The sequence below is a fragment of the Telopea speciosissima genome, chromosome 1 (assembly GCF_018873765.1).
Source record: "Telopea speciosissima isolate NSW1024214 ecotype Mountain lineage chromosome 1, Tspe_v1, whole genome shotgun sequence".
Taxonomy (NCBI): domain Eukaryota; kingdom Viridiplantae; phylum Streptophyta; class Magnoliopsida; order Proteales; family Proteaceae; genus Telopea; species Telopea speciosissima.
Genome location: NC_057916.1, coordinates 27,104,207 through 27,226,102, shown reverse-complemented (window position 1 = coordinate 27,226,102; position 121,896 = coordinate 27,104,207). Strand labels below are relative to the sequence as shown.

At 40.1% G+C, this 121,896-nt stretch overlaps 9 protein-coding genes and 1 long non-coding RNA gene across 16 annotated transcripts; 4 read left to right on the top strand and 6 right to left on the bottom strand.

Annotated features, from left to right (window-relative positions):
• Nucleotides 1-2,650: 2,650 nt before the first annotated feature.
• On the bottom strand, nucleotides 2,651-10,964 carry LOC122669463 (transcription factor MYB3R-3-like). Its single transcript, XM_043866234.1, has 8 exons — nucleotides 10,804-10,964; nucleotides 10,251-10,426; nucleotides 9,721-9,772; nucleotides 9,325-9,382; nucleotides 6,036-6,130; nucleotides 5,823-5,926; nucleotides 4,990-5,118; nucleotides 2,651-4,027 (listed from the first exon to the last, which is right to left on the bottom strand). Exons 2-8 carry the CDS (start codon nucleotides 10,391-10,393, stop codon nucleotides 2,926-2,928), a joined length of 1,683 nt encoding a protein of 560 aa, XP_043722169.1. The 5' UTR covers nucleotides 10,394-10,426; nucleotides 10,804-10,964; the 3' UTR covers nucleotides 2,651-2,925.
• A 4,035-nt stretch (nucleotides 10,965-14,999) lies between these two features.
• On the bottom strand, nucleotides 15,000-17,145 carry LOC122669453 (pentatricopeptide repeat-containing protein At4g11690). Its single transcript, XM_043866224.1, has 2 exons — nucleotides 15,314-17,145; nucleotides 15,000-15,282 (listed from the first exon to the last, which is right to left on the bottom strand). Exon 1 carries the CDS (start codon nucleotides 17,113-17,115, stop codon nucleotides 15,406-15,408), a length of 1,710 nt encoding a protein of 569 aa, XP_043722159.1. The 5' UTR covers nucleotides 17,116-17,145; the 3' UTR covers nucleotides 15,000-15,282; nucleotides 15,314-15,405.
• Nucleotides 17,146-18,666: 1,521 nt separating this feature from the next.
• LOC122640339 (glucan endo-1,3-beta-glucosidase-like) lies at nucleotides 18,667-20,481 on the bottom strand. Its single transcript, XM_043833533.1, has 3 exons — nucleotides 19,314-20,481; nucleotides 18,802-19,174; nucleotides 18,667-18,695 (listed from the first exon to the last, which is right to left on the bottom strand). Exons 1-3 carry the CDS (start codon nucleotides 20,352-20,354, stop codon nucleotides 18,667-18,669), a joined length of 1,443 nt encoding a protein of 480 aa, XP_043689468.1. The 5' UTR covers nucleotides 20,355-20,481.
• Nucleotides 20,482-31,728: 11,247 nt separating this feature from the next.
• LOC122640685 lies at nucleotides 31,729-48,989 on the bottom strand. Its single transcript, XR_006329723.1, has 3 exons — nucleotides 48,935-48,989; nucleotides 33,031-33,037; nucleotides 31,729-31,874 (listed from the first exon to the last, which is right to left on the bottom strand). It is a non-coding gene; the product is annotated as an uncharacterized LOC122640685 (long non-coding RNA).
• LOC122640657 lies at nucleotides 32,871-33,803 on the top strand. The gene is made up of 2 exons (XM_043833888.1): nucleotides 32,871-33,237; nucleotides 33,271-33,803. Exons 1-2 carry the CDS (start codon nucleotides 33,044-33,046, stop codon nucleotides 33,797-33,799), a joined length of 723 nt encoding a protein of 240 aa, XP_043689823.1. The 5' UTR covers nucleotides 32,871-33,043; the 3' UTR covers nucleotides 33,800-33,803.
• Nucleotides 35,722-47,184, bottom strand: LOC122640649 (proteasome subunit beta type-5-like). The gene is made up of 8 exons (XM_043833876.1): nucleotides 47,056-47,184; nucleotides 46,507-46,631; nucleotides 46,275-46,404; nucleotides 38,041-38,147; nucleotides 36,635-36,769; nucleotides 36,446-36,549; nucleotides 36,174-36,274; nucleotides 35,722-36,053 (listed from the first exon to the last, which is right to left on the bottom strand). Exons 2-8 carry the CDS (start codon nucleotides 46,618-46,620, stop codon nucleotides 35,926-35,928), a joined length of 819 nt encoding a protein of 272 aa, XP_043689811.1. The 5' UTR covers nucleotides 46,621-46,631; nucleotides 47,056-47,184; the 3' UTR covers nucleotides 35,722-35,925.
• Nucleotides 48,990-51,659: 2,670 nt separating the features above from the next.
• Nucleotides 51,660-62,029, top strand: LOC122640642 (CAX-interacting protein 4-like). The gene is made up of 4 exons (XM_043833865.1): nucleotides 51,660-51,860; nucleotides 56,306-56,312; nucleotides 58,157-59,170; nucleotides 61,865-62,029. The coding sequence occupies exon 3, from the start codon at nucleotides 58,179-58,181 to the stop codon at nucleotides 59,133-59,135; it is 957 nt and encodes a 318-aa protein (XP_043689800.1). The 5' UTR covers nucleotides 51,660-51,860; nucleotides 56,306-56,312; nucleotides 58,157-58,178; the 3' UTR covers nucleotides 59,136-59,170; nucleotides 61,865-62,029.
• Nucleotides 62,030-64,363: 2,334 nt separating this feature from the next.
• Nucleotides 64,364-92,047, top strand: LOC122640607 (protein TRIGALACTOSYLDIACYLGLYCEROL 2, chloroplastic-like). 6 transcript variants are annotated; one of them, XM_043833832.1, is made up of 6 exons: nucleotides 64,364-65,100; nucleotides 67,212-67,541; nucleotides 72,610-72,725; nucleotides 76,929-77,019; nucleotides 77,438-77,531; nucleotides 92,036-92,047. In XM_043833832.1, exons 1-5 carry the CDS (start codon nucleotides 64,585-64,587, stop codon nucleotides 77,528-77,530), a joined length of 1,146 nt encoding a protein of 381 aa, XP_043689767.1. In that variant the 5' UTR covers nucleotides 64,364-64,584; the 3' UTR covers nucleotide 77,531; nucleotides 92,036-92,047. The 6 variants fall into 6 exon arrangements, 4 of the variants coding, with proteins under 4 accessions (XP_043689767.1, XP_043689761.1, XP_043689775.1 ...); XR_006329709.1 differs by lacking the exons at nucleotides 76,929-77,019; nucleotides 77,438-77,531; nucleotides 92,036-92,047 and adding exons at nucleotides 72,988-73,203; nucleotides 73,310-73,524; XM_043833826.1 differs by lacking the exon at nucleotides 92,036-92,047 and having other exon boundaries at nucleotides 77,438-77,819.
• On the top strand, nucleotides 80,046-90,128 carry LOC122640668 (outer envelope pore protein 16, chloroplastic-like). Of its 2 annotated transcripts, XM_043833905.1 has the most exons (7): nucleotides 80,046-80,063; nucleotides 80,186-80,340; nucleotides 80,446-80,497; nucleotides 80,885-80,916; nucleotides 87,765-87,798; nucleotides 87,915-87,982; nucleotides 89,809-90,128. In XM_043833905.1, the coding sequence occupies exons 2-7, from the start codon at nucleotides 80,227-80,229 to the stop codon at nucleotides 89,947-89,949; spliced, it is 441 nt and encodes a 146-aa protein (XP_043689840.1). In that variant the 5' UTR covers nucleotides 80,046-80,063; nucleotides 80,186-80,226; the 3' UTR covers nucleotides 89,950-90,128. The 2 variants fall into 2 exon arrangements, with proteins under 2 accessions (XP_043689840.1, XP_043689834.1); XM_043833899.1 differs by lacking the exon at nucleotides 80,046-80,063 and having other exon boundaries at nucleotides 80,150-80,340.
• A 231-nt stretch (nucleotides 92,048-92,278) lies between the features above and the next one.
• On the bottom strand, nucleotides 92,279-94,308 carry LOC122659816 (pentatricopeptide repeat-containing protein At1g07590, mitochondrial-like). The gene is made up of 2 exons (XM_043854953.1): nucleotides 93,914-94,308; nucleotides 92,279-93,605 (listed from the first exon to the last, which is right to left on the bottom strand). Exons 1-2 carry the CDS (start codon nucleotides 94,259-94,261, stop codon nucleotides 92,355-92,357), a joined length of 1,599 nt encoding a protein of 532 aa, XP_043710888.1. The 5' UTR covers nucleotides 94,262-94,308; the 3' UTR covers nucleotides 92,279-92,354.
• Nucleotides 94,309-121,896: the final 27,588 nt, after the last annotated feature.

Genomic DNA, 121,896 nt, shown 5'->3' with positions numbered 1-121,896 from the left:
AACAAAATTCTGAGTCTTGTTTATCTTTTTCAGCACAGTTCTAAGTTCTAAGTGGACTGCACCACAGGCGCGAAATTAGTTCCTGGAGCTGTAATCAAGGTTTAGAAAAAGGGCAATGGGAATCGAATTGGTCAGTGTTGATTCGGATTCGAATCAGCCAGAATTGACTGGAGTAGGCCGGAAACAAAGTAGAATCAGTGGGAATTGATTGGATCGGTTACGGCTGATTCTGATCCAAATCAGTTGATTCACCAATCTGATTCTCGAATCTTAATACCGTAGCTGTAACAGGAGAAGGTAGATGGTTACTTGGGGTCTTGGGGACCAGGCTCGTTAGCATTCACCCCTAGGTTTTAAAATGTGGAATCGGACAGTGACGATTCCGATCTGATCCCGAATTGTATTGGATGGAATCGGCCTTCAAGAACCCTAGAATTGGTCCACAGATTCATAAACAGGAAAAATTTTAGGGTTTTGTGTGTGAATTGACTGTGTCGAAACGATCAAAATCGGGATTGATCAAGCTACATTTGTTAAGGATAGGCAAATATCTAATAACATTATTGTGGCTCAGGAAATTTTTTATTTCCTTAAAACTCATAAAAGGCGTAGGAGTGACAGCTTTTAAGTTAGATATGTCTAAAGCATATGATAGGGTTGAGTGGGGTTATTTATGGGTCATTTTTTAATTCTTAGGATTTAACTTAGCTATGTATTATCTCCAATATCTTACTCAATTAGAATGAAAAATAGTATCTGTTTTTTTGAACCCTCTCGAGGGATAGGGCAAGGGTATTCATTAAGTCCCTTGTTGTTCTTAGTTGCTACGGAAGGATTGTCCCATCTGTTAGATGTTTATCGAAATTTAAATATGTTTAAGGTACAAAGAATGGTAGACATCATTTTGCGGTCACCCATCTGTTGTTTGCAGAAGATACCTTTATTATTTGTTAGGCTAACAAGGATGACATTTCAACTCTTCATGCTTTGTTGAACTTATTCCAGGATATCTCTGGTTTGAAAATTAATTTGAAGAAGTCGTCGAGTGTTATTTAGTAAGCATGTTGGTGAAGATATTAAAAATTTAGTGGCTTGCAGTTTGGGAATTCATACTATTTTAGACAATATCTCTTACCTTAGAACTACAATATTTTTTTCTCGAAATAAAACTCAGGATTGATCATTGTTGATCCAAAGGGTTGAAAGGAAACGCTGAAGTTGGAAAAAATTCCTCTTTTATCTCAGTCTAGTCGTTAAGTTCTTCTTAAGAAGATTGTTCTTAGTTCTATTCCTACAGATTGGATGTCTTGTTTTCTGTTACAGTCAAACGTTCGTTATAAGTTAGACTCTATTAGTGCTAGATTTGGAGAGGGGAGAAAGGTGGGTAGAAGAGGTGGAGTGCAATAAGTTGGCCAGGTATCCAAACCTGTACAAACATGCACTTCATCCAGAACTGTTGAAACCCAAGTCTGAATAATAAAGATTCCAAAACTATTAATCGTCAATACGTGCTAAAACTTAATCTAACCCCAGCTTTATTAAGGTTTCTGTCAAAATGATCACATCATTGGCTCTAAAAGCATTTACTTCTCGGAAGAAAGCCCTTTCAAGTAAAGTTACAGTAAGTTGAAGAATAAAACTATTTATTAGACCCATTAATGCTTCTCGAAGCGGTTCATAGATTTGAGAAATCATCTTTTTGCGTCATGAAAATGATAAATATATAGTCAGTAGCAGGCAAGTTTTTATTGGGTGATGCCCAAGTATCTAAATAATGGCCAAAGGAAAAGAAACCTGTTCTAAAAGGAGCTTTCTTTTCAACATAAATTCTCACAGTATATTTGGGTGGCAAGAAATGAATAGAAAAGAAAAGAAAAACATAAGCAATGATCTTTTCTTTTCTTGCAAACCAAACATACCCCAAAGACTTTTTCCCCTTTCTCCTGTTGAAAGAGCTTTCTGTACATTAACCAGCTGTATCAATGTGAATTTTTCAGATGGTTAGACCCAACATCCTTATTCTACAAGCACATGACATAAGACTGCCTTCTACGGCCAAAACATCTTCAGCCTTCAACTTCAGGATTAACTCAAACTTAACCACCAAGTCACCACTAGTAAAAAGAGACAGATTAGAAGCACTTTAAATAGGCATCATAAACTTGCTTACTTACCAAGAGAACTAACTAGCATAATATCTAACAGTAGAAAAAGGGAACATCAAGTTGACTGATGCATGTGTGTGGCAACATAAACTAGTGCAAAAACGAGGCTCAAGGTTAATTAGACTCAGCATTGAGATGTGTTGATGAAGCCTCAACTGACACTTAAAAACCTTCTTTTGATATCTCTCTAAAGACCAAAAAGTTTCCAATCAAAGACATGAAACCAAAAGTATGCACCATGTTGCAAGTGATCCAAATTTCTTAAATTACTATCATCTGCCCTAGAAGTTAGTATATAGAATAATCATCAATCAATGACAAACCAGTACATATGCTGCGCTACTCCATACATGCATGTACCATTTGTACTGATAAGGAGGCAGGTAAAAATGCATAGCTATCCTGATGCAAGTATTTTTATTTATATATCTAATAAAAACATGAATACTATAACGTATCCATATCACATACAGAAAGCATGAGAGTAAACAGACTCAAAAAATTTATATATAAAACAATGAGCAAATTGTGAACAGCATAAGCATGGCTGCAGTCAATTTACTTTTATGGCATGTTACAATTAGGTTGTGGTCCAAGTCACCAAGATCTTGAATCTACTTCTGACTTGATTACACAAGGAGAACGAAAATGCAAAAGAGATAGCATTAACAAACATTACATGGAAGGATTGTGCACCAAGAGTTCATCAATGCACTAAAAAGAATTACGTAGTTCCAGAATAACCTTGAAAATTACCCTACTAGGTGACCCCCATCTTTGTTGCATGTGAACAATCCTCAGTAGCATAAGGAGTCCCCTTAATTTCCAGATTCACAGATTTAGTATCACCATCAAACTTCTCTTCATTTAACGTAAACTCAAGTTGTTTTTCAACAGACTTGAATACTGCAGTACGCTTCGATCTTAACCGATAAGGAGGAGAAGCATTAAAAGCCTTCTTCTCACAGTACTGTCCCACACTACCATCACCGTGACAAGAAGGGCTCTCACACAAACTTCCACTTATAGATCTTGTCCATTCCAGACTGTTTCTGGTGCTTTCTTGTTCTTCCGGTGCACTTAATCTATCTTTGGCTTTAATTTCATCTGTTTCCACAATTTTCTCAGGGGATGGTGCAACATGGGCTTCTCTCTTTCTTCTCCTTAAGATAGAGGGAGTATCTGGGAAGCTTTTAGCAGCATTCTTTAGTATAGATTCTGGGCTTTGCCCACCTGAAAAAGAACCCTTCACACAAGGTGGAGTGAAGAAACTGATAGGTGACATAGTGGGGCTAGAGTTTTGTGACTGGTACATGGAGTAATACGTGTTAGAGAAAGCAGAATCCAAAGAATTACCAAACTCTTCTAGATATGGTGGCTTATAGTACAAAGAACCAAAAGTTGGAACACCACACTGTGACAGTGTTCCACCAACCTCATTGTCTCGGTCGATTTCACCATTGCTGTCATCCTTGGGTGTTGAATCAGAGTGACTACAGCTATTATCCAATTTCGATGCCAGTGGGTCACATTCAGCATCATCAGAATTAGTATTCCTATACGAAGATAAACATGCTGAAGCATCTGTGTCTATGACTGGTGGGCTTGAGGACTCCAACTGATCCTTGTAGCCTTCATCCAATTTACACAACTCTGCAACTTCTGAGGAAACTTGAGCAGCCAAGTCCAGTCCTTTACTGGAAGAAACAAAGGACTTCCCTTTAACTGCTGGTCTTGATAAATCTTTGGTACCATTTTGCAGTCCAGTTTTCGGAACTGGTGGGAGTTCTCCAGTGGCCAAATAAAAATCTAGTTTCTTCTTTAAGGAACTGTTCCAGTGATTCTTTATGGAGTTATCAGTCCTGGATGACAAAACCTGGTTGTTAATTCAAGATACAAGGTGAAGCTTTGTATGTTGAACAAAATCTAAAAGCATTCAAGGCATGGCAGCCGTCTAAACAGAGCCCAACCCACTAAATACATTTATCGAACAAATAAACATATGCCATTGAAAAAATTTACTGAGAAATAAATCAGTATGGTGAAGTAGTAATCCTATGGAAATTGAGGTGAGATAGTACGTACAGAAGTATCCTAGGAAACAACAATTGTAGCAATGACAAGAAATTTCAGAGTTTAGCATAAGACTACATATTTTGGTAACAATGGACTTAGTGTCCAACTGTGCAAATGGTAGGGGACAAGACCCACCACCAATCAATGGTGTTGAATAGTCATTTGATCGGAAGACATTAATGTAGTTTACTGATTTTTTTTATTTACCCATAGTCATCCTCAGTATTTATGGGTGGACAAATTCAAGTACCAGCACTAACACAGAAAAGCCAAGACAATCATGAGGTAGTAACCAATTTAATTCATGCAAATTTTCCACAACTTGGCCACACTTTCTTGATGATTAAAGAAAAGGTAGATTAATGATTCTGATGATCAAATTGAACTCAGTTATAGGGTAGATCTCCACGGGAGGCCAACAGATTATGCATCATCGACACTGAACATTTGCTAACAACACTGATTATTTGCCCAACATGTGACTGTTCTGCCAGTTGACCATCTTTATGGCCCACTTGGGGACCTCATTTGGTCAGAAGAAATGAAGTCAAATAATATGTTCGTAGGTTAAATGAAGTGAAATGAAAGTTTTAAATGGGGTGTTTTGTTGGAAGTAAAATGAAAAGAAGATTTGCCTATTTTACTTCACTTGAAATTTTCCATTCATATCATTTCTAACAAACAGAGCCTTAATAGGTACTATATATTTTCATTGTTTGAAACATTATATCAAACTAGAAACTGATACCTTCCAGGTAAAACTTTAGCGATTTCAGCCCATTTATTCCCATGTATCCGGTGAGCATTCATAAGTGCGAGTTCCTCCTCTAAGGTCCAAGCATCTTTTCTTATCATCGGATTTAAATGATTGTGCCACCTGTAAAATAACTTTAAGCATCAATTTTCCCTTTTTTTTTTAAATGCAAATCGAAGTCACAATAAAAAAAATAAATTTCCAACATGGTTATCCGTTCCCCCAACATATTTAGAAGCACATAAACATTAAAACAAAACAGAAAATACTCAAATTAACTTTTGAGGAAATTTCCTATAGACATAGAATATTCAAAAGTTTCAGCACCATATATGGCTTTTACATGGCCCGTGAAGGAAGGGTTTTCCGTGCAGCCCACACTCATTGTGCCACATGGACAGATGATTATGTGACTATTCCAACCATTGGACAGAAAGAACATGGTCTGGATTAGTCACATGGTCTCAAATTTCAGAGCCTAATTCAATCAAATGCCCCCTCCCCACGTATCAGCATGCATCTCCATGTATGTCCATGCACGTGTACTGGTAGTCTGACCACTATTGTGCACTCTCCCACAGTCCAGGACATTTCAAAGATCTATCTTGTCACTTTGAAAAACTTGTTTTGGGCTGAAATTTGAAATGTAAGCAGGGGGCCTTGGGGTTTACTTATTCACAAAATTTGGGTCCAATCTGAGCTGCTATGTGGCAGATATTGGGCCTCAGAGAAAGCCCTTCCCATGTGGGCCATGGGGAAAAAAAAAGAGAGCATAGAAATCACTAGACACGACTTTCAGAGTAGCCTTATCAGCTCATAAAAGTTACCTCTCCCGGCATTGTTTCCCTATCCGACCTGGCAAAGATTTTGCTATAACAGACCATTTTGTTGGCCCATACTTTGATACAAGTTCAATGATACTATCATCTTCCTGCAAACAAAAAGGAAAAGGGCAAAAGAAGAATCATAAGCAGAAAGTTAACATTTGAATCACAATTCAGTAAAACAGCCAACAGAAAAAGAAAGAATTGGCATCAGACCTCCTGAGTCCATGGACCTTTAACAAGCTCTGGATTAAGGACCTTTTGCCATCGATGCAGACACTGCACTTCCGACCTATCAGGGAAAAATTCAGCTGCATACACATGATCAATCAAAAAATCATATTACATACTGAACATTAACTCAAACAGAAATTACATACTAAAAATAATGCTTAGGATCCATGAAAGTATGCCCTTCCTTGGTTGGATAAATGAGTTTTCAGAGGATATTAGGAAATTTCTAGGTTTGTCTTGTTCCTCTTTTCACTTCATTTCAGAATTTTTTTTAAAAAGGTATGGGCCTTTACAAATTGAAATACAAACTTAAAGCAAAGTTGTAAAATTCATCTTGATTTCAGAAATTTCTCTGAGATTTTGGTTTCGACCGCCAACCGAGATGAGACACCTGTCCACAAATTTTCATTTCAGATTTTCCTGATTTCGGTCAATTTCCTAAATTTTCAGAAATATCCACAAATTTGGATCAATTTCCTGATTCCGTCAGGCCCAAGAACTGAATCCACACACAGCCCATTGGAATAGCATATCAAATAACATCTAAGAGGGAAGACTTGAACTCAACACCTCAATATAACTTCTCAACCACTAGGCCAAAGTAGTTGATAATGTCTGACAACAATTAATTTGCATGACTTATGTATATATGCTTCTTTTTCTTTTTTTTGTGGGGGGTGGGGGGGGGGGGGGGGGTAAAGACTAATGTATATATGATACATACATACATATATACATATATAAAACATACTGAAAAGCAATACCGATAAAACCAAATGAAATGACCGAAATATCCAAACTTCTGAGTTCGGTCCCTCCTTATCCATGGTTTTACATAAATACCTTGCCAATATGCTCTATCACCTTTCATAGCATCTTTTACTCTCTGGAGAGAGAGAGAGAGAAAGAGGAGAGATTTAATCAGGAAGGATACTTTTTCCTCTTGGCTCATTGAGCATGCTGCATTATGAGGAGTACCAGAGGATTACTGCTATGGTATTTCTGTATCAACCTATGATTACCCATATGTCATCACCATAAATGTTTTCTGTCCCGAAAATAATGGTGGCTTTAAAACCAACACTGAGATGATTTATGCCACATGGGATTGATGTAACAGATCGCGAACATCCAAATCTGGGGGAACCCTCTAGAATACTCACATGTACAGATGAGTAAAAGCAAGTACAAGCATCGAAAACATAAAAGCGACATCTTAAGAGGAAAATTTTTCAAACTTCTAAATGGGGATGATTTTATATTCCCTCAGCCTTGAAAAGTCAACATAATTATTTTAATAAAGGCAATTGAGAAGTGTGAAAGCAAATTTTACATTTACTTCTTCGTAAACTTTTCAATCTTTCAAAATGCAAGCTTTATTAGTTTATTTTATATTTTAATCCCTGGATGTTACATGTAAAATATTGAGTTTTTAATACATAAATATAGTGAAATTTGGTTTCCTAAGAAATTCTTATTTATGACCTAGTCAATGACTTGCCGCAAGGCTGAAATGCCACTACCTCGATTATGCTGGTATGTTGATATAGTTATTACCAGAGATACTTTGGCTACAAAGTAAATTGATTAGTGTAACATTTCTTGGTCTTTAATTTTGTGTCTCTTTGTTTTAAACTGTACATCAGTGAGCTTTTTCTTCTTCTTTATGATTTCTTTTCACATTTCCTAGGTCCATTTTCATTTCTTCTCTTTGCAGTTTGCCCAAGTTAAACATGAGCTACTAGAGGAATCCCTTACATAATTTGTGCATCCCAAAACTGAGCCTATTCATCCACAAACCACTATACTGTTTCACTTCAGCACAAAATTATTTACTGTCTTTACAGAAAGAATATAGTTTTAGACTAGTTACTAATTAACCACAGATGTTTTTCCAGTCAACACTATGGCTGTTTTGCAAGTATAGGCTGTATAGCTGGAGCAAATTAAGCTAAGAAAGTATATTTTTCAATTCGTATGAAATTTTCAAGTTTGCCAAAGGAAAATGGTATTTTCCTGGACAGCTGTCATAGAGAAAGTATCTACCAGTGTGACTATATATGAAAAAAGTTAAGGTGTATAATTTTTTTTTTTGGATGAATAATGTGTATAAATTTAATCTCACCGAACATGAGATTTTGAGCTCGCTTCTCTAGATATGTGCAACTTTTTCTACAGTTCTTAAACTGTTTCTATTAATAATCTACATCATTATAGTTTTTCTTTTTATTTTTGGTTTGGGAGGCTTATTGGGGATTTGAGGCATTAATAACTCATGATCAAGCTGTCATCACTTTGAGAGGCCAAATTTCTTGTTTAGTAGTTTCAGCGCAGACAAATGAACAAAAGGGGTCTCAATTACCATAGAAGTGTGGCAGTGCACTGAGCATGGGTCGAAATTTCGATGAAATATTTCGGTTTCAACACTTGTCGAAACGTAATGGCATGCAAATTGAGAGGTCTTCAATGTTTCAATTTTTCACCGAAATGGGCCATATTTTGGTGCCATTTTGGTCATTTCGGCCATGTTGATGCCATATTTTAGTGCCATTTCGGTAGTATATTCAGTTTCGATCAAGGAAAAACCCCATTCGAGACCAAAATCTTGAACCTTGGCAGTGACGATAACAACTTGTATATTGCAGTCACTCATCTGTCAAGTTTTTATCGTCAGCTCTCTGTTTGATTAAAAAGTATCATGTGTGTTTTGACAATCTTCTTTTCGCTAATAATAATAATGACAACAACAACAGTATTATTATTATTAGTAGTTGCAGTAGTAGTAGTATGACCGAGATGAGTCAATCCATTGATGTTCCATTACTAAGAAAAACTCTAAACTAGTTACACAATAGAAATAGAATAGCAGCATTCTTTGCAAATAGCGAGTTGTCTATCGTTTTGATTGAAAATTTCAGCATTACTAAAATGAATTTTTTTTTATCTTGTGAAATCCTTCATTGGTTCTGAGACTCATCACAGGTAATAGGTTGATCCCACTAAAAGATGGAAGTTGTTAGGGGGAAAAATAATTCAAATGGCTTAACAGAAAGATTAATATAAACAGCTAAACTTTGAGCAGAGGAGAACCATAATGGCCTCTCTAACATCACATCGTACATAGTGGAATCATGCTAGGCCAAGTTAATCAAATCCAAACCTGAAGAACAAAGTCAAACAAAACTAGGGCCACTATGGAAGAAACTTATCTCTTCAAAGTATTAACAACCATATGGGTAGCAGAAATACTAAAGAAGAAAATGAGCAAAACCTATTTTCTTCCAGCACTTTCCCCTGAACGCTTGAACAGCCTTTCTCAATGTTTCATCCTGTAGCAAGTTGCAAAGATAAGCGAACCAAGTGTTTTAGATACCCAAGAAATTAATGAGAAAAACAGAGATGGACAAGTACAAGCACGTTTTGCAAGACTATATGGAGAAAGTTAGTGTGAACCAAAACAATATGGTACTAGAAAACCTAAAAGGTTTTATTACTGAATCCCTCTTAAATATTGCCTGATCCAAACTGTCAACAACCAATTTGGACTTGCCCTACCCATGGTTACATCTGACAGGCCAGATGAGTAGCAACAATACTTGCATAACAGTCTAGCTGGACAGTGACATACAAATGGCAATATACAAAGGCTATCATTAAAGTTACTCACCTCCTGTGGAGTCCAACCGCCTTTTGCTCTCCTTATGGGACCAGTAGTCCTCCTGTATACAAAATAATACCACAATGAAGGGCAACACACAGTATACAGCTTTGAGCAATTTTAAACAGTGAAAATGGCATTATCATAATGCTAAGAACAGAAGAAACTCATGATCACAACTGCCAAAAATAATTCAATACACTTTAGATGGATTTACGTATTCTTTCCTACTCATCACCCAATTATAAGGATCATCATTCTCGGCCCAATGATTCTTATAAACGGACAGGAAAAATATTTATTTGAGCATGAAATAGAGGCTTGATTGAACCAATAAAAGTAAGACTTAGCTTATGCTTGTCTGAATTCCTGATTAGATACCGATTTTTGGGATGGTTCAATTGCAGTCAAACATATCCAATTCCCTGATAGAGTCAAATTCAGAAACTAAAAGTAATCTAGGTAATTAAACAGTCAACACTGATCTGCCTGTCGTGCAGTAGAAGGATGAGAAGTATGAACAGAAAAAAGAAAAGTACCGATGAGATGGTGATGCTGTATCAGGGCTGCAAATCCCTGGGGACTTCAAAGTGCTATAACTGCTATCGGAAACAGATGAGCTGGAAGCAGCAGCAGACTGTTTGTTCTCAAGACAATACTGCTCGATTTTCATCTCAGCCATATCCTTCTACTGTTGTCTCCAAAACGCAGCATCCTAAGAATGAAGAGAACCAAAAGGAACCCATTTAAAAAATACCAATCAAGATTAAAAACTAATGGAATAACCATGAACACAGAACCCTAAAACCAGAACTTCTAACACTAATAATCCAATCACAAAGAAATCCCATACTTCCCAAATTTCAACCGTCAAATAAGATATAGAACATAGATCTCGTGACCAAAAGGAGTATTAAACAAACTAACAGATACAACCAGAGACTAAAGATACAGAATTCTAGGGCTTCAGATCAAGAGAAACCAGAAGAACTAGCAGTGATGGACGAATCAGTGGCACAAGAATTCAGGAAAATTGAGGTGAAATTATCCAAAACGAATAAAATGTAATCAAGAAATAGGAAAGTAAACTACCTCTTGCTGCAGAGAAATGGCGGGAATCAAGTCGGAAGGTCGTCTGAAGAGGACGGGGTGCGAACCCTTGGGGCTAAGAAAAACTCTGAAAAGCTTTTCTTTGTTTCAAAAAACCTCGCCCGTTGAAAGCAAGACAGGTCGAAGAGCAATAAACAAAATTAAAAAAATAATAAATATTAGCAGACCATCCAACGTCTCAGTCTGCCTCCGTTAACGAAACCTCTTTAATGAGCCCCTAATATTCCGTTTTCTATTAACGGCTCCTGACGGTGCTTGTTAACGTTGCTGACAAAAGTTTGAACCTCAAACGGCACACTCCTTCCAGCCAGCGAGAACCCTTTTAAGTGTCGAACATGTTTAGAGCGATCGATGCTTCCTGGTAATCCATTTGATCGTGCGATACAAACTGAATGATCGACCTTTAAGTGGATCTTATGAAAGAAACATTGAGACTGATCGACTTTCAATCTGGTACGTCCAGATTGAGGGTTTTATTTTTTCTTTTTTAATTGAAAGAATCTTTTCTCGTACAAAGTATCAACTAATCATTGACGGCTGAGATATCGTTTTAGGCAAGAGGACAATCTAGAGTAAAGACTAGGCTATGGAGTGATGTGATTCGGTTCCGTTATAGAATCTCCCCTCAGGTTAGCTTTTTAGAGTTCGCCCTCAAGGCTCAAGCTTAGCCTTGGAACTTGGAAGGCAAGGGGAATCCATGGTTTTATCTAGTGCATGGTATTGGATTAGGTATTGATCACCTGCAAAAACTCAATACGAAATTGATATGGTATCGGTATGGATCAGTTGTATCGGATACATTTACCCCTGATTTCTCTTTTTTAAAAAAGACATAATTTTTTACTATTTTACCCTTTGTCCATATCGTGTCACCAATACAGTATTAACACAGTATCAAGATTGCCAACTAGCAAAACCTTTATGTATCGCCCAATACACACAATATGATACCAATACCTCAAACCATGGGGGTATCCCTTCCTGGGGCAGATCACGGTATGGGTACTAGTATAGGTCACCAATTGATATCGATATGATACGGATCGGCCAAATCATGCTAGATTGAATGATTTTATCCCTAAAATTCTGATACATTTTTTTACTATGTTATCCTCAATTTTTTTGTAAATCGACCTAATGTCGGATTATTATCCTCTCCAATTCCCTATAGCTCGGCAGTGCGACAGTGCTAGTATGGATGTCTGACATGTGGCAACTCAGACATCCAACGATCTGAGCTCAAACCGTTGGATGTCTGAGCTACCACGTGTCGGACATCCACACTAGCACTGTCAAGCCATAGGGAATTGGAGAGGATAATTTTCCTCTAATATCGACTAGGTATAGTATTGGCCATAACCCATTGGCCGATCCAATATTGATTTTTAAATCCAATCCGATTGTTAAAGAAATGCCACTATGGCCAGCCTTCCAGATTTACTGCAATCTAATACTTTTTCAGCTTTGCATCTGATCTAGGGATTTGGATCCTCTACGGCCACAGGCCGCTACGTGAATTTCATTCCAATCCAATGGTTGGTAGACAACTTCCTGGTATTTTGAATTTTGAATTTAGCTCATCTACCAACCATTGGATTGAAATGAAATCCACGAGGCGGCCTGTGGGTTAAGCGCAACATGATGCCCACTCAATCCCAAGGATCCAAATCCTTGATCTAGCCCCACTGACTTCCACACCCCCCCCCCCCCCCAACCTTTTTTTTTTACTTGGTTTTGTATACTCACCAATGTTCTTGGAATACTAGCCCCACGAAGGAAGAGGATTCAAACGTAAAAGTCTTTCAGATGTGAAGTGAAGTAAAGTGGGAAAAAAAAAGAGGTGAGGGGATAAAGATGCTCAAGCTGATAGTGTGGGGATCCTTTCCTATGGCCTCTCACATTCTGAAAATGTGGGATCCTCTCTCTTCTTTATTGAATTAAATCACATGCTTCACCACTTATGTGACCCCGTCATTTCTTTTGAGTTTCATTTTTGCAAGCATACTCCCCAAGCAATATACTTAACGTGTTAGCTACAACATTGCACGGGTCGCTACATATAGCACCTAGTATCTATCGTTTATGGCTAGGACAATTAGGGTATCTAATCCCATTCACTCCCTTAGCTTTAGTTTTTCAGTGTCAGTTTCAGCCCAATAGAGTGCTTTCGCCGTTGGTGTTCTTTTCAATCTCTTTGTATTTCACCGCTCCACGAGAAATTCGCTCTATGCCTACCAAACTCTAGCTTGGTAGTCTGCACTACTTGCTCAGGGTTGAGCCCTGAGGTTTGTGAGCCCCTTTGTTGAGAAAACCATTTTTCATATCGTGATTGATGTGGCATGGGAGACACTCTCCCTTAGAATAATTCTTGTTTGGGTAAATACTACCATACACGATCTATGTGGAGAGGCCTCTCAATACAGTCCCATCTATTTGAGCCAGTAGAGGGCATCTTAGTGAGATTATCCATTGGACAGGAAAGCCTCCCTCCCTTCTCCACGTTTCAAAAAATTTTAGCCATGTATCAAGTTATAAGTTCCATCTCCTTATGTGGTGGCCATGGTAGGAGTAGAACTTGTAATCTCAAGTTGAAATTACTCCAAAAGTATCAAAGTTGAAAGTACCTCCATATATCTCTGTGATAAAAATATATGGACAAAGTTTTCCTCCACCCATAGAGGACAGTTAACCCACCATCCTAGAGTTCACAAACCCCAACAGGGCTTTATTATTTTCCCAAGAAACCCTCGTGATGCCTTCTTCCGCTTTCTCCAGTCCCGCGATGAATGGAATCTCATTTACCGTGGGTAGAGGAAAACTCAATCCAAAATGTATTGCATTAAAAGTTTTCAAATTAATAGATAATAATAGATAATGATGTAGACAACATAATATATCCACAAAACTTGAATACTGATAGTTTTACCACACACAAAAAAAACCTTGAATACTAATAGAACTACCATGTGACAAATATTTAGGGCACCTCATTAAGAGTTTTTCTCCTTTTTCACTAGTAAGGTAAAGATTTACCTCATTCAAACTAAATGTCAATACCTTCATCAAATTGAGAGAATTATCTCTATTGAAGCATGTTTGGTTAGATATGGACTGAAGTAAAGCGAAGTAATTAAAGCAAAAACAAATAGACATTTGGTAATGACTGTCAAAAACAATTATTTTCCAAACTCAAACACATACAAGAAATGGTAATTAAATTTTACTTCACTTTTCAAACAAAATAGTAATGAAAATTTTTTTCACTTTCAAGTTTCAACCCTCCATATTTTGTGAGCCCCTCATTTTCATACCACTTTGCATAAACTCAACTTCCAACCAAACACTCTAATTGAAAGTTTCTTTTATAATTTCTTTCTCATTTCATTTCTTTTATTTTACCATGAAAATTCTTATTTTACTTCACTTCTAACCAATCAGGGTCATAGTGTCATAAACTCTTGCAATGATGGGGGCTTACCAATGGGGTGATGCATAGAATTGCATGGCTACTCCTGAATTTCCTCTTGGGGCAGGCTATGAATTTGGAGGTAAGCTTGCAGAGCTGTTGAGCAAAACAACTTGGGGGCTCAAACCTGGAGACAGGGAAATGGAAATATAATTGGGAGATTTAGGGATCCTTTCACCCTTAGTTAAGCTGCAAATATTTTGAGGAGAGCAACTATAAAGTTGAGTTCATGCAGAAGCTTAAAAATGAACTGTGCCTTCTGACTATATTGTGAAAGACCTAGGGATTATAATAGTATCCAGATGTGGTTGTGTGATGATAAGAGAAAAGAAGTCTCCTTTTTTTTTTTTTTAAATGATAGTTTTATTGGAGGAATAGCAGAAGAAGGGGCAAACAAGCCAATTACAACAACAGAGGCACAAAGGCCTACAAGAAGTGGGAAGAAGATTTAGATGACCAGCTTAGGAATTATGTGATGGCATGTAAAGAATAGAGATGTTTCTTAGCGCCAGACAAAACCAAATCCATTCCATATACAGGTACTTAACAAGCTATGTCTTGCGGGAACTTGAGGAAAAAGAACGAGAAGAAATGCAAGAATAATTTTTCTAGATCTAATAATGTTAACCTCAAAATAAATTGTCTTTGTTATAATTTCATCCAATCAATACATGCAAATAATGGACGTCCATGGGGGAGGAGAGAGAGAATGTTGACCAGTTAAATAAGACACTAATACAAAAGATTGTAATGTTACAGAGGCACTCAGCCTGTACCTGACATCGCAGTTATCTAACATCAATAAGTGAATGGGGAGAGGGATATCGTGAACAACACAGCAGAAACTCAAGGGTCTTACTTGAGAGCATATATACAAGATTTGGCAAATCGTTTATGGGTTCATCATTCTCAGCAACTCCTCCCAGTTCAAGCAGAGATGCATAAGATTTCATTTCATTACCTAATGTGATGTTTGATTAAGACTTCGAAACTTCTTAATCAAACATAAATGATGTAGCCATTCTGAAAGTTACTTCTTAATCAAACATAAATGATGTAGCCATTCTGAAAGTTACAGTGGTGAGGGACTTGGAAGTTCTTGGTGTTTTAACTGAACTCTATGCATCATTGAGTTTGGCTTTAGATATAGAACTATAAATTGAATCACATGGGTGCAATCCTGACTTCACCATCTTATCAAGTAGAAACTCAGCGTCTTGCCACTTCCCATCTCTGCAAAGAACATCTATGGTCAATTTGTAGCTAGCCATGTTTGGAATAATTCCTACCTCAAGCATCTCCTTGAGTAATATCAGGGCCCTATAAGCACTGGCTTGTTTGCAGTACCCATAAATCATCATATTGTAAATCACATCATTAGGCTTCAACTGCAACTCACTCATTGATTTGAACAGCTTTGATGCATCTTTCATATTTCCTATAGAGCAGAATCCATGAATCAAGACACCATAAGTATAAACATCCGGCACCAGACCAGCCTTTTCCATGGAGGAGTACATTTCAAAAGCTTTCCCCACATTGTCCCATTTAACAAAAGCATCGATGAGGATTGTATATGTTACTCTAGATGGAGATATGCCCCTCTCCTCCATTTCCCTAACAAGACGAGCAACCCCTTCTAAATTACCAGATCTACAGAAACCTGCAATTAGAACATTATAAGTAACCAACGATGGAGATTGACCACTTGATTTCATTCGATCAACTAGACTCAAGGCCTTGTCCAATTTCCCTGCTTTACAGAACCCATCAATCAGTGTGTTATATGTGATGGAATTGGGATTCAATTTTGCAGCCTTCATTCGGTGGAGCAATTTCTCAGCCTCCAACGGCTTCTTCTCTTGACACAACCCGCTAATTAGCGTGTTATAAGTCACAACATTGTAAGCAACACCTCTCTCACGCATTTCACCAAACATCTCGAAAGCTCTGGTCAAATTACCATCTTTGCCGTACTCATTGATCAACGAATTGTACGTATAAAGAGTAGGGAAAGCGCCCTTAAGCTTCATCTCCTCGTAGAGCTCGAAGCCCTCTTTCTTAAGGCCTTTCTTGAAGTAACCGTTAATCATGGCCGTGTAAGTGAACTCATTAGCAACCAAACCCATCTTCTCCATCTTAATGAACAACTTCTTCGCCTCTTCGACATCCCCCTTCTTGCAACACCCATCGATTAAAGTAGTGTATATAACAACATTCGGGGACCAACCCATCTCTTCCAATCGAGATAGAAGCTCGAACCCCTTGGCCAAATCGCCAACCTCACTGCAACCTTTAATCATTATTCCAAAACTATAAACGTCTAAAGAGATCCTACCCTTCAATTCGTTAAAGATGCGCCAGGCTCTTTCGAAGTAATTAAGTTTTAGGAGATGGGTGATAAGGTTATTGAAAGTAGTTGGCCTGGGCACAAGGCCATGCTTGATCATTTGATCAAAATGATAGAGGGCTTCTTCGGGCATTCTAGATTGCACGAGGGCAGTGATGAGTGCTTCATACAGGAGAAGAAGAAGATGAGCTGAATTCGGATTGGAATTGGAATTGGCTTGTGTTAAATAATGGTGGAGAAGAGATGGCAGAGACGAGGGAGGGAAGAGGGGGAGATTACCAGAGAGTAACTGTAGGAGGAGGGATTGGGCTTGGGGAAGCATATCAGAGGAAAGGAGGAGGTGCAAGACGACGGATGTGGTCTCGTAAGTGTGTTCAAAGCCTTGACGGATTGAGGCGTTGAAGAGTGAGAAGGCTTTCAGTGGTGGGCTTTTCACCATTCTTAGTACGAGTTTGAGAGCCTGCGGCGACTGAGACATTCCTGCTGATCTCTAGGAATTTGGAGTTGGGAGAGGTTGAAAGAGAGATCGGCTAGGCCCTCACATAGTCCCAGTCCCAGAACGCTGCTTGCCTCTTGTTTTTTATTTCGAATTTTATGAATTTGGAAAACCAGGTTTTTCGATTTGAGTTGTCTTCTTCAAAATCTGGTCGAACAAGTCAAACCTGGTCATAACGAACCATGTATTTTTATTTTTAAATATTAACACCATAAATGAAAGGGAAATTTACATCTACCTTCCTGGGGACTTACATTTACACCTAACTCTGTTTGCCAATAGTGATGACCTTGGTTTTTTTTATATTTTCTTTTTTTCAAGTTTGGTATCATTGGGTGTCGCATCTTCCACTAGTGAAGAGCAATTCATATTTATCTCGTTTCATCTTTGGGGATGTGTATATATGGGTTTTTAGGACTAACATTAACAAACACATTTACTAGTGAATTAAAATCCTCTGTCGTGCACCAATATGATGAAACTGAGATAAATATGAATTGGTCTTCACTAGTTTTGGCCAACATCGTCTATTTATGGAAGAGATAACCCTTTGAAACACATGTGACCTGTCCAAAGGGATCAAAAAATGTGTCTCTCAAAGAAAAAAGAGTTTTAGCAACACCGCCAATTTCGTTGTTAAGAGTCTCCTATAAATGCATTGGATTTTATTATTTGACCACGTTAAAGATGAGTTTTGGTTTAATCTTATATGTTCATTTATTTTTTTCCCAAGAGGGCCACAATCTTCTTGGAAAGTATTGTCCCTCAAGCATGCAGTTCATAATCTTGGATCAGATCGGTCGATATCGGCTAGATCGGATTGGAATTGGTTGAGATGGATCCCAAATCTTGACTGGTTCGATATCGATCCATTAGTGCAATCAAAGGGTAAAAATTAATATAAATTGATTTTTATTAAAAAGTAATGGTAAATCCATCCAAACTAATTCAAGACTATCTGAATCGATGTAGGCCAAGACCGATCCAGATCCGATTTTCAAGATTAATAATCATGCTCTGGATCACTATCCTAAGTCCTGACAACCACCAAGGCAAGCCATGAATTGGCGTTTATACGTCAATATCATTCATTATACTCATGGTTTTAGTGCATGGTATCGGACCAGATATCGGCCACCTATAAAATCGATATTAGACAAATTTGTTCATGATTTCCTTTAAAAACACGATTTTTTACTCTTTTACCCTCTGTCCGTAATGTATTACCGATATGATATCGACAGTTTGACACAGTATAAGATTGGCAATTAGCAAAATTGTTATGTATCACCTGATACAGGCGATACAATACCGATACCTCAAACCATGATTACACTTGTATCAGAGTAAACCAAGCGCCTCTTTCACTTTGTATTTCATTAAAGATTGTATAAATTATACAACATAACACAATTAAGTGTGGCCTCAGTGCCCCCAACTTCGCAAATGGTGGGAAAAAGAGGAAACAAATAGTTAGCTACCCAACCAAAAGAATAAAAAAATATCTTCAACAATATCTGGTGTAACTTGTACTCAAGCGACATATCGACAACTACCAAAACCTGCAAAAAAAGCAAGAAAAAAAAACAAAACAGAAAATTTCAGAACGATGGAAAGAAATGGGAAAAGGGTAGGGAGCTGAGGGGTAAGAGAGAAAGAGAAACTTACTGGGATCGGAGGTAGAGATGACAGCGCTGTGGGAGAAGTCGCAGTTGAAGTCGTGACGACCGTTGGCCTGGTAGTAAGCGTTCATGGCATAAGCAGCATGGGCCCTAACTGTGTTGGGATTGAAACAGCTCCCTCCACTTTGGATGGGCTTGCAATCCAATCCCAAGCTGCACACCCAGTTTAAGTTCGCCTGCAGCGCTGCATCGCTTGCGTCAGCCTTCGGCACGCACCATTTCTTTCCTCCCACTGGCGCCACTGGTACTCTTGGGTTCCTAGCTCCACGTCCACGTCCACGTCCACGTCCACGGCCACGCGGAAGAGGAATGGGACCAGTACCAACGCGAGGAAGGTGATGACCACCTCGACGTTTCTGCTTTACCAAATTTCCAAAAACAAAAAAAAGGGAGATCACTATGAATCTCGCAGGATTAGAAAAAATGAAGTATCATGAATCCGACCCCACAGATAGATCATTAACGGGATCACTGATTTCTTATTATTTATTGGATTACCTGCGAACCAATCATAACCCCTGCGTCGTAAACTGGAGTGAAATCCGGTTGGAAGAGACCGAAGTTTCGCTCGGCGATTGGACCCGGTTTGAGATTCTCATTGAACAACGCGAAGATGTAAGCCTCGATCTTCCTTCCAGGCATCAATGGGGTGCCTCGACCGGAAGTGACGTGTCTAACGACACCGCCATTGTAAGACATGGCGCTTTGAACGCTGACGCCCAACTGGCCGGGTTCTGCCGCTGATGGCCACCCAGTCTCCGCCGCAACAATGTTGACATCACCGTAACCCAACTTCTTCATCGCCGAGAAGACGGCGTCGAGCTGCGCATCGAACATGTTTCTGTAGGTGATCCGTGTGAACTTGTCGTAGAGCCCATTGTTCCGCTTGAAGAGCGCGAAGTTTAAGTTCTGTGCGTTGTAGCCAAAATATGGGTATGGGTTGACCATAAAGGGAGATTTGGTCTCTCTAAGGAATTGAAGCATCGGAGCCAAGACGCCCCTGTCCCACCCAGTTCGGAAGCTGCCGGTGCTCGGTGCGTCGAAGGGGTTAAGGATACCTAGAGAATGAGGCGTGGAGACCTGAATGTTGTTGATCCCCGCGAGTGTAAGGGCTGAATGGAGGGTTTTCAGGGCCGGCACGAGCTTGCTAATGAGGTTATTATCGAGGGAATGCAAGATCTCGTTGCCAACGGCGATACGATTGATGAGGGTTTGGGGGTGGAAAGGGGAAATGTGGTTAGTGACCCAGGCGCGAGCTGTGGGGAGGTCAGTGAGGGAAGGGATATCGCCATTGGGGATGGTGACGGTGACGGCAATGCCAGTGTTAGCGAAGGCTCTGAGGTAATCGGGATTAGCGTCAAAGAGCTTGACCCTGTCGATAATGGTGCGTTGTTTGAGGAAAGCGGCGACTTGGGCGGGAGGTGGAAGGTTGTTTCCCAGGGTACCGTAGTTTACACCGATTCCGGCGGCAGAGTCATGGACGAGAAGGGCTGAGACGAAGAGGAAGATGAGGGGGAGAGGCCCACCGGTCCTTGCCATGTTTTAGGATCGATGGGGGGAGGGGGGATATCGGTGACTTTGAAACAGGGGGAGCATTGAGGTGTATTTGTAATGGGTAATGTGGAAATAATAGAAAACGAATGAATGGAGAGGATAAAAGAATGGCTCAGAAGAGGGAAGAGAGATATGGGATTCTCTGTTACTGTTAGGGGACCAATGGTGGAGCGAAACAAATGGAGGAAAGTGGGCTACTTCTTGTAAGCGGGATTATATTTTATGGTTTACCTTTTTTGTTTATCCATTCTCTCCCCCAAAATAAATTCTTTGTATAGAAGAACAACTAGAAGATGACACATCATTCTCAAACAAATGAAAACGGGGAGGAAATTATCCAGATCGTCTCCACCAACTTGGCGTTCAACCCCTCTCTAACTACCCATTCAATAGTGAATAGGACTTAGACAAGCATCCCCAGGTGTTGGGATATGTGTTCTCTCTCTCGTTGGATGGGTGGTTGAAGAGAATTGGATTGGATGTCAATTCGAATAGTTTTTCAATTCTGTTTGATTCAGCTCGGTTTATAACAAGTTACACTGTATTCAGTACAATTCAAAATCTATGGTTTTTAGTTTAAAACCAAAACTGAACTGAATGAAATTGAACTGAATTTTTTGTTCAGCTTTGTTCAATCCTAAATAGGTGGTTACGATTTCGGTTCCAATTCTAAATTGACACCCTTAGTCAGGCCTGAGGCCATTGGGGCATGGTTTTAAGAATTAGAGTTGGATTAATTAAATCGACATGTTCAGATTGGAAACAGCAAGTCAGATCCTGATTCCAACCAATCCGAATCAACCCATCTATAGTGGGTTTTTAGGGTTCAAGCCAATTCCAACTGAATTAAAATCAACTTGATCCTGATCCGGATCCCGAAACTGAGTAGGCTGGGCCCTAAAATAAGGGTTTTTTCGCTCTAATGTCATGAATACTCATAACCCCAAAGAGGCAAAGAAGAAGCTCCTCAAGCACTAAGCAAAACCGTAAGACGCCTAAGAAGAGTTGATGCTTTCCATCTCATAGGCTCTTCTAGGGGTGACGGGTGAAACAAGGCTGGGCTGGGCCGGGTTTTTCAAAACCTAGTCCAACCCTAAGGTCGGGTTAGTTCCCTTAACTTAAGTGTAGCCCCGCCCAGCCCACGATCAGACAGCTGGGACATCTTGGCCCAAGTCCAACCCTGTTGGTTTCAGCCCAGCCTGGCCCTAATGGACTCTGGTTGGGCCAGGTTGGCCCCTATATTTTCTGAAGCCCACAACTGTAGGGTTTATCGAGGCTTAGATGTTGCTTCAAAGGCATTGTTGATGCTAGATGAAATGCTTTCCTGGTTTATGCTTTTTTTTTTTTTATTTTGAGCCTGGGTTAAATCAAAGTATCAATCACTTTGTCCATGAAACACCTAGGTAAAACAAACCAAATAGTGTATCCCAAACCTTATGAATGTGAACTGTGGCCATGCACACATGAACACAAGCAAGTAGGTTCCACATTATATTATTGCCATTACTTATATTGATACCTCTTTGAGCTATCTTACCACTACCAATCGTATTTATAGAAGGCACAGGTATCATTCCTTGTAAGGGTGTAAAACGGGACGGTTCCTTATTAGTTCTGGTCCAAGGGGGTCAATCTTATAACCTGATTCCAATTCCCTAATGATTTTAGACCTCAAAATCTCACACACTCAAATATAAATGTTTCTTTGACACATAACCCTCAATTTTTCTTTGTAATTACGACGTAATCATATCTAAGGTATAACTATTAAGTATTAACTAATCCTAAATAAGTAATATGCATCTTAAATGGGTCCTGGCTGTTTCGGTTCCAACCAAATCCTTATCGATCTTTCTGTTCTAAATCCATTTTGGAATCTTTCGAAAATTTCCTAAAGCAAGTATCTTAAGGATTGAATCAACAATCATATAATGGGGGATTTAGTGTTTTAATTCTATACAATTAGGTCGAATCAATATCATGTAGTTCTTTTTCTCTTTGAGTGGGTTGCTTGTAATGTATAGTGCAACTCTTTACAACATTAATAACATTCCTAATTAATTTCAAAGTGGGCAAGAGAATTCTACTTGGTCGCATTGTCTCTACACAAGCATTTGGACCAATGGATGAGCATGCCTAGGTATCTACCTAGGGGGGCAGAGGTGTCATCTCACGGTGCCTTGTGAGAGGGCGTAGGAAACACCACCAAGTGGAGATCTTTTTCCCTTTAAAAGTTTAATTTTTCTAGTTATTCTTTTTTTTTGGTGTACCCTATTATTTATGGGTTAAATACGCGTACCCCCTGTAATGCACCCAATATTCCTCGTACCCCCCTAAGCTTCTAATAAGTCCACGTACCACCCCTCAATTTTCCATGTACCACCCCTGCTTTACCCCACCTAATGCCATTTAAGTCCACACCAGGTATTAAATGCTAAAAAATTACCAAACTATCCTTTCTTCGAACTTTTCTAAATTTTGAAAAGACCTAATTGCCCTGACCTATTTGCTAAATTTTGAAAAGACCAAAATGCCCTCATCTTCCCCAAATCATCATCTTCTTTTACATACCCACCACCACCACCGCCACCCACCATTAACACCATCACAACATAACCGATCCATCATCCCATCTATTATTCATCTTACTTCATCTTCTACTTATTAGCCAAAGATGCTGTCAAACTGCAACTTCCTTTGTTTTATCTTCTACATCAACCTTGAAATGTCAAAGATCAAAGTTGACACCATAACAAACCTTAATGGGAGACTTCAGAATCAGGATTGGCAGCACCAAATAAAACGCTTTATAAAGGGGGGGGAAATTGAAAATAAACGGAAACCCTAGAAATTCAGCCAAACTGTAAGACAACCCTAACCTAAACAAAATCAGTTGCACATTCAATCGACTGTTGCATCTAATGTTCACAAAACTATATAATCTTAACCCTAGATAAGCTTCGAGAATTGCATCTATAGATCACAAAAAAAATGATTAACATATATCATCCATGACCGAAAAGATAAGAATAAAATCTGAAAGATCACAGACCTTTCCAGATGAAGTATTGGATGCCATTTTCAATCTCGAGCACCTTTCAATAATTCATAATTCCTTCAACTCATCTATTACCGATCCCATCATCCCATCTATTATGCATCTTTCGTCTCTCTTGTCAGACCAATTTCAAGCATTGGTGAGGTGCTTTGGTAAGGGCGGCGGTGTTGGTGGAGGAATAGGCAAGGGAAGGGGACTTGGTGGTGGAATCGATAAAGGTGGAGGAGTTGGAGGTGGTGCTAGAGGTGGGGCTTCACGATGGTGATGGTGTTAATGGTGGGTGGCGGCGGCGGCGGTGGTGGTGGTAGTATTGGGTATGTAAAAAAAGATGATGATTTGGGGAAGATGAGGGCATTTTAGTCTTTTCAAATTTTAGCAAATAGGTCAGGGCAATTAGGTCTTTTCAAATTTTTGAAAAGATAGAAGAAAGGGTAGTTTGGTCATTTTTTAGCATTTAATACCTGATGTGGACTTAAATGGCATTAGGGGGGTAGAGCAGGGGTGGTACGTGGACTTATCAAAAGCTTAGGGGGTACGAGGAATATTGGGTGCATTACAAGGGGTACGCGTATTTAACCCATTATTTATATAACAAAGGAATACTAATATAGTACCATATAACATACTTATATATGGAGTATCAACGTGATACCAATAATGTATCATAATAGATTACCAAATAAAACATACCCAAAGCTCCTTTTAAGAGGGAGTTCTAAAGTACTAATACCATCATTAGTACTTGTTTTGGTACCTTGTGCTAATGTGCTCTCCCAAGACAACTGAGTTGTATCATTTCAGTGAATCTTCTTTGCTTCAGTTTCAAGAACAACTATCATTATTACCATCACTATCACAGATTAAAGAGCTAATTAAGTTAAATTATCTTTTTTGCCTTACGAGGAATTAATTTGTGTAATTCGTCATGACTAATTAATATACAGATCCTCTGTTTCTAGTTTTTTTTTTGTTTTTCCAAAACAAAATGAAATTAAATTCATTAAATCAAATGCTAAGTAACAATAACCCTATCAAAACCTTAAATGAGTAGAAGCACCCTCCTTCCCTCCAAGCCTTAAAGCTAAGGCTGTCAATATAGAATTGGAATCAAAAATTGAAATCAATCGTTAAAAATCGAATTGAACTTAATTAAAAAAGTTCAGTTTGTTTTTTTTACTTTTAAAAGTGAAATTTCATTTTGTTCATGTTGGTTTTGGTTTTAGACTTAAAATCATATGTTTGAATCAAATCGAACCAAATAAAGTGTAACCTATATAAATCAAATCAAACCTAACTTATATCATATTAAACCCTACGATCAGGTGTCTCTGTTGAGTTGTGTGAAATACCTATTATGAGTTTTTTTTCTTTTTTGGGAATTATGTACTTTTTTTACCAATTTATTTGTTTCAATAGGTTATATCCCCTTAAATCAAATTTGAACCAAATGATTGAGCCCGTGTACAAACCAAATAAACAGAACTGATTTAGTTTGGTTTTGAGGTTATGAAAATTATTCGATTTCAGTTTAATTTTGTTTTGTACATGTTATATCTTAAACCAAACCAAAACTGAACTGATTGACACTACTTTAAGCACACAACTCCTGCAACTGGAGCCCTCAATCTCTCATTAAAAAGCCAATTTCTCTGCATAATCACATCTGGTTTTCTTTTATGGTAAAGGATTCTCCTGTTTTTTTCTCTTTTTCATATAGACCATAAGAAGGCATATGGCTTCTTTGGTCGACAAGCCTCTTCTCCAAGCAACTAAGTGAAACTTCCTCTACTCAATTCTCTCATAATTTGGTGACAAAGATGTTTGAGGCCTTAGGACTTTATACATCATAAGCATAACATCTAGGTTATATTGGAATATTAAGATTAAAATAAAGCAACACAAATTTCAATGATGATTAACTGACCATAAAATTATTTGATGAATGACAGGGTAACTATAATAACTAGAAAATGAGAAAACTTAGGGGAAAAAAACTTTATGATGAGAAGGCTGGTGGGATTGTCAGATGGACTAACAACTAATAATAGGCCTCAAATGGTGGGAATCTCAGAGTAAAGTCACTTTTTTTTTTCTTTTTCTTTTTCTTTTTGTTTTGACAAACAATTTCCACCAAACAATGGCCATGACAGTTGAGGGAGGGCCAGTTCACAACAAATTGGGCCCAACTGTCTGGTATGTCAAGCCAGAGTCATGTAGTGAATGGTGTATAATCGCAAGGGGGCATAAGGGCACCAAGTAGAGTCCTCTTTGTTGAAAGCATGTCTATCAAATCCATATTTAGGTTAATCTAAAATTTGTTCATGATTAGATGATTAGGGATAAAATTAGGTATTCTGTTTGCATTTTCATCACAAGGTGTATTCTTAAAAATATTGATTAAAGACACAATTGTGAGTACATCCCATCGGAATCTTGAATGGAGTACATTCAGTTGATTAAGGAACAAGATTCTCATCAATAGTTTATGATTGGTCTCTAAACCTGAGAGGTCCTTATCGTTGCACTTAGGTATTATGAATTTTGGTATATCAATGGTTGGTATTTCCTTGCTTATATGTCGGTGGGTTGGATTCATGATGTTTGACTACGAACGAAAGAGATGCTTAACAAGGAATCCACTCTCTACGTGGAGAATATGAGAGAGAAAGTATATGCATATGATTGGATGAAATCTCGATCCAATGGCACGTTTTGTAAACTGTTTACAATAGGTTTTGAAAAAATAATAAAAATGTGTTAATATTTATTTTATAAATATTTTAAAAACGCTTTAGAGGTCAATTATTTTATAAATATTTTGGAAATGTTTTAGAGGTCCAAGTGGTTGTTCAAATTCTTTGTACATGGAATTACAACGGACTAAGGTGAAATTATAACTCTTTTCAGTAGTATATCAATTTATTTAAAAATAAATAAATAAGAACCGAGTTTCTCTACTCCGTGGATATAGAGATTCCCACACCTCACTGTCATTGGATGGAACTCCTAGAGGCAACGATGACTTCATCCAGTAGGAGGGAAAGTTATGACCCTTGATTCTCTAAACTATTGGTATATAGAAACTTTCGTCAAAAAATAATGCTTGAAGGAACCATCAAGTTGGTTTTATTGTGTATAACCAATAATTTCTATTAGTTACTAGAAAAACCTTTGCCCCCAAATGTCTTTTTTTTTTTTTCTAGGCCAGAGGTTTCCCACACCATCACAGTGGGAAATAGCACCAATGAAAAGGCGGCAAGCAGTTTCAGTTAATAGAGGACCCTCATTTTGTTTGAAGAGAGAGAGTGTCAGTGTGAATCTTATAGCTCATTATGTGAGAGGACCGCCTTTTCTCTCTTCACATTAGACAGCCACTGTTGATGAGATTTGAGCCAGTACTGCATAAAGTTACAAAGCTTATATTTTCTGAATCCCACAGGTTTAGGGTTTATTCCCCTTAAATAGTTCTTCAAAGGCATTTGTTGCTGCTTGAAATGCAATCAAGATTTATGCCTGTATTTTATTTGAGTTTGTATAAGGGATTCCACTGGGGTTGCTTATTTTTGGTATCATCTGACCATACTATATCTCAGCATAATCACATCTGATTTTCTTTTTATCATCAAGAATTTTCCTGTTTTTCTGTGTCCATATAGACCAGAACAAGCCTCTTCCCAAGCAACTAAGTGAAACTTCCTCTTACTCACTTCTACCATTATTTAGTGACTATGGTATAGATGATGCTTTGGGGCCTTGGACTTTCTACATCATAAGCATAACATCTAGGTATACTGTAATAGTAAGGTCAAAATAAAGCAACACAAGTTTCAACCACAAAATTATTTGATGAATGACAGGGTAACTATAATAACTAGAAAATGAGAAAATTTGGGGGAGAAAATCTTTATGATGAGAAGGCTGGTGGGTTTTTGCCCATTGGGGGGGGGGGGGGTAACAATAAGCCTCAAATAGTGGGAATCTCACAGTAAAGTCACTTCTTTTGTCTTTTCCTTTTGACAAACAACTTCCACCAAACCCATGGCCATGACAGATGAGAATGGGCTAGTCCACAACATATTGGGCCCAACTGTCTGGTATGTCAAGTCCTGAGTCATGTAGGGCATGGTGTATAATTGCAAGGGGGGCCATATGCAGAGCTTCAAGTCGAGTCCTCTTTGTTGAAAGTATGTCCATCAAATCCATATTTATATTGAATTGGGCATTCTCTTTGCATGATCATCACATGTTGTATTCTTATGAATGTTGATTTAAAGACACATGCAATTGTTAACGTATCACATGGGAATCTTGAATGGACTGTGATCAGTTGATTGAGGAATAAGATTCTCATTTATAGTTTACGTTTCACTTAGGTATTATAGATTTTGATATATCAATGGTTGATATCTCCCTACTTATATATCAATGCGTTGGATTCATGGTGTTTGATTGTAAACGAAAGAAATGTTTAACAAGAAACTCATTTTCCACATAGAAAATATGAGAGAAAAAACATATGTATATGATTGGAAGAAATCTTGATACAGTGGTACATTTTGTAAACTATTTACAAAAGGTTTTGAAAAATATTAATATGTGTTATTATTTATTTTATAAATATTTTGAAAACATTTTAGAGTTCCAATTGTAACTTTTTCAGTAATAAATCAATTTATTTAAAATAAATAAATAAGAATCGTGTTTCTCTACACCGTAGGTATAGAGATTCCCACGCCTCACTGTTGTTGGATGGAACTCCCAGGGGCAACGACTACTTCGTCCAGTAGGAGGGATAATTATGGCCCTAGATTCTCTACACGGTATATTAAAACTTTTGCCAAAAAATAACGGTTGGAGGAACCATCTTTGTTGGCTTCATTGTCTATGACCAATAACTTCTAATAGTTACTAAAGAAACCTTTGCCCCAAAAGTCTTTTTTTTTTTTTAGGGCAGAGGTTTCCATGATGCCACAATGGAATCTGCACCAATAAGAGGATAGCAAATGGTTTCGGTTAATAGAAGGCCCACATTTTGTTTGAGGAGAGATGTGTATCAGTGTCGATCCCATGGCTCATTATGTGAGAGGGCATGTGAACCAATCCTAACCTTAGCATTGTGGGGATCTTTTCCCCCTTTCCTATTAGTCAATAAGCAACAACTCCTCTCCTCTCAAGATGTTGGTCCAATTTTAACAAGAAGAAATTCAAAAAAGGGAAAAAGTTCTCTATCAAGGAGTGTGGCCTACGCCAACACTCTCATGAGTCTATCTCTCTCCTCCCCATGTGAAAAGACACCTCTACCCCTCTTGTTTTAAGGAAGAGAAAGATAGACACATGGGAGTGTTGCCATAGGCCACACTCCCGTACTGAAAACTGCTTTAATCATTCGAACCAAACGCCTTTAGCCCACCTCCTCCTCCTCCTTCTCCTTTAGGATAGGATCGCCGTTGGTCCTTCTTTCACTTGCTTTTTTACCAGGTCCGATAGGTCGATCGCCCAGTAGCCGCTCAGCTAAGGAACTACGCGTACACCGCCACGTCGAGACTCTCTTTCGAAAGTAAGATCACTACCGACTTGTTGAAGAAGCCCTTCAGGCTCCCTAAATGGGACATAACTTCTTCCTTCCAGCTTCTTTTTCCTCATGTTTTCATTCTCTCCTTTTCATTTTAAAAGGAATTGTAAAATGTTTTTTCTTTATTTAAAGAAGGGGATGGGTTCTCTCAACCACTAACATAACCTACACCCCCTCTTTTGAGGAGAAAGAAAAATAATAATAAAAAACTCCTTGTGAGTGTGCATAGGATACCTTGGTGGTTCAAACTTCAAAGACATTTTTTCCTTAAAAGAAAATAAGAAATAGATAACTAGCTACTAAAATAAGGGAGAGGATTTCCCATGATACCAGTGGATGGAGGCACGCGGGGGGGGGGGGGGGAAATCTCCTACGTCACACCAATGGTAACACGTACAAAGAATCCTATCATCATCAATGGACCCACATATGGTCATGGTAGAGACTAGAGAGTGAAAACAATAAAAGTCCCATGTGAGAGGGCAATTACACATTAACGTTGTGGGAAGTTTTTTCACCTTAGAGAATCCACTATGCAAGAATTTCCAAACGGAAGACTAGTTTTGCTAAGATAATTGAAAGAAGAAATTAATCTAAATTCTAGGTAATTAGACGTGTCTGATTTCTGCACTAAATTCATTTTACCCTCCCATATAATGCTATACCCTCTTTTATATGTCTATGCATCCCACCGTAGTCCTATGCATTTTTTTGGTAGTCCCATGGTTTTCAATTCCTTGTTTTACCACTTGGCAAATTCGGGATAGTCTGAAATTTAACATATGAACATGAGACCTTGGGTCAAGTGTCCATAAAATTTTAGTTCCATCATTCTAACTTGCCATGTGGTAGATCTAGATGCACATTGAATAGATTCTTTCCGTTAACATCTATGTAGGAAAATCAACTCCTCTATTTTAATATCATAGTAAAGAAAACTTGTGTCTCATTTGTACTATTAATAACTTTTAGAAAGAAGATGATATATTATGGGGCGCTGTTCTCTGTACCGCAGCGTAGCCTGAGCCCAGGCACATGAGGGTGGATGCAATGATCACCCTACCCCCTACACAGGCTGCCCATGTGTCTAGACGCAGGCTGTGCTGCGGCAGAGAGAACATTCTCCCATATATGATATCTGTTACAAATGCATGGATTAATCATACAAGTGCATAATCAATGATACAAATTCTACAAAGAAAAAATAAATTAGTGGGAGAAAAGGTTAGAAGAAGTGGCAACATCATAAGGTATTTCATCAAAATGTGGAAGCAATCAAGTTTGCCACAGTTCCCCCAAACAAGTATGTCTCACTTTAATGATTAGACTTAGATTTAATAGTAGAGATAGAAAAGTGGTTAAGCATAAGAAATAAAGAAAGAAAGAAATTGACACAATAGAATAGCCCATGATCATACTTCTTAAATCAGCAGTTCCAAATTAAATAATTATAGAAGACTAATCAAATAAAGTTATTTACCCTTTAATTGAAATTACCATATTAGAAATAAATAAATAAAGGTTTTCCATCAAAATAAATAAAGGTTAAAGGCTTCATAGTGTGAACTGTGGACACGGTCAACATTTCAGTCATTGAAAAGAATAACCGATTCTCATGTGACTCTATCCAACAGCTGAAGTGTTGATTGTGTTTCAAACACAAAGTCATCTATGAAAATCTGTCTCATAGCAGTGCAAAGACTAATCACATAAAGTATTAGCGATAAGTTTATAAAACACAATATCGATTGCTATATCGGTCACTATCGATACCAATATTGATATCAACATAGATCGGCCACCTGTGATTGTATCAGGCCATCAAAAAGCCAATTTTCGATTTTTTTTTTTTTTAAAAAAACAAAAATATTTTTTTATCAGTATACGACCAATCTATATCAATACACATATCGATATTGATCTCTCGCAATATCCATATGTATTGGCAGGTGGGTGGGATCGGATCTGGCTCCTGTCCAGCCGTGGCGGGAGCTGGACCGTCCAGCACCCACCTAAGATTCTTACACCTGGATAGGTTTACATCAAACGGTCCTAAATTTGAAAGGAAAGTTTTAACCCATATTCACCCATCTTCCTCTCTCACCCTCTCCTTTGACGAAACCCGACCCGACTACTGAACATATTCCATCTTCCTCTCCTGAAAAACCATTCGTTTCTCTTCATCTTCCCCCCTTTCTGCGAGAATCTCCATCTTCCCCTATATTCCACTCTTCTTTTTCAAAGTTGATTCCGGCGATGGCGAGGCTAACCAGGTATTCTCTCTCTCTCCTTTTCTATATTCCACTCATCTTCTCCAAGTGCTGTACAGCTTAAAAAGAGTTGTTCCACTGAGATAACATCAACAAAAGTAACTCTTTCAAAATAGAGGATAATGAGTCTTGATAAACAGATGTAAGAAGGAACACTGAGTACAAAATTATTTCCAACCGATTCTAACTTAACTAGATATTCAGAAGTAAAGAGGCAATGTGGCAACGTAGGGAACTATTTCACAGAAATCAAGAGACAGAGCTGGTGAACCAAACGAGTAATAGCAGCACATATCCAAGCATTAATGTGATCTAAATCATAGGAGCTACCACATTTGAGATGGAAAGACCGATCAGATATATCAATTCGATCAGCATCACAGAACAAAATAACGAAAAGAACAAGAACCAATACCATGGAGCATAGAACTCAATGAAAACGAAGTTATGCTTGTAAACAGTATCAGTGAAGTTGGAGTTATCAAGGGTGACCACAAACTCCCCAACCTTGCCTTCTTCTTCGGCAACAGAGACTAATCTATGAAACGAAGTGAAAAGACAGAAAACAAAAATGTAGAAGCAGATCGGAACCCTAGACGCCATGGCTAGAGCGCTCTCTCTCTCTCTTGTCTGCGGAAAATGGACTATCCGCGCCTATCTCGTCTCTTTCTTCTCTGAAGATGCCTATCCACAAAATTAATGAAATCTGCCACTTTTGCTCTAATTCGCTTCTTCCCTGGTTCAGCATTATACAACCCATCATCACAGTCAAGACTGGTAACAGAACTCCAGATGTACTTCCACCTTATTCTGTTCTCTTCCTCATGAGACATAATTCTTTTAGGAAAAGGGTATAAACCAGTTTTTTCCATGATTCCAGAGAAGATGAGTAGAATATGGGAGAAGATGAAGAGAAACGAACAGTTTTTCATGAGAGGAAGATGGAAAATGTTCTGAAGTCGGGTCGGGTTTCGTCAAAGGAGATGGTGAGAGAGGAAGATGGGTGAAAATGGGTTAAAACTTTCCTTTCAAATATAGGACCGTTTGATGTAACCCTATCCAGGTGTAAGAATCTTAGGTGGATGCTGGACGGTCCAACTCCCGCCACGGTTGGACAGGAGCCAGATCCGGTGGGATCTCCTACCCTACATTAATCCCAATAATGCAGAGACCTTAGAAATCCTACTTGTAGTATAATAATTACGAGCTATAGTTACTTGATTCCTATCTATATCAGTAATTACAAAAAGATATAAGAATTTGAACATGTTTTTGAGATTTCTTTTTTTTGATGAAATAAAAAAGTTGTCAAGGCCATTCCGAAGAACATTTAAAGATAGCCCATCTGCTAATTGTTGCCAGTTCGGTCCATATTTCTTCATGAAGGAATTTTTTTAGCACATTTAATCCTTTTTAACTTTGAGGCTTTTGACTGTTAACAGTCTACCCTGTCATTTGAGAAACTGAGAGAGGGAGAAAAGCAGGCAATAGGATACACAAGAGCAACAGATTGGTTCTCATTTCACAACACACAGAGAGAGAGAGAGAGAGAGCAACAGGTTACACGATTGGTTCTCATCTCACAACACACGGGGAGAGAGAGAGAGAGATCAACAAACAAGAACAGCAACAGATCACCAAACCTACGGGCTGCAGATTGGTTTTGTTAGCCCCATCAAACCAAAACCAAAAATCTTTTCTTCTCCATTAGCACGGCCACCACCGCCGCCGCCGGTTCTAGCAGTTACAGAACGGCAGAACCCATAGCCTGCGAATGGGAGAGAAGGAGAAAGAGAAGAAGAAACAGAAGCATCAAAAGGAGAGCAAATCCTCATCGGATCCGACTTTCAAGCCCAGTTCCGACGTGAAGGGCCTCCGTTTCGGTGCCCAATTTATTGTAAAATCCTTCACGGTCCGACGCGCCGCCCCTCTGGAGTTACTACGCCTCCTTGCTCTGCCTCCCACCTTCAACAGCAACAGCAACGGCAACAGCAACAGCAACAGCAACAATCAGCACAACCACCACCACCACCAGCATAGCCATCATAATAATCGAAACAATAAGCAGCGAGATCAGAATCAAGCCCTCTCCTTGCCCTTCCCATCGACCACAGCCTACCTACCGACCAACTTCACCATATTAGCTCACCACGCATGGCACACTCTCACATTGGGGCTGGGCACCAAGAAATCTAAAGTGCTTGTGTTCGTCTTCGAATCCCAGAGCATGAAATCCGGTGTCGATCGGATTTGGCCACCGGAAATTCCCCTAGGAGAAGTCAACCGTAAGCTAATTAGGGGGCTCACCGGATGCGAGATGGCCCGTTTCAAGTTCCGGAAAGGTTGCATCACCTTCTATGTCTATGCGGTCCGTCCCGTGGGTAGCTCTGGCTTCTTATTTGCAGATGATCTCACTACCATTCTTCAGTCTGTCATTGCTCTTAAAGATTTCTTGGATCACACCGCCATGCTCGCATTGCCCAGCCAGAGGAGCATCAGTTACTCCCCTCCGGTCGCCATGGCTCATTAGTTCCTCCTTTCTATTCTAATTTTTTTCTGGGTTTCTACTTCCTATTAGGAAAAGAAAAATCGTTTTTGGAGGTTCATTTCTTTCTTTCATGATTCATGATGTGGGGATCAGAGTATGGGATTGTTAATTGTTTTACTTTTTTTTTCTTCCTTACTCATTTTTTTTAATTCACTTTCCCTCCAATTTTTTGGGGTTGTAATACAGTTTCAGTGAGAGAATGAAGCAGGAAGATTGATGCACTGAGAAAGAAAGTGGGGGCAACCATATAACTCTGTCATATGTATGTTAAATGGTATACTGCCAGTTCTTATCTTTGATTTGTTTAAGAAGTGTCCTCTGAGATCAAGAGAGAATCTAGAGAGTGTGGTTCAGCTCATGCTTTATGCTGCAAATATTAGTAAGGCCAAAACACGAGGAGTCCCGTCATTGATGAGATGCTGTGTTGCTTAATTAATTGTCTTCTGGTACGTTACGAGAGAGAGGAAGAACTTTGTTGTCAAAATTCGTCAAAATTGGTCACAGACGAGACGAATCTCTCAGAGACTCACAGTCCCTCCCTAGTCCCTCTCCCTCCTGCTCTACATGGATGGTGGTCCTATGACACACGTGCTCACCGAGTGAGTTTCCCTTCACACTCCTCTTTGCCCCAGGGTTCAACTCAGAAGCAACGAGCTCTCCCTCCTGCTCTACATGGATGGTGGTCCTATGACACACGTGCTCACCGAGTGAGTTTCCCTTCACTCTCCTCTTTGCCCCAGGGTTCAACTCAGAAGCAACGAGCTCAGTCTATTTGGATCAGGGATCACGCTATACCAATTTCGATTCGAAGCAGACACGGGGAAATTTTCTTCTTTTTTTTTAATTATTTTTTTTTGGGGGGTGGGGCGGGTCTGGTGGTTGAATGATGGATGGGTGACTGTTACATGATAAGCTTTCTAAAGAGAGAGCTGTCCCGCATCATATGCAAAGCTAAAGCTTATAAAAGTTGGAAAAGCAGAGAAGACTGGGCCACTGGCCACTATAACCGGGATTCCAACTTCTGCCTTTCATCTCTCTCTCTATTACAAATTCAGGGATCGTCAGTTAATCTAGAGGCCAAGGAAAGTAAGAACAGAGGATCCGAATTACCCTAGGACTTGAATAGTTTAGAGATGCCTAAGCGATGATGCCCAACAAGCTTCCCGACTGCGCCGAAATAGAAATTACAGGCTCTTCACTCCTCACAACGAGCAGTCGAACAAAACCAAACACAACCCCCCCCCCCCCCTCCCCTTCCCCTAGCAAGTAGTAGTTTTTCTCAGAACTGCATTAACCAACCCAACCCCCCTCCCAAGTAATTTAGCACATGGTTCAACGTGGCAAAACTTGATGCCAGGCTAGAGATACCCTCTAAATTTGCTGCTCTAGAAAACTCTTCACAAATATCCCAATGTAACATGTTTTTAGGGAAGGATGACAATCTCTGTTCTCTCTGCTGTCTTCAAGGTTCTCTGAGCAAAGTAATAACCATATGGCTACCATCATTGTTACCATCACCCCTTCATCTATAAGTTGAGCATTCTCTGTCGAATCCTAAATAATAGTAATAAAACCCATCAATAGTTCACATGTTATATTTCTGAACGACTCATCCTATATGGTCTGAAATGGCCACATTTCAAATTTCAGATCAAAATCACATCCATTATATTTGCATCTTCCTCTTGTATTTCTGTTCAGCCATCTTGTCCTCCACCAGAACCCCCAACCCCAACCCCCCCACCCCAACAAAAAACAAGGGCTTTTCTGTGAAAGGAAAAGATTTTACCTGTAAATAAAGAGTCTAAGAGGAGAAAGTCCAACAGCAAAGATTGGAGTACTACGCCTGTTACAGGTATTGTGCAGTAGTTTCTCTACCACTCCAGAAACACAGAGGCCTCTTTGAAAAAGAAAATAATCGAACTCACTGCAATTGAAATTTGATGACACCTTACAAAATAGGGTTCTTAAGGCACTTCCAAGTAGCACTTAAATGCGTGCATTTAAGAGTTATAACTTGCTAAAATGTATATGCAGCATCGTCTATTTCTTTTTATCAAAGAGAAATCCCAAATCTAAACCAAGATTGCCACCAACAACCCTCTAACTCAAGCCCCTGAGACCTCAATCATTTCTTGCTCAACAGCGCCTTGGACAACTGGGTAATATTTGTAGTGTAGTTCTCCAACATCATCACCATATAGTTTCTTCCATCCATTTGGTCCAACATAATAAACTGATTCAGGCAAACAGAAAGAAAAACAAAAGCTTTCCCAGTTAAACTCTAATGATAGATGTGTGTGTGTGTGTTTAGAATGGGGCTGGACTTCTCTTTTAAGAGAGAGGGATGTCATACCGCTAGCAACTCCACCACTAGCTCCATCACGAAATGTAGCATGGTAAATGGATCGGCGAGCCAATTCTGCAGCTTCTTCAACAGACATATCAAACCGGTAGCTGGTAAGAAAAGAAGAAAAAATATGACAACTCAACCTCCAAAGATTTGTGGAGTTTGTTCTTCTCCACCTGTGTGTACTACACGTTAGTCAATAATATCTACTCTTTCTACCAAAAAAATAATCCTCCAAAGAAATGACTAGGCAACAGAGCAACAAAGAAAAAGCATACCCATTATCCAATACACCATAAGCATATGGTGAACCAGAACCAACAGAAAATCGTGTTCCTTTGAGTCTTCCCCCTTCACTATCCACATAGTACAATCCAGGACCCTAAAACCGAACCAGGAGATATAATTAGGTTATTCAAATGGGGAGAAAATTCAAAAACTATGAGATAGATGGACAAAAGTATTACAGTCTCGTCCCATCCAGCAATCATGGTCCCAACAGAGAGACCCATTCCACGATATGAGTAGAGTATATTTGCCAAAAGCTTTGAAGCCCCAGCAACTGAAATTCTTCGCTTGTTTGCAAGCTCATGCAGCCGGCACTGGAAACAGAGAAATTGAATAAAAAGCTTCCAAATTTTAAGAGTGTAAGACATTAATTTGTAGGTTCAGTGTAAGTTCATGCAGCCAGCAAAGGAAACAGAAAAATTGAATCACAAACCTATGCAGCCAAACCAGCACATCCATCAGCTATTATATTTCTGAAATATCAGTAGTTAAGTAAAGGGATTCACAAGCTGTACTCAAAGGAAATCCTTTTACGACTGGCATGAACAGAAAGTTCAGAACCACAAGTCTACAGTTTGCTGGATCCCAACCAAAATTACCAACGTAAAAGTCTACCTGATACAGCAGTGGATTCACCCTGCAGTTTTGTCATTCCTTAGGGGGACAAACTAAGACCAAGCATGAGAATATCCAGCTCCAATATAAACTAACATTATGGGTCATGCCACAGCTCAGGAACTCAAGTCAACTAAACCATTTCCCAACTAAATGGGGTCCCCGCTACTGGAATCCTCTGCTCAGACAAACTCAAAAGTCAACAACTCCCCAACCCAGCCTGGCCCGAGTTGCACCCTTATCATTTCTCTTCCCCATCTTAAAGTATGTGATACAACATATTTAATTATATAACGTCTGAGCCACTAAACTTTAACCCAGATTCACAAAATTGGACCTGTAGGAAATCCATTGATTTGCACATTCCAGTCCCTCCCAGCCATGTACCTCATGTCTGTCATCACCTATGTGAATGATCATCAATATAAACTGCACAACTGATCAGCAACCTCTTAGGATGGACACACACCAAAATACCACAGAAGTTATTTGTCTGACAACACCCTGGACTTTGAATGGTAAAGTTTAAGTGCAATGGCCCACCCTACCTCAACCCCCACGCAAAAAAAAAATACCGAAAACTTCCTGGTCTGAATCCTTAGGCAATGTGATCCGCAGGATGTTGTACCCAGGGAAAAAGAGTGTTCTTCAGAAAATAACAAAATTAAAATCTAAAAGATAAATCTTATTCAGCAATCTGAATTCATTTAAACTGCTCTAGAAACATTGGCCAAAAGCACTACTAGATCATTATATTTAAATTCTTTTGCCAGTTCCATATGAGTGGGGTATCAGATAAAAGCAAAGAGATATAAAAAGTGTTGGGAAGAGAACTCAGGACATAGAATAAGTCACCTAGCCAGTAGCCAACTCCTTCAGAATATCAAACCACCCACCTGTTACCACTACTCCCATATTTATATAGCAGCTGGACATGCATAAACAAAACAGGAAAAGTGCAGAAAGCTACCTTGATGCCCAAGTTTCTATGCCAAAATTGGCAGTCAGCAGCCCCTCCCGCCATAGTACCAAGCATGTAAGGATTAATTTCAATAATTTTCTTAACAGATTGTGAGGCTGTGAACATTAAAAAATAACTGGTGAGTTACATTTTCCACAAAAGATTCAGGAAATAGAATAAACAATCGAACAATCATATCATGCATTCATTTTAGAGAGCTGAGACCATTCTAAAAATAAAGATATTTACAACTTTTTTTCAAAAATGAGTCATCATATACAACATCAGGAGACAAGACATGCAATATTTGGATGAATGATTTCATTTGATAGCACATAACAATGCCCACTAAAAGCCCAACCAGACTAACTGTTCTCCAAATAAAACGGGATGGAAGGAACCTACAGAGAAGTTTACAGCACTATAGAGCCCTGTTATTATATGTGAAAAAAATCAGGCACACATCACAACTCAGTCTTCATTTTCTCTTATGAAAACATAGAATATCAGCATGGACATCTTCTACTACTACTCCAAAAGATTGTAAGCCTTGGACGCCAAGCAGTCAAATGCCACCAGGTGTTTGTCACTCAGAAAGTTTAGATGCAGATATGGCCATACAATAGAAATAAGCACTGAAGTAAAATAGGGAGAATTTCAATTTCACCCCCAAAATTCACCCATAGTAGCATATCATCCCCTCAATTTTATTTCACTTCTACCCGAAAAAGTAAAACTTGAACATCAAAAAGTCCCTTGGTTGTTGAAATGATGCTTCTAACCTAATGGGGCCCACTGAAATGAAATTGATACCAAGTTGATGCAGCTCAAATATAAACTCAAAAATATAGAAGAGTTTTATTGCCGAAATAAAAAACCAAGTACAAGATAGCTAGGGTCAGAGAGGACCTCAAACTCAAAAGGTTACTCACTCAACCCAAGAGTGGGACTCACTCACCACAAGAGGTTGCATTGGACTCAAAATACAAATATATATAGGGGAAAGGCGAACTGGTCATTGGAATAAGGTCGTTGGAAAAGAACTGTTGGAGTGTAGCCGTTGGAATATAGATGTTGGAAGTATCTTGGAAAGAGTGCATGGGAGAAAGTGGAGTGGGTATTAAATGTATGATCGTGACTACATCCATGATACTAAATCTCGTTTCGTTTCGGTGTTTCGGTCTGACCGAAATTTCCGAGATACCGAAATTTCGTCGAAATATGGTATTTTTCTGTGGGTGTAAAATGCCAAAATGACCGAGATTTCCGAAATTTTCGAAACGAGATTACCGAAATTACTGAGATTTCCGAAATTTCCAAAACGAGATGACCGAAATTTCCGAAATATTCGAAATATTGCACGTGACTTTTTCAATATCTCGCGATATATCGTGAGTCCACGATATTTCGTCGATATCTCACGAGATATCGTCGAAATATGGTATTTTTCCATTTCGGATTGGTATCGTATCTCGGACAGCTCGAGATATACGAAATTTGGCGAAATATCGCCGAAATTTCGCGAGATTTTGAACTATGACTACATCATGATTCCCATCCATTTTTTACACAACCATTGAAACAATAATGCCAAACAACAAGCCACGACGTACTATGAGGAACCTCAATCCAAACTCCAAAGACAAAATATGCAGAATAAAAACTTTGTCATGTATTTTTCTACGAAAAACACTAAGTCATATACATGAAAGTAAGACCTGCATTTTCTGTAACTAACAAAAAAAGGCCCGCTTCTACTGTTAACAGTAAGAAATGTGTTTTTCTATATAACCTTGACATGTTTCAACTCCATATGAACAACCAGTCTGTATAATCTTGGCAAGGTTTTCTTCCCTTCAAAATTCAGCCATGCACACACCTATTTCATGGGACTAAAATCCATGAAAATGCCTCCATAGGAGGTGGAACAGGCTTCCCACACCTTAAAAATCTTGTATGTTGCCATCTTCCCATTACAAAGAGTTGAAAATGTAACAGATTAATATTCATTTGTTTATGAAGACAAAATAAATTCAAAGGGACTGAAACACTGACCAAGATGGTTTTTACAGGGTCAGGGTGGGGGGGGGGAATGGAATGAAATTTTCCCTTTGTTTTGGTGTTCCTGCTTCTTGTTGATGGAGGCTGGTGTGAGATTAAGGTATGACTGTTTGAGTGTTGAAGGTAAGGGAGAGCCAGATAAGTGACACAACAGGTAGGTCAGTCATGAGATTTTTGGTAAACTAGCAAGAATTTTTTGAGGAAGAATTAGAAGAAAGTTAATACAGGGGATAGATAAACTTTAGGGGAGAAAACAAAATTCTCCCAGGAAAATATTGAACACAAGTATGGTAACTTGAAAAGAGAAAACTTAGAACCTGACAACAACTCAGCCTTATCCCCACTAAATGGGGTCAGAAACATGGATCCTATTTCTCCAATCAGCTCTATTCAAAGCCATACATGATTCCATTCCTAAGCTATACATGTCTTTCCTCACTTCTTTTATGGTTATTTTAGGCCTTCCTCTAGCTCTTTTAGCTCCTTCAATTTGAAATAAATCACTTCTCCATACTGGAGCATTCAAAGGCCTCCATTGCACATGGCAAAGCCATCCCAGAAGTTCTCACAGCTTACCATGAATAGGGCAATGCCCAGGTTTTGGTCTAATTTGTTCATTCTGTTTTTTATCTTCTCTAGTTTTACTACTCATCCACCGCAACAATCTAATTTCAGCCACATTAAGTTTGTTAAAATGTTTTTTCTTTATTGCCCAAAATTCAGCCCCATACATCATTGTTAATCGTGCAGTTGTTCTATAAAATAGGGATACGTCAATCACACAACACTCTGGATGCACCCCTCCATTTCATCCACCCTATTCTAATTCTTTGTGTACTATCATCCACCCTAATCGGGAGTGATATGATCCCGATTGAAGGAGCTAACAGAGTTAGGGACGGGCCAAAAATGACCATAGGAGAAGTGGTGAGGAAGGACATGCATAGACTAGGTCTTGTACCAAGTATGACTTTGGATAGGGCCTATTGGAGGGCAAGAATCCATGTTGCAGACCCCACTTAGCAGAGATTCTCATGTCATACTGGGTTGGGCTTCTTCCCTCTTACTATCAAAAAAGATGCAAATTACATATTGCATCTTTTTTTTTTTTTGGGTGCTGAACTCAGTTTTCCTTTGTTGTGTTTGGATCCATGTAGCCGACCCCATCAAGTTGGGATAAGGCTGAGTTTGTTGTTGTTGTTGTTGTTGTTGTTGTATTCATGATTGAACCTAGGTACCTAAAAGTAATCACTTTGTGGTTACTCCCTATCATCAATTTTCACCTACCCTCTCCCAATCCTATTGTTGCTAAAGATACACATCATATACTCTGTTTTTTTTTCTACTTATCATCAATTTTCACCTACCCTCTCCCAATCCAATTTTGCATTTATTCCATCATTTATTTCATATACCAAAACGATATCATCTACAAAAAGCATACACCAAGGGATTTGATTTTGAATGTCTCTAGTCAACTCATTCATGATTAGTGCAAACAAATACAGGCCCAGAGCTGAAACTTGATGTAATCCAACTGTTATTGAGAACTCACTACCCTGTCCCCTCACAATTCTTATGCTAGTCACTATATCATTATACATATCTTTAATTACATCCACATAATTAATCGAAACATTTTTCTTCTCTAAAACTTACCAAATTAACTCTCTAGGAACTCTATCATAAGCTTTTTCTAAATCAATAAAGATCATGTGAAGATCTTTTGTTGTAGATCTCCCTGGCATAAAACCAAATTGGTTGTCCGAAATATTAGTTTCTTGTTTCCGGTGAGCTTCAATTACTTTCTCTCATAAGTTAATAGATCTCCCTGGCATAAAACCAAATTGGTTTTCCAAAATATTGGTTTCTTGTTTCAGGCAAGCTTCAATTACTTTCTCTCATAACTTAATAATGGCTCATGAGTTATGATCACCCTATCTTTCTCAAGAGAAATTACATAACCAAAAAGAAAAGGTTCATTATCCTGCGGTCTTTCAAGGAGTTCGTCTATCTGATAAGCTCTGTGACTCATGTGAAGTTCCTCTATAACTATCATAGCTTTGAATATCACCTTTATTTTTATAAATCAGGACCACAATGCTTCTTCTCCATTCATCCGGTATTTTCCTTGCACTCAAAATATTATTAAACAACCTAGTTAGCCACAATAATTACACATTCCTACACTCTTGCAAACCTCTATTGGGATACCATTTGGACCTACTACTTTACCTATTTTCATCTTTTTTAAGGCTTCTTTTACTTAAGCCACCCTAATTTTCCATATATATCTAAGATTGCAGTTTTTTATGGTTATATACCCTCCTGAAATACTATTACTTGTATTATTTTCATTTAGTAAACTGTAGAAATAGTTAGCACACCTCTCTTTAAACTCCTCCTTATTTATTTAAATATTATCATCCTCACTTTTAATACATCTAATATGGTTGAAATCTCTACTCTTCCTTTCCCTCAGTTTGGCTAGTTTATATATACCTTTTTCCTCTTCCTTCGTGCCTAACTTGTTATAGAGATCCTCAAATTTCGTAGCCCTCGCTTTCCCTATTATCTTCTTAACTCTGTTTCTTTTGAATTTATACGATTTCGTAGCCCTTGCTTTCCCTATTATCTTCTTAACTTTGTTTCTTTTGAATTTATACCTTTTGAAATCCTCTTCATCTTTTGTCCTTTGCCAAGTTTTAAAACAGGATTTCCTAGCCTCAATTGTTGTTTGAACTTCCTCACCCCACCACCAAGTCTCCCTAAATGTTGCCCTTTGCCAAGTTTTAAAACAGGATTTCTTAGCCTTAACTGTTGTTTGAACTTCCTCACCCCACCACCAAGTCTCCCTAAATGAGTGTCGTACTCTTTTAGATTCACCTAGAACATCTTTACCTGTATTTCTAATATAAGCAACCATCTCGTTCCACATTATATTAGGGTCATCATCTAAATCCCACCTTCCATGTGATACTAATTTATCAGTAAATGTCTTCAAATCTTTACCCTTAAAGTTCCACCAATTATCCTAGGGCAAATAATCTCCTCCCCTATAATTTGGCATTTTAAAAATACATATCTAAGGTCATATCTAAAATACATATCTAAGGTCATATCTAAGATTATTCTCTGGTATAATCTTAGTCTTTATATAATAATCTATCAGCTTGTCTAGTTAAAAAGAAGTCTATTTGGCCACTATATGTCCACTTTGAAGGTTATTAAATTGTTCTTCTCTCTTTTAGAAACATGTTTTTATTATTGATAAATCATATGCAACTGAAAAATCTAAAACTTAAATCCCCTCCTCTTTTCCTATCTCCAAAACCAAATCCTTCATGAATTGTTTCATAGCCACTATTGTCCCTTCCAACATGCCCATTTAGATCTCCTCCTATTATAATCTTTTCATTTTGACTAATTCCTTGAATTAAATCATCCATGTGTCCCCAAAATTGTTTCTTAGTGTGTACATCTAATCCTATTTGGGAAGCGTAAGCTCTAAATTTATTAATTATCTCATTTTCTAATATAAGTTTGATGGATATTATCCTATCACTAAAGAGCAAGATATAGTCTCTGAGTTTTGCTATTGTGATCCAAGACCAATCAAAGTAATCATCGAGTGGGAAACTGAATTAGATTGTTGGGTAGTTGGAAAATAAGTAAATAAATAAAATAGATCACAGATGTAGCAGGGATAGTTTAGTTTAGGAATAGGAACCGGTGTCCCAGAGAAGTGAAGTGCAGTATGCAGGGTTTCTACAAGGCATAGATTAAAATACAGGTTTCGAAGAAAGAAGAAATACAATTCTTTATCTTGAAAGATACTTATAACAGCAGTAGTCAATAATATCGGAAGGAAAACACAGTAATCCCTAGAAAATCATTCTACTCACTAGGAAGTCTTCCTCTTGAATCCACAAGGTTCAGGAATTCTCCCAAGTTATATGCTTGCAAAAAGTTCCAGCAGCAACCAAAACTTTACCCATAAACACAAAAAAAAAAAAAAAACAGTGAAAGATTTTACAGAGAATTTCCCACTTTTAAATACCTAAAGCATTTTTATGTAGATAAGTCATCTAAGGGTCTTATTTTATTGGAAATAAGCTTTGGGTTGGGTTATGTATGTATTGGGCCTTTGATCCCATGGGTTTACTTTGTAATTGGCCAATTTAATGAGCCTAAAGTATGGGTAGAAAGTAGGAAAACGGGATTTACTTCATTAGTTTAGTTTGAGTCTGTTTTCTTTACTATTTCACTTTCCTAGTCAATGAAGGATACCTTATTAGTTAAGGATTGTGTTAGGCCTTTCCTTTTTAGTGTCTAAGACTCTAAGTCTATTTTTTAGTCTTCTATATAAGTTTGTAAGGGAGGCCAGCATTGTACACGAATTTGAATACTAGAAAAGTTGCTTATGCAATGTTGAAATCTTGAGATAGGATAGGTGAGAGGCCTAGGGTGAGATCCTCATTCCATTCCCCCATCCCCTTCCAACGGTTCTTGAATCCAAACCTTAATTTTGTTCAAATCGATCTCAAGAGTGCTACAAGCTGCTAGGATTTCTTTCAACTGATTGTCACATCGATTTCTTTAAGATTACCACATCAAGACCATTGCTGCTTCAACAGGTTACAAATTTGTGGGTTTTTATTTGTTACTTCAACCAAGGAAATTGTTCCCTCATTTGAGTTCCCATTGTCCTCTTGGTTCCCTCATATGATTTTTTGTTTATTGGAGAGTTTTCTATTTGATCCTGCCTGGGATTAGACCTATTCTGGTTCTAGTCTTACATTAATTTTACAGAGAATTCCCAATTTGAAATACCTAAAGTAATTTTAGGGCTACCAAATACCATGTTTGGAAACTTATTGATGAAATAACTGATAACCCAGAAAACAAGAGAAATTAAACAAAACAAAGACTTCAGACCAACCCAGCCAACAAGTGAAACCGACCCGTCTAATAAAGGCTGCTCTGAAAATATGGCAATGTAGGCCATAAATGCAAATGGATGATTGTGTTCCTAAGTACCTTGCATCAATTAGGATGTAACAAGTGCAGTTAAGCGTCAGATCAGACTTCAAGGATTTTACAAGCTCAGGCTCTGCCCAGATGTTAAATGTATTGCACATATGTAAAACTGAAAATTATGCTTGTACCATGAGCACCAAGACTTGGCGACTTGGCGTGACAGCAAAAGGGGGCGGCACACCAAGTAAAACTGCACAAGCATGCGTGTGAAAAATCTTCCGGACATCCATTTAAAAAAAGTTACCAACTCATATTGCACAAGTATGTGGACTTTGATCAACTTAAATGATTAAACACATTGTCTACAGACAGTTTCAAGTATACAACAAATAAAATCAAGATACTGCAAAAACTTGTAACAATGAAGAGAACACAAATCACGAGCACCCAACCACACTGCAAGAATCTAATATCAAATTCAAGACTCAAAAGTACTGATACCTCGTTAAATATTCACTAATAAAACTACAATCGTGTATTAACTTAACGTATGTTAAGGTAATTCCCAATAGATCAATATTAAAGCAATACTTAGAAAGAACTTTACAGAATTTCCATCTAAGAGCCCTTAGGGCTTTTAATCAGAAATATGATACTCACAAAATATTCTGGGGAATATAATACTATCTATCATATGTAGCACTACATTATTTCAGATCTTGCAGACAGCCTGCCCAAGGTTTCTTCAGAAAAAACCTATCTTATGTTTCCTGATATGATATTTAACTGGAACTATTCATTAGCATTCAGTGTTATGGGTGACATTAAGTGACAACAAATGAGAAAGTCAAAAGGGATCAGCTGGTGATCTCTGATTTAGAACAATAACTGTACAAGTGAGAAGTGATACGTACAAATGGAGGGCTGGCTCTAAAGGAGATAGGAAGACCAAAAAGGACATAGGCAGAGATAGGAACAAAGGATATCAGGGCTAATGACTTAGCAAGAGTTGTGACCTCAGACTTAGTGGAATGGCATAAAAGGATTTGAGTAGGTGACCCTATGTGTTTGGCATGTTGAGTTAAATGGTAGAAACCACACCCCACCCCCAACCCCCTCCCCCCCCCCACCAAAAAAAAAAAAACACAAAGCAATACAAAACACAGTCACAAAGGTACAAGTGGTCAGAATGTGATACATACAGATATATCCCCCCATAGAAGCTCGAGAATCCGCAGCAACCATGACTCCCTCTTTAAATATGAAAGCAAGAGTCGTCGTACCCTTTGCTGGCTTTAGGGTTTGTTTGGCTTCTTTCTGAAAGCCATCAAACTGAAACACAGAAAATAAGCCTTTATAAGACCATCTTTGAACAAATTACACGCACATTGAGGAAAGAAAATGCTCATACTTTTACAACAGATCAGAACTCACATCAATAGTCTCAGGAAGTTCAAATGATGGAGCTGTTAAGAACCCATTGCTGAGCTCATTATTAACCCCAATCAGAGGGAAAGCTGAGTCGAGACCGCTCATATCAGGCTTCATTTTACACACCTGGAACAAAAGAAAACTAATAACTGATCACATCTAAATTTAGAGTACTCACGAACTCAATTGATAGTGATTCTACCGAGGAACTACGTTTCACCAGAGAATAACCCTAGTGTGGAATACATATTAAGGTCTAACAATCTGAGTTCAATAAAGCATAGAGTGGTTCTCAAGTAAATAAAGGGGGGAAGGAAAAAGTGCAAGGTAAAGTGAAGGGGAATGACATACACAAATCAAGAAAAATGATATGGACAACGATGAGCAGATTGCTTAGAATGTGCAATTAAGTCTGCACTATGATTGAAAAGCTTTCAGGGAAAACCCTAAATCAACAAGGTATCCAATAGAAAAATTTTATCAAGAAAATAAGCTCGGGCTAGGGGGGAAACAATAGATCTTCGTTCCTTACTGTACCTTTGAAGCGGAAAATAATGGAAGTAATAGAATGGATTCAACGATCTCTTATGCTGTTGCGGGAGAAGAAACGAGCTAACTGACTTGAGAAGGAAGAAACGTTGGTCGCAACGTTTTAAAACCCGTAAACTCGACTAACTCGGTCGCCACTCGCCACTTGCCAGCCGATCCATCCCAGTCAGCCACTGAGTCTAATATAAATTAATGTTTTTGAGGGAGAAAATATACTCTGAGCCGCACGGAAACTGGGTTTTAAAACATGAAATCGGTCCGAGCCGGTGCTCAAGAACACTAGAATCAATCTTTAGATCCAAAAATGGAGAATTTCTAGAATGTGAATCCGTTGTGTCTGATCGGTAAACATCGGGATTAATCATGGCTGATTTCGGTTCAAATCAATCGATTCACTGATCTAATTCCCGATTCTTAAAACCAAGCCTGGGAGGGCATCCTCTTTCTCTTCCAAATATGATCCATCTCTTCTATTTAAGAAACCATTCCATTGCTCTTCATTGTTACGTTACTCCATCCACTTGCCTAAGAACCCTCTCCCTGTCAATTAAGAACAAAGGTCTCCCATGCAGCTCGTGTGGGAGGGAATGCCCCCCCGGGATCAAATCAATCGTGGCATGATATGTATGCAAGGTCCTCTGTCACATGTATTAACTCACGTACTACCAAATGACAAATAGTGAAACAGTATCCTTCACAAAAATATACATAATTATGACTGAAAATCAAAAGGGAATTGTAGTGGTATAAAAGTCAAAATTTGTTTCTTTGAAATACAATACAAAACTTTGCTAGATGATTCCCATTTTAGAATTAGATGTTTTATAGCAAAAAAAAAGAAAAAACACACAGGTGGGACTTCTCCATCCATGATGCAGTTGCCACCCACAGAAGCTACAACTCCGTATATATTTCTTTGGCTTGCATAGAAATGAAAATAAAAATGACTGACAAAATATATAAAATAAATTCAAATTAGCATAGTTTTTTAAAAATGTTTTTGTTAAAAAAAAAGGGACTAAGGTTTTCATCCCAAATTTGTATACAAAATCCAATCTTCACAAAAATGTTACAAAATCAAACAATTTATACCAAGGATATGATAATTGTAGTATGCAAAGTTTACATCCAAACTTTGTTAATTTTCTAAGACAACTCCTCTAGCTTAACTGTGTGATACTCTATTTGCTACATGCCTAAACTGCAAACTCCAGAGAAAGAAACTAACATCGAGAAATAATCTTAATAATTAAATCCTCGTAATGTCAAAAATTAAACATTTCCCTTGTTGTGGTGTTATTATGAAAATAATAAGAACTTTGCATGGTCACATGGCCCCTACACCAATGTGGGGGCCAATGGGAGCACGCTTAGGAGCACCAATTAAGGGGAGTTTTTTATTTGTAGTAGAGCTGCAGCGTTCTTTTCCCAAATAATAATTAGGAAGGATGTTTCTAGCTCGGTAGCAGAGGTTACGCGAGCAAATGAGAGCCAATGAATGCCCTATATCGGTTCAATCAATAAGGAGCAGAGAGGTCATTTTATGGGGATAGTTGAGAGATAAAGAGAGGGCCAGGGTTGCTAGCTGAGGCTATGCCTTGGGCATAAAACAATAACTTTGTCGTATTCCAACTAAATGGGGCCGACTACATGGATCTTTGCACTCCAATCAGCTCTATTCGAGGTCATATTTGATATAAGGCCTAAGTTATGTATGTCTTTGCTCACCACTTTTCCTAGGGTCAGATTCGCCTCTACCTCTTTTAGTTCCTTCAATCTGAATTAAATCACTCCTCCGTACTGAATAATCCAAAATCATTCGTTGAACATGGTCATGGCACCTCAAATGTCTTTCTCATACCTTATCATGTAATGGAGCTACTCTCTCTCTCTCTCTCTCTCTCTCTCTCTCTCTCTCTCTCTCTATATATATATATATATATATATATATATATATATAATCATTCCTTACTTTATCTTTCCTAATTTGGTCACACATCCATATCAACATCATTATTTCTGCTACACTAAGTTTATCTACATTATGCTCCTTAACTGTCCAACATTCCACATAACATTTTTTTTTTTTTTGTAGGAATTCCGCATAGCATCATAACTAACCGTATGATTGTTCTAAATAAAATTTCCTTTAAGTTTTACAGAAATACGTCGCTCACACAACAGTCCGGATGCACCTCTCTACTTCATCCATCTTATTTTAATTGTCTGTGAAACATTATCCTTATATCACCTTCATTATTTATGATTAAGCCCATATACCTAAATAATCACTTTGCGGAATCTTTGTCTTATCAATTTTCATCAACTCATTATTTGTCCTAATGTATCTAAAATTACACACCATATACTTTGTTTTCATTCTATTTATATTAAAAACTTTTTATTTCAATGTTGATCTCTATAACTCCAATTTGGCATTAAATCCTTGTTTTTATCTCATCCACCAAAACAATATCATTAGTAAAAAGCATACATCAATGAACTTCATCTTGAATGTCTTTGATTAAATCATCCATGATAAATGCAAACAGATACGGGCTTAAAGTTGATCCTTTATGTAACCCAATTATAATTGGGAATTCAATACCTTGACCCCCTCATAGTTCTTATACTACTCACCACACCATCATACATATTTTTCTCTACATATTTACTTGAGACACTTATCTTTTTAAGTACTTACCATATTAACTTTACAAGGACTTTGTCCAAAGTTTTTTCTAGGTCAATAAAAACCATATTGAGGTCCTTCTTGCAATCTTTAAATTTTTTCACGAGCCCCCTAAGTAAATAACTCATGTCGTGAATTTTTCTGGCATAAAACCAAATTGGTTTCTATAATTGTAATTTATTGTCTAAAATCAATTTCATTAACTCTAACCCTCTCTCTCTTCCCTGATTTCTAGTATGACTCATTAGTTTTATATCTTTGTAGTTATTGAAGCTCTGAATATCACTTCTATTTTTGTAAATTGGAACATATTATTTTTCCTCCATTCATCTATCATTTTCATTGTGCTTGTAATTTTATTAAATACCTTGATTAACCAAGATAAATCACAGATTCTTGCGCCACACTTCTATTAGGATTTCATCTAGGTCTATGTTATACCTATTTTCATTCTCCCTAGAGCTTCTTTTACTTCGAGCGCCCAAATCTACGACATGTAATGTCTTGATAAGTAATGCAGTCTTCCAGGACACTATTACTCAAATTGTTTTCATTTAGTAGGTAGAAACAATCTTTCATCACTCCTTAATATCCTCATCTCTTATTCATACTTCATCATCTTCACTTCCAATACATCTAACATGGTTGAGACTCGAGATCTTTATAATTTCTTTCCCACATTTTAGTTTTTCATAGATAGCTTTTCCATTTTCTCTGGGCTAAGATTGTTATAAAGATCTTCATATTTTTTCGTTATTGTTTTCTTCAAAATATTTTAGCTTTATTTAAGAAAAATTTATACATTTCAAGATTTTTTAAATATTTATTTACCATGTTTTAAAAATAGCTTTTTTAATCTTAATGGTTACTTGAACCTCGTCATCCCACCACCAAATCTTTCTAGAAATATGACGTTTTCCTTTCAATTCTCATAAGACATTTTTAGCAACATACTTTTTTTTTGGGTCAAATAAGCAACATACATTTTTAGCAACATACTTAATACAACTAGTCATATCATTCTACATCATATTAGTATCTCCCTCAAAGTCACACATTCCTTATTTGACAATTTTATTAGTAAACAATTTCAAGGTATCTATCTCAGTTTAAGTTCCATCCCCATATTTTAGGGCAAATAAGTTCATATTTCTTACAATTGTGCGTTATGATGCCTCGATCAGAAAACAGAAAACATTTTTCTTAGTAATTATTAAATAATTGCCATTCATACCTCTTATGAAATCAACCTCTTACCTTATAGTGTTTTCGGGTTTAAAAAATTCCTTTTATTTCCATGTTTCTGTTTTTTAGGATAAAATTCTCAGTACTGAGGTGCAGGGTGCACCCAGGTACATGATGGTGGGCAAAATGATTGGCCCACTCCCTTGAATGTCCAAAATTCCTTCCTTGTTCTGCACCATGTGTCTGGGCACAGCCTGCAACTAGATGCGCTTAGACAAAAACGTGCACTTTTTTTTTTTAATATTTTATAAATCCGCAACCCACTCGGTTAATTCTAGTTGTTTAGCAGGGTCCATTTTGACGACTAATAACCAACAATAAACAAGTAACAGAGGTGATCGTGCTATGCATGACCGTTGAAGGCAGCACTTTTCATACTTCATTTGGCCTACGAGTCCAGATATCAGTGGGGACTGATCCAAGATCCGGTCCCGATCGAGATCTGGGTCGGAAATTGATTGGAAAATCCTAGAATCGGGCCTGTAGATACCGAATCGGTCAAAAGTGGGATTGTCAGAAATCAGATCCGATTTTTAAATCCCTAAACCGTTCCAAAGAGGTGCTAGTAGTTGTATGCTGATTTTAATTTTATAATATTAATGCGCATGATTTAAAGTCTGAATCTCTCACAATTTTACTTTGGGCTCCAACCCCCGTCGTCTCGCTGTCGATCATATTCCTATTGAATCTTTCGTTCTGAAAGTGTTTACAGAGTCTTCTGTGTGATCCATTCTTCTTGACATCCTCAACCCTATCCCTCTTTTTTTGAGTCATCAATCAACTCCGCTTCGTTTTGACGGGAGAATCGCATCATCGAATTATCGAACTGAAACTTTGTACGGTGTGACAGACAGATCCATTGTTGAATCCTGTGATCGGTGAGTTTGTTGAATCCGTCTCTCTCTCTTTGTTCTAATATTATTGAAACCCTAGAAACCAAGATCGGTTCGTGGATTATGCTTTTATTTTTCCTTTTTTCATGGATCGGTAGGCAAGTCGGTCGGTTGACCTTATTTGCGTCTTCCTTGAAATTGTTTTCCTCTTTTGTTAATTTAGGTCATCAAACTAGTCCTAAAATAGTTTCGATTACATGCCGTTAATTTCTCTTTATTATTTAAATTTCTCTGGTTATTCGGTATAATCTTTGCTAAATAGAAATCAAAATCAAAATAAATAAAAGTCTAAAATTCTGAACGCACCATTTTGATGTAGATATGGGATGTAAAGTTTATCCTCATAAAATAACTATGAGTGACACAGAAACAGAGACTGATCCGATTTACTTTTCTTTGAGTTATTGTTTTTATAAAAAATATCTATATTTATTTATGGGGTTTTAGAGCAGATACCAATGTTACAAATTGCTGTAATTCACTATTGAAAGACCAAATCCTTGGGTAAAAATAGCTCTTGGCTCAGTGAGGAGCTCTGTTTTTGAGTCAGAAATCGGTTGTGTACTTCATTTCTGATGAACATGTGTTTATAAACGAAAGCGAGGAATCGAACAGGAGGATTCGCAGAGAGGAGGACCCTAACTTTTTTGCTGGGTTTTCTTGTCTGGTCTCTGTTTCTCCTCTAATCACTTCCCTTTCCTTCTGAAATCCCTCTCCAACCTCCAATATTCCACCACAAAAATTGGAATTCCCTTTCTTTCTTTTTGAATCCTTAGTTTAGGTAAAGCAACTCCAAATCACCCCTTCCCTGTAAAAGTTGGAATTTTACTCAACCCCCAACCGTAATCAGTCATTAGCTTATTTTTTTGGCCTCTGGATGTGGTTAATGTAGAGAGACTTCAATGGCTGGTTTAAGAAGACAAAATCATTTCAATGGCAAGTTTTGTGCATAACACAGTTTTCGACTAACAGTAGGTAATATTGTGGAGTGGAAAGGATGTGCTTCAGATTAGGGCAAGAGTGACAAGGCGCCACCACCAGATAGTCAGGATTAAACCGATGTTCTACAGTGCATTTTGCTTTCAAGGATGTGAGCCATTCCTCTTTAATTTCAGGAGCTTAATCAACAGCTGAGATTTGGGTTTTGTTTCTCTTTTGGCATGCTGTTCGTTGGTTTTATTTCAGATTAGTTATGTTTTTGGCTTGAGATAGAATATAATGTACTGTACAAAGTTGAAATCTCCTGAATTTTTGATCTGCTATAGTGTGTAGGAAACCGTCCATTTATGTACAAATCTGTTTCTGAGTTTCATCAGAAATAATGTCTTCCCACTGTCATCTGGATCTGGCACTCTGGAGTGGCATAGAATTCCATTTATCTTCATTCCCACTGATGGGGAAAAGAAATGATAATTCATTGCTGACCTGAGGAATACCAGCTTCATCCTCCCCTCCAAAGTCAACTGTTGTATTATAGCTTACCATCTCTCGTTACTCAAATCCGTTGCTGAAGACAATTCCATTTAAACACTTGTCCTCAGAATAAACAGGTCAAACTTGTAATGCAAATGATGTATCGGCCTAGACAACTTTCCTTTGGAATTACCATAGAGAAAGGTTAAACATGATCACAAACATGTAGGAGTATTGGCTGAGACATTATTGTAACCTGAAGATAAATTTACACATTAACTGCCATGCAAATTGATTTGATGAAACTTGGTTTTGACAGATTCAACAACCTTAACCATAAACACAATTTTTTTGTTGTCGAAATGAAAATTCAGTCTCTTATGCTTTTGTCATGGGTAGTACGCATATTGGCTCCGTTTGGTTGCAAGGGGAAATAAAGGGAAGGAAAGTGAAAAATTTTAACTTGAAGGAAACTTTTGTAATCATTACCCCATGTGACTATATCACTAACTCCAAATCATTCCATATTTGGTTATTAAATTTCACTTTACTTTGCATCCAATTTCCTTTGGTTTAAAAAGTAAAATAAAAACCACATGTAAAATGTATCATTACTAAATATGGTATGGAATTTAAGTAGTTTATACAATTACATGGGGTAATCATTACAAAAGTTTCTTTTTAAGGTTTGAAAATTTTCACTTCCCTTCCCTTTAATTCCCCTTGCAACCAAATGTAGCCATTGTTCATAATTTTGGTAAGGATATGCTGAATTTTGTTTTCTTTCCCCATTTGGACTACAAACCATGTCTTTTTGGTTCTTGAAATACTTTCTTTCTGAGTAACTTTAGGAATTTGGATCTATGTGATATTTTGCCCGACTCCCTGTTGATCTAGTGTTTGTCTTTGAGTTCTGTAGGGAATTAATCTATCATTTTCTTGAAATTCGGGTCGAGGAAGAATAATAGGGAAATACTCTATTGTTGTTGGACTTATTATTCAAGGAAAGAATAGTATCAGTATATTTCTTAGTGTTCTGGTTTCTTCTCTACGGACTAAACTTTAAGCTCATAATTTAGGAACTCAAACTGGGACAAAATTGTGTATAAGTATTGTAATCTATTGAAATCTGGAACGATTGGTTATTACTCTTCTTCATTGGGAAAGAGAATCTCAACTGTAGAGCTCAGTCAGTTCCAAACTTCCAATTTCATCATGGTCCATTCACTGCTGGCTTAGGTTATAAACCTCTGCTTTCATTTGATTAGAAGAAATAGATATCAATTTGCAGAAGTCACAGATTTTTTTATTTGGAATGCTGAGCTGATCCTGTTGACCCAGTTACAGATATGGATACGTCCAGACACTAAAAGAATGTATATAGATTTTTTTTTTAAAAAAAAAATCTGCTTGCAGAATTGACTAATGGTAATATGCCCTGATGGGTGCTTAGTTAGATTTAGATGAGATACAACAGCTCTTATCATATCATGTATGGCGTAGCACCTTCTCTCCCCACACTAATTGGGATCAGGAATCTTGAAGAATATATAGAGAAGGTAGTATTATGTGGTTTTGGGTTAAAGGATGGAAATGCAATTTTTTGAAATCACTATTTGAAAGAAACATTAATTGAGGGAAACTTGGTGTGGAGGTGTTGAAGTTCAAGCAGCCATTAAGGGTAAGAAATCCTGGTTTAAAACTTGGCAAAGGACTAAGGATGAAGGAAAATTAACAAAAAGGGTATAAATTTGCTTGAAATGACTAAGAAGATTCTAGGGAAAGCAATGGCTAAGAAATATGAGGAACTCTATAACAATTTAGGCACAAAGGGGGGTTAAAAAGATATCTATAAACTAGCTAAGATAGGGAAAGGAAGAGCAGAGATTTCAATCATATTAGATGCATTAAAATTGAAGATAATAATGTGTTAATAAGTGATGAGGAGAATAAAGAGAGTTGGAAAAATTATTTTGACAACTTAATGAAAACAATACAAGTAATAGTATTTTAGAAGGTTGTAATAACAATAAAAAAAACCCACAAATTTTAGATATATACAGAAAATTAGGGTGCCTAAAGTAAAGAACTTTAAAAAAGATGAAATAGGTAATGCAGTAGGTCAGATGGTATCCCAACAAAGGTGTGGAAGAGTTTAGGAATTAGTAGAATAATTTGGCTAACCAAGTTTTTAATAAGATTATGATCCCAAGAAAAATGCTAAATGAATGGAAGAGGACCATTGTGGTTCCGATTTATATAAATAAAGGTGTTATATAAAGTTGTAATAACTGTAGGGGAATAAAACTTATGAGTCATGCTATGAACTTATGGGAGAGAGTAATTGGAACCTACGTGAGACAAGAAACTAATATTTTAGATAATGTAAGAAGGATCTCTATATGGTTTTTATTGACATAGAAAAAGCTTATGATAGTCTCCCTACGGAATTAATTTGGCAAGTGTTCAAGAAGAAAAGTGTTTCTTGTTAATATGTATACTGGTGTAGTGACTAGTGTCAGAGCAGTGAAGGGGGGGGGGGGAGGGTATTGAATTCCCAATCTCAATTACAATTGGAGTACATCAAGGATTAGCTTTAACCCTGTATTTGTTTACACTAATTATAGACGAGCAAATTAGAAACATTCAGGATCAGATCCGCTGGTGTATGTTTTTTTGTTGATATTGTTTTGGTTGCTGAAACAAAAGGAGGCATAAATGTGAAGTTGGAATTATGGAGATCAACCTTATAGGAAAAGATTGGGTCGAATAAAGAATGTGATCCTATTGCATACGTTATGCATGAATGAAAAAGGTTTTAAGATAAGTAAAACAAAATCAGAGTACATGGCGTATAACTTTAGTAACAATAGGATGAAATTGGGGTGGTGAAAATTGATGTAGGGAGATATTGCCAAGTGAAAATTTTAGGTACTTAGGTTCAATCATAAATAAAGGATGAGAAATAGATGGTGATATTGCATAAAGAATCAGAATTGGGTTGATGAAGTGGAGGGGTTCTTCTGGAGTGTTGTGTGATCGATGTATTCTTTTAAAATTCAAAGGAAAAATTTGTAGGACAGTTATACAACCTGCAATGATGTATGGATAATGATGAACGAATTAGAGCTAATTAAGGAGTAGCTGATGTAGTCAAAACATGAAGAAGAAAAGACCAAAAAACTGTTCACGTTACGGTTCACATGAACAGTGTCACAGCCCCATATTTGCCTTGGTGGTAATGTTACTAGGAGATCCTGTGGGGCCTAAGACCAGATTGCATGGAGGCCTTACTAGAAGATTCAATTTTGTCTATGCATGGGGGATTTAGGAGTTCAGTTTTGTTTCTATTTTAGAATTATTCTCTTAGATATTTTGTGGTTATCTATTAAGTAACCTTAGCTTAGTTTAGTTTCTAATTTCAGATTTAGAAAGTAGGCTTTAGTTTCTATTTTCTGTTTGTTTCCTTTTCTTGTAAGTTTCTAATTTTCTCTTTACTTGTAAGGCAAGCAATAGCTGCCCATAAATATGTATGAACTCTTAGGAGCCCCCCCCCCCCCCCCCAAATGATTATGTTGATAAATGAGAATATGGTTTGAGCATTACTATTGTCCTGGCGAGAGGATGAAGGGTTGGTGAGAGCCGAAACCCTATCCCCCTTATTTTCTATCTTTCTATCTCTTTCTTCTTCATTATCTCCCTATTCCCAATTGAGCCTACTTTCCCTGTTGCTTGAGACTGTCATTGAGTGCTGCTGCAGCGTCTGAGAAGGACCAGAAGACAACCCAAACAACTGCTGAAGTTGTTGTTGCTAATCAGAGGACAATGAAGCCATCTACACACCTGTGGTTGCACCTCCTCCTAACTTCCTGCTGCTGCAATCGAAGGAGTTAATCTTAGCATCCTTTCCTCCATCAACAGTGATATTTGTAGGACTGATTCAGACCCTCAAGAGGTCCACTCGATGGTGCTTGCCTTCCCCAACTGCTGGCCAGATTGCCCTCTGCACTAAACCTTCTATTTTTAAGTCATCTTCATATCACAGCCTTTAGCCATCAGCATTGGCTGTAATTTGGAGCACAGAGCCTGATCAACATCACCTCCACTCGACCTAACTTTGGTGAAGTTCTGTTTGCTGGTTTGATCTTTACCTCCTGAGTTATTAACTCTGATTTTATTTCTATTTTGAAGTTCTGCTGCAACCTGTCATCGATCCTACTGTAGAGTGGTTCTTAGTTGAACCTCTTCTACATTAGTAGCTCCAATATATTTGAGGAGGCATGGACATGTGCAATGAAGGTCTTAAATGCTCCAGGACGGAGAGGTGATTTAATTCAGATTGAAGGAGCTAAAAGAGTCAGGGACTCAGGGGTAGACTTAAAATGACACTAGGAGAAGTGGTAAGGAAAGACATGCATAGTTTAGGACTAGTAACAAGTATGGCTTTGAATAGAGCTGGTTGGGAAAAAAAGATCCTTGTAGCCGACCCCATTTAGTTGGAATAAGGCTGAGTTGAGTTGAGTTGATTATCCAAACAGTGCCTTGAAGCCATCCGAAATGCATCTTGCGTCTTATTGTCTCCGTGCTTGACTTTGTTTTCTGCATTTATAGCTATAGTTCATGTACCTGAAGTTCAATGCGATCTTTTTGTTTGAGAGTAAGCAAAGTTTTTATGTAGTAGAAGGGACTTATTCTGATATTGTAAAATTAGTTAACTTAAGAATAATATTTCCTCCATTTTTGCTCCTCTTTTAGTTTCATGTCTATTTGGTAGAAGGCTATACAATGATACCAAAATTCTGTTTTGTTCATATATCTTTTTATGTGGATCTGACATCTTCTTTACTCACTTTGTTTCCAGTGCTGGATATTCAAATTCCAAAATGCCAGCCACAGCAGGTCGTGTTCGCATGCCTGCGAACAATCGAGTTCACAGTAGTGCAGCCCTCCAAACCCATGGTATCTGGCAAAGTGCCATAGGTTATGATCCTTATGCTCCCAACAAGGATGATTCGAAGCAGTCATCCCATCAGAAGTCTAATTCTGAACCTGAGGCTGAGAATGCATATGCTAGCTTTCAAGGTCTTCTTGCCCTGGCCCGTATAACTGGTTCCAATGCTGATGAAGCCCGGGGGGCCTGCAAGAAGTGCGGTCGTGTCGGCCACCTCACATTTCAATGCCGAAATTTTCTTACTGTAAAGGAAGATGCAAAAGACAAGGATCCTGTTTCTGTCCAGGCTGCCGATGCATCAGGAATGGATAGATTGAAGGCAAGTGGAGGAAAGATGGAGAACAAAGCTCCTGCTGAGAGCTCTGAAGCAAGCTCGGAGGTGGAGGATGAAACTGAGAGTTCTGATTCCGATGCGGATTCAGAGATTGAGAGGATAATTGCTAGGCGGTATGGGAAAAAGGGTGGCAGCAAGGTGAGGTCTTCGAGTAAGAAGGAGGAGGCATTAGAGGAAAGTGGATCAGACTCTGAAGATAGGAGGAAGAGAGGTAGATCAAGGAGGAGGAGGAATAGTCGCAAGAGAAGGGATGGTGATTCTGATGATGAAGATGAAAGTGATCAGAAGAGGAAGAAGGACAAGAGGAGGAGAGGGCATGACTCATTGGTTGAAGAGGCTGAACGTCATGCACGTCATAGAAAGAGTAGGAAGGAGAAAAGGAGGAGGAGAAGTCATCATCACTCTGGTGATTCATCTGAGTCTGAAGAGTCTGACAGAAGTCGCAAGAGAAAGAGCAGGAAGGCAAGGTCACTCTCGGATTCTGATTTCAGTGACTTGGACGATTCACGGGTTGGCAGGGGCACAAAGCCTTCTGAGAAGAGGAACAAGAACTAGAAACCTCTAGTCAAGATGTTGTTTGCGTTTATGAGGTAGTATCATCTTACTATTTACATGAACTTTGCTTATCTTTCTGGTGCATGTTATTTTGCTGGAAAAAAGGAACTGGAAAAATTATTGCTTGTTTGTTTTATGATACCTTGTGACTTGTGCCATTTATCTGTGTCTTCCTGTAATTTGATTTTTATCTTTCATCTTAATCATTTCAAGTCTTGTAGCTCTTCTTGTCATTCATCACCACATTACACATTTTAATTTATTTATGTTTTGTTCTACTTTATAGTCCATTTATCATTTGTTGTATGCTTAATGAGAAATGACAAAATTGATTCACTATTATCTGAATAACATGACCTCTTAGGCTCTTGCACTCATTCTTAGTAGGTTTTATAGGACAGTTATAAACACTCGTAGTGTGTTTGAAGTGAGAATATTGAGATGGATGGGTGGTAAACTAAAAAAGATAAAATAAGGAATGAACAAATTAGGCTAATTTAGGAGTAGCTCCAATACATGATAAGCTGAGAGAATGTCATTTGAGGTGGTGCAAACATGTACAATGGAGGCTTCTGAATGCTCCAATATGGAGCAATGATGTGATTCAGATTAGAGGAGCTTAAAGAGCTAGGGGTAGGCCTAAAATGATCCTAGAAGAAGTGGTCAAGGACTTGCATACTTAGGCATAGTAACAATTATGTCTTTGAATAGAGCTAATTGGTGAAAGAAACCCTATTTAGTTGGTACTTGGTATAAGGTTGAGTTGAGACATGCAGAAACTTCACTTAGTGATAGGTAATGCTCATTTTGTGGAAAGATGTGAGGACTTATAATCTACTCCATGCAGGGCAGTCATTTATCAAAAGGGGCTCAAATTTAGTAAATTCTAGCAAAAATACTGTTCATATTGGGTAGTTCAGTAGGATTTATTGTTAGTCTTGTTTGACTAGCATCAGGGTTAATTATATCAATTCCGTATTCTACAAGTGAGGGATCTCCTGGGAATTGACATGAAACTGGGGTGCCTTTTTTGGGTACAGGGAAATGAGAAGTGACATGATTGTTTTTGCTTCCATGAAATGTTACATCTACCGTCTCCCCCACTCGTGACACCTTTTCGGTCTATTTCTTCGGACCAAGGGACACGCTTTCTGGGTTTGCTGCTGCTTCTGCTTCCTTTCTAATTTTTTTATTGGGTAAAGGTTCTCTGAGCAAGCGGCATAGGGGAGCACATGAACAAGGAGTGACGTAACGGTTTCGTGCATGGGTAGGCAGAGAGGTCATTTCATGTGAGGAGGAGAGAGATAGAAAGAGAGGGTGCTGTGCAGTCGGCTCAGAGAACCTTTTCCCTTTTTTATTTTGGTTTTCCATTTGAACCTTTGCCTCTCTCAGAAGTCTGATTTTTTAAGCCAGACTGTATAGCAAACTGCTGAGCTGGTTACCGTTTTGACTTTATTTAAACTCTACTACTATTCAAGTTCAAAACTGAGGCCAAAACCTTACCAGAGAGGGCAACTATGTCTGAAATCATAGACAACGATGAAACCCTAGCACCATTGATATTTGCTAAAACTCGCAGATAGACTACATCTCTACCCACAATTTTCATATAGGCTTCGTTTGGTTGCAAGGGGAATTAAAGGGAAGGGAAGTGAAATTTTTAAACCTAAAAGGGAAACTTTACCCCATGTGACTCTATCACTAAGTCTAAATCATTCCATATTTGGTTATTAAATTTCACTTTACTATGCAACCATTTCCCTTTGGTTTAAAAAGTAAAATAAATAGTACATGTAAAATGTATCATTACTAAATATGGTAAGAAATTTAAGTAGTTTATACAATCGCATGGTATTATGCTTACAAAATTTTCTTTTTTAGGTTTCAAAATATTTCACTTTCCTTCCCTTTAATTTCCCTTGCAACCAAACGTAGCCATAAGGAGTTCATTTCGCACTGCAAAACTTGGGGTAAATTTTTGTCATGTTGATACAATTTCTGTATTGATTTCACCCTTTGAATGGTGGATATTATGGGCCTACTAGGGTGACAAATTATGGGAGTGTGACATTCTTCACAATGTTGGAGGTTGGTACATACAGGCATTGGTGTATATTGTGGCATTGATTTAGAGTGACATCTTACCACATGGAAAAACTCCTCAATTTTTAAATTTTGGATACGATATCCATAGTAGTGGTAACTGATTGTCACTGGATTGTCAGCTTCAGATATTAAAAAGGAAGACCCAGACAGAACACAGATCTGCCTCTCTTGTTTGTGCTCTTTAAGCAAATCAGTCAGCAGTGTCCTTTGTCAGAAGTTAAAAACAATCCAAATGGTTAGGGACTTCCACACTGCTTGGACTACTTGAATTTTTTTTAAAGCAGTGACAATGCCCTGTGCTTTGGGAAACCGAAGATTCATCTTCAGCAGTCTAGAACATACTTCATCCTTTTCATTATTGATTTATGTGGTGCATTCCTTTTCTGTAGTCGGTTCTTCGATAGGGTTGGGGTGGCGAGGAATACACAATAAAATTGTCATATTGTTGACTGTTTTCGTGATTATAAATTTTTCTTTTGTTATATTGTGTGATTGATTCACATATGCGTGCATACTGATAAAGGTGGTTCAGGTTTTCCTTTTGCAGAAGCCTGTGTATGTGCAATGGGCCTAATGCTAAATGGGTAAATCACTGGCTGACGAATTTGTTGCCCTTTTTGCAGGTTTTTAAGTCACGAGGTTATGAACCTTGGGTTTGATTCTACTGAATGATTACCGAATCAGTGTGGAACTGGAATGAACCAATGTGTGTTTTGAATAAATTAAAACTCCATTCAAGTGGAAATTGGAATTTATGTGTTCGTGTATGAACGTTGTTTGAAATTGGCTCTTGGAATGTAAAAATGTTCATGTTGATATGAGTGATTGATTCCTTGAGTGTATTTTCTTTATCAGCTTTATTCGCAGTTTCGGAAATGAATTTCTTTTTAAAAGGGTCCTTTGTAATTGAAAAATGCCGCCATTCCGTGACCACCCTGTTTTTCTTGCTAAAATGTAAGCGATGAAAGAGAACACTTCTTGGACACGTTTGGTGCAAAAGGACCCCTGTACCTCCATGGAAAGGCAGAAAATCCCGAAGGTGCGCCTGTCATTTTGCATGCGTAGATTGCGTTCTTTATTCGTAATAAATTTGAATAAATTACATGGATACATAATAAAGTCTACCTTAAGAGCAAAACTAGAAAGTGGTTATTCAAGAGAAAAAATAGCAAGAGTTAACCACTTTCAACATCGCCATCAAATAGTTTACCACCGGTAGCATTTATAAGCAAATTCCTCTTTCTAGCGTATTCTTGTTCCTTCAAAAGGTTTGTTACCAGCTTTCTGTCATATTTAGTAGCTTCTCTTTCCTTCTGCCAAAAAAATACACCATTATGCAGCCTGCTGCACCTAATTCCTTCTCTTGTGTCTTATGAGCCATCAAAATTTGGAATAATTGTCCCATCTGAATTATAGCACGCTTACTCCCAGAAGTCGACTGGCAATTCTTGGATCATCTTATGTGGCTGTAAATCAGAAATAACATCGAAATCCCAATCTATAATTATTTGTTGTGTTATGCACATGGTTCTAAGTACCGGTATCATACCGGTTTTGTATGTAGCCAATTTTGATATTGTGTCGATACTGTATCAGTGACACGGTACGGACAAAGGGTAAAATGGTCAGTAAATCCATTTTTTAAGGAGTTTCAAGGATAATTTTGTCTATATGATTGATTCATTTTGATACAGTATCGGTATTGTATCGGTTTTGCAAGTGATCGATACCCGATCCGATTCAGTGCACTAGAACCATGGTTATGCAACAAGGCAAACCTACTTTTTTGGGTAGTTATCCATGTAACAATGGAAGGTGATGTTTTCGAAAATAACAAGATAAATCCGATCCATCTATTTTTATGGTTTTTTTTTAAAATTCTAAACCTTCTATTCTCGCTCAGAGTTGGGAGAGCATTGTATCATTGTATGGTAATGTCTAGAGTACTGGTACACATAAATGGATATACACGGGATGTGTATCGATACAATAGGGGTATTTGATTAAATAAGATTGTAAAATTTGACACATGACTAATCTAGGTCATGTCTTCTCTATCCATTGCTGAAATGGAAATATCATTTGTCCATGCAACTAAATAAATGTGCTGTAAAATTTGGAGATATGACAGACTTCAACGACGATAATAATTTACTATTTTCTTACCCAATTAAAGACATCATTAGAGAAAATAATTTTGGTTCAATCCAACCAAGCTTGTAGCCATTTGACAGTGACCTTGACAAAGCGGACTACCGCATTACAAACAAATAGAGGTGGGAGTTAACCATGATATGGATTATTCAATTAGGGAAAGCACCTCTTGCATTGAGCTCCTCTCGAGGGACCCCAACGTCTATGGAGTGTTCAGGGGGCATACAACGGCTGATTGGCACACATGGAGATGTGTGCGGCACAACCCAGTAGTTGGATGTCCCATGGCTCTCCGAGGAGCCGGATCCCTCTAAGCGTGATGGTGACTCCAATACATTAGGACACCAGCCGAAGTGTCTAATGCTTAAAGTGACTAAATCCAAGGAAGAGGTCGCAGGTTCGACTCCCCCGCATCAGATGTTAGACATCCTTATTTCCCCTGACCGCCTCTTCTCTTGGCTGCCACCTCTACTAACCTATGGGCTCTTGGTAGGATCTCTTTCCCCCCTCCCTCCCACGGCACCCCCTTAAAAAAGAGGAGAGATTAGTCCAGAGACCAGTCATATCGTCAAAGTCAATGTGGACGAAAAGATTCTTTCTTCATGCAGTTGGCGGAGAACTTTCTCCTTCACTCTTTGAATCGGAAACCACCTAAAAGCTTGAAAATGGAAATCCTAAAATGCTAAATTATACTAAGTAACTTGGAAATGGAACTGGGTTGGTAATTTGCTGCAAAATTTTCAGGTGTAGTCCCGAGTTCAGTTGGAGCTCTTCTTGCATTTCTAGTTGTGTCTCTGCCCGAAAACCCTAGAGGACCACTGCGGTTCCATTTCCCTGTTTTGGATTTACTGCGTATCTCATTATTAATCCTTTCTCTTTTCAAAGTTTCCCATTTTGTCTTTGTTCCCGACGGTCATCCTCTTGCTCTTTTCTTTTTATTTTTTATACTTATAGGTTTCCTTCTCTACTTTATGGTTCCATCAAGTCAGTCTGCGACTAAGTTGAAAAAGGTTCCAAGCTTGCTGAGATTGGTACATCTCGTTTCTCTGATGATTCATGATCAGACCCTTAGGTCGATTTCTTGGAAGAGTTGTGTTGCTTCCCTTTGTAACAAATTTTAAACAGATTACATCTTTTAGGTTTCTTGAGCATTGATTCAAGTCTCTGTGAATTGGGTCTTTTGCGGAAGATGATTGGGAGTCAATGGGTTCAGCTGTCTACTTGCCCACCTGTATCGCGCACTCCCCTGTTTGCCTTCCAGGGTGAGTCGTCCCTCAACTTCATGCCATATAGACCATTGAAGAAGCTCGTTCACGTCCGGGCGAGCTCAGCCGACACAGGGCAGAGTCCACCGGCGTCGTCCTCTTCGGAAAGGAAGAACCGACTTGCGGTTATTTTGGATGTCCCTGCGACTATCTGGAGGCAAACTTTGCGTCCCCTTAGCGATTTTGGGTTTGGTAAAAGGAGCATTTGGGAGGGAGCTGTGGGTCTCTTTGTGGTTTCTGGGGCTCTTATCTTCGCACTGAGTTTGGTTTGGCTGAGGGGTTTCTATATGAGATCTCGATTGAGGAAGTACCAGGCTGTGTTTGAGTTTGCTCATGCTTGTGGCATTTCCATGGGAACGCCAGTCAGGATCAGAGGTTTGACAGTTGGCAATGTGGTTCGTATCAATCCTTCCTTAAAAAGTATTGAAGCGGTCGTTGAGGTGCGTTGCCTGCATTCATTTCTTTGACTTTCCAAAGTTTTGTTGAATATGTCACTGAGAATTTAATTCTTGAGGAGAAACAACCTGATTACTTGATTTCATTGATTGTCAGGAATTGGTATTCCTGAACATACAGTACTAAAGTAAAGTATATTGAATTCACCCAAAAAAAAAAATAATGTAGATTGCTTGGCTGGGACCAAAGTTTTGTTAGAATTTGTCACTGTGAGAATTTAATTCTTGAGGAGAAACAATCTCTGATTACTTGACTTCATTGATTGTCTCGTAACCCACTTACATGCATCCTGAGACAACTCTTTAATCAGAAAGTCAGGAATTGGAATTCCTGAACATACAGTACTAAAGTAAAGTAGATTGAATTCACCCATTTGGGGGACGGATTATGAGATTGTTGTGAATATTTGAGCAGCATGCTGTAATGAGCTGTTAATTGAATAGCTTGAATCTGTGATCATACGGAAGATGGAGAACTTAGTCTTGTATATTGCAAGGTCTTCACATTGATTACCATTTTTAGCTTCTTTTAGAGTCATCTATGCAACTTAGTGTACCACTTTGGTGGCATAATAGAGCCCACTGTCTTCGTTAAAAAGGATGGATAGGCTACTGGTCTATAGAGGATACAGAATTTCATAGTCATGTTAACCTATGATTGTTTGCCTCCTTAAATATGTAGATACATGTGGAATTTTCTAGACATCTTTCTCTCTCTGAATTTTTGCTGCCAGTATGATGCAGCATCGTTCTTTATTGCCTGGGTTTGGGAGTTGGGACTGGTAGTGCAAAAGCACTGATGGAGTTGTCAGTTAAGACAGGTTTACACTAGAATTTGACACCGAGCCATACACTTTGCAGTCTTGACAGATAAATAATTATTCTATTATTCATAATGAGGTGGCTCATTGAGTGGGGTCAATGAATGTTGACATGGTTTTGATCGATGATGTTAGAGTGGGGTTAAGGAGGCTTTCAATGGTACTTGTTGGATTCAGAGTTAAATTAGTGGATCTTGGAGATTTTCAACTTTGTGAGAACTTAGTGCAAGAGGTGTGTCATTGAAATTGAACCTACCATTCAAACAGACACAGTGGTCCAACTAAAGGAAAGATTATTTGAAGATAAGTTTAGGACTGTGACAATTCATGCTTTACAGGAGGGCAACAAATCTATAAAGTTTTTTTTTGGGTAGAACAAATCTATAAAGTGAGTGAGGGCATTTGAAATAGATGAGTAGCTAAATTGGAATATATTGAGGATCAAATACATCTGAGGATTCGAACCACAGATCTTGCAGAATTCTTGGAAAAAAAGTGCGTACCCAGTGCACGAGGCTCCCACCACTGTGGGGTTTGGGGAGGGTCATAATGTACGCAACCTTACCTCCGCTTCACGGCGAAGCTGTTTCCGGACTCGAACCCGTGACCACTAGGTCGCAATGGAGCAACCTTACCTTTGCAGAATCCTTGGATCTGAAGATATTTGGTTTCCTAAATTTAAGATCTTGGTTTCTATTTTCTGCTGTGAGTCATGGATCAGAATCCAGCATTGGGTTCACTTGAAAGTTTGATATTTTTTTTTCTGTTGGTTGAGTATTGCCTAAGACCAGAAATTCAGAGAAATCAAAGTCTTGGATTGAGTGTTCTCAGATTTCCTCTAAATCTTGTTTCCTTTAATTGTCTGCAATCCTATCCTGTGGTTAGCACCTGAAACCTTTAATCAGGTTATATCAGATTGCATTGGGAAGGCTCCAAAAGTATAGTAGAGAAATGGAGAGAACATGGTGGAGTTAATGAGAAGATATTTGAAGACTTTTTCGTCTTATCAATAGAAAGGAAATTTTAATAGAAGATAAGACTAGGTAAATTGGAATGATGTAACAGGATCCATGTAGCTAACTGCAGAAGTTTTTCTTCAGATCCATTTTCGGGTGAAAATCAAATCTATTTATCAGATATTGAAGAATATCTGTTGCTGAATGAGGGTAAATTACAATAGACTTGATATTCGACCGAATAATAAATTTACTCAACTAGTATAGTGCATATGTTCATCCACAGATTTTGATGTGTATTTAATCATTTCTTTTGTAGGTTGAAGATGAGAATGTAATCATACCTCGGAATGCACTGATTGAGGTGAATCAATCTGGCCTTCTTATGGAGACTCGGATTGATATTACTCCTCGGGATCCAATTCCGACACCTTCAGTGGGACCTCTTGATCTTGAATGTGTTAAAGAAGGTCTAATTGTATGTGACAGACAAAAGATATGGGCACATCAAGGAGTAAGTTTTGATGCATTGGTTGGTATATTTACTCGCCTTGGTCGTGAAATGGAAGAAATCGGCATTTCCAGAAGCTATGAATTGGTAGAACAAGTTGCATCTGTTATTCAAGAGGCAAAACCACTCCTTGCGAAGGTGCGTTCAGCATCTTAATTTTGCACATTCTTGTTTTATTTTTGTGCTTGTATCTTTGTTAACATTCTGCATTTAAAATATTACTTTGCTCTTGATTGCTCTCTCTAGCAGCTCAATAATAGTAATGTAGTCCTCGAATAGGAGATAATCCTACTAGGAGCCAGATAAAAGCAAGGTCTAGTCAAGCCTGCTGTTTGGGGCTGATTAGGGGCTGTTTAAGGGCAAAATTAGGGTTTAGGATGGGAATTTGGGAATGGGGTTTATAGGGTATTAATGGGCAGGTCTAGGGGGTCAATATGGTATGAAAAGGTTAGGGTTTGGATGAGTTTTGAAATTCTGCAATTCTGGACAGAATTGAGTTGCAGGTTTTGGGCTTTAATGGAGTTAGGGTTTATGGGATTCAAACAAAAAATAAAGGGGATCAATTGGGATAAAGGAGTAGAGGATTAGAAGAAGAATTTTGGTGTCAAACTTACTGGAGATTCCACTAGCAGCAAGCTTCAACAGTTGTGAAGGATAAAGCCACCTTTGAATTTGAAGAAGATCCTCCTAGCCGTCACGGTGTAAAGAGTCAACCGGAATCCACCAGTCCCTTTCCACGTTGATAGAACCACAAGGATGCACACTCGCAAGGAGCACAGGAGTAGCAACAATGGTAGCCAACAAGCAAAAGCTTTTTTCATTAATCAAATTCGTGTACAATGCTGGCCTCCCTTACAAACTTATATAGAAGACTCAAAAATAGACTTAGACACTAAAAAGGAATGGCCTAATCCTATCCCTAACCTATTATGTAATTTAAATTGACTAGGAAACTAAAATAGTAAAGGAAATAGACTCAAAACATAGCTGGACTTATAGAGTCCTAATCCAGCCCAACTTACATCACATGACCACTTAAGTTGTCACATGACCACTTAACCAAGTTACATGATCACTTAAATTGAACCAATTGGATGCAACCAATTTGAACTGGTTCAATTAGAAAACATAAAAATAAACTAAGTATTGGGCTAATCCCGTATGCAACCTATGTACCCCTAGTTTAGGCTCATTAAAGTGGCCTAATACATAGAAAACCCTTGGGAACAAAGGCCCAACATGTATATAACCCAACCCTAGGCCTATTTCTAAAGAAATAAGCCAATATCTATGATGAACCTGCATCAAATAGTTCATGATGTTTCTGCATGGTCTTTCTCAAAATATATATGCTTTTTGGAAAGAAAGATTATTTATTTGGGGAAAGGTAAATGAAAGCGATGTTAGAGTTACTGTGTAGCATAAGTTGTGAATTTCATTTTTGTCTGGCCCAATATTTTGGAAATTTCATATTTCTGCCAATGAACCAAAATGTTGAACCCTCCTGAGACATATTGGAAGAAAAAAGAGGGGGGGGGGGGGGTTTCGTCCAGATTTATCAATTTTCTGGTCATTTCATGAAAACCTAAAATTTGGCTCAAATTTTGACCTTCAAAACCCATGAACTAATATAAGGTGGGGGGGAACCATCCATTTTCCCACTGAGGTCTCATTCTCCCCATGCCCAAGCCCGTTGGTTTATGCCACCACTATTTTACAGATATATCTCTTTGTTTTGGTGTGTCTACTATCTGCTTCAATTAAGTTGAACTGATTTACTGATATGAACAAGAACTCAATTAGAGTTCTATATATCCGCAGAGAAACGAACCTTCACTAGTCTGAAAAGAATAAAGAGAAACCAGGATTGCAACATTGCTGAATGATGACACGTAGGTGACAAGAACATTAAATCCATGATGAAGAAAAGAAGATTAGTGAAGATCAGTTTGGCTTCTGTTGCAACCTCTATGAGTCTTAACTCTTAAACCGCAAAAACCCTTTTGAGAATATCACTGAAATCGAGAGAGGAGTTGAAAGCAGGGCTTTCCTCCCTCTCTCATTCACACACATATTCATGTTGGCTAATGTGAAATAAAGTGAAACTAATATACCAAGCTTCATTTTGGGTACTAATTAACAATACCATGCTTTGGTAATGAAGATTTTTATTTCCTTTAAAAAAAATACAAGTATGTAAATACTTTTTAAGGTTATACAGTTATTTAAGAATACCATTTTGTAGCTTTTTCCCCATCATTTAAATAAAACTACTCAATTATCTCTTTACTTGTTCTGAAAAAGAAATTGTGTATTTATCGAAAACTTTCACCAAAATTTGGTCCATAATTTTTCAGAACACCAAAATTTTAATTTTCTGAATGAAAACGAAAATGTCAACTGAATTGAAATTTACTACTTGGCCCATAGCTTACATGCTCTTTTCTCTCCTTACTCCCTGTTCAGATTCTTAGGGTGGGTCAATATCTTTGAAGGAGTATGGTAATTAATAAATTTGGAAGATATGGGTTGCATATTATAAATTCTATTTGATTGATTGGAAGGCCCATGGAGCCTCAGAATCCATTTGGATTTGTTGGGTGAGGGCTGATAAGTTTGAACAAGTCTGACATGATTTTGATATTGAAGGTGCGGATTATATATGCCTTTTGATTGATTATATCGTGGACCATGAAGTACCAGAAACTGTGGGCTTTAGCCATTCTGCAACTTAAGTTGGAGATTTGTCATTACTATCGAAGTGTTTGTGTGGATGAAGGAAGAACCAGCAAAACTTTAGAGAAAACTTGTCAAAAATGTTGTTAGTGTTAAGGTTTGAGGTGTACCTCTAAATCTCTAATTGTTTAAAGAGAGCATAGGTTTTGAGCTGTATTAGAGGTAGCATCCCAGAGTAGGATACGATTCATAGGATTGGTACAGGGTTAGGAATGAGGCTTTGGAATGACTTCTAGTGGGAAATTAAAAATCCTTTAATATGCTTCTTGTTTTGCGTAGGATTGTGAGGTAGCTAGTGGTTACGGATTGTAGAGCAAGCATCAATGATTGATGGAAGAACTTTTACATATTGTAAAATCTCGTTGGAGGAATTATTAGAATTAAATTTAGGTAATTCATTGTCTTCCACAGTTAAGAGAGAGAGAAGAGAGGCAGAGGGGGGGGGAACTGGAAGATGATTGATGGGCTTCAAAGATGATTCAGGGAGTTTGAGATTTGACCATGAAGAAAACAAGAGCGATCTGTTCAATTTGAATAATTTTCAAAAAAACTGGTCCTCTTTTGATACTTATGGGCTGGAGAGGATGCAATAATATACCATATGAAACTTAGATTTCCTGCAGCAGTTCTATTTTTCTTTGCCTTCTTTTACTCATCTCTCTTTTAGCTTTCTGATTGTAAATTATCAAAATGGAGTAAAGGCAGAGTTGAATATCAGAATATTCAGCTTGTCTCTAGAGGACAGAGGCCCACTTTATTTATAGATTGAAATAGGATAACAGATAAGGTATGCAAGGTGGAGATGACTTGGCTCCACCTTAGCACACATAAGGTACATCGAACCTGGACAGATACATTGAACTTGGACAACTTACACACCCATTAACAGGCAGAAAATGAGAACTCACGCTGAGCAAGATTTTTTCTTCAACATGCATCTATTCCTTTTCTTTTTTATCATCACCAGTAATGATGTATATGTTATGCATGTTCCAGCCTCAGTGACCTCTCTCGCTTGTTCACCATTTTTATGTAGATCTCTTCTCCATAGTTTTAATGAATTTTCTTTAATAGTTGCCTATTAAAAAATTTTTTTTTTTTTGGGGGGGGGGGGGGGAGGGGAATATGATATTGCTGCATTAATTTGTTAAAAAAAAGGGCGTACCCAGTGCATGAGGCTCCTGCCATTAATTTGTTCGTATTTTACATATTTCTATCTAAGTTGGTACAATTTCTAGTGTTTTTCTCTCTTATCAGAAACTGAACGCAGGTTTGGTAATGTTCCGAGAACGTTGTACAGTGGTGATTCCAGGAACATTGCCAAACCATGTGTAAATCATGCTGATGACTGCTATTTGAGCAATTTAAGTTGTGGTTTGCCTTTGCTGCATCCTGACCTGCAAGGGCTTTATAGTTCAAGAAATGTAATTTTGTATTGGGAAATTTTTTGTTGTAACCAAGGTTGCTTAAAAAGAAGCTGTAACCTCAATTTTTTACCCTTTTAGTATAATCCCTTTTTTTCAATGAGGGTAAATCCTTTCATTTCACATGTGTACTCAAAAAATATGCTAGACAATAACAACTTTTGTCTATTACATAATGATAAGTTACTTTCAAATTATTTTGAAAACCCTTTTTTATCCTATCTTAAATAAAATTTTGGGAATAAGACAAGGGGCATCAAAAGGTTACAACTTCTCACTTCACCAGTTTGGTGACAAGAAGCACCCTTTTGTATTCTTACTCAATTTCCTTATATGTTAGTCAAGTGTGCCTGATGATGTTTAAGTAAAATAAAATAGTAACTTGAGTTTCTGAATAGTGTTTTTAGATGCTTATAATGGAAAGATAGTGAGTGTTTAGGGAATTAAAGTAATTTGATTTTATGATTATTAAAATTCCATTTAGTGTGTATTTAGATCCTCAGAATCGAAAGTTAGTGACAGTTTAGCATATGGTGCAGGGTGTATTTGACTTGAATAGGAAGTTTATCATTTGGAAACATGAAAGTGATTCGTGCTGTCCTTTACAATTAAGACTACCCATTATTTGCTTTTGGATAAATGAATGTTATTTTCCAAAAAGAGAAAAGACGATTTGACCCAACTCAATTTAGGTAGTGGAGTGTTTGAGTGTTTCCTGTGAATCTGTGATCCTAAATAGATACTTGCTAATCTTCAAGATTTCCCTTCATAGGGAACATCAAAGTGACTCGTGGTCTTCCTTAAAATTAAGAAGGGAAAAAAAAAAAAAACGATTTGATCCAGCTCAATTTAAGTAGGGGAGTGTTTCCTGTGATTTCAAACAGATACTATGCATTGACTTCATATTTCTGAATAATGAGCCACTAAGGCTCATATAAACCATTCAGTGACATACTGAGGCTGTGTCAATGTCAATATCCTCATTCAAGTCAACATTTAATGCAGTCTCATGTGTGGATTTTGTCTTTGATGTAGTGATATCTCAGATAGAAGCCATGGCTGAAGATGTTCATCCTTTGCTTGCTGAAGTTTGTAATAGTGGTCTTTTGAAGGAAGTAGAGAGTTTAACCAGGAGCCTCACAGAAGCAGCTGTGGATTTGAGGTAAATTTCCAACTTCACATACCTGTTCTCATGAGGAACTAAAGAGGGGGGGGGGGGAATGTTTTACTTTTTCATTACTTACATTCAAGAAGCATACATTGATTTGTTGATAATCCCTACTTTTATTTTCAATATTTTGTCATGTGCACATCCTTTCTGCTATAGCTAGGTGATTTTATATGTGCATTTTACATGTCAAATAAAAGGGGAAAACAAGAATAATTTGTTATTGCTACAGGATCGGTTGTATACATAGTTGTAGGCCATGTTCTTTGTATTTTGCGTATCATCTGCCACACCTTTTGCTGGACCTCCTACAATGCAACCATGGTGGTGATGCTTAGACTTGGGTCACCAATTGCAATGTGGCAGACAGTCAGACACTGAAAAATCCATGTGTCAAGGGGCTAACAATGAATTCATCGGTCAAGTTTCAGCCCCAAAGAAACAGGGGAAGTGCATCAAAAGTGAGTTCAAAGTGACAAGTTTACAGAAATGCCACTAGATTGTGTTAGAGTGAAATGGCATTCTTGTAAATTTGTTAACATTTGAACTTTTTACCCATTTTCTATGTTTTGTTTCAGGATGAAATTTGACCTGTGTGTTGGGTCCTCTACTACATGGGCTACCCATTTCCATCATGTGACACGTGCTGGCAAGTCTAAATCTCACTAATGTGGTGACATTTAGGCTGTGTTTGGTTGTCTGGAGAGCGTTTGAAATGTTTGCTTTTTGATCAGTTTCCTACACTTGATATTTGGTTGTTTGAGAAAGTGGTTACCTTGGGAATAGTGCTTTCCCCACTGACTCATTCTCCCGAATAGAATTTTCAAGAATCTGACCGAAATGGTGGGATTTCGTGAGATAATGTGTGAAACCTAATGCAACCCCAGGTTCCAAAACCTTGCTTAGGGATTGCTATGGGCCCACCCAGACGATCAATGGTTCACAAGGTAAGGATAATGGCAATTGGTAAATAAACAAAATTTTAAAAGGGTTGTTTGGTAGACTAAGATGGGCAGGGATACAAAAGAAACTTGTATTTAAAGAGCAAGGGTAGACTAGGCAATAAAAGAAGTTAAGGACAGAAGCAGAATTAAGAATAAGAGGGAGGGGTATTTTGGGAAAGGAGAAGATATGGTGACGAATAAAATAATATCATCAATTATCTTCTTTAACCTTCGACCAAAATAGAAACAGTGGTGATTCTAATTAGTAGCATGCAATGGATCTCATCAATATAGGGTCCAAATGCCTTGAAATTTCAGTGGGTGAATCATAGCCCACTTCCCCCAGAAATCCAGCCAATGGACTTCTAAAATAATAGGTAATGAAAGGATATCTTCCGACTGAAACTGAACCTGGTGGAAGGGAAGAACCAGGTCTCGTTTCAGGTCTGTAACTCACGACGGATGGAACTTTATGGAATGATATTCAAGGGACTGAATCACCCCAAAGTAACAAACTGATTCCCAAATTTTCATACCGTTAACTGCATGAAAGAAAGGAATGAATATCAATAGTAACAGAAAAATACGGAATAAAGAAGAGAATGGGTTAATAGAAGGGAGGAAGGAAAAGAACAGAAAATTAATAGAATAATGATGCAGTAACGTTGACATGGTTGGACCGGCAAGACCCACTGTAGAAGCCCAAGCTGAGACGGAACTGCCCAATCCACTTTTTGGTCCAAAGGGGTTGGTATATATTTTGTTTCTTTATTGGGATAGATAACATGTATTTTATTGGGTAGATTAAATAGGAGATACAAAGGTCGTGCTTGACGCGTTGGTCAAGTGCTCACTTGCTGAACGGTTGGTCATGGGTTCAAGTCCTGGAAACAGCCTCTCTGGAAACAGGGGTAAGGCTGTGTACATTTGACCCTCCAGACCCTGCTAAACGCAGGAGCCTTGTGCATTGGGTATGGCCTTTTTTTTAGATTAAATAGGAGATAACTACGTAGGATTTAGTTTCCTAATTGTTCTGAGTTTCCAATGTAGAATAGGTTTCTTTGTCAGTTGGGTTTCTTCTTTCATATATACATGTACTGTTGATGGAGAGATAGAATTGGAATAAAAGTTTGGTCGAGTTTGCATACGTTGGTGACTTCTCATGTACTCTGTTGGTCGAGTTGGTCGGCTGCTTTCCCATCCCTTCCTCATCGCAAGTACAATCTTCTTTTCCTTCCTTTCTTGTTCCTTCCCCCTCCTTACGTTAGATCTTCCATATTCCTCCTCTTCCTTTGCTGCTATTGGACTACAGGTCTGAGAGAGATCTCATCGATCTCCCTCTCCTCCTCTTTGTTCTCTTTGATATTTGGGTGTGAGTACCCGTCATATGTGACTTAAACCCTAGAGTCTCTTCCTTCATTAGACCCCTCTGTTGTGATCTATCTTCCCAGACTTAAAACTTGCCCAGCTTCTACCTCTTGGTAGCCATTGCAGAGCTTGGCTGGTCTACTCCCCTGAGTCTAGGTTGCTGTTGGTGTGCATTTCTAAAACCTTCTCCTTGTCAACCTCCCTTTGAAATTGAGGACCAACAGAGACTTATCAAAGGAGTTCTCTCCTTTGAAGTCCTACTGGTTTTCTGCTTCCCTGTTTCGGCTGGAGGTAGGAGACAACCCCACCCCCCTTCTCGATATCTTTAAACCCTTATTTATTTATGGGAAAAGGACTCTGTCCGGGAATGTGGCCTATCCTAGCACTCCAATGAGTCTATCTCTCTCCTCCCCATAGGAAAGACACCTCTGCCCCCTTGTTTTGAGGAGGAGAGAGATAGACACATGGGAGTGCTGGCATAGGCCACACTCCCGGACAGAAAACTACTTCCCTTTATTTATTAACCGAAATTTCCCCTTCCCTTTACCTCTCCTAATCCCCCTCTTGTCCCTTCCTCTATCTAATTACCAATCTCCTTTTTGAAATTCTGTCTATTTACAGTCCTGCCACTCCCTTTTGCAAACTTGGAGTTATTTACGGAAGTACCATTATTCATCAACTTTTGGCTATTGTACACTTGGGTGGGCCCATAGCGACCCAAATCTGGGGTTTTCGAACCTGTGGTTGCATCAAATAATGGAAGAGGTATGAGTGCACCTGAGATAGGGAAGAAACCAGAGGAGAGAGAAGAAAGGTACAATCGCATATAGGGGAAGGGGAGACAAAGAAGACGAGAGAGGAGCATGCGCGGCCAGCAGGCCCGCACCTTAGCATCGCCTCAAAACTCAAACTAGTCAATTCATTCAATCTCTGTCCCCAGCGTACGATTACAATCATATATAAATAAAAGATATTGTACCAAAACGAAGAAAAATGAATTAAACTTAAAAAAAGGTAACTAAACAAACTAGGAAACTACCAACTTAAGCAAATCTCCTACGTAGTTAGCCCAAAATAAAACACAATAAAATAAAAGATTACAAGATAACCCCATATAAAAATAACTCATAAATATCCTAGTTGACCAAAATTAAAATAGAACCTGTTTCGTCTCGGTCTGGGCTACCAAACTGGTTTGTGCTGGTCCAAGGAAGTGCTCTTGCATCAAAACCTTTATGAGGGGTCGGAATTTTATTGCACTCTCTGTGAGCAACCAAACATCAGTGTGTGGAAATACGTCATTTTCGATTTCACTTCCTCACACTCTTGAACTTCCACTTTTACTCTCACAGATTCTTTTGAGTCTTTACAGCTAAACACAGCCATAGATTTTCCCTTGGGGACTGTCTATCTATCAGCAGTGGTTTTAATCCACAGTTGCCAGAAAATAGGTTTTTCTATTTGCCTCACAGAGACTTTACCATGATTAGTGGTGATGTCAACCAGTGGAGTAACTATGTCCACTAGGATGTCACATGAGTTGATTTTCCTTGGAAACCTGCTCCTACTAATTAAAAGCGTTGATGTGATGTAGTGTGGATGGACACCTATTTGGCTAGCACTGTCACATGACATCTGGCAATGCGAAGCTGTATACAGTATACACGTACAACTACTGCTCACAGTATTATACTACTACTTGGGCATCTCCAATCTCTTATTTGCCTCATCTCCATTTCATTTGTTGCAACTGTATCAGTATTGTTTGGGTCTCAGTTTGTCATTGGTTGTGATTGAATCAGTTTTATTTGTGCTCACAGTGCTCTTGTTTTCTCTATCTCTGTTTGCCCTTGGTAATGATACCACTTCATCCCATTGCTTGCAGACGGGTGCATTCATCCATCATGACTCCTGAGAACACTGAGCTGATTCAACAGTCTATTTCTACCCTCATATTTACGTTGAAGAACATTGAGGTGAGAATAGTTTACAGTCAAGCTTGCAACTTGATTTCTCTAATGCTTTGTCTGGCTTTATGTAAACTGATGAAAAGTAATGCAGAGTATTTTAGGGTGGGTGGGGGGCGGGGGGGAGGAGAAAGAAAGATGTATAGCATAACAGTGAATAACCACATTTTAGATGGTAGTTGATAATTGAAGTAAAATTTTTGCATTTTTGTACATTTTTTATTAAAATGCAAGTAACATGTTCAAGAAAAGAAGTTTCTGTATTCTATAATTTGTTCATTTACAAAATTATTGTTGGTAATGACTAGAAAATATTTCATTTTGTTTTTGTTCTAATGTCTGTCATCTTACAACATCATACATCCAACCAGATGTAGCTTAAATGATTTTCTCATATTTCCTTTCCTTCATCCTTCCATCTCCACAGAATATTAGCTCTGACATTTTGGGTTTCACGGGTGACGAAGCTACAAGGCGCAACTTGAAATTGCTCATCAAGTCCCTTAGCCGATTACTATGAAGTGTAACTGAAAGGGCGATGTAGCTTTACAAAATGCACAACAGTAACGTGGATTATTTACAGGGGGGCCATACACCCTGATGTAAGAGAGGAACTCAACTATGCCACCAAGGCCATCTGTTAGTGTATGCCGTTAAAAGAGAAAAAGGTAACTCAGCTTCGAGTTGTCCAGCAGAAAATCTTTCTTATTCTTTTGAGGTTGGCAGAAAATCAAAATTTGATAGATATGTTTTTCCTTTTTCAGTTAAATAATATTGAAATTGGCTCTATTTGCCTTGGCTTTTATCTACAACTTTGCCATTGGAGTTTCTGATTTTATTGCTTCAGAACGGAGTTTGCTACAAGTGAAGCAAGCGAAAGTCTTGAGCAGGATTAGAATCACAGCTGCCAATCAAGGATTTTAACTTGGAATTTGGGGGGGGGGGGGGGGTGACCAGAATTGGCCGGAATCAGTCCTAAAAACTCTAGAATCAGCCCCTCTGATCTGAAACCCCGCGATCTGTTCTCGAAAACCTCAGAATCGGGTGCTCGGAAATGTTCAGAATTAGGGCGGGTCATGGCTGATTCCAATCCGAATTGGCCGTTGCTGCCAATGGGACCATTATCAGATGGTAAAGAAGTGTACCATAAACCCAGGATGTGGATAACGTATTAACCCACTTAACAATGTTGTGTTCTGATTTGACGAAAGCAGGGAGCTCCCATACGAGGTTTTATATCGAACTGCAAGGAACGAATTTCAGATTGCTTTGAAGAGGAATCATCTGTCGGTTGCCATATAACTATTACATCAGAGAAGCACTGGTCAGCCATATTCCACAGTCCACCTCTGGTCAGTAACCAGCTAAATTTGCGTTTATCATTGCTTCTCATAAAGCCAATAGCCTTTATGTGCCGCCCTAGTAGCAATCAAAACAAGTTAAGATGACTTTAAACATATATGGGTTTTACATCCACTTCACAAACACAACCTATTAATAAAAAGCAAGTCTCATGGCTAGCCTTTCTAACTACCTTGCATGAAATCCACAACTCTTACTATCCTGAAACCTCTCTCCAACACCTTCGAAGAAACAACTTCACCACACGGTGATGTCGACAGACATGGCTTCACAAGAAAAACCTTCCTTCACCTCCTTGATCACCGCCAAACGCTGCTTCATCACAAGAGGAGGCTTACATGTAGAGAGCATGTGAATAGATAAAGGCATTGGACAATAAGAATTAAGAATAATAATTTTTCACAACCATTGAAGCCGGACAATAGATATAGAACCCTTGTCCTTGAGTGATTGCCACAGCGGCACTCAATTCGGATGGGCTAAAAGATGAACCCATGAGTCCATGACTAATGGGATCTTTATCACCTCCAGTTTGCTGACCGGCCCAGTTCCCCAGTTCCTCTAACAAAGGGGGGGCTGAAATGACCTCTCTACCCATGCCCAAACACCCTGCCCGGGTGGGGTCCACCATCCCCCTATTAGAGGAACTGGGGAACTGGACCGGTCAGCAAACTGGAGGTGATAATTTTCCTGACTAATGAGGTTTCCACCCAGGCTGTTCGTTCAACCTGAACCAACAGAAACGTAGATGCATTACAGCTACTCCAATTCAAGCTCAGCCTTCTACAGTTTTGTCAGATTTATAGTTCATAATTGAGCTTTGTTTCAATATGATTGAAATTGAATCGAAATGTAAAGAGTACTTACATCAATTATGATCGATATTAGGAAAACTTCTTTTCGTTAGTTTTAACTACTTACATGTGCAACTTCCTTCCTTCTCCCATAATCTCCTATTCATTGGAAATGTGGGAGGGGATTAAATATTGAAAGAGTACTGAGTATGAAACCTTTGATAGCTTTATTTCGATCGGCCAACTCCATTTTTGACTGCAACTTCAGCCTAGTAAGGAAACTTGAAATACCATATCGGTGACACAGTATAGAAAAGGGTAAAATGGTAAAAAAAAAAAAAAATCACTTTTAAGGAGAATCAGAGGTAAATATATTTGATACGGCCCGATCCGTACTGATATTGATCCGATACCGTATCAGTTTTCAGGTTATCGTATATGCAGATTTCCCTCCCTCTGTAAGCACGTTGCAACAGATCCATTACCTAATAAAAAATGGCAGGATAGTGAAGATCTGTAGACACTACCGTGTACCGTTTACTGTAACTACCGTTCCCGGCATTATTTTATTTTATCTTTGTTTACCAAACGTAGGATCGTGGAAGAGTCCCACAAGTTAATACTTGAGGAAGAGGCCAAAATCTGCGGAGACCACACAACCTGATCTGCAGATTTCTTGTGCGGAGATTTGGGAAATAGCAACGGACGGTACTGAGCTGATAGTTTTAACTTTTAAGGAGAAAGGAGCTCTTTCTGATGGGCGTTTCGGTAAATCCACATTTTAAGTAAACAATGGACGGAAACGGTGAATGTGACTGGTGGGACACAGAATCGCAGATTCAAACAGAAACGGAGCAATCGAACATCTGTCTCACTTGAAACTCGAAAGAGTAGCAGCAGGTCAGTGGAAGTGTTGAATTTAATGGTTTTAGTTCGATTTCGGAATATAGTAGTAGTGATTGGTTTGGTTCCTCATAATTAAATCGTAATTTGCAGATTTTTAGGGCTTTCCGTTCCATAGAGGGATCAAAATTACTGGCCAACCGTCGAAGATCGGAAAATGCCGAACAGCAGGTTTTCTGGTTCATTCTCATCTCCGGATGTTAGCGTTACCATTGACATGGGAAATCCTTTTCTTAACCGCACCGTCGATGGCTTCTTGAAGATTGGAACTGTAATTTCATCCGTCTCTTCTTGTCTTTCTCCTCTGTTTCCTCACCCCACCCCCCCTCTCCCTAGAAAAATTCGGCGTTAATTTCGGTGTGATCTGTTCTTGCAGGTCGCGGCGGCAAGAGTAGCAACTGAAGAAACGTATCACTGTATTCGCAAAGGTTTTTCACCGTTGGAACTGCGTTTCTGGTTGCATTCATCATTAGATTATTAGTATTAGAGTCTGATGAGTTCAGTTACTTCGTTTGGTAGTTTTCTTGACAATCATAAGCTATATTTAGCTCTACTAGATTTTCTGGTCCATTTTGCCCATTTCCTTTTAGTCCGCTACAAATGCTTGCAAACTTACACGCGCACATACATGAATGCATGCATGTATTGATCGTATGGGGAAATTTATTTATTTCTTACATGTTTACTCTGTGTATAGGAGTTGCATATCTGATGCATCATCATGCACTGTCTACTCTTCATCAGTTAATTTTCTCTTATTTCTTATCCATTAAAAAAAAAATATTTCTCTAATTTTGCTATAACATCTGGTGCAGGGAGCTTTTCCAAAAACAAATTGGAGCACTCAGTAAGATGTCACAGGCCCTTTCAATTATTGTTGTTGTCAAACTACTTAAATTAATGCTCTTCCTAAATGGATCATATAATAAGTATATATTATTTTCATAATAGTCAAGAAATATATTTTCATTTCTTGCTTGGTTTGACAGTTGAGTAAACAATTGGCAGGTTTAAACTTTAAAGTTCAAATTACACCCTTGATTTTAATATACCTCCTATCTGGTCGGGTTCGGACCTGGATCTCATATGGTAGGCGGAAAAGCAAATCACTTTGTAGTTACACTTCAGTGTTTTTTTTTTCTTTATCAGTGACCCAATAACTAATTTCTTCGGTGTTAAAACTTAAAACTCCATAACTGAAGTGGTTTCCCAAAATACAATGAGAATTTTAAAAACATTAAATGATGAAAATGTTTAGGATTCCTTGAAATATGATATCTCCTTAAAATAACTCATCTAATGATGAGTCCCAGTCCCCTTGTAGTGAGGAGATCATTGTCTTCCCTGCTTCGTACCCAGGCACCATTGCATCTTTATTGATTCTCAATCCTATGTGATGCAGATAAGTCACTTAGAGGGCTTATTTTAGTGGAAATAAGCCTTGGGATGAGTTATATATGTATTGGGCCTTTAATTCTATGTGTTTATTTTGTAATTGGCCAATTTAATAAGCCTAACATATGGGTAGAAGGTAGGAAAATGGGATTTACTTCATTAGTTTAGTTAGAGTCCTGTTTTGAGTCTGTTTCTTTCATTATTTTAGTTTCCTAGACAGTTTATGTTACCTTATTAGTTAAGGATTGGGTTAGGCCTTTCCTTTTTAGTGTTTGAGTCTGTTTTCGAGTCTTCTATGTAAGTTTATAAGGGTCTACCTTCTTGTACACGAATTTGATTAATGAGATTGAGGAAAAAAAAAAAAAAAACATAGCTTTGTGCTTTGCTCTATGAGAGAGTATGGTGAGATGCCATTGGTGTGAGATCAAAATATGGTGAGAGGCCATGAGTGAGAGACCCAAGTCTGAGAGAGACTACCCTATCTTCTTCTTCACTTTGATTTCTTATTTTTTATTTTATTATTCTGAAATTTCTTGCAAATCTGAGAATCGATCGAAGTGCTGGACCTGAAGTTTGCGATCCTCTTGTGGACTAGTTATCCCTTGTGACTGGTCTACATTACTATGAAGTGCAGAGGTTTATAGCATGTCTCTGGGTGAGGCTACATGCCAGATTTCTTTGTTCTTCTAGACTTTTAAAATCCTAGTCCGTGTTAAACACGAGCTTTAACGTGCTTAAATTGTAGGTGATGGAATTGTTATCAGCATTGGACTTCTCGTTTGTGTGTGTGGGTTTTCCCCATAAAAACTAAGGAAAGTATCAACAAAAGAAAAGGTTTTAGATTATGATTATGTTGGCAATGAAAACAGTCTGGGCTTCAAATCATTGTATGTATTTTCTATGAAAGGTACTTCCCCTACATAACTCTTTTAGGACCATTCTAATAATCATTGTTGAAGTGTTGAAGCATATAGTCATGCTAGCACAGGCTAGCAATTTGTGGTTATGTAGTTATAGTTAAAGTAAAGAATGAAAATAAATAAAAAAATTAGAATTTATGATGACAAACTCCTCGTAGGCTTTCAGATGCACCTGTTTTGAGTGAAGATGTTGATGGAAACCCTGCACATTTTATGTGTAAACCTTTAAGATTGAGAATAGTCTTAAGTTATACATAAGGAGTATCACTATTTTGATGCATGTCTCATGGTAGTCCTCTGGCAAATGGCAAAGTTGGACACTTGGACCATTTTAACAATCTGACATAGCGATAGCACATTCTTTTCGAAGGTCATGGAATGTACAATGAGATGTTTGCCGTTTAATCATTTTGGATTCTGACAAGGATCTTTTATGTGCGGTGCTAACCCTGAACCAGGAGTACCCAGTGAGAGATCAGCTTGTGATAGGATCACAGGGAATAAGGACAAACAAGAATTGAGAGAAATTTAAATAACTTAAAGAGGACTTGTCTAATTATGCTCAAATTCTGGTTGAAGGTCTATTATGTACTGAGGATCAGTATTGCAAAGTTTCATTGGAATCTTAGGGTTAGATCCTCAGTTTTGGAGCAATCCTACCTGAGGAACCACGGCTCAACAATTACAGAATCGATGGACAAAATGGGGGTTCAAACCAATGATCAATTAAGGTAACAGTTGTATAACTAGTAATGGAAGGTAGGATTAGAGCAACCAAAACAGATTCAGAATTCTGAAGATTTAACAAATCCTAGTTGCAACAGGATTTGTAGTATTAATTGGAAAGTTCAGATTTTGAAACTGTCACACGATTAAGAACTAATAGCAGAACAGAGATTTGAAATCAGAATTCAGAGATCAATTTTTAAAACAAGACATGTGGAGAAATCCAAGTTGAACAAAACTGAAACGAAAACAGAAAAGAAATAAAAGGAAATATAAAAAGGGTATGATCAGGATTCATCACATGATTTGCAGGATTGGAATCACTACCAGTACCCTAACCTTGGTATCACCATCAAGGGTTCTTCAAATTCGTTTACAAGGCTAAAACCCCTTAGAAACTTATATATAAGACTAAAAAACAAACTCAAAAAAGGAAAGGCCTAAACCATTCCTTGATACAATCGAAGGGTCCAAAAACCAGATTTGGATCACTTATGGGCCCACCCAATCAACAAAAAACCAATTGTTAAAGGGAGTGACAATTCTGTAAACAAGAAGAAATTTAGAGGGGGTTGTTTGGTAGACAAAGATGGATAAGGATACAAAAGGAAGTAGCAGTTAAAACGGAGGGGTAGATTAGGTAATAAAATAAGTTAAAGACAAACAAAATAAGGAATAAGAGGAAAGGGTATTTATGGAATTTTAAGTGAATAGAAAATAAGTGGAATAGAATCTAGAGGGGAGGAGTTTTTCTGGAAATAAAAAAATAAGGGTTAAAACTCAACTCACAATATGAGGTTGTCTTCAACCTCCCGACGGCAACCACACAGAAAACTTGGGAGGACTTCAAATGGGAGAACCCCGTCACGGTAACGCTATCGACTTGAGATTTCAGTTGAATAATCCTTCCTCTCAGATGTCTGAAGACCAATTGAAGTTTAGCCCAGTGACAATATCAATGCATTAATCAACCAGCAACCCTAGAGAAGAAGAAGAACAGAAAAAGAGAGAGAGATTTAGAGAAAAAGTGAACTTGGAGAATGCAGCCCACGGTTTGATAAGTGAACTGCTTACTCAAAACCGTGGGACTATGAGATGTATTTTTACTGACAGAAAACAGGTCCACCGACTTTAAGTAGTTATACCACCTAATAAAACTAAACACCCCTAACAATATAACATCATATCTAAGACTAACAATAGAACATAGCAACTACAGAAACTGAGACTACACTGCACTTAACACTCCCCCTCAAGCTAGAGCGTAGACATCACCCATGCTCAGCTTGGAACATCCTTGTAGAAAAACATTACGGAAAAAAGCTTTGGTAAACAAATCCCCAAGTTGGCTATGTGAGTTGACAAAGGTAGTGATCAACTTCTTCATCGCTGTGTCCTGAACAAAATGACAATCTCCTTCTATATGCTTCTTCCTTTCATGAATGACTAGATTATTAGCAATGTAAATGGCCGCTTGGAAATTACAGAACATCTCCATCGATTTGGTGGTTGAATAACCAAGCTCTTGAATAAAGGACCGAAGCCACATCAACTCAACTGCAGTATGTGCCATTGCTTGATACTTTGCTTCAGCACTCGAATGGGCCACAATAGTTTGTTTCTTACTCCTCTGCGTAAGAAGATTTCCTCCAAAGAATGTACTATAGCTTGTAGTAGACCGTCGGTCACCATCCGCTCCAGCCCAATCGGTATCAAAATAACCAACAATACTAGTGTTACCATGACGGCGATAAATAAGGCCTTTCCTTGGTGCACCCTTAAGGTACCTCAATAAACGATAAACTATCTCCCAATGAACTTCCTTAGGTGCTTGCATGAATTGACTAATCACACCAACAACAAAGGAGATATCAGGTCGGGTGACAATAAGATATAAGTTTGCCGACAAGTTTTTGATACTGATGTTTATCTTCAAACTCTGTCACTAGACGCTCCAAGCTTGACATCACGTATTTATCCCTATTTTTTTTTCTTCATAAAGGCTGTTTTTTATTACCATTTTACCCTTGTCCATACATGTGTATCGGATCGGTATCAGGATTGGTCTTGGCCGATACCGATCCGAGCCAAGCGATTTTACTGATCCCAGAACAAGATTACGAACACTGTTCCACCGTTTAACTTAATAGAAGTTATCTGGACATTAACATTGTCCAGAGGAGGCTTGGATTCTACCATATTGATAAAATAAAATACCAGCAATCACAACCTCACTTTGTGAGCAACAAAAATCCATAGAATAAGTGCTAGAGACAATCGAAATCCCAAATCAGTGAGAGAAACAGTAATCAGAAACAAATCTATCACCGCTGAACCTTCCAAAGGGAGAGAACACTGGCCTGAAATATTACTTGAAGAATAGAACCATATGCACAGATCGAGACCTGCCCAGGAGATCAAAACAGAGTACCGCAGGTAGTTGGAGAGAAAATTGATTCCAGCACATCAGAGGCTGGGATCAGCCTATAAATCAAATCGAAGAACCAGTGTATGAGGGCCTTTATTAATGCCCCCAAAATCTTAGCCAAATTTACTGAACAGATCTGGAGTAATTTCAGATACCAGATTTCCCAGAAAAATCCATAAACAGCAATGCAGCAATAGAAGGATTGAAATTACTTTGCATTGACAGCTTGGATCAGCTTCATATGAGTATCAAGGGTCACATTCAGAGGGGGCTTTCATGCCTTAAACCTTGAGGAGATCCAATGGATGGATCAAAGTATTTGCAATTCAATATCTGTAAAAATCTGCCAAAAACAGAGTACCTCACAACTTCAGTTTGAATGATCTTCAGGTTGAAAAAAATCATCAGAACAGCATGACGTTGATGGAGTATTGGAGCATGAGATCTTCATAAAGGCAGGAAACCATAGTTCTTCATTGTTTTAATCAATTAGGCTTTCAAAAATAAGATACAGCATGGGTTGCTGTGGACCACAATAGAGAACCCAAAGAGGACTCTCAAGATGGACAGAATAGAGCTATTGGATCTTAATGCGCTGATACCATGTGACATCAATGCATTAATCAACCAACAACCCTAGAGAAGAAGAAAGAGAGAAATTAAGACCTTGAAGAATGCAGCCCACGGTTTGAGAAGTGATCTGGTTACTCAAACCATGGGACTATGGGATGTATTTATAATAACACAAATATAACACAACAGGTCCACCGACTTTAAGTAGTTATACCACCTAATGCCTAAAACACCCCTCACAATATAACATCATATCTAAGACTAACAGTAGAACATAGCAACCATAGAAACCAAGACTACACTACACTTAACAACCCCAAAGGTAAAACAACAGAGGAGAACCAAAACCTTAACTTTCTCTTGACGGTAACTTTCTGAACCAGTGGCGATCCTTGGTTCGATCTCATGGCAGGCGATTGATCTGGGCAATAAGATTCTGGGGAATTGGGTCGTTTTATGGTGGTGATTGTGATTCAATCCCCCAAAATATGAGGCTGAATGAAAACCTTCTGAGGGAGATCAAAAACCCTCTTTTGCAGTCCCTCGTTAACACCTGAAAAGGGAAAGGAATACGGTAGAAGCGGAAAAGAAACAAAGACGAAGACTTAAAGGGAACTCACCTGAAACATGAGGAAGAAGGGGAAGAAGGCCACACGGCCAGCAGTCACACCATAACAACTATAAACCAAAAACAAAATTTTCTTATTTCACTCTAATCTTCCATCGTTGGATTATATATTATAAAAAGAAATGCAACTCAAACTAGAAACCTACTCAGCTAGGAAACTAGAACAAAATCGGAAACTATTTAAACAAATCTCCTACGTAGCTATCTCAACAATGTAAAAAAGAATGCAATTACAAAAATATCCCCGAACGGATTAAAAAAAACACTACCAACCTCCTTTGAACCAAAAACCGTTTTGGAACTGATTTGTTCGGTCTGGGTTTCCAGATTGGGTCAAGCCGGTCCAACCATAGTGCTACTGCTTATATCCTGAATTGATTAGGTAACTTAAACTAAGTAGGAAACTGGAATAATAGAGGAAAGAGATTGAAATAAGGCTGAACTATCAAAGACTTATTCCAGCCTAATTAAAATACTTAATAAAAAATAAAATAAAGAAATAGGTCTCTAACTGTTTTTTTGGTAAAAATAGGACTCTAACTAGAGTAACTAGTAAAGTAAATTCCGTCTTCATTACCAAAAGGCCCAACATGTATAGAACCCAACCCAAGGCTTATTTTCACTAAAATAATCCCACTTTTGCTGATTATCTGCATCACTTCTTGGTCGGTCTTGCCAAATGGATGAATTTGAGAATGCACCACCATGCATGTCATGCCTCTTCAATAGCCATTTGGTTTACCATTGATGATCATGGAAATGGTGTCCTATCTGGTAAATTATCTGGGAATGTGTGGGATATGGTGTACATTTAGAGTTAGAAGGCTAAGCATGGTTAGAGTGTCTGGAAATCACTTTGTCACGGAGGTCTTAGTTGACCATCCTTCTGATGAAATAAGACTCCTATTATATTTACTTGTTGTGAATGATTTTTTTGTTGTTGTTGTTTCCTCATACTGAATCAGAATACACAAATGCAAATAATACATTTTCTAGTCTACTGATGGATGTCACTGTAATTACAGCTGAAGAAGATGTGCAAGGAGGGTGCTTATTGGGGTAAGCCTGAGTGAAGATACAGATGTTTAATCCTGAGGTTTTGTCTGTCTGCAGTGATTTCTTTACTTCTGCAAGGAGAAAGAAAACTAAGTAAAGTTCTTTTATCACAATTGCAGGGACTATAGCTGGTGTCTACGTGGGTATGGAGTATGGGGTGGAGAGGATCCGTGGCACAAGAGACTGGGTAAATTCTGTGCTGGGTTACTGATGTTTCAGCGTTTTCTTTTTTTTTTTTTTTTTGGGGAAGGGGTTGTGGTAATTCTTCTCTTATCCCATAAAAGAGTCATTTAGCCTGTGGATCCAAGCTTTGATTGCTGGCACTGCTGATATGCTCCTTTGTTTTGTTCAAATTGCTCAATACTCGAATTTGGTTGGTCAGGGCTTGGAAGCACTCTTTCACAGCTTGACTCTTTTTTGGAAGCTAGCGTAAGAGGAGTCTTTTTTTTTTTTTTTTGGGGGGGGGGGGGTGTGGGGGAGGAGTTAGTCATACATGTGGCCTTTTGTAACAGAAAGGAGTCGTGCCTTCCCATTGACCATCTAACCTATCATTGATAACCCAAATAGCTGGTGAATGTTTTTCGTAGGAGAGTATGACAATGTAGCATTGATAATTTAATCTACTTATGGACAAAAATTTAACATAGATACATTAGGCTAATTTTCCTACAAGAATTAAATTTATTTAACATAGATAAAATAAGTCAACGCAAACCCTACAAAAGAGAAGAAGGGTCTCTAGTGTCAGTAGTTAGGGGCCTGCTTTTGCATCCATATGACTGGCAGCACAGTATTGTGCTCTACTTGATGCAGGCAGAGATGCTATTGATTGGGCTTGATCCAGTCTCAGTTCAAAGCCCCAATGGGTTATATGGATCATTGGCTAAATATTTTTGGGCTCTGTTGTAACGTCCCAATTCTATAAGCCCATGTGTGAGGGCTTTGAGTCCTATGTGAGATTAAGTGTTAGTGTACCTTCTATTTTGGGTTTTTAGAAGATTTGGGTTAATATTTAGTTTCTATTTTCTTCATTAAAATTTAGTCTATAAATATTGTAACAATACAATTGATTGAAAGACTGGTTAATGAAAGGGAATTTTTTTCATGGTTGAGAATGGTTCTCAATTATTGGTTTGGAGGGCATGCTATTGAAAGTTGATCGTAAGCTTTCAACTTGGTTCATGGGAACTGAGATTTCTCTTTGTCGACTTCTTCATGTATCTTTGCTTATGTGCTAACTAGTTACTAGGTCAACAGTATATGTGAGTACAACTGAAATATGATCATAATCCACAACCTATAGAACATTAGGAAAAATTAGGAATCAAACAAAGAACCACAAAAAGTTGAATACATCACTCATTAAAGCATGGAATCCCATCTGGGAGAGATGCAGTCTCTAGCCCAAAAAATTATGTACATGCCACAGACAAATTAAGTATCTGGCAATATCAGCAGATTTCTTGGGAAAAGCCCTAGGATTTGTCTTAAAAAATCCTACTATTCCTTTCCTACCGAGACCCTGGCATTCTTTTCTTGCCAAAGTGACTTCTGGGCTACCTGATATATAGTTTTTCCTCTGACACACCCTAGTTGATTGTAACCCACAGAGATCAAGAAAATTTGCTCCACACCTTATTTTATTTAGTTTTTTTATGGGATATTTTCCCAGTAAGTTTCAGTTTTAAGCAACAGCTAATGGTAGGGCATAATTAAAGTAAGCAAGATTAGGATATTTCTTAATTAGATTTTTAATCTTATAGAGCAAGAAATAATGGTTGGATGGTTGTCACACTCCCTTCCAAATACTGTTTTCACGTTTTCTGTGAAGTACAAAAGTAGCTAAATCTTTGAGTTGAGAAAAGAAATTATTATTGGGTATATTTTCATAATTTTGGAGTGCTCTAGGGATAGGTTCTGAATTGGAACCATGAAGGAAAATTTGTAATAATTGTAAGTGTAAATTCAATAAGACCATGTCTCATTCTGTCATTTCCTTTGAGTCCTTTGCAGAAAAATGCGATGCTCGGGGGTGCAGTAAGTGGGGCTCTGATATCTGCAGCCAGCAACAGCAGTAGAGACAAAGTCGTGGTGGATGCTATTACAGGAGCTGCCATTGCTACTGCAGCCGAGTTCCTTAATTATCTTACTTGAATAGAACAGAACCGGTACAACTTCCTACCTCTCAGCAGATTGTAAAAAAGAAGGAAAAAGAAGACACTATCTACTATTTTTCTTTCTCATTTTGAATCAGCTCTTTGGTAAACAATGACTAGTTCGATCTGTTGATTAAATACTATCTGAATTTACAATTTCAATTGTATGCTGAATGGGTTACCATGGCTGATAATGGCAGAATGAGGGAAAAATCTGAGTGTCAGTAAGTATTAATTTTATAGAGAAGCGATGCGGGACAGCCTATAGTTATGGATTTTCTAAGGCTGAATTACAAGGAAAGGCGGTGGGAAAAAGAGTAGGGTGGAATAGGGTTTTAACAAATAGAAATAATAGGAAAAGAGGAAGAAATAAGCAACTATTATGGACTGTGAATAGAACCTACGATAGTATCCGAGTAGTAACTGAAGAGTATCAAAAAAGAAAGGGATAGTAACTATGGATAACCCAAAAACAGAGAACAATGAGAAAATCAATGGATCAGAGAAGATAACAGATTCGATTATTTTACTAACCTTGAGAAAATCATATGATTCCAAATTTTGTGGACAGGCAGACTAGGTACTTTACATGTCAAATTTCAGCCTTATCGAAGCTTTCCACTTGGCAAAACATAGATTTCATAATCCATGGAAGATTGCAAGTAGATTTTGGAGTACTGTAGGCATGCATTAATGAATTAGACTATGAAATTTAACGCTTTAATCTGAATTCTTGACCATCCAATCTGCCTATCCAATGGATTTAGGTATCGGTACATTACCAAAAAAAAAAAAAAAAAAAAAGGATTTAGGTATCGGTATGGCTGATATGCATCAGGCATCAGTTTTATCATAACAATAAATATATGCATTGGCAGCTGATACGATCAAAAAGTGGAGTTTTTTTCCTGTTGTGGTATTGAAATCTGCTCAATTGGGCCCAAATTCTTGTTCACAGTTTTATATTTTGTTTGGAGTTGCAACTATGTTCACTGCTCACATAAAATTTCAGTCCAAATGGAGTTTTTTTTTTGGATGAATTAGTCCAAATGGAGTTCACTAAGTGATAAACCAAGGTTTTGAAAAATCAGTACTATGGAAGAATGTGCAACAGTGGTCGGAGTACAATACACATACATGAACATACATTGAGATATAAATATATATATATTAAATAAATAAAAAAGATATACCAGTGCAGAGGGGGTTGGGAAATGTCATAATGTATATAGCCTTACCCTTGAGAGGTTGTTTTCCGACTCAAACCCGTGACCACCAGGTTGAAATGGAACAATCTTACCATTATGCCAAAGTCCGCCCTAAAAAAATGGGGTTTATTTGATTGAAATGAGCTATGGAATTTGATATTACTAGTCTAGAGTCTCTAGAACATGTCTTCTCCACCCCGCTGTTAGAATAGTCACATTATTTGTCCATGCGAGACAGTAAGGATAGGTCACATGGGAAGGCCTGCGAGGTGGGTTGCTCAGTGGTTATGTTGCATGTTTGATAAGTAATAGAGTAAAAGAAGTGGAATTCAAATCTTGAACTGACTATGCAATTAAAACTCTAAAATCCTAATCAGACCAACCAACCAATAAGACTTTCAAACTCCAAATGCTACTAGGACTTTAAAGCCTATAAATTAAATTTTTAGGCCTTACAATTAAACCTGAAAAATTATCAATGTCACCCTCTGAGGTTTGCCAATATTTTAAGGCACCCACACAAAGTAGGGCACTTATTAGTGACTTCCTTGATTTTGGAAAAAAATTACACACACCCCTTATCGTTAGTCAAGGACTGTTAAGTAGTGATGTCAGTAGTTAATTTTTTCTTCAAAACACTTCTGCCCTTGTAATGACTCAAAGTACCTATTCTACCCTTCCGATTAAAAGAACCAAATACCCCTCCTTCCTCAATCGAATACTTCAACTGAGGAGAACCATGTCTTCAAGCTCCACTTTCAACTCTCCCCACTGCAACTCCTCCAATTCCATCCCTCCTTCCCAGTGACGTTAGTGGATTATCTTCTTCATGGCTGCCACCATCGTTGATGCTTCCACTGCTTGCAACTGGAGTAGGAGCAGGAGCAACAACATGAGCTTCACCTACACCACCATTACTATGATTATGTAATAACCCCAAAATATTACAAATCTATAACTGTGTTCCCTTAAAATTTTCCTTATTTTCAATCAAATTTCTTTAATTTGAATAGGAAATAAAGGTTCCATTATCATACTTGGTTAGAATTTTTGTTAGTTAGGTAACCGTAATTACAAAAATTTGCTCTGTTCAAATTAGTTCCCTTTCTTTTAATGTAGTTTTATTTGCAACCAGACGAGCCTTTGAAAAAATATCTCTTCCTCATTATAAATCCATAGAGTTTGTGAACTGAAATCAATTGCGAAACTGCTCCAAAAGTTTCAGGAGGCTGTAGGTCTCATCATCTGGCCTAGCCCCTCCTAGAATCATCTTTCGCAAAAGATCTGGATCATAAACCTTAGCCTTGACATGGGCCCTTATCAAGGTATTATACACAAATGTGTATCTGGTATACCTAGATTCCTTCAACTCCCCAAACAATTTCTTTACATTCTCTATATCACCCATGTCTGCAAAGATTTCAACTATTGAATGTGTGGTTTCCAACCATGGGGCTGATCTCCTGACCTTGGTAGTGGTTGTTTGATCCATCCCTACTTCAAGAGTTTTCAAGGCTTCCTTCACTAACCCTGCTTTCAAGCAACTGAGTGCGAGATGTCGATAGGTTATTGCATTTGCATTGCACACACTGATCTCCATTTCTTTGAACAATTCCGATGCTTTATCAACAAGCCCATGTTTGCAATATATAGATATAATGGAGTTGTATTGCTCAGTGTACCTCAACTGTTTACTTGACTTCATTTCCAACCAAATTTCTTCAGATCGGTTTAGCCGTCCGATTCTTCCAAATGCTTCAATGGAAAGCACAAAACTCTTGTTTCTAACATGGGGGAGTTGTTGTACAACACCCCATGTGCACTCAAGTTCCTTCTCCTTCCCCAAATAGCCATATAACATAAGTAGAACATCCAAGGTTGACCAATTATCCCCTGTTTTCACCTTCTCCACTGCTTCAACATAGGCCTCAGACACGGCATATAACCTTGCCACGGCATGGGCTGTAGCCAAAATGCAGTAAGTTATTTCATTAGGCTCGACTTGTGCTCGTTTCATATCATCAAACACCTTTGTCAACCCTTGAATGTTGTGCTGGTTGGCTTCAATTTTCAAGAGAATGTTATATGTGGAGACGTGAGGGACAACGCCGTCAGCCTTCATTTGAGTGAGGATTCTTGGGATGGCTTTCCTGCGGCCAGGGGAGGAGTGGAGGATTATGAGGCGATTGAAGACATAGGGAGAGATGGGGTGTCCCAGTTCCCTCATCTTCTTCATGTATGCCAATGACAGCCTGATGGCGGCCTTTTCCAAGCAGGCCATGACAAGATTGTTGAAGAGCAACTCATTCTGAAACTCGGGAGGTACACGGGAGAAGAGACGCTCACCTTGCGATATCCCATGAAGCTTAATCGTGAACTCCAACAGATAAGAGTAATCGAGCTCCTTCAACTTGTAGGGTCTTTCCCTAATCACCCATTCCATTACCTGTCACAAAGTAGCAGAAATTCAACCTTAACTCTTTTTTATATGTGCCTCTTTCTTATTCACACACATTGATTTTACTAAATCCAATGGGAAATAATGAGCACCCACCCAAAAGAAAATGTTTTTTTTTGCAGAAAGCGCTTAACTCTTTGATATAGTACTCTACTAACACCGAAGAGATTCAGTAGGTGGCGTCGTTGTTCTCGTGAGCATTTAAGCAAATGCATGGTGTGCTTTTAAGGAATTCAAACATGCACCGTGGAAGGTACTAAGCAGAGGAAAAATTATAAAAAGAAGAGGGGAATCACCTCAAGGGCGCGTTTATTCATATTGAGTTTCCTCAGTCGATTAACGGCGTGGAAGATATCGCCTCTGTGAACGGGAAATCCATCGCCCATCCAGCTCTGAAAGGCAGAGAGGACGGCTTGTCCTCTGGCGAGCTTCTCAATCTTCCAGGATAAGCAGTTTCTAAGCTCCTCCTCTCGAAGGTCTTGGGTTTGGTTTCCCAACTCAGATGAAACATCTGGATTTTGGGTGCTGAAGGTGAAAGAAGAAGAGATAATTTGGTGGAGCCGCGGAGTGATTCTACTACGTATAATGGTTCTATAGATGCCGTGAAAGGCCCTCCTTTCGCACCACAGAGCCACTGCATTCATTCTACCAATTTATCTACCAAAGAATCTCTCTTCCATATTGCGACTATGCTTAAGAGTTGAGCGAGCCACTTGCTGATGAACTTAATGTTTGGGGTGGGGGCGTGTGGGCGCAGGGCATGGGATCGGGCTCCTCTACGGCGATGTCCGTACATCCTCAGAGCTCGACATGTGATTGAGATGCTGTTAGGATGGCAAGGATGGATGTGTACAATCGCTTAACTTCAAAGAGTGCAGATCAGATTTTTTTTTTTGGTAATTGGGAACTGTACTTATATATTTGATAGAAGGGGGGGGGGGGGGTGGGGGTCGAACCAAGGAGGGGATAAGATACCAGCCAAGAGACTCGAACTCAAGACCTCTTGGTGAGCATGGGCATGAAGCGCACCACGGCTCACCAACTGAGCTAAGCAGTTGTTGGTAGTACAGATCAGATTTGTTTAGGTAGGATTTACATAATCATCCCATTATCCATCATAAATGAATAGTGGAATAGGGATTTGGTTTCACAAAAAAATTACCCATTAGTACAAATGCACCCTTGAACTTTCACTAAATTCAAATGCAACCTTACTTCCCAAACCTTGTAACACTTTAGTTCAGTTTGTTAGTCGGGGACATTAGACGTAGTTTTAGTGTACCTCAATTGTATGCTTAAGAATGAACATTTAGTTATTGATAATATACCAAGACTTTTTTTTGTGAAATTTTGGACACGTTAGACATAGTTTTAGTGTACCTCAATTGTATGCTTAAGAATGAACATTTAGTTATTGATGATTGATAATATACCAAGACTTTTTTTTTGTGAAATTTTGGGCCTGTAAACTGTAATAGTTCCTCGAAGTCTTAAATCGAACCATCACACCCATTAATAAACGGCTTTAGATCTCTAATTTAGAGTCGATTAGATAGACAGGCAGGTTCTGATCTTCACCCTTAGGATCAAAACCGATTAGAAATCAGATGAATCCTAGTACCAGAAAATCAATGATGTTAGGCATAAAAACCGAAAGGGAACCAATTAATTTGGTTTGCCGAAACCACTTTTAGTGAACTCTTCAGAATTCTACAAATATGAAATTAAGAAAATTGATGATACACTAATGGAGAGATGTCAGTTGTTTGGATTATCATAATGAGGACAGAATTTATAGAAATGAAAATGCTCCACAAATGAGTTCCAAACATCAGGGCATCAAGGGCCAAAAGGCAAGAGAGAAAGGGTGGCCAGATGTATGATTCGATCTAAAATTTTTTTTTTTTTTTTAAAATTGAAAAAAAAAAAAAAAAAAAAAAACCACTTGTGAACCCATCCAATAACTCTTGTTACTAGATAGCATTTTGATCAAAGCTTGTTATGAAGCCAATTCTGTTTGTTCTTTAGACAGCATTTTGATCAAAACTTGTTATGAACCCAATAATACTCTTGGATAAAATAAATTCTCCATTTGTATTGAGATGAAAGGATTCAAAATCCATTATTAAATTCCCCAAAAGTCAGCAATCTAGATACATCTAAAAAAAAAACTTAAAAACAATTGAACATATTTAAAAATTTGGAAGCCGATCCACAATATTCGCATTAATAGGATAAAATAAAAGAGTGTCATTTCAAATAACATTAGGATAAAAATTTCAAAATAGGAACAAAATTTACATTATCCCCCCATAATGTTAATCATAAGACAAGCTTGAAGCTTCAAATCCGATACCCCATATCAACAGCCATCCCCAAACCTCCTCTCCCTTCTACCAAGAAATTGGTGTGAACCAGATGGGCTGAGACAGTGAGGAATGCGAATGACTTGAGAAAAAAGTTTCAATGTTGTTATCTTCCAAGTGAAAGACAACCAAATCATGTCAAGCTTTCGCTCCAAATAATATGCCTGTAGTAGGGTCAGAGTATTCATCTATGAAATATATGCTATTTCAATCAATGTAAACATTGATTTGATACCAAATTTGAAGATTTCATTACATAAGGTCGTTAGGGTTTAAAACCCATATTTGAGATTTAGAGATATCCGCAAGAAAAATGGGGGATATTATCGTTTTGGGAGAATGTTCTCTGTGTCACAGCGCAGCCTGTGCCTAGGCACATGGGTAGCTTGTGCAGGTGGACAAGGTGGTCATTGAGTCCACCCCCATGTGCCTTGGTGCAAACTGAGCTGCGGTACAGAGAACAACACCCCTACCATTTTTTATTAGGGAATTAGTTATAGGAGGATTTTATTCCATTAAAAAATAAGCTAGGAATAGGGATAATGTGGCAATAATGGTGGATAATGTGACAAGGCTATCATAGCTCGAGTAGAACTCATGGTGTGTGGGCTGAAAAGGATGGAGGGTTTACTAAGGTTAATTTCTTGACTTCAATAACAACAGCAATTTGCCAGGATATCTTTAATGTGCTTGCTTTCAAATTGACCATCTCATCTCATCTTTACCCTAAATATCGTCAAGATGACAAAATAGGGGTCTACAATTGAAGTTTTAGATTTCATAGGATTTTATAGTTTAAGATTTCAAGTTCAAGGTTTCATGGTTGATTTGTTTTAAGGTATCATCGAGAACTCGACGTCATTGTTTTGGTTTTCTAGCTTGATTTTATGATTTTATTTGTTGTGTTTTAAGGTTTCATGAAGATTCTAGCAAATACTCTGTTTTCCATCAAGATTTCATGGTCTAGATTCCTGATTTAAGATTTTAGGTGGCTGGGAAATTCGAAAGGGGATGGAGGAGTCCCTACTTGAGTACGTTGATCGTATTAACAAGGGCACCACTTGCATTTGTTATTACATGTACTCTGCGTGAAGTTAAAAAATGCTATCGAAGGGTGCATATAAGTTAGTTTTTTTTTTTTTGTCCTTTCTTAATAAGGCAGCCGTTTAGCTTAGATTCAAACTTAAAGCTGTGTTTGGTATGTATTCTTGGAATAGACTTTGGGTATAGAATGCATTCTAAAATCTGATTTTTCTTAATTTTCTCAATTTAGAATGCATTTTATGCCAACAATGCATACCAAACACAACCTTAGTATAAAGGTAGGTTCTGCCCTCCTCTCTCCACTGATAAATTTGAAATCAATAGAGTAAACCCTGTAGTAGGGATGTAAATGAATAGCCGAAATCCGTTGTCCATATCTGTTTAGCATTATCCGAATCCGTCCGAAAGCTAAACAGATGCGGATACAGATAGGCTATAGCTATTCGAAAAGCTATATTTACATGTAAATGGATAAAATATTAGATCTGTATCCGTGTCCGTATCCATTTGACACTATCCAAATCTATCCTAAAGCTAATCGAATACGGATGCGGATATGACACTATCCGAACCGAATCCGATCCGTTTACATCCTTACCCTATAGGAGTGCTTGATTAGGATGGTTCTGTGTAATTTGAACGGGTCCTAATCAGTTCCACCTTTTTTCGGGCCATTCCTTTTTTTTTTACCCTTGAATCCTAGCAGTGGATCAGTATCATGATCTATAGGTTCAGATGTAAATATGTTGGCAAAATGATCATGAATTAGTTGATTAACCTGAGATTCTGTTGTAGTCCACTCACCAGAGCTTTGCTTGAGCTTGAGGATTTTGTTCGACATGCGCCGTTGGATGGTTGAAGCATGAAAGAATGCAGTGTTCTTATCTCCACTGCGCAACCATTCAATTCTGGATTTTTGGAACCCACATCTCTTCCTCCCTAGCAAGTTCCTCAGCCAAGTTAGTTGACACGGCATTGATACGGTCTTGGCAGCGAGCATGGTTCTCAGACTGTTGTAATTTCTCCAATTCCTGCTTAAGCTCCTTTATTTTTTTTCTGGACATTACCGAAGGTGTCTTTGTTCCATTTGATGAAAGTGTCCTTGCAATTACTCATTCTGAGATGCAGTTGCCCTGCGGCTGCTCCAATCGATGAGATATGCCAAGCCATTTTCGCTGTATCTCGGCACTGCGGGTGCCTAAACCACATGGTTTCAAATCGGAATGGTTTCCATACTTTAGATTTTCCGGGCCATTCCCTTTACTTTCCTGATTAGCTAACCAGTTATTTCGTACCCCCTATATCTAAAATTCCAAACCTAAGCATACAAAAATCAAGTTCCTAAGAACATAAATAAAGATATAACCTACAAACCAATTAAAGAATAATTCTCCTTTCCTAATGGAACAAATAAATCCAAATTTCCAAAATCCATATCACCAAATAAATACCCTAATCGGTTCCTAGTCAATCATTCAGTTCATAATTGGATTGATTCTGGAACCCATGACACTCCTGGACCAATACCAACCTGTCCGAATTACTAATGGGATGAAGGTTCCGGTTTTCATTTGGTCAGTTCTAGGAGTCTCAAGGATTCTGATCCCAAATTGACACCCATATGTGGCAGAAATTGGAAGAGTGAAGAAGAAAAAGAAAAAGAAAACAATTACATCACCCACTCGATTAGATCAAATGCCAAAACAATACTTAAGAGTCATACAAGTGTAATTACGAAGAGAAAAACTTTCTCATGTTGTGAGAGTGCAATTTTCTACTCACATGGTTTTTTTTCTTCTCTGTTTTCTAAAGATTAGGGTCTCATGTGAGTGTTACATTTTACACAACAGTCATTCGTGTAGCGTGCAGATTCCTTTTCACACCGATAATGTGGGTAACCTTCTCCCAATTTCCTGCTCTTGGAATGGATCAATTCAATTACCTATAAGTGATGTAATGATTAATGTTGTGGGCTACACTACTCATTTTAGATAGGCCCACTTTTCAATCTCAATTGTGAAGTTTGAAGGCCATTGCAACTAATTTCATGAGCCAACCTAAGTCTTGCTGTGAAGCTGGAAAGCCATCATGTAAATAAGGCAGGTCACCACAACTTTCATGATCTAAAATTGTGAAGTTGGAAGGCCATCAAAAATTTGTATGAAGATATAACCATGTTTATTGTATTGAGCACTAAACAAAAAAACAAAAAAAAAAAAAAAAAAAAAACCATTTATTTACTTATTTCCCCCCCTCCCTCCCTCTCCCTCCTTATTGTCTGTTATAAATTGCTGATTGCTTTATCGATTTAGGATATCTCATGGATGCTTGTAGCAGCGATTACTTGGTTTCAATTTGGTTCTATGCCTTATTTTTGAGATATAGGAGGAAACTAATGAAATATTTATAATTGAGTACTCGAGTTGTTCACTCTAATTGGATTATGAAAGATATGATCTCTCCTCCTTTCTTCGCCTCAACCACCACCTCCATTATGGTCTCATAGGTTCATGCAATTTCTCTTGATTCCATTTACTAGTCAATAGTGGAAAAGAAATATCAGGAAACTGACAAAAACCTTCCCACCGGCCTTCTTGTACAAGGGGCTAGAGTTCATGGTTCAATATGATCAAGCAGAGGGCGATCAAGCTGGGCTTAGAAAGAAAGGATGCATTTAGGAAGTACAAGTGGACGTGGACGTGTTGCAGAGAGACAAGTCAAAGATAGCCAAGTTGTGGAGCAAACAAATGGCTAACAACTTCTATAGAACTTTATGTACTTGTGGTTTTGGATGAAATTCTCAAAAATGACGCCTGGACTATAGAACTTTATATACTTATGGCAACATGTATCTCTCTTCTTTTTCTATTTTAAAGACAAGGTTTTAGTAATAGGGAGTACGGATCTGGATCACCCTAAATCGGATTGGATTAGATGAAATTACCTCTGATTTTTAATAAAAATTAAATTTTATTACTTTTTTACCCTTGAATCCTAGCAGTGGATCAGTATCAGATTGGTCAAGAATCGAGATCGATCAATATCAATCCGATCTAGACCCACCTATCCAAACCAAACATCCACACTGGGTTCTAACTGTTTACCATCTAATGGAAATGGCACACAATTAGTCAGGCGTATGAGCTAGGGATGTCAAAACTAAGGATGTAAATCAGTTTGGAATTGGTTATTTGGTTCGGTCCCAAAGAGTATTGATGTGATCCGGAACTGAATAGTAGGACCCTTGCACCGGGAACAATGGAATAGTATTCAGTTCGGGTTTGAGCCTAGCACAATTAACAAACAGTCCAAGTTGGGCTAACCGGTGCGAGCCTAGAATTAACACCCCTACTCCTAGCACTGATTCTCTCACTTAGGTGAGGGTAGTGGCAAGAACTGACAGTGAGAGGTTGGAATGTCACTATCTCAGTTTATGATAGTATGGTCAGGGAAACTCTACCAACCCAGAATGGTTTGGTTTGGGTTGAATAATTTAGTGAACCAACCTATTTGTATACATGTAAAAGTAGTGTATGTATGGAAGTCTAAGGTCCTATTTGATATGCCTTTTCGGAATAGATTTTGGGTCTAGAACGCATTGTAGAAACAAGAAAATAGAAAAGAACCGGGTTTCACAATGAGTCAAAATATATTCCAAGAATGCAACCCAAACATAGACTAAGTAAATTAACACTATATGTATTGGGTTGTCTATGTATCGTTTCATCTCTCAGAACTTGCCACATAGGCTTTAGCAATGAAACTAATTCCCCACTCATGTTCTCTGTAATTTGAATGGGTTCTAAATTCTACCTTTTTTTACAGTTCTAGTTCTTAATAGATTCTAGGCACTCTTCCAATATCTAAATTCCAAACCTAAACATACAAAAATCTATACCTAAGAACATAAATAAATAAAAATATAACCTGAATACCAATTAAAGAGGAAATCTCCTTTCCTAATGGAACACATAAATACAAAATTCCAAAATCCATAGCACCAAATAAACACCCTAATTGGTTCCTAGTCAATCATTCAGTTCATAATTGGATCGATTCTTGAACCGTTGAGACTCTTGGACCAATACCAACCTGTCCGAATTATTAATGGGATGAAGGTTCCGGTTTTCATTGGGTCACTTCTATGGAGTCTCAACTTGAGACTCTCAAGGGTTCTGATCCCAAATTGACATCCATATGTGGCAAAAATTGGAAGAAAGAAGCAGAAAAAAAAATACCAATTACATCATCCACCCGATTAGGTCAAATGCCAAAAATATATCTAGAGTCATACAAGTGTAATTACGAAGGGAAAAACTTTTCCCCGGTGTCAAAGTTCAATTTTCCTCTTACATGTTTTATTTTTTTATTTTTTTATCATCGTCTAAATAAGTGAGTTTTATGTGAAAGTCACATTTTTCAAAATAGTTATTAGTGTAGCGTGCAGATTCCTTCCCACACCGATAATGTAAGAAACACTCTCCTATAGGTACACTTTTCAATATCAATTGTGAAGTTTGAAGACCATCGCAACTTTCATGAGCCAACCTAAGTCCTGCTTTGAGGTTGGAAGACCATCATGTAAATAAGGCAGGCCACTACAACTTTCATGATCTAAATTGTGAAGTTGGAAGGCCATCCCAATTTCATATGAAGATGCAACCATGTTTATTGCATTGGGCTGTAAAAAAAAAAAACAAACACATGTATTTACTTATTTTTTTCTCCCTCCTTCCTTATTGTCCACTATAAATTGTTGATTGCTCTATAAATTTAGGATCATCTCATGGATGCTTGTTACTCAGTTTCAGTTTGGATCTATGGCCTTATATTGAGATATAGGAGGAAACTAATGAAATATTTACAACTAACTCGGGTTGCTCAATGTTTGGTAAGATATAACCTCTACTCAGCCACTACCACCGCTTCCATTAGAATCCGGCTCAGCTCCTCCTATGAGGAGAAAGCAGTCTCTCCTTGTACGCTTCTTCGATGCCATGTGTCCTTCAAAAAACGGGCAACTCTTTCTATCAGTTAGAATTAGTGACCGCTATTTCTTTTTTTTTTTTTTAAATGTAAAAAGTGGACCCGCGCTATTAGACGTGGTTGTGCATCGTAGATGATTGGATAACACTGCCACCAGCCATCCTTATCTGTTTGTTATTTTATGTAACTCTAGATTTCGTTATTTCATGTAACTCTAAGTAACCGTGTTTGTATTTTCCATGACTGTTTGGGCTTCATTCCAATCCTTGTATTTTCCTATATATTTTACACTCAATGGAAGAGAAGATAAGTTCCATACCAATACGTTCTTTACAAGGTATCAGCAGTCTAAGGTCGATCCCTACAGGCCTTCCTCTTCATCGTCTCCATGGGCGACTCCACTTCTGCTGCTCTCTCGCCTGCGGCATCTGCTACTGCCGCTACTCTCATCGCCCCCACTCTCGATGGCTCCTCTCCTTATTTTATTCATCACTCTGACAACTCCGGTGCCATCCTCGTCACTCAGCTCCTCTGCGGTGATAACCATCCTACCTGGAGCCGCGCTACGCGCATGGCTCTTGAAGCCAAACACAAACTCGCATTCATCGATGGTTCGTTGCCTAAACCTGCCGATGACCCTTCTTCTCAATGGGTCCGTTCCAACAGTATGGTTCTCATGGCTCTTCAATGCTCTCAGCTCGGACATCTCTAACAGCGTTTGCTACGCCACTACTGCTTAAGAAGTATGGGTTGATCTCCATGATCGATTTTCTCAGAAAAACGCTCCCTAGATTTTTGAGATCCAGTGCACTATTTCCACTCACCGCCAGGGTACCAATTCATTGGCTTCTTATTATACCACACTCAAAGGCCTTTGGGTCGAACTGGCCTCCTACAACAATTTCCCGTCATGTACGTGCGGTCTAGTCTCTAAGCACACCGATCTTCTCCAGCAAGATCACCTACTTGAATTTTTAATGGGTCTCAATGCCTCTTATTCATCTGTTTGGAGCCAACTTCTATTGATGGAACCACTGCCCAGCATTAGCCGTGCCTATTCCCTCCTATTACAGGAGGAACGACAGCGTTCTCTTCATGAGTTATCGGCTCCATCTCTGACACAGTCCGCTCTTGCGGCTACCACACCTCGCCAGGGTTCTAAATCGGGTAAGAAACCATTTTATCATTGTGACTTTTGCGGACTGGATGGCCATTCTGATTCACGATGCTTCAAGAAGCATGGTTATCCTCCTAAGCGGAGCCCTAAATCGGATTCATCTGCCCCAATGGCCCGTTCTTTTGTGGCTTCTGTTCCTGGCACTGAGACTGCTCCTTCTTTCACTTCGTCTCAATATCAATAACTTTTGGCGCTGATTCAATCGGGTAATGTCCCTCCTTTGGCCAACGCTGCAGGTATTACCTCTTCACCTTGGGTTATTGACTCTGGTGCTAATTTTCACATGGCTTCCAATCTGAATTTTTTTGACATTGCTACGGTTGTTCCTCACTCTTCCCCTATTAGTTTACCCAATGGCCATACTGTACTTGTTTCCCATTTGGGTACTTGCACCCCCCACCCTTTCTATTTCTCTAATAGTTGTTTTATGTGTTCCCTCTTTTCATTTTAATTTATTATCTGTTAGCAAGATCACTCAAACCCTTAACTGTTCTGTTACTTTTTTCCCTAACCATTGTGTCTTTCAGGACCTACAGACGAAATGGACGATTGGGTCGGATAGGGAACATGGCGGCCTATACTACCTGGAGCTGATTCCTTTTGCAACTGCCGCCACATCCATTCAACCCTCTGCATTTGACCTATGGCATTGGCGTTTGGGTCACCCCTCTTCTACCATCACTAGTTATTTGTTTCGTTTGAATTCTAATATTTCAGTTTCCCGTAAATGTGATTGCACTATTTGTCCATTAGCAAAACAATGCCTTTTACCATTTCCGTCTAGTTCTATTTCTACATCTTCTTGTTTTGATTTAATACATTGCAATGTTTGGGGACCTTATTTTATTCCTTCCATTTGTGGTGCTAAACATTTCTTGACCATTGTTGATGACTTTTCTCGTTGTACATGGGTTTTTCTCATGAATTCTAAAGCTGACAATTGGTCTCATTTACATGATTTTTTTGCAATGGTTAAAACCCAGTTTAATTGTCAGATTAAACGTCTGCGCTCAGACAATGGTCGAGAATTTTTTAATTCACATGCTTCCCTTTTTTTTTCTCAATCATGGTGTAATTCACCAACATAGTTGTGTTGACACCCCTCAGCAAAATGGGGTTGTCGAGCGCAAACACCGCCACCTTCTCAATGTTGTCAGTGCCCTGTTATTTCATGCCAACCTCCCTTAGGATTTTTTGGCTGACTATGTCCTCGCGGCCACACACATCATTAATCGTTTACCTAGTCAGCTGTTAAAGGGCAAAACTCCATTTGAACTTCTCTTTCATAAGGCCCCTACTTATGACCACCTTTGCACTTTTGGTTGTCTCTGTTATGGGCATAATCACTCAACCATTAAACACAAATTTGACCCCAGATCTTCTCCTGGCATATTTCTTGGCTACCCATCTGTGCAAAAAGGTTATAAAATTTTTGACCTCAAGTCTCGCAAGGTTTACATAAGTCGTGATGTTCTTTTTTTTTAACACATTTTTCCCTACTGCATGGCCAATCCACAACCTTCTCCAGCCCCGGTTCTCCCTTTCCCTATTCCTGATTTTGACACCTCCGCTCCCCCCACCTCTGACCGCACCGCCACCGCCCCCACCATCCACTATTGCCCCTACGTCCCCCCCTTCCCCTCCTTTTCCCCCACCCGCTGCCTTATTGCCTAGTCTTTCCACTCGCTCTCATCATCCACCTTCCCATTTGCAGGATTTCGTCTGCCCTACCATCCAACCCACGTCGCCGCCTTCTGATGTAGGTATGTTTGTTCCCCTTGCATCTTCTACGTCTTATCATAAACTCTCATCCTCTCATCTTAAGTTTATCAGGTCACTTTCTGCTTCTGATGAACCCCATAGCTTTGCTAAAGCAATGTTATCTCCTGATTGAAAATGTCACACCCTGATTCCCAAACCATCAAAATCTATGATTGAAGCGCACAACTACGCTCTCACACCTCCGTCAAGATCACAGATGTAGTAGCTAAGCTAACTCATCCCAATCACACATGATAATTCAAAGATAAAGATGAGATATATATATATATATTTAACCAAAATCAGAGTAGCAGAATCTATGTTATAACTTAATATATAACTGTGGCAGTTTATCCAAGTTTAATATTTCAATTCATCCAAACATCGGCTGATACCGATCATTCCCATCAGGACTTATGTATTACATAGTAGTTAGATAATACATCGCTCATGACGAGAATCAAAATAATATAGTAGCATGATCAATGTAGCAAAATATAATGTATCAAAAAGGGGCCACCAACCCAAATAACCAAATAATGCTACTCTCCCAAGTAGCACGACTCACAGTAGCAGTTAGGTCCATGCTCCCCTTCCTCAGGGGCCCAGCAATCCTCACCATTGCCACCTTGAGGGGCCACGTACTCTAAGCCAATCGGCTCCTCCACACCTGCATCATAATCTAAAAAAAAGGTTTTCCACGAGGAATGAGCTCCCTTGAGCCCAATGAGCAAATCGAATCATGCAATTGGTTACTACATGCATGGATGACAATATTCATGATGAAATAAACAATAACAATGTGCACCTAAATCTAATCCTAAGCCAAGTATAGTGCTACTGCAACACCCTAGGTAGCATCCTCGTCCCTCCATCACTCTCACCCGGATGGCCTATCCGACGATGTCAAACCCGAGTTGAGTGGGGGGGCCGCCGATCCCGATCCTCGATTGGACTCGTCGGTCCCAGTACCTCAACCGGAATGCTGGTTTACCTAGCAAACCCCCAAGGTTAACCCCACTGCCATGGTTTTGGTCCTCCATCAGAATCGCCAATCCCAGTCCTCAATCAGAATCGCTGGTTTCCCCGTGGGGGATCATCCAACACGTAAACCCCTGTTGGCAAGAGTCGTAGCACTGGGTACGTAATGCCTAGCCACAAAACCTACTATCTAGTGGTGTACGTACACTATAACATATGGATTCCATCATTGTCAAATCACATAGCATTGTCATTCACAATATACATCACCATATTCTCAGTCAAATATCACATTATAACAATAATTGAAAGTAAAGTGCAACCTAGTGTCTACACTCAACATGGAAGAGTTTTCATCATTAAACAATAGATTTTTCGATAAGTAAACATACATGTACATGTATGATAATCATATAATGAAATGCAAGTAGGTTTGGGTATCCGATTTCCTCACCTTGAGATCCTGGCCGATTATGCGTTAATAGGGGTCTGGCATTCTAGAACATGTTACGACCTCCGAGCTTGGGTGCCCTAAGATTACACAAAAATGCATGAATTGCTCGCACATAGGTGTTCAAAAGAGGAGGGAGTCGATAAGGTTTCAAAAACCTAATACAGGACACCGGAAGATGGACTTCCTTAGACCAGAAGATGGACTTCCTGCACCCATCTTTCGGTGTTATCTTCTGGTAATTTCCCGAGAGGAATCGACAGATAGAGGCCTCCAGACCGAAAGGTGGTCACCTGGGCTCCATCTTTCGGTGTGCCCGATGGCATCTTTCGGTGTCTACCTGAGTCTCAAAAGCCATCTTAGCTTTATGATTTTTGTCTCTTCATCCAAAATGGGTTATACCAATGACTCTTTATGATCTATTGGTTAAGAGGGACACCACAAGTTAGGGTTTCATAGGTTCCAATCACATGGATCTATAAACCCAAGGGTTTGATGGATCATCATACATAATAGGGGTTTTTGGTACATGGAGGTGCACAAGAGGGGAAGATATGCTAAATCAAACCTCCGTGAGTTGTTTGACACACAGCCATGTAGGTATAGCTCAAGGTCCCAAAGGAAAATCTTAAATCACAAGTTCTTAGGTTAGGGTTTACCTAAATGGTCTTAGGTTAACATTGATGGAAGCAAAGAGGCCATTATAGTTCATTTAGTATAAGAATGGAAGCAATAATGTCCTCTATTGATGGCACTCCCCATTGGTAGGTAGAGCTCTATTAATGGGAGGACATTACTTTTCCATGATCCCTTCCAAGGACAACAAAGAGAGGGAGAAATTGAGATGGAGGAGAGTGTACCTTCAATGGTGAGGTGAGGTGAAAGGGTGCTCCTTCCACCTTCTTCTTCTTCTCTCCTTCTCTTCCTCTCAAATTCATTTTAGGGTTCCTCTTAGTGAAGTGAATAATGAATTCTTGGATTCCTATTTACTTTACCCATTTGTGCATTAGGGGTAGGTCTAAGTACGTAGGTCTATTTACCTAGGGCTTGTTTGGATAGGTCTTACTCTTAGGCCCCTTTGGGTTATTGGCTTTAGAGTTCACTTAGGCACATGGGCCAGATTTTATTTCTAGGTAGGGTGATCTTGCAGTCCTAAGCCCACTTGATGTTTGTATAATAATAGAACATGTGGGTAATGACTTACCCCCAGTCGTCGGAAAGTGGTACAAGGAACCGATACGGGCCTTGCGGGTCCGCCTGCGGAAGGAATGCCCAGAATGCTCCATTTTTGACAAATTTCCCCTTGTCTCTGTCGATGAACCTATCCTCGACGGCTTCACCTGTCGTTCGATCAATGACCTTGTGAGATGGCTTGAGCATCATCGCCCACAACTCCCTGTAGTACTCCACCGACGACTCTACACAAGTTTAAATGGGACCGGTCAGACTAGGCTTTAAACCGGGTTTTGGGTACGGATTTAACAGGAAAGATGCTATGCATTCTGAAATTGTAGCCCTAGAGGAAAATAAAACTTGGTCTGTTGTTCCCTTGCCACCTGCCAAGAAACCCATTGGCTGTAAATGGGTGTACAAGATTAAACGGCACTCTGATAGTTCTATTGAACGCTACAAGGCTCGTTTGGTTGCCAAGGGTTCCACCCAAACTGAGGGCATCGATTTTCATGAGACATATGCCCCCGTCGCCAAACTTGTGACTATCCGCATTCTTCTTGCACTTGCCTCCATCAACAATTGGTCTCTTTACCAACTTGATGTCAACAACGCCTTCTTACATGGCGATCTTGACGAAGAAGTTTATATGACCCTCCCTCCTGGATATAGCAGTAAGGGGGAGAATCTTGTCTGTCGCCTCCATAAATCACTGTATGGTTTAAAGTAGGCATCTCGTAATTGGTTTGCCAAATTCTTCGCTGCTCTCCTAGATCTTGGCTTTCTCCAATCAACTGCTGACTATTCTCTCTTTCATCGTGGTTGTGGTGCTTCTGCTATTTTTATCTTAGTATATGTCGACGACATTCTCATTCTGGTTCTGATTCCGTTGCCATATCCGATTTAAAACTTTGCATCCACCGCCGGTTTCGTATCAAGGATCTTGGACCCATGAAATACTTCCTTGGTCTTGAGGTCGCCCACTCCAAAACAGATATTTTTGTCAATCAATAAAATACGCGTTAGATATTTTATAGGATGCTGGTCTCACAGGTGCTAGCCCTATCAACTTTCCAATGGAACAAAATCTTCGGCTCACTAATTCGAATGGGGACATATTATCTGATCCGGCTGCCTATCATCGCTTAGTTGGACTCCTAATCTATCTCACTATCACTTGTCCCGATATTGTGCATACAGTAAATATCTTGAATCAATTTATGCACCAGCCATGCAAGCCCCATTTGGATGCCGCCACCCGTCTGCTCCGATATTTGCATTCCTCGCCTGGTTAAGGGATATTGCTTCCTTCCACCAGCACTTTGTCTCTTCGTGTTTTTTGTGACTCTGATTGGGCTAGTTGCCCCATGACTCATCGTTCCACTACTGGTTATTGCATATTTCTTGGATCCAGCCCTGTCTCTTGGAAGACCAAGAAACAAACCACCGTTTCATGGTCCTCTGCTGAGGCTAAATATAGGGCTATGGCGATGGCTACTTGTGAGCTGGTTTGGTTAACCTCCCTTCTTCGAGATCTTGGTGTACACCTTTGTCAGCCGGTTCCTCTCTTCTGTGATAATCAAGCGGCTATGCATACAGCCGCCAACCCTGTCTTTCACGAACGCACTAAACACATTGAGATCGATTGTCATGTTGTACGCGACAAATTGCACACGGGTCTCATCCGGACCGTCTATCACAAATTGCAAATATTCTCACTAAGTCTCTGAGCAAGGATTCTTTTCTGGCACTCAAGGGCAAGTTGGGCGTTCTCAATATTCACTCTCCAACTTGAGGGGGAGTATTAGACGTGGTTGTGCATGGTTGTGCATCGTAGATGATTGGATAACACTGCCACCTGTCATCCTTATCTGTTTGTTATTTTATGTAACTCTAGGTTTCGTTATTTCTGTAACTCTAAGTAACCGTGTTTGTATTTTTCATGACTCTTTGGGCTTCATCCCAATCCTTGTATTTTCCTATATATTTTACACTCAATGGAAGAGAAGATAAGTTCCATACCAATACGTTCTTTACACGCGCAACCCACCTCCTCCTCCTTCTTCTCTTTCTCCTTCTTCGTAGAACACCATTGCCCCACCCTCATCTCCTCTGCACCCCTCCCCAATCCCTAGTCCCCAGTCCCCACCCTCCCTTGTTCTTTCACCCCATTCCTCTTCGCAACCCCAACCCTTGCACAGAAACAAGAGAAGAACTCTCATCACCCCCTTGCGGAACAGATTTCCTGCTTGCTCTTGCTATCCTCCCTTTCAACCCTAACCCACCTCACTGGAGTCGAGGACACCAACCAAAAATATTTGTCGTATGTGGGCCATTCCTAATGTTTTATTGTCAAGTATAGTTATGATTTTTTCGGTAAATCTGTCTATTCAGCAAATAAATGGCAGTTCTATCTATCAATATATATGGTCTTAGACCATCAATAATGATTTTTCCTTAGAGTTCGGAACATGCCCTCCCTCTCGTGCTCTCCCTCTCCCTTTCCCTAATTCCACCCTCTCTTGTTTTCCTACCGCCCCACCCCCTCTGTGAAGAAATGACGGAGAGATTGAATAAAAGAAGTGAGGAATTTAATTGAAAAACAAAAGAAACACGAAAGATTGAAATAAAAAAAAAAGGGAGAGATGAAGGATTGAGAGATTGAATAAAAAGTTAGACAATTGAGAAGGTTGCTATGCATCTCTCTCAAAGGAGCACAGGAGCAGGTTTTTCTTTAGGTCTTGTGTGGAAGTGAAATAAAACGGGAAAGATGACTGAAAGCTGTAGCTTGAATTGAAAACGGGAGAAAAAAAAAAATGAAAGTTGGACAAGCTCTGAAACAAATTTTAAAATTTGTAGCTTGAATTGAAAAGGGGAAAAAAAGAGAGAAAAAAAAACATGATATCTTGATTTCAGGAATTTGGCTCCACTTCTTTCTCCTCATATCAGGAACTGGAAGACCTAAATTGGCACTGGAACTAGTTTTAGTTAGAACTTATTTAACAAGGATTTCTGGGCGGTGCTGAGAGTGATTGCTATGATGGCAGCTGAACTGATGTCGCCGAACTAGATTAGAACTTTGATTAATTAATGATAACCCCATCAGCGAAGCCATTGAGAAAGTCAACAGTTCCACCTCCAGATGTAGAAGGGGCAGAACATTCTGATACATCCAATATTCACCGGCCAATCAACGACCGCCCACGTGTCACGCACGACCCGCTCCATAGCTAAGGGGCACGATCGGGGTCCCGGCACCACTCGGGCGTGGCCACCACTCGGACGCGGCCACGCATCGGTAGCGGCCACACATCCGGGCGCGGCCTTACCCAGGCGCGCGGCCTCCTCACGGCGCGGCCTCCTCACCGGCGCGGCCTCCTCACGACGCGGCCTCATTTAGGCACGACCTCTCTCGAGCGCGGCCTCCTCACCGAGCGCGGCCTCACCCGAGCCTTGCCTCCTCACCGGGCGCGGCCTCCTCACCGAGCGCGGCCTCACCTAGGCGCGGCGTCACCCAGCGCGCCTCCTCACGAGCGCGGCCTCTTCACCCGACGCGGCCTCCTCACGAGGCGCGGCCTCCTCACCGGCGCGGCCTCCTCACCCGCGGCCCCTTCACTAGGCGCGGCCTCACCCGAGCCGCAGCCTCCTCACCGAGCGCGGCCTCCTCACTAGCGCGGCCTCACCCGGATGCGGCCTCCTCACCGGGCGCGGCCTCCTCACCAGCGGCCTCCTCACCCGGCGCAGCGGCCTCACCCGAGCGGGGCTGCACCCGGACACGGCATGGGCACGTGAGGTGGGGGCCACCCATCTCGACCCTTCGTATCGCTAAGACTCATGTCACTACCAGGACTCTAGGCGGCCGCTTAGAGGTCACGTCATCCCAGGCGGATTCAAGCACCAAGGGCGTTATCACCACACGCAGGTATCTATCCACCAAGGATCCCGATGCCACCGGACACTCCCTCCCACGGGAGATGGCCAATCGAGATAGAGCCCGTTACCCCAGGGGCCTCTATCCACTCAACGACTGTCGTCAATCAAGCGGGACTCTCCACACCGCCATATGCTACTATAAAAGGCAAAGGTACACAACCCCATAAGGGACATCTAAACTAATCTTTGAATAATCACTATTCATCTGTTTGCGCCGGGAGATCTAACTTTGGCATCGGAGAGCCCTAGGCGGGACCACACCGGTTCTCTCTGATTGACCCCTTTGGTCCACTTGCAGGTGACGGCACTCGCGGGACCGCTCGGCGATTTCTTGACGCAGCAGTTGGTGCCGTGCGTAGGAACGGCGCTAGCCATTACTGACTACTAGCTCGCTTCCATACTCATTCAATGGCACGAAGGAAGACTACCACCACCAACAACGGAGCAAGGAATGGATCACCACCCCCGAGTGCTCTCGCCGCGAGCCAACGACCAGGACCATGTCCCTCGGAGGAGGAGATCCCCCTTAATGACCGAGTTCGTGATCGCGAGCCCAACGATGACAAGGCCAACGATGTGGTGGTGGAGGTAACACCGACCCCAATGCTCCAGCCCTCGTGGGTCGGATCAACGACCTAGCAACGCGGATCCTCGATGAACAACGACTCTTTCGAGAATACTTGACGCGGCGTGCGACATCTCACCGTCGGAGGACTTCACCGCGGCAAGGGTGGAGTCCATACCTCAACAAGAGCCAAACCCTAGGAGATCATCTCCCGGGCGCGAGATCGAGAGAGACTTGCGCGACAGGCAACCCCCACTCCGCGGCGGGGAGCCTTCTCGGCATCCCGAGAGAACAAGAGACCTCTCGCCACGGTCGGAGACGTGGGAGGACGCCAACACCAGGCGAGGGTGTCGGCCCGCAGAGAGATCGGTCCGGAGGTCCGTGTTTGACGGACGGCTGGAAGAAAGTCACATACCACGACGAAGCGGACCTACGGAGAAGAAAGCCCCTCACCTTCACGGCCAGGGTTCATCACGGCATGACCATTCACCATCCCGCCAACACTCAAGGCGGAGGGGACATCCGAGGAGAGGCGTGGACGGGGCGCAGCGAACGTCCGGCTAGCGTGGGGCGGACAAGGGACGAGGAGCTCGATCAAAGACTCGCGACCTGGATGAGAAGTCTGGAAGGGTTGAAGAAGCGAGACCAAAGGCGAGACACATTCCATACGGACAACACCCCTTCTCGGCGAGAGATCATGTCGCCACACTACCTTCCAGGTTTCGACTACCCACCTTTGAACTCTACGGTGGTACCACCGACCTAATGACCACATCAACTATTTTAATGGCATGATGACGTTGTATGGGGGTCGGACGTGGTATCTGTCGGGCATTCCTGCGTCCCTCAAGGGAGCAGCCACATCATGGTTCTCCAGGCTACGGCCAGAGATCTATATGCTCGTTCGCGAGCTATGCGAGGAGTTCGTCACCCGTTTCCAAAGCGGGTCAAGCGAGAAGAAGACCACCGTCAATCTACTAAACGTGGTACGAGAACCCTGGGAATCTCTCGGGAATACGTTACGGGTTCACCAAGGAGTCCCGGAGGTTCGAGACTTGGATGACCGGACCACGACATGCAGCCCTAGCGGGAGGTATTAGGGACTGGACTTGATCAAGGACTGGCACGTCACGAGACCAGGACTATGAAAGAACTCCTGGAGCGGTGCAACGAGTTTGCAAATATGGCCGAGGTACTACAAGCTAGAACAAAAATAATCGAGGCCAAGCCACGGGACAACAAGAGGTCGGCACGATGGCCGCACGAGAGTAAGAGGTCGAGGACGAGCAGACAGACAAGAGAAGAGCGACCGCCCATCTAGGAGGACAGACCGCCGCCCGAGAGAAGCGAGAGGGCAAGCACCCCGAGTTCACACCCGAACACCACCAGGTCCCGGATACTCATGCGAGATCCGAGGACCGTGACCTACTCCATTGGCCACGACCCATGCTAGCGGCGCGGAGAAGCGAAACCCTAACAAATATTGTCTCTTCCACAAAGAGAATGGGCACGACACGGAGGAGTGCTATCAATTGAAGAGAGAGATAGAATAAGCGGTAAGCGAGAAGCTTGAACAAGTATGTGAAGGGGAGACGTGACAACCGCTCGAGGCCAAGGAGATAGAGGTCGCGACGGAGACGAGTGAAGCCGAGACGAGAAGAAAGAAGAACGGTCGAGAGAGACCGCCCGGAAGAGGCGGAGAGATGCCACGAGAACCTAGTGGCACCAAGGGACCTCCTATCCTCACCATACTTGGAGGACCAGGGCAAGAGTCCACCGAAAAGCTAAAGCCCATGCCAGGTTCGTGGGAGTGGCGGAGAAGCCCGAAAGATAGCCAAGGCGGGCGGTGATCTCCTTCTCGGATGAAGACACTGGAAGGACTAAACTTCCCGCATGAAGATGCCACTGGTAGTCTTGGTGGAGGTAGCCAATCGACACATGTACACGAGTGCTGATAGACACAGGGGCGTCCGTTGATACTCTCCTTGGGCGCCTATCGACAATTCGGGTTCGGGGCGACCAGCTCAAACCGAGCCCACTTATCTCCATGGATTCTCGGGTGCCACCGCCTCCATCGAGGTACCATAGAGCTACCGTCACCTTCGGGATACACCTCAACAAGTAACCATCATGGTAAATTTCATGGTAGTCAAGTCCGTGGTGTCCTTCAACGGCCTCTTAGGGCGACCATCAGCGACCCTTAGAGGAGTCATATCACCACTTCACTGAAGATGAAGTTCCCCACCGAGAACGGGGTAGGCGAAGTCCGAGGAGATCGAGGAAGAAAGCAAGGAGTGCTACGCCACCTTCATGAAAAAGAATAATGGCAACACCGTGGAATGGCACTCTGCCTAGAGAGCATGATCGGTGACCGGAGAGATGAACTGACAGAGAGAAGGGGAAAGCGGTGGAAGACCTCATCCCATGGCCCCTCAGCCAGGATGACCCCTCCAAGGTCGTTCGAGTCGGCTCGTTGCTAAGCAAGGAGCGAGAAAGAAGGGCTTGGACACCTCCTCAAGCGAACATGGATGTCTTCGCATGGTCGACCTCCGACATGCCAGGAATACCACGTTCCATAGCGGAACACCGACTACATGTCGACCCTACCAGGAAGCCCGTTCAACGAAGCGGCGTAACTTCGCCCTCGATCGACAAGCGGCAATCAAGGAGGAGGTCAAGAAGTTAAGCCGATCGGGGTTCATCGAGAAGGAGAAGTTCCCAACCTGGCTCGCCAACGTGGTCATGGTACCAAAGCCAAGTGGGAAGTGGAGGATGTGTGTCGACTACACCGACACTGAACAAGGCATGCCCAAAAGATGAGTACCCACTTGCCCGGATCGACCCTGGATCGACGCCACCGTCGGCCATGAGATCTTGCGAGTTTCATGGACGCCTACTCCGGATACAACCAGATCCTCATGTATGAGGATGATGAGTCTTACACCGCATTCGGACGGACAAAGAGAACTATTGCTATAACGTCATGCCGTTCGGGTTAAAGAACGCGGGGCCACCTATCGAGAGAATGGTCAACAAGATGTTCGAGGAGCGGTCGGGCGCAACATGGAAGTATATGTGGATGACATGCTCGTGAAAAGCGTCTACACCAACCAACACCGACCGACCTAGAGGAAGCATTCACGATCGAGGAGGAACCGGATGAAGCTAAACCACGCAAAGTGCGCCTTCGGTGTAACGTCAGGAAAATTCCAGGGTTCATGGTCTCGGTCAGTGGAATAAAGCCAACCCATCCAAGATCAAGGCCATCCAAGAGATGGCACCTCCTCGAACGGTCGGGGAAGTGCGGAGGTTGAATGGAAGGGTTGCCGCCCTTTCCAGGTTCGTGTCACGATCGGGTGATAAGTGCTTACCATTCTTCAAAACATTGAAGAACCTCCGAAGCCCTAAGGACTTCACATGGACGGAAGAGTGCCAAAAGGCGTTCGGAGAATTGAAGGAGTACCTAGAGAGCCCACCGCTGGGCGACCGGAACCTAACGAAGAGTTGCGGCTCTACAGCCGCCACCCCTGTCGCGGTCGGCGATCTGCTAAAGGAAGAGGACAAAGTCCGGAGGCCCATCTACTACGTCGGCCATGTCCGATCGATCAGAGACCAGGTACACTAGGATCGAGAAGGTAGCCTATGCATTGGTAATGGCAGCCAGGAAGCTACGACCATACTTCCAAGCCCATACCATCATAGTCCTCACGAGACCTACCCCTGAAGAAGATCTTGCACAGCCGGACGTCTCCGGAGATTGATAGCATGGGCGGTGGAGTTAAGTGAGCATGACATCGGGTTCCAACCCAGGACTACCATCAAAGGCCAAGCCTTGGCGGACTTCGTCGTTGAATGCACCTTACCAGAGACAGAGCCGAAAAAAAAAAAAAGGGAAGAGAGAGAGGCCAAGTGGCTACAAGGCCATGGCCAAAAGACCACGACCAAGAGGCCACGGCCAAAGGGCTATGGTCGTCACCTATCAAGAGGAAAAGAAAAAATAAAATAAAATAAAAACAAAAATAAAAATTTTTGGGTGCCATCCGTCAAAGGCTTGCCCAAAAGCAAAGAAGAAAAGAGAGAAGAAAGAAAAATAAAAAGGGGTCTTTGGCCATGGCCAGGACCACAATCGACAAACCATGGTAGAAGTTCAAGGTTCGAGGTTCGAGGTCCGAGGTCGGGAAGTTCGAGATGGTTCGAGTTCTAAGGATCGAGAATGCAATTGTTGATGCATTGTCCAGGCTAGCCAATGATGAACTCGAAACCTGGCCAATGCGATTGTGCGTGGAAATATTACATGAGCTAACATGCGGGAGAAGCAAGTTAATGAGATTGAGGAGGGGCCTAGCTAGATGGACCCTATACTCAACTACCTACGGACGACGTCTTACCGAGAGACAAGGCCGAGGCAAGGAAGGTCGGGATGAGAGCGCAAAGTACACCGTCCTAGGCGAGTGCATGTACAAGTGGGGGAACAAGCACCACTACTCCGTGCCTAGGACCCAAGGGGGCGAGTACGCCTAGCCGAAGTCCATGAGGGGATATATAGAAGCTACATGGGGGGACGAGCCTAGCCTACAAAATCCTCTACCAGGGGACTATCACGGCCACAAATGCAAGAGGAGGCCATCCAATATGCCAAGAAGTGCGAGCAATGTCGGTTGTTCGCCCCAATACCCCATCTACCCGCCACCAAGTGACATCAATCCTCAACCCCATACCTTTTGCCATGTTGGGACTAGACATCTTAGGCAACTTCACCGCGACACCAGGAAACGAAGGTACCGGTGCGTCGCGATCGACTACTTCACCAAGTGGGTTGAAGCTAAACCCTTGGCCAAGATAACGAGAGACGAGAGATGGAGAAGTTCGTCCGCGCGGCGTCATCTGAGTTCGGGTGCCACGGATCCTCGTCTCGGACAATGGAAAACAATTCAACAACCCTAAATTCCAAGCATTCTCACGCTACAACATCGACTATCGGCTGTGTGGTAGCATACCCACAGGCCAATGGTCGTGGAGGTCACCAACAACGCTCTTGGAAGGAGTCAAGAAAAGGCTAGAAGGAGCCAAAGGCAAGTGGGTAGAAAGAGCTACCAGCGTCTGTGGGCATACCAAACTACGATCTGAACGCCCACGGGAGAGAGCCCATTCCGCCTAGCATATGGCAGCATTGGCGCCGAGAGTCGCGCTATGTCCCATAGGGTTACGCACTTCAATGAACGCACCTATGTCGACGGACTGCGGGCGAACCTAGACTTTATAGATGAGGTCCGCGAAAGAGCACTACTAAGAGCGTCGCCCACCAACAACGTCTTGCCGGTACTATAATGCCAGGGTCAAGGAAAGGCTATTCCACCAGGGAGAGTTAGTACTACGGAGGGCAAGTGCTTCACGACCACAAAAGGCGGGAAGCTGTCACCCAACCAGGAAGGACCCTACATAGTCTCCAAGCGGATACGCCCGGGGACCTACCGCTTGAAGACTCCGGGGGGCAAGAAGGTAGACCGTACACGGAACTCACTATACTTGAAGAAGTACTATCGTGAAGTAACAACGGCGGAGTTTGGCACCCACTTGATGCAGTAGATGGCATTACGATTTCAAAGATGAATTGAAAAAAATTTGGGAATACTCGGCTTCTTCTACTACTCAGCGAGGCTTCGAGGCCTGAGGCGTCATGCCACCACGAGGCTTCATGCCTAAGGCGATATGCCAACACGAGGCTTCGTGCCTAAGGCGATATGCCAACATCGAGGCTTTGTGCCTAAGGCGATATGCCAACAGAGGCTTCGTGCCTGGGCGATATGCCAACACGAGGCTTCGTGCCTGGGGCGATATGCCAACACGAGGCTTCGTGCCTAAGGCGACATGCCAACACGAGGCTTCGTGCCTAAGGCGATATGCCAACACGAGGCTTTATGCCTAAGGCGATATGCCAACAACGAGGCTTTATGCCTAAGGCAACATGCCAACACTGAGGCTTTATGCCTAAGGCGACATGCCAACACTGAGGCTTCGTGCCTAAGGCGATATGCCAACACTGAGGCTTCATGCCTAAGGCGACATGCCAACACTGAGGCTTCGTGCCTAAGGCGATATGCCAACATTGAGGCTTCGTGCCTAAGGCGATATGCCAACACTGAGGCTTTATGCCTAAGGCAACATGCCAACACTGAGGCTTTATGCCTAAGGCGACATGCCAACACTGAGGCTTCGTGCCTAAGGCGATATGCCAACACTGAGGCTTCATGCCTAAGGCGACATGCCAACACTGAGGCTTCATGCCTAAGGCGACATGCCAACACCAAGGCTTCATGCCTAAGGCGACGTGCCACCACCGAGGCTGTATGCCTAAGGCGTCATACCAACACGAGGCTCTACGCCTAAGGCGTTAACCCACCAAGGTCTAAGGATCACCAAGGCACGACGCCACTACCAAAATCCTATGACTATCAAGGGTCGAGAAAGCATCAACGCGCAAATGATCACCAGGAGACAATGCAATCAATATCAAAGCGACAAGGATCAAACCATATCAACATCTAAAGAAAGAGTCAAGTACATACAAAAGCAAGCATCACAATCCAAAAGTTATCATCAAAAAAGTCAACATCCGGAAAGAACATCTATAAAATCGGGGCATCTAATGGAGGAGCAGCCTCGATCCGAGAAGGAGACATCATATCGGCCTCATGGACAAGCAACACTCTCCTCTGGTAAGACCGCACCCTCCTCTGTCACCACAACATCATCCTCGGGAGAGACACGAGCCACTATAGCGAGTCTCGGGTAGCGGCGTAGTGACCTCGGGGAACCTTGAGAAGTCATAATCACGGGTCTTCTCCAGGATGCGAACCGCCAAGTCCGAAGAAGTCAAGACGCTAGGAATGAAAGCCAACTTACTCCTAAGGTCGCCAACGAAATAGAAGCTCTGGAGGCCCTACGACCCCTACTAGGGGTGGAATCTCCAGAAACCTCCTCCTCCCCTTCACTACCAACGGGGAAGGCAAAGAAGAAAAAGTATCCGCGGGGAAGAAGACTCCTCAAGGGATCCAACCACGACCGCGATCGGATCGAGTCATTATGTGATGACATGGATAAAATAATGAAGCGGACTAGCTACTTGCTCGAGCAACGATCTCCCAGGACAAGAAGCCGGCAAGAAAAAATGAAATGAAGACCACCGCAAAGTATAAGCAAGAGATCCATCACAGACAAGAAGAAGGGGAGTGGACAAGCATGAGGGTCCATCACACCGCGCCGTGGCCACCATAGGCGCGGCTCACACCCCAGCACAGCCATCCCGGCGCAGCCTCACACCCGCGGCGGCCACCACGGCGCGCCTCACGCAGCCGCGCGACCCGGCGGCCTCACGCCGCGCAGTGCGGCCACCCGCGCGCCTCAAGCCCCACAAGCGCGCCTCACGCCCCATAGGCGCGGCCTCACCTAGGCGCAGCCCTGCATAAAAAAAAAAAAAAAAAAAGAAAGAGAAGGGGTCCGAACTTACCTCAAGGGAAGGCGATTGGGAGAGCGAGGCACACGGCACGCGGCCACACCACCGGGGCACGATCAAGTAACGAGAGATCACAAGAGGGAAGGCACTCAAGCCAAGCACCACTCAAGCTTTCCAAGCAAACCAAGGCACCAAGAAAACACAACCAAACACAAGGACCCAAAATCAAGCAAAGTGGATACTAGTGGAGGTGACCCAAAAACAAGCACATGGTGGGCACCAAAGAGAGGACAAAAGACAAAAAATGGGGAATTAAAGGAGAGCAAAAGGGGAGACAAAAAGTAAGAAAGAGAAATGAGAAGTGAAAGAAGAAGGGAGAGGAAGGAACATATACCCACAAAAAAACAAAAAGAAAAAGTGTAGGAGGTAAGGTTTGAACCCCCAACCTCTCCTACCTCATTAGTGGATTTGAGCAAACCCCAGGGAAAGTCTATTCGCGGTGACCCCTCACTATGCAAAGACACCTACTCTCTTGGACATCCTATCCCAAGAGAGTGGGGGCAAATGATACATCCAATATTCACGGGCCAATCAACGACCGCCACGTGTCACGAGCGACCCGCTCCATAGCTAAGGGGAACGAACCGGGGTCCCAAGCACCACTCGGGCGTGGCCACCACTCGGACGCGCCACGCATCAGGGCGCGGCCACACATCCGGGGGCGCGGCCTCACCCAGGCGCGGCCTCCTCACCAGGGAGCGGCCTCCTCACCAGGGAGCGGCCTCCTCACCAGGCGCGGCCTCACTTAGGCACGGCCTCTCCCAGGCGACGGCCTCCTCACCGGCGCGGCCTCACCCGGCGCTTGCCTCCTCACCCGGCGCGGCCTCACCCCGCCCTGCCTCCTCACGGCGCTGCCTCACCTAGGCGCCGCGTCACCCAGCGCAGCCTCCTCACGAGGCGCGGCCTCCTCACCAGGGCTCGGCCTCTTCACCCGACGCGGCCTCCTCACCGCGCCCCTTCACCTAGGCGCGGCCTCACCCGGCGCGGCCTCCTCACCCAGCGCGGCCTCCTCACCGAGGCGCGGCCTCCTCACCCAGCGGCCTCCTCACCGAGCGCGGCCTCCTCACCAGCGCGGCCTCACCCGGCGGGGCTGCGCACCCGGACGGCGTGGGCACGTGAGGTGGGGGCCACCCATCTACGACCCTTCGTATCGCTAAGACTCATGTCACTACCGGGACTCTAGACCGCCGCTTAGAGGTCACGTCATCCAGGCGGATTCAAGCACCAAGGGCGTTATCACCACACGCGGTATCTATCCACCAAGGATCCGATGCCACCAGGACACTCCCTCCCACGGGGAGATGGCCAATCAGGATAGAGCCCCGTTACCCCAGGGCCTCTATCCACTCAACGGCACAATCGTCAATCAAACGGGGACTCTCCACACCGCCATATGCTACTATAAAAGGCAAAGGTACACAACCCCATAAGGGACATCTAAACTCATACTGAATAATCACTATTCATCTGTTTGCGCCAGGAGATCTAACTTTGGCATCGGAGAGCCCTAGGCCGGGACCACACCGGTTCTCTCTGATTGACCCCTTTGGTCCACTTGCAGGTGACGGCACTCGCAGGACCGCTCGACGATTTCTTGACGCAACACATTCCAACTTAAACAAGGCCTCCTTCATAAGAAGGATGCCAGAGAGGTTTCAGGCCCACCTAGGAACGTATGTGGGCTCAGAAAATGGCATCATAGCCTTCTAGCTCTCCCAATCTCATGTCAATCCTTACGTAAGGAGTACTATGCAGGATTGTGTGTATACCGACAACAGATGTCATTCTGGTTAAGAACCATTGAAAGATCTAATTTCGAGAAATCGTAGAATTGACTAATAAATCTTAATTAAGTAGTGGATTGTTGGCTTTGAAAGTTATAACAAACGATTAACATTAATTTTTCTTTTTTTTTTTTTGTTAACAGAGAGACGTAATCTTACCTTGCTACGTATGCAAAGCAAGCAAAATTACCAAATTCATGAAGAAACAGGCAGTGGCCCGTGTTTCAGAGTAGATGGATGGATTCTGGAACCGTTGACACTCTTAATTGAACCAATACCAATCTGTCCGAATTTTTAATGGGATGAAGGTGCCGGTTTTCATTGGGTCGGTTCTAGGAGTCTCAAGGGTGTCTGATCCCAAATTGACACCCCATATGTGGCAGAAATTGGAAGAAAGAAAGAAGGAAAAAGAAAAATACTAATAACCTTTTATTTTTAAATCCCCCGCCCGATTAGGTCAAATGCCAAAAATATATCTAGAGTCATACAAGTGTAATTACGAAGGGAAAAACTTTCCCACGTTGCGAGAGTGCAATTTTCCTCTTATA

Bases quoted from the DNA above. Each gene is read 5' to 3' on its own strand.
- LOC122640657 (XM_043833888.1), top strand. From the start codon at position 33,044: ATGGGAGAGAAGGAGAAAGAGAAGAAGAAACAGAAGCATCAAAAGGAG. The intron at 33,238-33,270 runs CAACAGCAACAG...CAGCAACAGCAA, and splicing joins CTTGCTCTGCCTCCCACCTT to CAGCAACAATCAGCACAACC.
- LOC122659816 (XM_043854953.1), bottom strand. From the start codon at position 94,261: ATGAATGCAGTGGCTCTGTGGTGCGAAAGGAGGGCCTTTCACGGCATC. The intron at 93,606-93,913 runs GTGATTCCCCTC...ACTTTGTGACAG, and splicing joins TGAATAAACGCGCCCTTGAG to GTAATGGAATGGGTGATTAG.
- LOC122640339 (XM_043833533.1), bottom strand. From the start codon at position 20,354: ATGGCAAGGACCGGTGGGCCTCTCCCCCTCATCTTCCTCTTCGTCTCA. The intron at 19,175-19,313 runs GTAATCCAATAA...AATTTGGTAAAG, and splicing joins GGGTTATGATTGGTTCGCAG to CAGAAACGTCGAGGTGGTCA. The intron at 18,696-18,801 runs GTAAGTTTCTCT...CTTTTTTTGCAG, and splicing joins CATCTCTACCTCCGATCCCA to GTTTTGGTAGTTGTCGATAT.
- LOC122669453 (XM_043866224.1), bottom strand. From the start codon at position 17,115: ATGTCTCAGTCGCCGCAGGCTCTCAAACTCGTACTAAGAATGGTGAAA.
- LOC122640668 (XM_043833905.1), top strand. From the start codon at position 80,227: ATGCCGAACAGCAGGTTTTCTGGTTCATTCTCATCTCCGGATGTTAGC. The intron at 80,498-80,884 runs GTTTTTCACCGT...CATCTGGTGCAG, and splicing joins GTATCACTGTATTCGCAAAG to GGAGCTTTTCCAAAAACAAA. The intron at 87,983-89,808 runs GTAAATTCTGTG...AGTCCTTTGCAG, and splicing joins TCCGTGGCACAAGAGACTGG to AAAAATGCGATGCTCGGGGG.
- LOC122640649 (XM_043833876.1), bottom strand. From the start codon at position 46,620: ATGAAGCCTGATATGAGCGGTCTCGACTCAGCTTTCCCTCTGATTGGG. The intron at 36,550-36,634 runs GTAATACTTTTG...GTTCGGTTTTAG, and splicing joins TTGCTGGATGGGACGAGACT to GGTCCTGGATTGTACTATGT. The intron at 36,054-36,173 runs GTATGACATCCC...TGCCTGAATCAG, and splicing joins TAGTGGTGGAGTTGCTAGCG to TTTATTATGTTGGACCAAAT.
- LOC122640642 (XM_043833865.1), top strand. From the start codon at position 58,179: ATGCCAGCCACAGCAGGTCGTGTTCGCATGCCTGCGAACAATCGAGTT.
- LOC122669463 (XM_043866234.1), bottom strand. From the start codon at position 10,393: ATGGCTGAGATGAAAATCGAGCAGTATTGTCTTGAGAACAAACAGTCT. The intron at 5,927-6,035 runs GTCTGATGCCAA...TTTTGTTTGCAG, and splicing joins AAGGTCCATGGACTCAGGAG to GAAGATGATAGTATCATTGA. The intron at 5,119-5,822 runs GTAACTTTTATG...GTTATTTTACAG, and splicing joins GGGAAACAATGCCGGGAGAG to GTGGCACAATCATTTAAATC.
- LOC122640607 (XM_043833832.1), top strand. From the start codon at position 64,585: ATGATTGGGAGTCAATGGGTTCAGCTGTCTACTTGCCCACCTGTATCG. The intron at 65,101-67,211 runs GTGCGTTGCCTG...TTTCTTTTGTAG, and splicing joins GTATTGAAGCGGTCGTTGAG to GTTGAAGATGAGAATGTAAT. The intron at 67,542-72,609 runs GTGCGTTCAGCA...GTGATATCTCAG, and splicing joins CAAAACCACTCCTTGCGAAG to ATAGAAGCCATGGCTGAAGA.